The 121,896-nt window shown below is 41.4% G+C and overlaps 7 protein-coding genes across 9 annotated transcripts; 5 read left to right on the forward strand and 2 right to left on the reverse strand.

The window, feature by feature from the left end:
• Positions 1 to 7,190: 7,190 nt before the first annotated feature.
• ssbp2a (single stranded DNA binding protein 2a) lies at positions 7,191 to 66,994 on the forward strand. Of its 2 annotated transcripts, XM_004544440.6 has the most exons (17): positions 7,191 to 7,493; positions 29,575 to 29,647; positions 33,901 to 33,962; positions 34,273 to 34,357; positions 60,093 to 60,182; positions 61,564 to 61,623; positions 61,730 to 61,796; positions 62,699 to 62,769; positions 62,882 to 62,949; positions 63,390 to 63,438; positions 63,518 to 63,553; positions 63,645 to 63,699; positions 63,805 to 63,875; positions 63,959 to 64,037; positions 64,191 to 64,219; positions 64,307 to 64,405; positions 65,020 to 66,994. In XM_004544440.6, exons 1-17 carry the CDS (start codon positions 7,438 to 7,440, stop codon positions 65,047 to 65,049), a joined length of 1,080 nt encoding a protein of 359 aa, XP_004544497.1. In that variant the 5' UTR covers positions 7,191 to 7,437; the 3' UTR covers positions 65,050 to 66,994. The 2 variants fall into 2 exon arrangements, with proteins under 2 accessions (XP_004544497.1, XP_004544498.1); XM_004544441.6 differs by lacking the exons at positions 33,901 to 33,962; positions 34,273 to 34,357.
• Positions 66,995 to 69,114: 2,120 nt separating this feature from the next.
• On the forward strand, positions 69,115 to 71,054 carry LOC101478366 (uncharacterized). Its single transcript, XM_004544442.6, has 6 exons — positions 69,115 to 69,281; positions 69,629 to 69,771; positions 70,064 to 70,128; positions 70,218 to 70,352; positions 70,503 to 70,601; positions 70,692 to 71,054. Exons 1-6 carry the CDS (start codon positions 69,177 to 69,179, stop codon positions 70,745 to 70,747), a joined length of 603 nt encoding a protein of 200 aa, XP_004544499.1. The 5' UTR covers positions 69,115 to 69,176; the 3' UTR covers positions 70,748 to 71,054.
• Positions 71,055 to 75,615: 4,561 nt separating this feature from the next.
• LOC101479392 (uncharacterized) lies at positions 75,616 to 78,932 on the forward strand. The gene is made up of 6 exons (XM_004544446.5): positions 75,616 to 75,804; positions 77,738 to 77,880; positions 77,970 to 78,037; positions 78,157 to 78,285; positions 78,407 to 78,502; positions 78,588 to 78,932. The coding sequence occupies exons 1-6, from the start codon at positions 75,694 to 75,696 to the stop codon at positions 78,674 to 78,676; spliced, it is 636 nt and encodes a 211-aa protein (XP_004544503.1). The 5' UTR covers positions 75,616 to 75,693; the 3' UTR covers positions 78,677 to 78,932.
• Positions 78,933 to 79,286: 354 nt separating this feature from the next.
• LOC143421483 (uncharacterized) lies at positions 79,287 to 80,977 on the forward strand. Its single transcript, XM_076890809.1, has 6 exons — positions 79,287 to 79,592; positions 79,704 to 79,849; positions 79,980 to 80,041; positions 80,126 to 80,236; positions 80,310 to 80,411; positions 80,630 to 80,977. Exons 1-6 carry the CDS (start codon positions 79,482 to 79,484, stop codon positions 80,665 to 80,667), a joined length of 570 nt encoding a protein of 189 aa, XP_076746924.1. The 5' UTR covers positions 79,287 to 79,481; the 3' UTR covers positions 80,668 to 80,977.
• Positions 80,772 to 83,678, reverse strand: f2r (coagulation factor II (thrombin) receptor). The gene is made up of 2 exons (XM_004544443.6): positions 83,549 to 83,678; positions 80,772 to 82,482 (listed from the first exon to the last, which is right to left on the reverse strand). Exons 1-2 carry the CDS (start codon positions 83,613 to 83,615, stop codon positions 81,281 to 81,283), a joined length of 1,269 nt encoding a protein of 422 aa, XP_004544500.3. The 5' UTR covers positions 83,616 to 83,678; the 3' UTR covers positions 80,772 to 81,280.
• A 267-nt stretch (positions 83,679 to 83,945) lies between these two features.
• On the reverse strand, positions 83,946 to 121,626 carry iqgap2 (IQ motif containing GTPase activating protein 2). Of its 2 annotated transcripts, XM_014414018.3 has the most exons (39): positions 121,512 to 121,626; positions 121,242 to 121,406; positions 118,088 to 118,187; positions 112,511 to 112,667; positions 112,048 to 112,125; positions 109,712 to 109,788; positions 105,394 to 105,461; positions 104,526 to 104,639; positions 104,223 to 104,401; positions 103,150 to 103,237; positions 102,774 to 102,937; positions 102,413 to 102,500; positions 102,031 to 102,194; positions 101,727 to 101,887; positions 100,627 to 100,751; positions 99,698 to 99,861; positions 95,178 to 95,268; positions 94,687 to 94,854; positions 94,416 to 94,558; positions 94,093 to 94,263; positions 93,692 to 93,775; positions 93,445 to 93,516; positions 93,287 to 93,356; positions 92,769 to 92,977; positions 92,451 to 92,603; positions 91,862 to 92,025; positions 91,496 to 91,720; positions 91,019 to 91,159; positions 90,453 to 90,537; positions 90,063 to 90,295; positions 89,399 to 89,531; positions 88,491 to 88,593; positions 88,268 to 88,409; positions 87,062 to 87,149; positions 86,703 to 86,915; positions 86,462 to 86,622; positions 86,211 to 86,354; positions 84,768 to 84,876; positions 83,946 to 84,541 (listed from the first exon to the last, which is right to left on the reverse strand). In XM_014414018.3, exons 2-39 carry the CDS (start codon positions 121,285 to 121,287, stop codon positions 84,428 to 84,430), a joined length of 4,989 nt encoding a protein of 1,662 aa, XP_014269504.3. In that variant the 5' UTR covers positions 121,288 to 121,406; positions 121,512 to 121,626; the 3' UTR covers positions 83,946 to 84,427. The 2 variants fall into 2 exon arrangements, with proteins under 2 accessions (XP_014269504.3, XP_014269503.3); XM_014414017.3 differs by having other exon boundaries at positions 121,242 to 121,546.
• On the forward strand, positions 96,254 to 98,606 carry f2rl2 (coagulation factor II (thrombin) receptor-like 2). The gene is made up of 2 exons (XM_004544447.5): positions 96,254 to 96,498; positions 96,769 to 98,606. Exons 1-2 carry the CDS (start codon positions 96,435 to 96,437, stop codon positions 97,788 to 97,790), a joined length of 1,086 nt encoding a protein of 361 aa, XP_004544504.2. The 5' UTR covers positions 96,254 to 96,434; the 3' UTR covers positions 97,791 to 98,606.
• Positions 121,627 to 121,896: the final 270 nt, after the last annotated feature.

The following is a 121,896-nucleotide window of genomic DNA, read 5'->3' on the forward strand; positions in this document are numbered from 1 at the left end:
TTAAACAAAAGTGGCTCCTAGACTCAGAATTTATATCTTTCATAGATAACCAAATAAACATTTTTTTTGATACTAATAGGGATGAAACATCACCCTGCTCAAGATGGGAAGCTTTTAAGGCCTACATAAGGGGTCAGATTATTAGCTTCACAAGTTATAGAGCAAAGCAAACTTATCAGAAAACAAAAAAGTTGGAGGCAGAGATTGAGATGCTTGAGGGAGAATATTTTCAAAGTTTTTGTCCAAGAGTCCATCAAAAGCTTCTGTTACTAAGAACACAGTATAATGAACTTTCTGCTTCTAAGGCAGCCTCACATCTTTTGCGTCTTAAACAGACATTCTATGATCAAGGGGAAAAGCCCGGGAAATTATTAGCCTGGCGCCTCCGTCAATTACAGAATGAGAAAAACATTGCCTCAGTTGAAAACAGTGATGGACAGGTTATTGTTGACCCTCTAGGAATTAATGAAACTTTTAAGGTTTTTTTTGAAAAATTATATAACTCAGACATAACACACATGGGACAAGAGCAAGATCTCTTCTTAGATACCCTTCAGTTGCCCAGCATTTCAGGACTAATGAGCGCAGATCTTGATACACCTATAACAAAGGAGGAGATATCTATAGCAATAGACCATTTGAAAACAGGTAAAGCCCCAGGCCCAGATGGGCTGCCGACAGAAATTTATAGGGTATTTAAAACTAAACTGCTGTCCCCTCTTTTTGACATGTTTTCGGATTCATTTGAAAAGGGAATCCTTCCGGTCTCATTAAGAGGAGCCCTGATAACTTTATTGCCCAAACCTGGTAAACCGTGCAATAAATGTGGTAACCTAAGACCAATAAGTCTTCTTAATGTGGATCTAAAGATACTTTGCAAAATTTTGGCTCGAAGACTGGAGAGATTTTTACCTGATCTAATTACCTGTGATCAGAATGGGTTTATTGCGGGTAGACAGGGATTTCATAATGTGAGAAGAGTGTTGGATATTCTTCATAGTCAGGAGGGAAAACCGGACACTGCTCTACTATCATTAGATGCCGAAAAGGCCTTTGATAGAGTTGAGTGGCCCTATTTATTTGAAATATTAAAAAGATTTGGCTGTGGGGATAATTTCTGTCGGTGGATTAGACTTTTATATAATGAGCCATATGCTGAAATACTGACAAATGGAATTATATCTAAACCGTTTGAAATTAAACGGGGCTGTAGGCAAGGGTGCCCTTTGTCCCCTTTATTGTTTATTTTAGCAATCGAACCGTTTGCCATTGCGGTGCGGTCCCATAAGAGCATAACTGGTCTATCAGTAAACCAACAGGAACACAGAATTGCTTTATTTGCAGATGATGTTATTCTTTTCTTGGAAAAGCTGAAGGAGTCTATCCCAGCCTTGTTGGATCTACTACACATATTTGGACGGATATCAGGATATAAAGTGAACAAAGAAAAATCTTCATTAATGATACTTAACTCAGAAGAGAGAGAGGGTGCTGGAAATTCTTTCCAATTCAAAATGGTAGACTGTTTTACCTATCTGGGGATTAAGATAGTGCCATGTTTGAGAGACATTGTTGGAGCTAACTACACCCCTATGGTAGACTCAATCACCTCATCCCTAGATAGATGGAAGCCCTTGCCCTTGTCACTTATAGCGAGAATTAATGTTCTTAAATTAAACATAATGCCCAAACTTTTGTACCTGTTCCAGAACATCCCATTGTCACCCCCTGCTAACTTATTTTCACACCTGAAGACAATTTTTGTACGTTTTTTGTGGAATGATAGACGACCAAGGCTCCGTTTATCACTCTTGTACTTACCGTATGAAAGAGGAGGCCTCAAATGTCCCAATCCACTTTGGTACTATTGGGCAGCCCAATTGAGGACTATGATGTATTATTTTACAGATAAATCCCCCCCGCCTTGGACAAATATGGAAAACAGTTCAGTACCTCTTCCCCTTCCCCAGTACCTATACTCAGCAAAAGTCAAAATGTTGAAGAAAAAGACAAAAAATCCTATAGTCAGAAATATGATTATGATCTGGTATCAGGTTAAAAAATACCTGGGTGAACCCACCTCTTTCGCACGCTTTAGCCCAATATGGGGTAATCAATTTTTCCCTCCAGGCAGAGCAGACCCTGGTTTTAGGAAGTGGGCTGACAAAGGCTTAAAGACAATAGGGGATCTCGTGGGATCAGAGGGTGAGATTTTGATGTCATTTGAGGAGTTGATTTCCAAGTATGATATCCCATGCAAACATCGATTTAAATATCTACAAGTGAGAAACTTTATTAGATCATCTCAAAATCAGTGTTTGTCAATCCCTCCGTTTTCCACTTTGGAAACAGAAATGAAAAGAGATTGCTTTGGAAAGGGAATAATCTCCAAATTATATAATATGTTAGTAGAGGGTTCCCCTGAATCTTCTTTAGGAAAACTTAATGCCTGGAGGGAAGATTTACAGGAGGACTTATCCTCCGAAGACTGGGAGGAGGCATGTGCTGAAGCACAAACACAAACTACCAATACTCGTCTCAAAGTATTGCAATATAATTGGCTAATGAGGACGTATGTGACTCCAGAAAAGCTTAATAAGTATAATGGTGATATCCCAGACTTGTGTTTCAGGTGTGGAGAGGAGAAAGGGACGTTTTTCCACTGTGTCTGGGAATGCAATAAAGTACAACGGTTTTGGAAAGAGATTAAACAAGCTCTGGATATTATATTGGGTACACAACTAGCTCTTGACCCTAAACTTTTTATTTTAGGGTTATATCCTGATGGACATCTTATGTCTAGAAAGGTAATTACCGCCCTGGACTTATGTCTACTGCTGGCAAAAAGAGTCATAGCACTCTCATGGAGGAAGACCAGTAAACCAAAATACATTAACTGGATTAAGGAATTGTCCACAACTTTACCTATGGAAAAAATTACTTACATTATCAAGGGGAAACTACCACTTTTTCAAAACATCTGGGGTCCCTTTATGCAATATATGGGAAATATGGATCTTGGCAGTATGGTGGATGGGGCAGATGGGGTGTAAATGTTGGTGGTCCTCTGCAGTTTCCTAAATTAATCTCTTTTATACTTGATCTTTAATGCTGTGTGAATTGTACATTTGAGTTTGTAACTTTGAACCATGCACAATAGTGTAACCGAGTTGATGTTGAGCAACCCTTGGAACTAGAGAAGCTTATTTTATATATTTTTATGTATGCATGTATGTATGTGTGTGTGTATGTGTATATGTATATATATATGTATGTGTGTGTGTGTGTATATATATATATATATATATATATATATATATATATATATATATATATATATATATATATATATATATATATATAATTTTTTTTTTTTGGGGGGGGGGGGGGGGGGTTGTGTTTTCCTTTTCCTTTGTTTGACTAAGTTATTATTTACAGGTGATATAGTTTGTACTTCCACTTAACTGTTGCTCTCTAACATCTTATAAGTGTCTGATTTGCAAGGGAGGGCGATTGACTGTTATACAATAATTTAGCTGCCCTGGATGTTTCCTTTGCTGTGGAAGTACTCCAATTTCTGTGTGTAATTTTGAAACGCAATAAAGATATTGTTGGAAAAAAAAAAAATAGGGGGTCACACCTTTTAATCTTTGAATTCACATGTTTTTAGTCTGGGTGCCACAGGTGTATAAAATCCAGCACCCATGCAGCCTGCCTTTACAAACATCTTTGAAAATATCTGGGTTGCTCTAAAAGGCTTATTAAATTCAAGCCGTATGGTACTGTAGTAGGATGTTACTGTAGCAGTAAGTTAGTTCATTGAATTTCTTCATATCCAGAAATTCTACAATCAGCTGTAAGTAGTTCTGTTTCAAAGTATTTATGAACTAGAAACTACAAAAACTCAGTTACAAAGTGTCAGACCAAATAAAGTTGCAAAGCAGGGATCACTGAGTGGTGAGGCTCATAGTTTGCTCTGCTCACTCAGTAACTGTAGAGCTCCAAACTTCCTCTGGCATTAACATCGGCAAAAACACTGTGCGCTGGGAGCTTTGTGGTATGTTTCCATGACCAGACAGCTCCTGTACGTGTAATGTGTAGGTGAACCAGGACTATTGTACATATAGTGTCATTTTAAAAGCTCAAACTTTAACTAATTAGTAGTTCTTTTTCAATATTGTAAAAAAAAAGAAATAGAAGAAGAAGTAAAAAAATTCTGTTGTATTTTGGTTATATTCCAGTGGAACAGAAAGGTTGGTGAGCAAATGTAATTGTTAAATGTAAATTTCTATTAAATGTGAGTTTATGTTTTTTCTATAGACAACAACAGATATGTGATTTTCAGCCATTTTTCCACAAATAATTATTGTATGAACTGCATTAACTGTGAGTCAGTTTTGGAAGCTGGGAATTGAAATACGAGAACTGCTGCTGGATTCTCAAAGCATTGAACCTCTATCACACCAAACCCCTACGGCCCAACCAGGTCTCGTGGGTTAAGGTTTGGCCACTGACCTGGTAGGACCCAGGTAACCCTGTCCCAGACAGGGTACACTGAAACCATGATTTTTTTTCTCAACATAGGGGTTTTCTGAATCACTACCAGATTGATCCAGACAACATAGTTCCTAGGATTACTAGAGCTTGGTCATTCCCGAGGGATGACTGAGATCCTCACGCTGCTCCTCCTCATCAAAAGGGGCCAGTTGAGGTGGTTCAGGTATTTGACTAGGATGCCTCCTGGATGCCTCCAAAGGCAAATTCTACTAGGAGGAGGCCTTGAGGAAGACTCTCTATATACATCTCTCTTGGCTAGCTTAGGAATGACGTGGTGTTCTACCAGATGAGCTGGAGAAGGTAGCTGAGGTGAGGAAAGTATGGGCTTCTCTGCTCATACTGCTGCCCCCTCAACCAATGGATGGATGGATGGATGGATGGATGGATGGATGGATGGATGGATGGATGGATGGATGGATGGATGGATGGATGGTCAATTAGTGTATCTTACTGGATAAAACAGAAAAAGTTTAACTTTGAGGATATAGTTTGCATTTGAAAAAGGCAATAAATCTCACTGTATCGCAAAATGCAATCAAAATAGTATGGTATTGTGATAATGTCATATTATGGGGTAATTCCCACCTTTTACTTTTTATCCTATCACATCTTTATAGGAATGAGCTGAATTTGAGCTGACTTGCTGATCAGTCTGCTGCCTCTTGTACAATGAAGGATATCATAACATACCCCACCTTGGGCTTTCTGAAAGATTCAGGAATCTGGCATAGATAGAAAAGAGACAATGTACCAGACAAACCTGATAAAGGAGAACTGGCACTTTGTGCTCAGTGCATACAGTCAGTCTCTACCTACATACCTACCTGCTTCTCACACAGAAACATGACAACAAATGGGTTAACCTTTGTTAACCTTTCCATTATCTGTTTTACTCTCTCTCTCTATTTCCTGCTTCCTCTATATTTTCCTTGTTCTTTCTCTACTCCTTCCTGCTCCTCCATCCTCTGGAACACATGGTTATCGCCTGTGAGTGGTTGTCATGGTGATCGACCCCAAGGGACTCATCCCAAAACCAAAAGTTCTGCTTGTCTGAAATAGAACCGCCTCTCTCCAGGGGGAGCGGGGTTTATTTGGCACATGGAGGGGGGAAGTGGGGAAACAGGGAGAGAGAGAGAGAGAGAGAGAGAGAAAGAAAGAGAGAGAAAGAGAGAGTGAGATTTCAGTTAAGAGATGAGAGCGTGAGGACAAGAGGGTGAGATAGAGAGAACCGGAGAGAGTGAGGCAGCATGCATCCATTCCAACTGGGTCACATCACGGGAGCATTGCGTAAGCATAAACACTGCTGCCCCTATGCTACGCCCCCAGTGCGCACACACATACACACACGCATGCACAGTCTGTGTTTTTCCAGAGCTTACTACTGTCTGGGAATCAGCCTTCTATAGTGCCTTTTATACCGAGATGTAGCCTGTCTTTTTTTTCTCCAGAGTGCTTTGACTCAGTGGATTTGTGATAAGTATATTGTGACAGTGGACTGAACCTTCTACTCTGTTAGCTTCCAAGCCGGTCATAGCAGCATGACATAGCACTTCTTCCCTGCTGCATTTTCCAGCCACACTCATACATACAGTGTTTCTATCACTGATTCTCACTCAGCTACTATCATGTACTGTATATACTACATGCTTCTTTGTGTTGTGTGTGAGCTTCAGCAGGAGAACGTTGTTGCAAAATCAAGCCAGCAAGCTGCTAACTTACCTGAAGTGAGAGTTGCAGGCTTTGACCACAGAAAGGCGCTTACTTTCTGTGAACATCCATCCATCCTTATTTCTTAACTGTTTAACCATCTTAAAGTTACAAGGGCGCTATAGCTTATCCAAGCTGTCACAGAGCAAGAGGACATACCTGATGTGAAGTAAATGCACTGAGAATGATATGTAAGCATGAAAGTGTGCTTTTGAGACACTGGATAGTAAATGTATCCAAACTTGTGTTTCCTATTACCATCAAACAAACATTTTACTGTTGCCCACGTGAGGACTGGGGTTCCACTTTTGATCAAACTCACATACATTATGTAGCAGGAATTCCTACAGGTGGTCCTACAAAGTTTAATGCTCATCACCCTCGCTGTCTTTCAGCAGATGTGACATTAGTGTTTCAGCGGATTTCCCGAACATTTCCTCTTGGTGTTGCAGCTGCACTGTAGCAGCACTACGTATGATGTATGTACAGGAAGGCTTATAAGGCAACCGCATCTTCTAAAAGAATGTGTTGTTTTCTCTCTCTCTGTAGAGCCCGACTGTTCCCGACATGCTCCGCTTCCCACATGTTTGGATGTCTTCACACCTATGTAAATAAACACCAATGGAAAAGCAGTTATTTGCTGGAGCTGTTTGTGCAGTGAGCTGCGTGTGCGTCGGTAGAGGGTGTGATTGTCTATAAAAGGAGCATCCAAAGCCAGTTGTTTAAAAATCCTAGTTGGACTGTTTCAAATCCCCCCTCCTCTTCTCAGTTTGCACTAAGCAAGAGGATATGTGTGTGTGTGTGTGAGTGTTTGTGTGTGTCGAAACTACATGGCAGGAGAGCCTTTCCAATCAGGGGAATGGGAAGGGGATAGATGCTGACAGACAGACAGACAGACTTCAGACAGGCAGGGAGACAGAAGGATAGACGGTAGAGCACAGAAAGAAAAAGAGAGCTATATGGAGAGAAAGAGGAGGTGGGTGGAGTTACTCTGAAAGGGGGCGTGGACACACAGCTGTCACTCACTGGCGGTAGCCATGGAGAACGGGCGGTCCTGAACAGCAGGACATCCAATGGGAGACGACGCTGCTTGTGTCACCATGGTGACGGGGCTGTGCCCAGGGAGGTTGTGATGGGTTGACAGGTGCGTGACAATCGGAGCTCTCTGCAAGCATGTACGCCAAAGGCAAGAGTAGCAACGTGCCGTCCGACAGCCAAGCCAGAGAAAAGTAAGTTTTATTTATGGGGGAGGAAACCGCGGCTGTGAGGGAAGTTCACGAGCGGCCGGGGGCAGTCACACACAGAGCTGCGGGAGGGGAGGGCGCAAGGCGATACACTCAGCGGCGTGGGTCTCTCAGCTCAGCGCTGTGCACGGCTCAGAAAGTTGACTGCTTTGGGTTTTCTTTGAGAAAAGACAGACATTTTATCTGCCGGTTGTAAATGTTGTTAAGCGGGAAAGGTTCAGTTTTACCAAGCTTGTTTCACCTTGCCAGAATTTTACTTCCAATGCGCTTTAAAAATAAAAATAAATTACGAATCCAGCAAACACCTTCCTTTCTTCTGTAAATGTTTTGGCGTCTTGAGCATGTTGATTGTTTGATTTCATTCTCATTTTGTTCATTCTTTTTTCTTCAGTCATTACTAGTTTTATGCTTTTCACACGCGCGGTCAGGATCGAACAGTTTAGAGAGAAACTAGATGTTCAAGGTCTGGTGTCGGCGGCAGCAGCTGGAAAGTCCGCGCATTTGACCGCTCGAAAACTGCTGTGTTTGGAGCGTGTTGCTTTGCACAGAGGCTGCCTTGCTTCAGATGCCGTGTTCCGCGGGTCCGGTCCTGCTACAAGCTGCCCCAGATGGGGCTTGTGAAAACGGACAGTCACGCTGTCGTCGCGCTTGGGGAGACGGAGACTGTCGATCCGGTTATTTTAAAGTAGTTGGACACGTACTGTGGGTGTCCAGCAAATTTGTGTTGACATTTTTTTTTTTATATATATAATAGAAATGCTTGTCATGGCTGTACTGCCTGTGTGTCTTGTCCACTAACACGGGAGTGGAGGGCTTTTTTTCTACCCTCCTGATTAAACAACAGCTTTTTTTTTTTTTTTTTAAACATTCTACAGTAAGGTCAGCTGCAATGGCTCCATGTGTTTTACGCATTTATCTAACCAGCAAATGATCCCTGGTTCGATCCCAAGAGGAGATACAAATCTCTTGGGGCTTGCTTCAGGAAGGGCGTCCGGCATAAAAATCAAATATGCGGTGCTACCCGCTGTGGCGACCCCACGTGAATAAGAGAGCAGTCGAAATTAGCTTTCTTTCTTTCTTTCTTGTAAGGTCAGTTGTGAAGGTGGACATGTTAGTGACATAAAATAGAGGCTGTGTTAATATAAACTGTGGTTGATAGCCTCTTTTTTTTGATGCATGGGAACTAACAGGATATTCCCACACCTGATGCACTGGGTCAGGAGCATGTCTTGATTCAGCTTCACTGGCCAGGCTTCCTGCAGACAGGGTGATCACAGTTGTAGCCTGTGCTCTCCCTGTCTGCAGGGACAGCTTATTGCCACCTGTGAGAGTAGGGCAAAGTTAGTGCAGATATTGTCTCTATCGTCTCACTTTGACTGCCAGATACTGCAACTCGTTTATTGTGTCTTTTAAATCCAGTTCGCCTCCATTGGTCAACAGCGTGATTGAGTGTTCATCCCTTGAGCCCCATTCTTTATTCCAAATCAATATGAAAGGACTGAAAAGTGAGACTCTTATCGCTGCCTTATCGTGTGCACTGACTCAGAGGCTCCAATGGAGAGCTTCCTCCAGGCCTGGGAGATACTGTGTGTGAAAACATGCATGCATCTGTGTGTGTGTGTGTGTGTGTGTGTGTGTCTTGGCATAAGATTTTGAAGTGGTTCTGCAGTCTTCTGTGATGAAGTTCACATTTGCAAGCTGCTGCTAAAGGTACATCAGCACAAACAACAAAGAGGCAAAGCTATAATGAGGAGACACACTAACTTTATGTGACTAAACGTTTACATCAAAGTCGATTTATTTAATGGAACTGAGGCATCTACCTAGCGGATTGTTTAAATTGCGTACACGAGTTAGAGGTGAGCTCAAAGGGAACTTCTTACTTTTCCTGGTTAATTCAGACTTCTTTGCTTTTGCCGATCATTTTGTTATCTGTGTTTACACTTCGACGCAAGATTGATGTTCCACTGGGCATTACAGCCAAGACCATGTCGACAAAAGAAGGGAACGCGTGTCAAGAAAACGCTAGATGAAAAGGCAGTGGAAGGCAACAAAATCGAGGAAGCCAAAAGTTTCATTTGTCTCTTAACAAGCAGCCTTGTTTATCAGTGGTGTGTATCAGAGGAGCAGAGCAGGCCCGGCGCTGCCGAGTCTTCAGTTGTTTCTCATTTCTGCAGCGCAGCAGGGGATCAGAGAGTGGGAGAGACAGAGGGCAACAACAGATTGAGGAGAAAAGGAAGGAGGAGGGGAGAGAGTAGGACTGAGGGAATTTGCTGGATCATTAGTTTACAGTGTTGTAGTATTGACCTCAGAATGGACCCCTGCAGACACGGGGCCCTGGCGTCTCGCCCATGTAGATACAGAGAAACTCTAAATACAACTGACCTCTGAAGATTTTATGTTTGTGTGTGTGTGTGTGTGTGTGTGTGTGTGTGTGTGTGTGTGTGTGTGTGTGTGTGTGTGTGATAAACATCTGAAACATGTAGTCTGTCCTTGCTAGAGATGCATTTTGGGAATATGCTTTTTTTTCTATCTCATGTGTCCACACTATAAAAATTCAGTTCATTTCAGTTTTATTTATATAGTGCTAAATCACAGCAAAAGTCACTTGAAGGTGCTTTATATTGCAAAATAAAGACCCCAAAATAATAGAGAGAAAACCCCAACAGCCAGATCACCTGCCTATTAACAAACACTTGGTGACAGTGGGGAAGAAAAACTCCCTTTTAACAGGTAGAAACCCATGGCAGGACCAGGCTTAGGGGTGTGCAGGTATTTGATGTAAATGGTAGGAGCTGAAGAGAGAGCGAAACAATCCATAAAAGTTTATATTTCACTACAAACACAGATGTCACGCTTGAATTTAAAATCTTATTCAACTTTCTCTGTACAGTGTAACTAAGCTGCAAGATCATTTACAGTATTGTAGTGGGAATTATTATTTTCTTTCTTATTTGCATATATTACATGGCAAACATTAAGAAACACCCACTGCACAAAACATTTGAAGCACATTTTGCTGAAGGTAGGGGGAAAGCTGTTATCACTTATCAATTTCCTTTATATAATTTGTACCTTTCATGCTGGAGGATATGCAGATAAAGAGAAGCAGATGAGCGAGAAAAGGAAATGTTTTAAAGTATTGTTCTTCCCAATCATAAGAAATAACAATAATAATCAAAAACATGTTGTCATACTCGTCAATTATGGTGTCACCGCATGCTGATTATTCAAGTTGGATGTGCCGCACAGTGTCTGGAACATATTTGCCTCTGAGAAAGGCGCAGAGACACATGGGCTTAGGAAGGATAGCTGAGATTTTGTTTGTGAGGCTCAAAGCCCCCAAAAGAAAGACATTTGAAATATTCAGGTGTGCAAAAACAGTAGCCCAAGTTGCAGACCACTTGCAGCAAGGTGTATCTGGATGTCTGATGCTGAGTAAAACTTAAAAATATAATCCTGACGCATGCATTTTTAAAGAGAGTTTTCTCGTATTTATACCCTACGTCCGCGAATATCTGAGAATAGGCTGTCTTTATGCCTTTGCACCAGTAATGAACACTTTGTCTGGCTTTTAAGACAGCAACACTGCTCTGGTCTCTCTTCTCTCTCTGTGTGCTACCTGTGTTATGGTCTGCGCTTGATTTTGATTCAGAGTGACAGTACACGACCACTGACTGTGTACTGCAGTTGTTCAACGAGTGTAGGTTTCAGTCGCTGGCAGTTAGAGGACACATTCCACATAGTTCTGGGATTGTGGTCCTGACTGAGTTGCATTGCAGCACATAGTACAAATTCCTTTTCTCCTTTTTCCTGAGTGAGTATTGAGTCATGGAACAAACTCTGCCTCAAATGCTCACAGATGCTTGTTTTGTCCATTTTTCCAGTGCTCACAGCTCTATAAATTGCTTTTCAGGTGTTTCCTAAAGATCATGTAAAGTCAGGGTTTAAAAAACAAAACAAACAACCTATAGCATAGGAATGTGTAACTAGTATAGGTATGTGCCATTTCATTCAGTCTGGTTCAGGTACCAAGCATCAGTCTTGGTGCAGACTTAAGCATTTTCTGCTCTTGTAAGGATCATCATTACACACACACACACACACACACACACACACACACACACACACACACACACACACACACACACACACACACACACACACACACACACACAGCTACTTCTAAACCGAGACACCTCAAAATCCTGCCAGGAGGCTGCCAATGCAGCATTGCGCAGACTGAGGCAAAGCAGTGCATGCTGGGAGTGTTTATCCGACAGAAGCAATTCAGGCTGCCACTCTGGCTCTGACAGTGAGTCGCATTACAGTGGAACTACAATAAAAATAGCTGTATCTCTCTCCCAGATGCACTCACGCACCGCAAGCTCACAATGCATTGGATAAACTGTGCAGGGAATCACATTTTCCCCATGCCAGCTGCCACCTGATGAATGTAATTGATGAGGGGTTTTTTTTGTTTTGCTTGTTTTGTTCACTACATTTCGTTGTCCTTGAGCAATGATATAGGTGCAATCATTAGAACAAAGAGGAAACCTATTTGTTATGGCAGGAGCAAAAGAATGTAGCCCGAGGGTAAACATATGTTGCTGGTCAGCTTGGATGGTAAAATGAGAGGTTAAGTATGGGAAATAAGCATGAAAACATGAATGCTGGAAGAGTTTAAAATTTGAAATAAACTCCACAGCTAAGCGGTAAAAAAATGAAAAGGGACGGACGGATGAAAGAAAGATTAAAGAGGTTTTTCTTTCTTTCACTGAGGTCAGACGAGGTCAGGTGATGTCCTACAGGACCGCATGGTCTAATGCTCTGTAATGGCTCTGTGTCGAACCTCCCCACTCTATACACACATCCCACTCTCCATGGATCACTTACATTGGTAAGTGGCCACACCTGGTTCTGTTGGCTCAACTCCCATGCATAAGCCCCATACATAAGATCCACGTGGTAGGCCTCAGCATGAGCTTTTCCTTTTGTTTAAGTGGATAAAGAACAATATAAATGTGCGTGATTACGTGTCTGCGTATCTGTATTAATCTTTGCTGTTCTGGTCAATAGAGAGGATGCTACATGTGTTAGCCTGCAATCCCATCTGAGCTGTCTGCTCACAGCACTTTTCTCCATATGCTTCATCCCTCAAAATCAACCTCCATCTGTCTGTCACGCTGCCATTGTGGATGTGAACTACAACATCCAGTGATCATTACACAGCTAATAGCCTTGCCAGCTCTCAAGGGATGCCTCGAGAACAACTGTTAGAACACGGAGAACTGTCACCGCTCTCTGTCGTCTGCGTTCGCCAACACTGACTGTCAGTGAAAGATAGCAACTTAAAACTGCTTCTAGTGTAATCGCCACAGTGTTTTTAGATTAGCATCAGTCTGGGATTACAAGAAAACCAGAGGAGAAATGCAGCTCTGGTGTATTTTCTTTCTGGGGTATACAGAGCTCTCTTCAAATCAAAGTGATAATGACAGTTTGACAAGGCTTTGATAGAAAACACTTTTTAACCTGCTGAACACATAGAAGGCTGGTAAAAGTCCTCTTTTATCTGCTGGCATCCCTCCTAGTTTCTCTCTTATCCCTTCTGCCAGAGATGTAACTTGCCACAGAACTACTATCAAAGCGGCGGCCTCTTATTGAGCTGTATGAGGCAGAAGGGAAATGGCCTCTGATCGACGCAGGGAGGAAAAAAAGGTCTGAGGTGTCAATCAACACACAGGACCCTGAAGAAGGCACCCTCACAGGACTCCATGGGGTGCTTGGGAAGGATCGACGTGACAAAAGGCCTCTGTCGGCATCAGATAGCATGTGGGAAAGAAGGAGAAAAGAACAGAAGAGGGCATGGCATCCTGAATTTCTTTTATCGCTTCCCAAAAAATAGGCTAAGGATGAGAGAGTTTATCACCTTGTGCTGGTCCCTTAGGACCCCATGGGTGTCCCTGAGTGCTTTTGTTTTAATTAGAAACACATTATCACATCATTTCTCTTCTCTTCTCTTCTCTTCTCTTCTCTTCTCTTCTCTTCTCTTCTCTTCTCTTCTCTTCTCTTCTCTTCTCTTCTCTTCTCTCGTTTGACTCTTTAAGTTAGAGCTGCTGTGCCGCTCGTGGTTTTAAAGCTGTGCACAAATGCCCAGTTTTAAAGGTGTTTTGTCTCTCAGGCAGTCTTTTCTCATGGCATTTGATGTTGTTTTGTCATGAAATTACCCAGACTAACTTAAAAAACATGTTTTGGCCAGATCTTCCACCTCTAGGTATGATGAGACACAAAAGAGAAATGAGGGAGGCTGTGACTGGAGAGCTCCAGGCAAAAGTAAACTCCATTAATGGAAACACACACAGACTCGGGCCAAGAGTGCTTTTAGATGATCTAAAGCGTGTTTTTGTTTGTCAGTTTAAAGCAGTATTTTCATATTGCACTCTTTAATTTCTTTTTAAATCAGCGTGTATTTAAAATATCACACTTACATTTACAAAAACTCTTCCCTTACCCGATATAACTCGCATTGCTGTAGTAAGCACCGTAGTGTAGCTGCAGATGCTGCTCTGCCTGCCCACCCCAACCTCAGCCTGCTGAGTATAGTGGAGGTTGGTTGGAGGCCTCTCTGCTGATATTCGTCCATCATTGATATGCAAGCTGCATCGCACAGGCACTAGCGCAAGGTTAAGCATGCGTGACGACCAGGCTTCGGAACTGCTTCAGACACTCTCTCTCTATCCCTCTCTCGCTCCTGCACCCACATGCAAAAACACATTATTTTTCTTTGCTTCCTCACTACCTTGCCCTCATTTCTCCTCTGTCTCTTTCTCACTTGTCCCTGCTAATTTCTGAGAAGTAAAGCCATGGAGTTGTCCTCTTTTATTTTAGATGCATCGTCTTTAGATGACAGGCTGTCTGCCCACTGATCCCTGCAAAGTCCATGGTGACATCTCATTTCTCCCCAGTGAAATCCAAGATGGAATATCCTCGTGTTTACGATTTAAATCGCTTAAAGTCCACTTAATGCCAATTTCTACCATTGAAGAGCAGGAAGGACAAAAGAGTGAGACCAGGTGGGCAACAGGGACGCAGCAGGACTCACCAACTCTGATCCAGTGCTAGCTACACGTGAATTAGCTGGAAATATTGTGTACAAAAAGTGTGTTTTTAAAAAAATATTTTCTGTGTGTGTGTGTGTGTTTTTTAATTATTGTAATTTGCAGACACTTTGGTGCATACATTTTCTGCAAATTTTTACAACCTCATGTTACAGAAAAACATTCCTCTGAATGGTTAGTCATTTATTTCTACTTCCTCCAGAGCCTTCATACAGGCCTTAATAGCTTCACATTTCTCCCCAAATTGCTTCAGATTGCCTTCATCTGTATCAGCTTTTTTCAATCTCATCTCGAAGCTTTGTTGTTCAAAAGAACAGAGGCCTATTAGAGTCCCGTAGACAGGAATTCAAATCCTATAAGATTAGAGTGGTGCAGTCCTCCCAGTCATCTCCTTCTCCCTCTGTTTTTAATTGTCGTTGATTGTGGAATGCTGTATTGTGCGAGCCGAACAAAGATTGTGTGCCACCGGACGATGTGTGGAGCTAGCAGGAGAGGAGCGCGTCCCACGCCGTCGCATTCCAGGTCCTGCGTGCTGCTGAATGACAGACCAAGCTCAGTAGAGGGAATGGCAGTGGATACATGCCACAGTGTCAGTGTGTTTGGGCAAGAGTGTGTGCATACAGAAGAAAGCAAGAGAGAAAAATGCTGTATATGGTGAACAATAAAGAAATTGAGTGATTGCATGTCTAAACAACTAAATGCTGTCTGAAGAATGGATGTCCACCCAGATATAAAACAGGACAAATGAAGAAAAATCATATTTCTTGTGGTGGAAAAAAATCCTTCCCATTTCTTCTTTTTAATTCTTATTGGTGAAGACTTTTTACTAAGGATTTTTTACTCTTTATTTCTTAAATATACTTTTATTATTAGGAATGAATTTCAAAGCAAAACTGAATTTCCTTCAACAGAAAAAGCAAATTCATATTGAATATGTACTGCTCTTTAAACACCATAATGGTTTGTTTAAATAAATACTACATTTATGTTGTTTTGTTTTTTTTTTAAATCACCTTTTGAACTATCTTATTGCTACAAGTATTGGTTTATTGGTGGGTAAAATGAAGGCATAAAGTAGGGGTAAAACCATAGCTCCAGTCCTCCTAATCCAATGACGGGGATGAATTTGCTCCACTTGTTGAATGGCTCAGTTGCCTCTGTGTGAACGCCACCTCTCTCGCATACCTCATATTTATCAGTCGCACTTCCAGTCGTGGTGGAAAAGCGATTTCCTTTTTTATTCTTGCATAATGTTGCTTTAACTCTCGTATTTTCCAGTAAACTCTTGAGAACAGACTTTTGCAGTGATTAAGCGAGTATGATCACTAAGTGTCGCCATCAAAGTTCTCTCTGTAAACAGCAGTTTAATATTCCGGGGTTTATGGCTGTATTGCATTCAAGATTTACTGTAATAGCTTGTAGAGAAAGTTGAACAAGGAAAACTCTCCCAAAAATCATTGGTGTTCTTTCAGCTGTGAAATTAAACAAACTCCCCACGAGAGGTGACTCAATCTGAACAAATCAAAGCCAATGAAATGGAACTCAAATTAAGAAAGTGATGGATTTGCCTACCCCATTATTTGATTTATCCACTTTACATGTTCTGCAAACAAATTACAGTTGCAGGAGGGGGGGAAAACTCACTGGCTGAAACTTATGTGTAAATGACAGACTTTCACATGAAGGACACAACAGAAATTTTTGCTCACTTACACTGTTGGTAAACAGTGAGTTACTCATCACGCTCTCTCGCCATCTCCCTCTGTTTTCTCCCCTCTCTGATAAGCTGGCATTTCCTGTTATCTCAGCCCTGGGCATTGTTGTCTGCTCTGTGATACAGTAGAGTCTCTGCACTGCTGACAGAACAAGAGCTGGTTCACTCTGTCTGATTGTGCTTGTATATGGCAGGGAGCATTGCTTCCTTTTTACATTTCTGTTCAAGTCTTAATTGCAACCCCCCCCCCTTCTCCTCGGTTAGACGGCGTTCTGTCTCTCGACTGTTTCTCATGTGATCGTAACGGCCTTTGGGTGTAGCTTTTTGAGGACACGGTGTGTTCTGTCCTTAGAGCACAGGGTGGGGATTCACAACTGCAGCTGTATTATGGTTAGAGTATCTTGATTAGTTGGCTTTTATCATTGTCTGCCTGTAGCTTAGCTTATGTCGTGAGCTGACGCTATTCTTGTGTTAGTCATATCCTGTGTCAGTGCATTTGCAGTGCACTGTAGTTCCCAAACTGTGGAATTTTTCAGCTTTTCTAAATGGAATATTTTGGGCCTTTTAGAGATATGTTAATAAAACCATTTTACACATAGATTACGGAGCGATCTGTAATTAGAATCCATCCGGGAAACTAAAACTTAGACTTAGTCTTTCATCAGCATTTATGAAATAATTTATAATTCAAACATAATAAGCTGTGCTTTTTTTAATATTTGTTGTTCAAGCAGCTATTTTACAGCATTTATTTTCACCTTGTATTGGAGTATCCCAAGGGAGGTTGCGGGAGGAGAGGATTCTGGGATCTCTAGTTAATGAAAGGTAAACACAGAGTCTACACTGAGGTGAGCCAAAGAATGCAGGACTCTTCCTCTCTGTCAGGATATGAGCTTCATTCTTTTGACTTTAACACATGATATCTCACCTTTGGCAATTTCTCATCTTTGCTGGAGCAAGGTTTCAGTGAAAAACTACTTTATGATTTACAGTCAAGAAGAGTTTTTACCTTTAACTCTTTTCCGCTATAAAGATGATATTTTATGACCTTCCTTGTATCCTTAAGACATGGGTTGGTGACCGTTAGAATAGTTTCTGGGTTTTTCAGAGGGCAGCTGCTTAGACAGAGACCACCCTCACTAACTTCTGAGGCACAGCCAGTCATTTTGTTCTATAAGACAGCCTGAAATATGACACAAAATGCTCAGGTTGGAAAAGAGTTTCCTCCTTAGTAGACTTTCAAGAGGTAAAGAGTTAACGTTCAAACTATGTAACCCTCCATCTTAGTGGTTTATCAGCTAATTGCGAAATTGCTGGTCAACCTGTAACAGCTAGCGTCATTCAGCTCAACCATTCTTAACCAGCGCTGGCTGCAGTGTTTTGTTTTTTGGGGTCTTTTTTTGCCGAGCCGGTTATAGAGCATTCAGGCTTGTCGCTGAGCCAAAACTTCACCAAGGGCTTTACTATGTGATGTGGAACGAGAGGGATAAAGGCTACGACAAACATTTGCTCTGTAAAGCAGCATGTGAGACCATCTCGGTGCAGACGAAACGCTGAAGACGAGCAGATAAAACACAGTTTATTTTACTACAAGTGTCTTTCCTCAGGCTGTTTCCATGCTGGATTATAACACGTGTTTTGTTAATCTTCAAAGAGGTAGTGAACTTTTCCCTCCCGCTCCTCCCAAACTCTCAGCTACACGCCAAACCTGCAGCTGAAGTAAGCCCGTGCGGAGACGAGTCGGCATCAGAGAGAATATACTTTATACAAATATCTCTATTCAAGTGCTCGGAGCCATTAGAGAGATCCCAGGGGACATGGTGGAAGGGTAATGGAGAATATAGATTTAACTTGTGACCATCAGCAAAAATGCCAATTAGAAATGCATCAGTGAGCCCCGGCAATAGAGCCACAGCACACTGCCAGTTGGGGATTAATTTAAGGCATGAATTTGACTAAGATGTTGCAAGAAGTTAAAGGATCTAATGAAAGTCTTTGAACAGTTTTGTCAAGTAATAAATCATCACCGGTGATCAAAGTTTTCTTCTCTACAGTGACGCAAACTTATCCACACGCAAGTGTTCATTGTATTTTTGCCAGTCTTTGGCTTAAATAACAATAAAAGCCTCTCAAAGGCATTACGGCCAATTAGAATCTGTGTTTAAACATGCAAAGGCAAAAAAAAAAAAAAAAGCCTTATTTAGTGAATTTGGCAAATTCAGTAGATTCAACGCGTGCTCTCAAGCTCTTTTGAGTCGCATTTGGTTCCCCTTTTACAAATCCTGTGTTACGGTGAGCGACAGCAGCGCGGCTGCTCATAATGTTGTCCTCTTCGGTTTTGCTCACTGGCTGCAGCATCACTCCTCTTCTGCTCAGTCCTGACCTCCCTCCACAGCTCCTTTCATTAATCATTTACTCTCTACCTCTCTCTTTCTCTTTCAGCCTCCCTCTTCTTCAGTCTCATTTGTCTCTCTCTTCCTCTCTGCCCCCTGGATCTCCTGTTGCTGCTAATCTTTATCTATTTATCTTTCTCTCCATCCCTCCATCTTTATCTCCCTTTTGACTGGTAAATTACCAATCTTTGTCCACTCTCAGTGCTGTCGGGGTGCATCATTGCCTCTCCCTTCTGTAATCTTCCCTTTCTGGAATTTTCTGCCTGACTTTTTGATCCTGTATGAATTTGTGCTCTGAGAATAGCTTATATTAACATGTGCTGTAGGCGGCGCACAACACTTTCAAGCGATTTATTTACTCGCACCTATAGCTGTCAAACTCCCCCTGCACAGATTCATTAAAACTATACCTTTACCTAATGAAAGCGCTTCACGGATAAGTCTACTGGAACCTGATTTTTTCCATTTAAAGTGATTTGGCCGTGATCCCAGTGTGGTACCTTTCCCAGACAAGGTGTGTGCATAAGTAGTCCTGTGTTAATGATATTCTTTGGTGTATAAAGACTCTATAAGCCCCATGGTTGTTTGGACTCTTGTTTTTTTTTCTTCCCTCTGTTGTTTTCCTGAAGCTCTGCGTATAAGATGAATAATTCAGCATTGTAATGGGTCTATATTTGTCGTTGTTTATCTTGCCTCTGTGCCCCCACCACCCTCATCGCTGCCCCACCACCATCTCCTCCAAGCTTTCACTTGTCTGTCTGTCTGTCTGGCGAGCGGAGCTGCTCTACCCGCAGAGGATGCTCCACTTTAATGAATGAAGTGAAGTCATTTAGCAGGGCTCTTAATGGCACATAAAGCCCCGCTGCTAGGCTTGATTAATCAGGGAAAGTGTTTGGCTGTCACACACAGGGCTGTCCTCAGCAGGGGCAGCAGCTTGATCGCCGCACTCCCTTTTATGGCGGGGTCCCTCTCTGTCCTCGCCAGATTCATCAGGAGCCCGAGCTGCCGGAGCCTCACAGAGGCTTGATTTGGAGAGATGGATCCCGTAGCATTCAGTGTAGGCTCGGCACGACGAAGACGATAACGCTTACGATCATACCTCCAACTCAAAGACAGGTGTCTGTGATTTGTGTTGCCATTGTGGCCCAGCGCTGTGTGTTGGGGTGTGATATCACTTAGGATGTCTCAAGGATGTAACGAAAACGGTGTAAAACATTGTGTGTTTTAGGTGGCTGGGTGATAATTAATAAAAAAGAAAAAAATCCAACTAAAAAACAGTAAATGTGTTGATTTGTTAAATTTTTTTTTTTTTTTTTTTTTTAGCACTCCCAAATGCTGATCTCAGTACCTGCCTCAGAATTTCTGTGAGTCAGGTAATAAAAAAGCAGCCATGTGGTTGTTCTGTACCTATATTTAAAGCCTGCTTTGACATAACGATGACCAGTCTCTAATCAAGCATTTGCATGATGCTAATTGGTAAAGTGGCTCAGTTTTATGCAGGGCGCCTTCCTCTATACTTGTGATTACTGCTGTCACTGTCTGTATTGCATCAGTCACATATGCTGCAAAATTATGTAACATGGCAAAAGTCTAAAAAAATAATAATAAATCTCAACATTCGGCTGTCAAGCTGCAGAGGATCGCTAAAGTAGATCCTCACTGAGACGAGCTGGAAGGCACTGAGTGATGGGATTGCATTTTTTTTTAAAATTAACATCACACAAATGAAAGCAGAGCATTCAGAATGAGGCTGTCCACATTTATGTATTATGACTTTCACCAAGCTGGAGTTTACTGCAGGTCTAATTTGCAGTGTTACTGCTATTATATTGAATTCGGAGGAGTAACTTTTTTTTAAAAATTGCTTTCATTGCTTTTTTATTTCGTGTACGGTCGCTTGAAAGCAAAGCGCTTCAAAGACACTACAGCTCTACTTCACTGTGGCACATTTGCTAAAATTATTCTTTGCTGTGAAAACACACAGCAGAGATTTAAGATGCTAATTTAGTGGGTTTTTTGGTTTTTTTTGTGTGTAGGTAAGCATATCCAGGAGATAACTACAGCGTATAACTTCCTGTCTGTGACTTGGTTCAATAGGATTACTTTTCCATTGATATTACCTCTTCACAGGACTCTTTAAAATGCGTTTATAAAAATATAATGAAATCCAGCGCATACACCACGGCATGCTACGCTTGTGTAGCTTCCAGTCCATCCTGTATGTTATGATTTCAGCACAGCATGTAGTCATTTGCTTTTTCTCTTCAAAAAACGGTAGGAATCACTTCTACTGTAGCTCCGTAGACTTTTTTTTTTCATTGCAGGGTTTTGTGTTAATTTGCAGAAGGAGGTCACAGCAGGGTGCTTGACTAACTGAGACACCACTCGGTGAGAATCCTCAACATTAGAATATGAAAGTTTACAGATCTCATGAGGATTCATCTCAGGGCTCATCCGCTAGCACCCATCACCTCCATCCTTTTTTTCCCTCTCCGTCTCTCTAATCCCTCTTCTTCTCTCTCTGCTTGTCACCAAAACCTTTTATCTCGCTCTGTTATACTCCTGTCCCACCATCGCTCTCTTCCTCTTTAATTTTTCTCTGTAATTTTCCTCCATCCTGACAACGACAGAGGGATATGGTTCCTATATGAATGTATGTCTTTTTATGGTTGTTTAATACACGAGCAACTCTGTACTGAACACATGTTCAGAGTACTGATCACGTGTCCAACCTGTGTTTGACCAATTCATGAGAGAAGTTGCAAGTTAATCCCTGGTTGACAGCATAGAGAGGCTCTAATCTCCAGCTGTTCCTCGAAAGACAGAACGGTAAATCACTGCACTGAATTTTTATTTTCACTCGTTTACACACACACACATTTATTTTTAGACATGTCAGGCAGTTGCTACATTCAAAAATACTTATATAATTATAATAACGTTTAACAATATTTCCGTACGTTGTGCAAATGCCACATTCCTAGAGCAACGCAGTGTTGGACCCTCGTTCAGCCGAGGTTGAAGAGCCGAGGCCTCAATTAAAAGATTTACTTTCAGTGAATTTTGATCTTCTGTATGACTTGAGCAGAAAACCAGCAGTTACTTGCATTTCATTTTTCTTTTTTTCTAAAGGCTAGACTGAATGTAAGTAATTTTCCTGCTGAATGTGTAGGAGTATTGCAGATTAAGTGCTACAGTATGTGTCCAAACCTGTAGTAACATCGAAATAGTTGTTTTAACGATGTGACAGGAATTAATCGTTAAAGGTGTGCTTATTTAATTGTTAGGTTCAAGGCAATAATCATGGTTGTGTTTGCCTTATTGGAAGATAATGATGACCGGGAAGGGGGGCGTGATTTCTTGTTTCAAAAAGTTAGCTTCTTTCTTTCTTTTAACATTGACTTGCTAAAATATGCTTCCCTGGAAAAGATGACGTGTGCATATGTTGAGAACCTGTAAACACCTTTCACCCTCATACCAAGGAGTTGCAGGCTTTTGATCCAACCACCGATAACAAGCCGGATGGTCCCTCTGTGAGGACGCAGGTTTTTCAAAAGACATTACAGTTTTTCCATTTTGCCTCAGTCCATTTTAAATGACTTCAGTCCACAGAGAACTCGGGCGTTTCTGGATCATGTTTACATACAGTATGGCCTCTTCTTTGCATGATAGAGCTTTAACCTGTTCTGAATGCAGTGCTGCCCGAGGGCCCAGAGATCACGAGCATCCAGTATTGATTTTCAGCCTTGTCCTTTGTTCACAGATTTCTCCAGATTCTCCGAATCTTTTCCGTAGACAATGAGATACTCAGTCTTCACAATTTTCCTTTTAGAAAAAATATTAAGGAATTGTTCCACAATTTTCAGAGATAATTTTTTCGAGGTTGCTGAACGTCTGCCCATCGTTTTGTCTGAAATGCCCTTATTATACCTAATCATGCTGCTGAGCTGTTGCCAATTAACCTAATTAGTTGCAAATTGTTCCTCCGGCGGTTTCTTTTTAGTACTACTTGAAATGTAGTTGCTCCCCTCGTCCCATCTGCATTTTAGTTCATGCTATCAACTTGAAAACGAGCTAATATTTGTCATGAAAAAGTAAATTTTCTCTGTATAATAATTTTATATATTTTCTGTGTTCTATTGTGAATAAAATGCGGGTTTATGAGATTTGCATTCTGTGTTTAGTTAGATTTCTTACAGCATCTGAACAGTTTTAGAATCGGGGGTGTATAAGACTATAGAAATTGAATGAGAAGCAGCTAAGCTGACAAAAAAACGCTGGAAGTAAGTGAGAATGATGTGGTGGGAGAAAAGCTCAGATTAGTGATTGCAAATGTTGAAATAAATACTTCTCTTCCGAACACAAAGGAACAACAGATAAAGTTTCAAACACTATTGCAAAATTGCAACTGAAGTGCTAAAGATTCAGGTATTTACCTCAGTAGCTTTTAGGGCCTTTATCTTTACAATATAAAGTGCTTTGGGGCAACTGTTGTTGTGATTTGTTGCTATAAAATAAATTTTGAAAAGTCAGTTGAATTGAAAACTTTAATTAAATATATTTACCAGATGACCAGAAGCATGACGGTCACCTGGAACTTCATCACTATGATGAAGTTCAGCAAAGCCAGCCTCTCTTTGTGTTTGCTGGCTTGACAAAATCTAAAACCACAGTTAGCAACTTTCTCCATGAAGCAGCCATTTCTGCTTCAGCCTCTTTGCACTCTCGCATTTTAAAAAAAGGGGGTGTTTCACCCATCATGTGACTCTTCGTCTGCACAAAAATCTTTTGAATTCAACGTCACTAAACTAAAACTAAAAGCTGAGGAGCGTGGAATAGAGGTCTAAGGAAAAATTGTGTAACGCCAGAGAAGGCAGTCACCTGACACATATCCACCGCTACCTCCAAAAAGCCAATCGTCTGTTTTATAACAGCTGAGCTGCTGAATACCAGGCCAATCATGTTTTGTACTGGTACAAGTGTGTGGGTGTTGTAAAACATTGTGCATAAGAACGAAAAAGCCCTGTGGGGGAGGTGGATGTTTGGGGTGGAGGGGGGGATATTTGGGGTTATTTTTTGTGTTATTATCAGATTTGATTATTCTGTACATGCGTTTTTTATGTGGTGGTGGTGATTGAAATTGCAGTTATGCCTCTCGCTCCATCCATTTAAATCAGGGGTTCTCAAAGGTTTGATGACTAAGTGCCAATTTAAAGAGCGGACATATGATTGAGGGCAGAGCGGGGGGGGGGGGGAATGCATGCATCAAACACTTTGATGGTTTGCAATGTGTGTGTTTAGATGATGATGATGGTTTATCTTGGTAGTTATAGTAGTTGAATCATAAGTGAGGTGGCTTTCGCATTTCTTGATTCTTTGTTGATTTTATAAAGATAAGGGAATAGAAATGCTCAGGTCCAGGTTTTGAAGCGAAAACTGGCCTCATTTTGAGATTTCTGTATTTGAATACTGGCCGGGTTTCTGAGCCTGCAGTAACTGCCCGGGGGCGTCACCACCATGGTTGCTAAGGGGCAAGACTGCCTGATTGGATTTGGAATAAACTGCACAGACACTATTTTGAGTTTTTGATCAAATATTTCCTGCCGCAAAACTCTCTAACTGCCATTTTGGACACAGTTTGCATTCAACACCTTCTGCAGGGAGAAACTGATTTCCTGCCACTGCCCACACCTGAATAACATTTGTGCAGTAAGATACTTTTATAGCACTTTATTCAGAGGATACTAAACGCCGCTGCCTCTGCTGTGTGGCGTTTGTGCAAATTTCTCCCTTAAACAAAAACATTTAAAAGTAAGTAATGTGGAACTACAACAGGACCGGCACCCAGCAGTTTTCCCAATAATGCAGTTTTGGTAATACAGACTGCTAAAAATCATTAATGAAGATTGCTTACTGGCAGTAAGGATTTGATTGCTTCCCTTTTCACTTATATAACATTTAATTTGATTTTCCTGGTCAAATATGTAATTAGGCTATGTCAGCACAGTATTGAGTCCTGGATATATGTCACTTAACGTGTCGATTCAGATCAGAAGTATAATCGCTTTTCCATTTCATCTTTAACAAGGGTGAAATATTCTGAAGCTAATCTATAATAGGCAAACCTAATCACTGAAACCATTGCCTGTTGTGATTTGAAGCTCTGCCAGACTTTGATCGCCATGGCAGTAAATTGATTAGCAGTGATCTGTTGGTCTCCTAAATGCTGATCCTGAGGAAAAAAAAGCTTCATGTCTTCGCTTTAAGCTGAGGTTGTGGTTGAGCTCCGAGATAGCTCTCCTCTCCCTGATTTCCTCTCTGTTCGACAGCCTGGTAACAGCAACAGCGGCTCTGTTACAAGACTGCGTAGAAACTGGTTAGTGTTTCTGCCTGCTGCCTTCATTAAGCTAAGCTCAGTCTCTGACTGTCTGAGCTTGCTGCAGCTGTCTGGTCTTGTAGATTTTTGCGAGAGCAGCCGGGATGGGGTTCGGCTTGAAATATGAATTTAATTAGATGTGACTCAGAGAAGACGGAACCACTTGAATTTGAAGGATAAATGGGTCACTTGGAGACCTGAAAGTTCACCCCTCTCCTCTGCCTATGCCTTCTCTGCTAGAACCACCACCGTGACGCAAAACACGCCCAGAAGTGCATTTGTGCACACGCTTACGAGCAGCATGGAGTGGAAACAAAGCGGGAGGGGCCCAGCACTCTAATCATTCTAGCTGCAGCTTTGATTAATGTAAAGTGCTTCATATTTACAACAGAAATTGCCAGAGTAGTCAGGTAAGAAATGGAAAGAAACGTGCGTGTCCGTCAGCAAGGGCAAACGCCTCAAAACTTCAGTGTGTATGGACTAATATGGAGTCAGGGAGCATTTCGAAAATCATTGGCTGCCTCAATTTGAGCACTGCTGCCCACAGATATGACTTAAAGTGACAGTTTATTTAACGTGACAGGAGAGCCATTGTCATGTTTTCATTTTAATGTGTCAAATTTAGAGGATTCTTAACCTTGAACAGTCCCCCATCCTCTAATCCTCAAACATTATCTCTGCTCAGTGTTTGGGCTCCGTCGTCCTGCCGAGTTCCTTGTAGCTGCTTGTGGTAAGTGAGCAAGTTGAACAAGTGGTAAGTGAACAATGAGGCAACAGCATGAAGGGATTTAGTGCTTTCAAAGCCTATCACTCGTCTTGGAGGAAATGAGTAGTTGTGAGTTAAAGTTAGGCAGATATCGAGTGCTACCAATATCTGCTCTGTTGCTTTCTGCTTATCAGCCACGTTTAAACTCCACCTGTTGGTGTGTGCTAAGAGAAGGAGGGTGTTAGGGTGTATTTTGCAAGCTTTTACGCCTTTAAACTCCCTGTATTTAAGGTCAAAAATGAACCAAGTCTTCCTTCTTTTTTCCCTTTCTTTCATCACCTCTCCAAAACTTGTAATAGCATATGTACCTGTGGTTTCACTTCTTTTAAAAAAAAAACAAAAAAAAAACTGCATCACCTTTGCCACTACTGCCCTCTTCTATCCACCTTTCCTAGGTTTCCTCACTTCCTTCGATTCCCACCTCTCTATTAGGACCAAAGGTCACAGCGCGGAGCCTGTGTGAAATCAATCATAGGTTAAAACCTTTAAGTCTTTATCCGAGGCAGCTACCATGCGAGGCTGTATTTAGCATAGTAATAGATAGCTGACTGAAAACAAACTGGTGCATGCTGAGAACAAGCTTTCATTTCTTTATTTATTCCCACTGACACAACAAATTCATTCATGCAGCCCATCAGGTTGTCATCATCGCTACGAATGTATTCACTGCAGATACATGCGATCTGTCAGTATTAATAAATAGTTCTATACTGATGCTGCAGTGGCTGGCGGTGGGGTTCACAGGAGGGAGTGACAGATTTCGACAGGCTGACAGGAAAACGAAGCAGAACAGAGCGACGGAGCAAGTTCGTTCCTAGAAATGTTCGGGGGTTGTGCAGCGCCTTGGAAAAAAAACACACACACATCGGGCACATCTTTTATTCATGTTCAGTTGTCGAGGTGTCAAGAGTTTTGTCAAGCCTCTCATTGTTCTGTTAACCTTGTCCCTGTGAAACGTTCTGTCTCTATCTCTTTGGTTACACATTACAGCCCGGCCACGGGGGGAGGAGAGGGGACATGGGGAAGAAGAGATGGATATTGGAGGGGAAGGATAGACGGAAAGAGGTTCCCTCCTCGTCCTTTCATCGTTAAACAAACATGGCCTCTGTAAAAAATAAAAAATAAAAAAGGGTGCAAGACGAAACCAAGACAGAAAAGGCACAGAGTGAAAGGGAGAGGAGGGGGAGGTAGACGAAGGATGAAAGCGATGAAGAAAGATGGAAATAAAGGAGAGGGACGGAGGAGGTGGGGGCCACAGACAGAGTACCTGTGTGCATAGCAGAAAGGTGTGCAGTCCATCATCTTCAGACAGGCAGACAGAGCTGTCTGGGGAGTTTATTTTTACTTCGGTGTAAGAGTCTGGATCTGCTACAACAAGCTGGTAGCACCTTTCAGTGGGTGGGGGTGTTCTAGGACAGCTGCTGTCCCAGTGTGGCCATCGTTCATGGCTTCATGCCTTCAGAAAGTTGAACCCACTAACGTACAAAGCTCCAAGCTCCAGCTCAAAGCGCTCGATGCATCATGTTTAAGGCTTCTCAGATGTGTGTTTGAATCGTCTTTCGTCATATACAACAGTACAGTACTCTGCAAAAGTCTTGTACCACTCCATCATTTCTTTATAGTTTGGTAGGAAAATGGGAAACGGGTCCAACAATTAATTGAAACTTGTAAACTCACATGGAAATACAGTACATATGGCAAAAACAGAGTGTGGTCAATTCTAATGAGCTTGAAAAAAATGTTGGTATAATCAGCTTTAGTCTCCAACACAGTCTGAACTCTCTGGTGTCATTTGTTTAAGTAGACTTCAGGAATAGTTCTCCAGGCTTTTTGAAGAACATTTAAAGCTCTTCTGCGGTTCCTCGTACCCTTTGTTCCGTTCTCTGTCACGATGATCCCACACTGCTTCAATAAAGTTGAGGTTTGGGCTCTGGGGAAGCCAATCTATGGCTGATAGGGTTTCACTGTGTTTTTCTGTCCGTGATGATTAGCAGCGATGATTTGATGATGATTTGAACCAAAATTTTCCAGTTTGGATTCATCACTCCATCAGACCTGCCACAGATTTTCAGTCCACATCTTGTGTAATTTGATGTACCTTAGCCTTTTCTCCCTGTTTCCCTTAAGAATTGCTTCCTATGGGCCAGCCTTCCCCTAAGACTGTTTCTGTAGAAACCTTTGTGGATGGATGCTGCACATCGTGTCTGGATTTACCTAATAGCACTTTGGGAATCACTAATGATTCTGTGGAAGTAGCATTGCGTTAAATATATTTTGAGAGCAAATAGTATTTGCTGTCAAACTACTATTTCATGTCTGTCAAACTGTGTTATCTTCTGTCTTTTGGCATTTGTCATAGATTCAGCTAAAGAAATGAGGAGAAATTTTGTGTTTTCTTTCTAGTTTTTTTGGGGGGTTTTGCAACAAAATGCTAGTAACAAAGTGCCCAAAGATTTAAAACTGTCTTTTTGCTGTTATATGTAGACACCACACTGTTTAGGTGCCTTTCTATGCTTGGATGATTCATAGGTCAATATTAAGTGGCTTAAGAAACGAACAAAAAAAACAAAAAACATGTCTCTGAAAATGGCCAAATATGCAGACTGGACTTAAAATGAGAGAAAAAGCAACCAATGTCCAAAGAAAAACTTTGAAAGACCTTCAGAAAGTCTGGAGAACTATTTCACTATGTCCCCATAATCTTTAAAAATGATGATAGAAATGTTGGCAGTTTTCCAGCGGTATGCATTAGACAGCGACACACTGATTCACTGAGAAATAGTCAACAGATTAGTCATTTAATTGAAGCCATATATAACACAATTGTATTAATACATTGCTGTTTCAGCACACATCAAGCCCACTGAGTATACAAATATCTGACAGAATAGTTTTTTGTACTAATACTGCTAAATACGCTGATCATGTTCATATCCCTGTAGAGTTACTTTGTGTCCTTACAATGGCTAAATCTCTAAATCTACACAGTGCCATTAGGAGTCAGTGAGATCTGCTGTTGATCCCCTGTAGATCAATTTTTACCTTGTATTTATAGACCAGTAGATTACCCCGTCCTCCATTTCCTAAGTTGCTGTTAGTACCAGGAGAGGCTCACAGGGAGGAGAATTGATTAACAAATCAAGCCTGTAATTAATTCTTACTGTGATCAAAGCCATGGGAGGAAGTCCATGGAGAGCCCAAGGCATTGAGGTGAGGTATTTCTCAGTGTGGTCCCACCAGGCCTACTGTTATCACTGTGTTGTTTTAGCTTATATGTTGCGTGAATTTCAAATGTTTTTAATGGTTGTCCTGTCTGTTTGGCAATTTGGGGGCAGGAATATTGCTCCTAAGTTAGAGTGTGTCTTTGTGTTTCCCATGGGAATTCTAACAGACTCTGCAGTTTTCACTCATCTCCTCATACAGGATTCTAGTCCTGCCTGGCTGCCTGGCAAATTGTATCCACGCCTAGGTGTTCGTCTTTAGTGCAGTTTCCCACTATGTATGGATTTATCTCAAACACCCAGAGAAAAACTTATTTATTTCAATATTTGGAGATTTGCAAGTGCTTAGTAGTTGCTCTAATTTTTGCCTGCGTGTAAAACTAAGACTGTTTTCACTGTCTCTTGCTTACTCGCCTCATATCTGTTTGCCTCTGCTAATTTTCATCTTTTGTCCTGCTGTTGTTCTTTGTTTGTGCAGGTTGGCTCTTTATGTGTACGAGTACCTGCTGCATGTAGGAGCACAGAAGTCAGCACAGACCTTTCTCTCAGAGGTAAGTCACGAAAATGCTTTATGTGTTTGTGCCGGACTGCAGGCCATGTACTTTATGTGTCCACTCTGAAGGGTGGTCTGACCCTCATATAACATGTCGAACAAGTGTAGCGGCTAATTGAATTAGCCTGGCCTCGCAGTGCTGAGACAACAAGCTTTTTAACATTAGTGTTGCATTTAGTGGGACTGGAGCCGGCGCGCAGGGAGACTTATGATGCTTAGGCTGGAGCTGACGTCTCCGACTGACACCATTGTCTGATCCGCTCGGCAGCTTTGTGTTTGTCCCTCTCTTCCCATCTTGCTCTCCTCTGTTTTTATTGTAATCTTCCTGCTCTCCTTCTCGTCTGTCTCTCCACTCCTCTCCCTGCGCTTGTCCTCACTTTAATTCCGCGGAGGTGAAAAGGTGATGAGGTGAAAAGGAGGTCAGCTGATGATTGTGCTTTGCAGTAAATGACGGTAAATTGCAATGTAGGAGACAGTAGCTAGAGGCTTGTTGTACATCGGCCAGAGGAAGAGGAGAACAAAGGGGGAAAGGGGGTGTGGGTGGTGGAAAAGGTTACATCATCAGCTGGCACCGATTCTCATCGCTCTTAGTGTGTGTTCGCACACGTGCGCACACGTACCTACACCTCAGTTTCTCTCAGACACCCTTTCCTCTCTGCCGTATCACTTGATCTCTCTTCCGCAGATGAAGAAGATAGGCGGTGTCATGTTCAAGTGTGGGAATGCATTCAGCGGGAGCGCAACAAGTATAAACACAGCCGCTTTTGTGCCGTCCGCATGCACACATATGCAAGCATACACGTGCACGTACACACAGAGCATAAACATGTTTGCAAAAAAAGTGTAACTGGTGCTGGAAGGGTGGGTTGTAGTACGGCTTTAAAGCCCTGTGTTATCATTCACATGGGTTTACAGCGCATCCTTATGCTCATGGAGCAGGAGCCCGGGGCGGCAATTCACAAATCGTAAAGGGATACCTTGATATAAATATCAAATCACAAACGGACAGCTTAGAAGAAGTGGCAAAAAGAAACCACGCAAACCTCTCAAACTAAATTGATGGCTCAAAGAAAAACAACAAAAAGATCTGAAACCTTAAAGACAATACAGCACAAATTCAAAAGGTTTACATTTTACGCGAGTAGGGGTGAAAACAAAACTGTGCCCATGTCACACATTGCCTACATCTGCCAGCAATCATGCTAAAGGGATCTTTCTGCAGCATGATCTCCTAAAAGACCTCCTGGGAATGCAGACCACAGGAAGACGGGATATGCGGGCACATTCGTTGTTTTTTGGGGGGTTTTCTCCACACTTTCCAGATGAAGGGGAAATACAAGAGACACTAGAAAGTGTCCTGACCTGAACTGTGTGCAATCTTGTTTGGTCTAAGCTGCAGCCAATTAAATGTGAGAAATGATGAATGTCATGCTCATTCTCGATTTTTTTCTGTATCGTTTCTGCCAGTTCGAGAAAGTAAAACCTTCTTTGTCATGGTGTGTAAATGGAAATTGCTGGCTGCCAATAGGGTTTACTGGAACTGCGAACTTAGACTAAAAGCATGCGGGCCAAACAAACAGGGGCAGTTCCTGACCCTCCCAAAACACTTCAAAGCAAACCATTCCTTCTAAAAGTCGCTGTGTCTGATCTGCAGCTGAGGTCAGGATGGTCTGATTGAACATGCGGTGATTCAGCTTTTCATGTTATGTTAGCGCTTGTTCACACCGCTGCTGTAGCAGGTGGCACAATAGTCTTCTTCTTTTACTTGGATTAAACATAATATGAAGGGAAATTAAAAAAGATGAACATGAGGTCACTCTGAGAAGTCAGATGCAGACAAAACAATTGTGTCATTGTCTCACTACTGCTCACACTTTTCAGCTCTCTGTGTGTGGTGTGTGTGTGTGTGCATACAGGGTCAGAGCCAAGGTGTGGGCTCCAAACTCAAACCTGGTCACCACACACAATCAATAGAAAAGCCCATTAGTGGGGTAAACACATAGTCATAAGGCTGAAGTTACAACCACTAACTACTGTTTCTCTTGTGCTTTCCATGAACCACTGTGATTGTCCTCACATGGATCCATTTATGCAGCGCAGCCTTTGAGTTCTACTTGTCTAAGCCTTATCAAAAATTAAGACGAACATGGGGCTAAGCACAGTTCATCCATGAACACTGTGCTCAAAGTCGTCCTACACGTGGGTGATGTCACTGATTCTGACGAATGCTGCAATTGTAAACGACATGTTGGACTATGGTGTCAAGTCATCCCCATAACCGTTTATGCACACACTTGAGGCACGCTTGAAGTCGCTGCAAAACAAAGCAATCACTCTTCCTACTGTTGCAGCAATCTCCCTCTGTGCTCCTGCGTCGGTATATCGCTGAAATGCGTGGAGGAGCCAGGCTACGAGAATTGAGAGCCTAAAGTGACAGCAAAATGCACAGCACGTCAGCAGCGGTGATGTCATTTTTAGCTGTTTGCAAGGCCGACGACAGCCTGCAAGGTGCTACGTCTGTTTCAGCTGACGTGTCAGTCTGATGAACAGCGTCTGAAACCCTCCCACTGACGCTGTGTTTTTCTTTCTTCGGCACCAGTGAAGTTCACCGCGCTAACTTCAGCAGATTATCACATAAAATCCACAGCAGTTTTTCCAGCAGTAAGTAGAAAAAAAAAACGATTTTCTCCTTCGTAGATAGCTCATTTTCTGCTTTTTAAATAACTATCTATTCCTCCGCCCACCCCCATCTGCACTTTTCCTGAACTGGGAATTTGCTTTATTATAAACTGCTTTTTTAAGCATGTTGTAACCATGTTCACTTCCACTGGAAACTACTTTGTTTTGGTGTCTTATTTGAGTGGTATGCTGCCCCAGAAGAAAAGAACATTTTCTTTTTTTCTCCACCTTGTTTTCACATTTCAGATATTTTATTTTTGATTCAAATCTTAATACCTTAAGATGCTCTTTTCTCTCTCTCTCTCTCTGTGTACCGATTTGTTTGAAATAATCACATCTCAAGATAACAGTAAGATCCGAAAGAGAAATTAATTTGCTCGTAAATGAGCCCGGACAATATCCGAAATTTGTCTCAGTGATCAGATTCAAATCTGTGTAATTTGTCTCGTGCTTTTCATTCGCATATGCTGTCACTCTCAAACTGAATTTTATCATAGGCTGATTTACTCTTTTGCTCCATGTTTCCTCTGTGGCGATAGTGGTTCTTGATTTGAGAAAGAAAACGCTGCTGTTAGCAAGTTTCCTCAGAGACGCCTCGTTAAACCTCGTTAAAGTCGATAGCCCAACACTTTTTTTTTTTTGCTCTGTATTGAAAACCTGACTTTAAGAATTAGTCTGTCAAATTTATTGACCTAATATGAGCCTAATATTATAGGATAAAGGCCTGAAGGCAGAGATACATGTGGGGTGGCTGTAGCTCAGGAGGTAGAGCAGGTCATCTACTAGTTGGAAGGTTGGGCAGAGAGTAAATGCGTGTTATTATTATGATTATTTGATGGAAAGCATGTATATGAATGGGCATGAATGAGATATGTTGTATAAAGTACTATGAGTACTTCAGGTAGAGTAGAGAAGCGCTATATAAGAACCAGTCGAGTCCACATGCAGTAAAACTCTTATTCCACCTTGCTCAATGGCCATCTTCAAGAATTGCATTTTTTGCTGTCAGACTTATTTAGAAACTTGTCTGTGTTCATTTTTTTTAATAGGAAGGAAGGTAAAGAATTTAGAGAGAGCAGCAATAAATGAAACTCAAAGTTGATGAGCTCAGAATGATGGATAATGCTGTGAGGAGGAGACTGAAGGGTGTGTCGTAGGCCGCACAATAGTCTGGCTGGGCTCCTCAGGCCGGTACATGTCTATGACCTCATACCCTACACACCTCCTGACCGAGGAAGCAAACGCACACTTTCATGTACTCATGAATACAAGAGCTTTCAGGCACACATAAACCCACTTATCCACTTATGATTCCACGAGAATCATAACATAATTACTTAATGGCGTGTGTTATAAGAATTCCCTCGCACCCTCTTTAACCTTATAAAGCAGGTAATTCAGATGTCAGGCATGTTGTTATACTTGCTATGTTTCTGAAGGATCTCATTCTCTCTGTGTGTGTGTGTGTGTGTGCGTGTGTGTGTGTGTGTGTGTGTGTGTGTGTGTGCGTGTGTGTGCGTGTGTGTGCGTGTGTGTGTGTGTGTGTGTGTGTGTGTGTGTGTCTGTCTCAAGATCCGATGGGAGAAGAACATCACATTAGGAGAACCTCCGGGGTTCCTCCACTCATGGTGGTGGTGAGTGCGTTTTTTTTATGGGAATTGATACAAGATCCATTCTTTTTATTGCCGTTTCTGTTCATTCCATCACTGCCATGACTGAATAAAATTATCTCTCCTCCTGTGTTTGTCTTTATCTCATCAGCCCTTCCTCAGTTAACTGTTTGCATGCTGTGATAGTGAATTTGAAGTCATCTGCTGCAATGTTGATAACAAAAAAACCAACTTATTTTCTGGATGCCAGATTACCAGAGCTTTGTCATGGCCTATCTTTTCTTTATTTCAAAGGGTTCGGCTTTATAATATTGTCTCTTTCTGTGCTTTGTAGTGTTTTCTGGGACCTGTACTGTGCAGCTCCAGAGAGAAGAGACACATGTGAACACTCCAGTGAGGCAAAGGCCTTCCACGACTACGTGAGTCTGCGCTGACGCGGCTTTTCATCCTTATTCTGGCTCAGTGGCGCTCTCATATTAATTCAGAAATCTATGCTGGATGGTGTCATGTTATAAGGAGACCAATGCCAGTGTGCAGTATTGAATAAACAGATGATCAAATCATATAATATCCTTAACCAGGAAATTATGAAGTAACTAAAAAAAATATGACAAATAGTGTTTTATCTGCTTTTTTTGCAGAGCAGTAGAGTCTGTTGCGGGTCATGCTTGTGTTTGATTGTGGCTTTGATGGAAAGGCAGAGTCTAATTCACAGTGTAAAAATCTTCACATCTCTGCTGGATGAAAGCATTTTGAGAAGTTGCATAGAAAAATATTCTTTTATGATATGAAACTGGAGAAAACTGGATTGTTTCCAGATTTTATTGTGTTGTGTTCACCTAGCTCTTAAAATTCTTAAAATTAGAGCTAATATATTTTATTTAGTAAGGCCACCGCACCTTTTTGGTGGTCTCCTTGGGGAAAGCTGCTTTTAGTTCCCTCACTGAAGTTTTAACTACTTGCACTTGTTCCTCTGACATATGTGCTGGGTTTCTGCTGTTGTGTCAAAACGATGCCCCTTCGGCTAGATTTTATTTTGATAGGAAGAAGCCGCAGGGAGCCAAATCTGAGGCCACTCAGATCGCTTCATTTCAGTTGGTTTGCGCTGAATGTCTACTCTCAGTTGCTGCAGCATGCTAAAGGGTGCTAACATTTAACTCTGACCCCAGCTGCACAGTCAACTTTAAAATAAATAAATAAAGAGACGATGACAAGCTTGCTCCTAGCTGCACTCCTGCCCTCATGTGCCACCTTTGGACAGTAAAAGAACCGCTGTTTAGTCCCCCTAAGATCCAGCTCTCATCTAGGGGTGGGTTTTAATAATTGATTCATCGATTAAAATCGATTCTGGCTTGGATAACGTGATATTGATTCATTAAAATCCTGAATCGATTTTTTTATATAAATGTATTTTGCCCAAAATTCCAGAATCTCAGGTGAAACGTCACAAAATTTTGACAACCACCAAACATTTAAAACAGTAAATGAGAGCAGGTCCACGGCTTCTGCACAAAGACGTAAACGCAAAGTGCGGACCCGCAGATCAGAATCAGTGAGATGTCGCCTTTCTCACCCGACGGCACAGACACGGTCGGGGCTGAAAGCCGACAGCTCGCTGACTCTGATGTTTCGGCGGGTCCGCGCTTTGTGTTTACGCCCGTTTTGCGTTGATTCTAAAGCTGTTAGTTTTATCTCTCCAAACAATATTGACCGAACCAGCAGCAAAAGAAGATCCAAACTACGCTTCACATAAACATCGTCATGGACTCCCTCTGACTTTTGCTGTTTTGCTTCCACCACAATAAAATCACACTTCATGCACAGCTCTCTCTCTCTTTCTCAGTGTACTTCAAGAACAGTTTCCCGTCTATCCCCGAAATCTGTTTTCTGCATTATTCGCTTGCTTGTTACACACAAGGCTACCGTTGTTTACAGCGCTGTCGGACGATGTTTTGTTTTTCCTTTTACTTACTTCCGAAAAGAAAACCTAATTTCTGCTGTTCAACAGGCTTCTGAACAAATTTAAACTTTTTAAAATGATACAAAATGCAAAACGCTTAGCTGTGTCTGTAATCAAACCGCTGTAACTTCAGAGGTAATGTTCATATGTTGATTAATGGTTTTCTTTCGTTTTTGTTGTACTGCAGAATATTTTTATAAAATCCCAGGCCAGGAAAATCACCTTCATGTTTTTCTGTGTTTTATCTTCAGCTACTTTGACACAAAGACATCTGCTGTGATGCTCACACCTTTGATAAAGTCTGGAAAGTGTCAGCCTTCTTTTTATAGATACAAAAATATGTAAATGTTCTGATCTGAATTATAATATTTCTGACTGTCTGAGGCAAAATTTCCCAGATTGAATCGAATTGAATCGAATCAATTCAGGACCTTGTGGATCGGAATTGAATCTATTCTAGAAATCAGTGACGATACCCAACCCTACTATGATCCTCGACATGAGAGTCGTGTCAGTCTGACACAATTCTGCAAATTTAAAACCTGTGATGTCAGAGATGCTCGAGCACAAAAAAAAAGAAAAAACAGCCACGAGTAGCCATGTTGCTAAGAGTACCCAGAGGTGCACAAGGAGATGCCCTTGAAGATCAGATTGTTCAAATTTAACTTTGCGATTGTAACGTGTATTCTGTTCATTAATAAATTCATTTATGGATACAGTTTAATTTTTAAACTTCATGTTGAGTAGATTGAGACTCTACAATATTAATCCCGGAAGCTGTGGTCATCCAGTTTATTGCCACCCAAAAATATACTGAACTACAACACTGCAGCGGCATCTCTGTGTCCTGCTTCCTACTCGCCATATTTAAGGATTGTAGCATTATAGCTCACCTAATGTTGCGTTGTTGTTGACAAAAATGACACAGTGGGATGTATTTAGATCATAAAGTTTAGACAGCTGACATTTATTTCTCACATCTATTGTGAGGCTCGTGTACTGAGCACACTCAGTTTCTCATATGGCGGCAACTTGTCTTCACAGCCTTGCAAAATGGTTTCATCCCATCATGAATCTTTGATCTTAAGTGGCGTTTAATGGAATGCTTGTTGTGATGTTTGTGATGGAGTGCAGAGACCTCAGTGCATAACTTAAGGTTTCTACCTGCTTCCTCTTGTATTCTACCACAGCAGCCTTAAAATGCAGCACATACTGCATCGTGCACATTTATGCTGTAGAGCAGCCTGGGCAGTGAGACGCAGGCTCGTGTAGTGGAAACACTGTTTATGGCTGTGTTTTCTCAATGTGGCTCCACTTCACTGCTGTTGTTCCTGCACATTAAGGGTAGATCCAGCCTTCACCACTAAAGAGTGGAATACAGTGAGAAGTGCCAGAGCTCCTGAAGTTTTACATTAACTGGCGACTGTGTGAGAGGAAGTGTGGTCCTCGTTTTGAGTTTGGAGGTGCTTGTGTGTGCGCTGGGGTCTTCTCCTGCTTTTTATGTTGTTGTTGTTTTTCCCTCAGGAGCGTGCAGTCTGACTCATCACATTTCTCTACAGTGGTTTATTGAGATGTATTGTTGGAAGTGCACAGGTCAGGGGTTTCTGCCTAGCCCAGCAGGATCTTCTCTCTCTCCCCCTACGTGTGTGGCTCTGTGGTTTACTCCCTTTTTTCCTTTAAGCTTGCAGTCCTGTGGAACGAGGGATGGGGGTTCACTTCCTCACTTCCCCTTTTATCTGCATACAGTCGGTGTGTGTATGCGTGCCCGTGTGCGTACGCAGGTGATGCTGCTGATGCCGGCGATGATGATCGGGGTGATGAATAGGCACTCTGAGGACGAGGCAGCGATGTGATGATGTCATCCCGGCTCCCAAGGAGGGAGCTGGAGGGCATCGTGACCTCAGGCCTGAGAGACAAACAAAAAAGAGAGGAGACAGGCAGAGAGAAACATGGAAGCAAGGAGATGTATGAAAATAAATAAGAGGGAAAAACACTGGTGAGATAAACGCTTTGCGATTCATGTCAATAATTTGTAACACAAAAAGCAAAAAAACCAAAAACAAAACATAAAAACCGAGTAATTAAGTATTTGTAGTGGAAGCAGCCACAACAGTATGTTGTTGTTTTTCTATGTGTCTGATCAGAATCTATTCAATTCAGAAATCATTCAGAATGTATCTTAACGTGATTAGCTAAGGCCACCAGCAGCATCTCATTCTTACGTTTCCTGCAGGGATGTAATCAGAGAATTATAATTAGACCAATTGTAATTAGACCAAGGTCACTTTCAATCAACTGCTCCAATGCAACACTACATCTCGCAGCCAATGAGAGGTACTTCCCACATATCTGCCACTCAATTAAAACAAAACGAGAGGACAACTGTGGTGGACGTCGTTAGAAGGAAGAAGGAACACGCCTTAATTTGATGCCCGTGTCTCTCTTTCAGTCTCCTGACTTTGAGACTGGCGGAGATTTTAATCAGACATTTTCATGGTAATTATTTTCAGATAGCTAATTACTGAGTGAAGTCCTAATTAATGCTGCAGAGATATAGGAGCTCGCTGGCATCATCTTTGTGTCCCACTCCTTTGATAATTGATGGGATTGTGACAAGGCTTTTGACTTCATTTGCGAGTTTATCCCAGTTTGAACTACCTACTGTAGATACATTTGGCTTTGTGCGAATCTGATTGAAACTGTTTGATTTGTGCTCTCTCTTGTTTGCGTGTGCGTGGGATTCATGCATATGGTTTTGTTATGTAGATGCCAATCATATAACTAGATTTGAGCGCGTGGGGATGGTCTTCTAGGACATTAATACAGTAATCTAATGTTAAAAATGGAAGAAAGAAAAGGCTGATGAACAAAGTGAAGAGAGATGCAGCGTTATTGATTTCCATCCTCAGACAAAGCTTTTCAGGCATCAGAAAGGCCGTTTACAGTTCTGTTAAGTGCTTTGTAAATTGTGTTCTCAATACTAAATGAGCGGTTTCCATTTGCAAGGGCCCATGGAGTCACATAAACAAGTTATTTTTAAATTCTCATGCCTGGCCCGGAAATGATCCTATTAGAGACAAAAGTCAGACTCGTTTCTGTGTTGGAAGAATATACATCACAGACCCGTGCGTGTCATTTCAGGGGTTTTTCCTGACAGCGTTGCGAGTTTGAAAACGGACACCTGTTTCACAGCTGTGCTATCAGAAAAAAGTATGCACTGTGTTAAGTGCATTAGTGTGTAATTGTGTGTAAATTGTAAATGTGTGTGTAGCACTTACATAATTCCCACAGCACTCTTACTACTATAACTTTCTCTGTGTAGATTATTCTTACAAGCTCTTGAATAGAGACTTTGTTAAAGAGGCGAACTGGTACAAGGAGTGCTGGTGACTTTGAAATCTTCGGGGGAGTTGGGGAGAACTCTTAACTGAACTCCACGGAGAAGATGCCTGACTTTTGATTTCAGGAGATTATCAGTGTTTGACAGAAGTACTGGTTGTGCTGTGCAGTCTTAAGATAAGTATGTGCTTTAACTGAAGAAAGTCACTGGGTGAAACGCTATCCTTGATGAATCCAAGTTGTTGTTTAAAAAGTGCTTATTGTGAACTAAAGTATGCTTTAAGCTAAAATGCTCTAGTCTGTGTCAGTAGGTGGACCTCTGATATACTAGAGGTCATCTGAGTGAGCTCCAATAATGTTGCTGAATTGGCAAACACTACAATAACAAAAGATCTCTGCAAGGCTAAATTATCTACAATTCCCATATTATGCACCTATTACCAAGTTAATGTAAGTTTCACAGTGTGAGCTCAGAATCAGATCAGGTCGTATACTCCTGGTATTAGCCCTGTGCCAAATAAGGTGCTTCAGAGTTGCTGCAGCCCCCCCCCCCCCCCCCCCCTTTCAGGAAAACTGCTGTGCATTTCCTGCCCATGCCACAGAAACCCCGGCCAAAACAAGGCAGGAGAACTTCTGTGGTTGCCATGTGGCTCACAGACCTGAATGAGTGTGAGTGACACAAAAGCCATTCTCTCTCTGCTCTACTATTGTCCTTCACTTCACTTTACAGTTATAAAATCAGGATTTCAAAAGTGCAGCACAGCGACTCTGGTGTCTCTACGCCCGCTATTCAGTCATTATCTCATTCTCATTCACTTATCTAACAACATAGAAATATGTCATCGAAAAAGTCTATATTGTGAAATGGCGGCATTAACCCCTTAATGCCTAATGTATTGTATTTGATACACACAATTTGTGGGAGTTTTTTCTCCCAAAATAACCTAAATGAATACAGCACATTTTTGAGCAATACATTGCAAAAAAAAAAGACTAAATATCAAACCAGTTAAATTCTAAAGAGTTCAGAAAGAATATATTTCAAAGAATATATTTTTTCATGGTTCAAAGGGCTTTAAAGGGTTAAAATAATGTATATTTGAGCCCAGAAGATAGGAGAGAACATAGACTGTAAATAAAAGAGGTCCCAGAAGTGACAAGTCAGGAGTGGCTGTGACTGAATCAGAGGGGCACTCAATCACATGACGAAGCACACCCAGCTTTATCCTCTTTTTTCAGTATAAAGGGCATGATTTACCTAATGTCATGTTGTACTTATTCAGACTTGAAACTAGCAACTGAGATCACAAACTCATTAAGAAGGTGTTTACTGATGTTACAGTACGACAAAGCCGAGGGCTGTTTTTTTTTCCACAGACTTCAATTCAGCTGGATTTCTTTTTGCAGCTGGATGAGTTGCCTCAGGCTGGCCATTAGGGGAAAAAAATGCAGGTTTAAGACAATTTGCATCATTTTTTCTTTTCAAACTTGGAAGCTATGTACATCTTTTCTATACAGTCTGTGAGAGAAAATTAAACAGACGGTAACTTTATTCATTTGTGAATGTTTTGGAGAAGGTCTTCTGTCCTCTGACATGTGAAGACTCATTTGGCTTGCTTTGCTCATAGCTAAGACATTTTAAAGCTAGAAAAGGCAAAAGGCATTTTCACAATATGGGATCTTCAAGATGAGCAAAGGTGACAGATGGATGAACTGGAGACTGAGTAGACATAAAATGTGCTAGTAGTCAGGCAGCAGTGTTACAGGCAAGTATTATAGCAGAGGGAGCCTGGTATCATTGTGTGGCATCACTGTGGGAGATAGCAGGCACACAGCAGTTAGGGGAAGAAGAGATCAAGGAGGAGTGCCAAGAGCAACCCCTTTTGATTAAAATGCCTTGTCTCATGCTGTCAGATCTTACATTCATACTCTCCCCCTCATGCATAGAAGTGCATTCATAGCGTGCACTGTGACAGCAGCACGTATATTGTGTCATTATTGTTAAGCTACACCATAAACAGATTGGTAAATATGTAACAACACTCTGTGCTGCTTTATTCATTTACATACATATGGTTCTCAAACAGTAGTGTTTGATAAGCACGAGTGCACACATCCTGTACCGTACTGCCTGTGAGATGCTGAAGGACAAGCAGCCACTGTCTGCGCTGAGAGACATGTGAAGTAAAAATGTATGCTGTTTCAGTATATTAAAGGACACTAAGTGCACAGCCGACCTTAGACTTTCCTTTATTCTCTCTCTCTAGTATTACTGAGTCATAAAAACAGTTGTTACCCTAAATGTTCTACGTCATAATGAAAACATTCTTGCAAATATGTTAACCTGCTGATCTTTCCTAACTTAAACAGTCTGGTTTAGCAGCACTCCTAGGAGTTCCGAGACACATCTACATTAATAAACATCACACCTCAGCAAGCCAAAATTCTTACAGCCATGCTTTTGACTGTGAGACTTCCTTTCCCCTGAAGTCATCGTCTCAAGCTGAGCTGCCTCCCAATCTTCATCAGTAAAACCTTTCTAACTACTGTCTTAAGCTAAACCCTGCAGCTTCATTTTTGATCTCTTTGTTTCTTATAGATACAGTCACAGTGCACTGCATTAAAACAATTTGAGGATTACTACTAAATATTCAGGAAAGTGTCCATGGAGATAGCTAGAGATGGCAAGTTACTTAATATTTTCCTGACACCTAAGACTCCATACCCCCAATTCTCTTAGAGAGAATGCTTTACTCTCTAAGTAATGTCCCTAAGAGGCTAAGAGACTGGTCAGCAACAATCTCCCAACCATCAGTTGAGACGGAAAACATTCCCCAACCGGTTCCCAAGTGGTTGCTGGAGGTTGATGGCAGTCAGTGTGAAATCAATTGCGAAAGCCTCAGTCATGGATGCTTAGAGACCAGTCAGTGACCCCCCCCCCCCCTTGACCCCATGTTGCTGTGTATTCCTTAACCAGTTGGCAAGTGGTTGCAACAGGTTTGTTATGCTGCACCCAAAACCTCCTTGCAATTGCTTTGGTTGTTTGCAGATTGCTGTTGTTGCCTGTAGTTTGCATCAAAGATGCCGACTTGCCTGGGCATAGCCAAGTGGCAGAAGGCTTCTAATTAGATTGTCTAAGAATTTCATCTCTACTTTTTGCAGATGTTGTGGTTCTATTGGGTTCATCAGGTGATGGCCTCCAGCTCGCACTGGAGTGGTTTGCAACCAAGTGGGAAGTGGCGGGAATGAGAATCGGCACCTCTAAGTCTGTAGCCAAGGTCCTTAGCAGGAAAAGTGTAGAGTGCCCACTACATGTCAGGTTCGATTTAGAGCCTAAAGTGGGGGAGTTTAAGTGTTGGGGTCTTGTTCACGACGGTTTATTGGTCAATCTACATCCCTACCCTCGCCTATGGTCACGAGCTGTGGGTAGTAACCGAAAAAACTAGATTGCGGATACAAGCAGTGGAAATTAGCCACGAGGAGACCTCAGCCTTTCAATGGGACTCAGAGTAGAGCTGCTACTCCTCCACATCGAAAGGAGCCAGCTAAGGTGGTTTGGGCATCTAACAAGGATGCCTCCTGGGCGCCTCCGGGGTGAGGTGTTCCAGTCATGTCCCACCATGACTGGAGATCCCAGGCAGACTAATGGCACACTGGAGAGATTATATTTCTCCGTCTCTTGGTTTGGGATTGCCTTGGTGTTTCCATAGATAAGCTAGAGGGGGTGGCTGGGGAGAGGGATGTTTGGGCTTGTCTGCTTAAGCTGCTGCCCCAGTGACTTGGCCCTGGATAGGTGGAACAAAATGGATAGATAGATGGATAATGCAGCACAAGCAGTAAATGGAGAATATTCATCTTCAAAGTAAAAGTGGTAGTAAAGCATAGCTTTTACTTTAAGGTTAACATTTTGTAGAGTTGGGTTTTTTTATCGCACTTTTTCAAATTTTACTATTGATTGCCAAGTAGATGACAAGTGTTTGCAGATAAGTAGGCACTGTCCTCCATAGAAACTACCAGCAATTGCTCGCCAACCCATCCAGGAATACATGTTGTTTCTTCACAACCAGTGGTTGCTAGATAGTCACCGTCTGGTTTCTAGGCATCTGTGACAGGGACCTAAATAAATTACCACATTTAAAGAAAAAAAAAGTTGTTTCATTAACATATGTGCTCTCAGTCTCTACTGCATTTTTCTTCCAACTAGTCTCCTTTCCTTAGTGTGTATGCTGTGCTGGCACACAGGGAACAGAGGAAAGAAAGTCGACTCATTCCTTAAAGTAAAACATTCTTAAACAACTTGAAACCTTAAACCTTATATTATACTGGTCCATAGAGATGAGAGATACCATATGATGAGGTGGCCATGGTGAACCCTGTTTAGAGCAAGGCTCAAGGGGATTGGAAGAATATGGTGGAGAAGTATGGGGACACAATAATAAAAGTCCTGAGTTTGTTATAATAACTGAAAAATGACTGTTTTGAGTTCTGCAGTTTTAATATCTGATCATATTGTATCACCGAACAAACCTGAGCTCGGACAGCACGTTTCAGTGGTATGAATGCAAACCTGAATTTTGACCAGAACCTGAGCTTGTTTGTGTGCGTTTGAACAGATGGGAAGAAAAAAAAACAGACTGGACAGAGACAACCTAGAAACAGAGACTCCGTTGGCTCAAGTATTGTGGGTAACAAGCTGATTCCAACCAGCAGAGAGCCAATGGGGGTTGGGGAGACCCCCGGTCTGTTTCCAGGGAAACAGAGCTCTATCTCCTCCTCCACCCCACAAAACCTCTCACTCCCTCTCTCTTTGTCTCTGTCCATGTCTCTCTCTCTCTCTCTCTCTCTCTCTTACACGCTCCCATGTTCTTTCTTGGCGGTGTTGAGGAGGAGGGAGATGATGAGGTGACTCACTGTAACATCATTGCCATGGCAATGAAGAGCGAACCAAGAGGAGAGAAAGAGAATGGGAATTTCCATAGGTGGAGGAGAGATGGAAATGGCTGTCACGATCTCTGTTTTAAAAATCAAAATGGAAATTTCAGTGTGGCGCCACTTATACTGAAATATTTCTTTACCAAAAACCCACATTTCTACCTTTCCCTGCCTACTACTTCATCTTCTTCTTCATTCCTTCTTTGCCTCAGTTTTCCTTTTAGAGACTCCTCTCCATGTGTGTTGCTTCCTCTTTTGCTGGCCCGTTGTGCCCCCCCCCTCCCCATATGCTCTCTAAGGAGTATGTTTTCCACTGGTGTATTACGCTGAGTCATGTCGCACGCGTGTTTAGACACGCCGAGGTGAAGTGTTATGTGATGTTGACATATGCACGCCTCGCTTCGAGGCAGGGGCAAAGATGAAGCCACGGCACTGAGCGGAGGGGAGAGGTTAACTGAGGGCAGTGAAACACTAGTAGGCGTAAGAATAAGGAGAAGCTGTAACAGGGCCATGGGATACAAGAGATAAATTTCAAGTTCATGTGCAATTATTGCTATTGATTATGATGATAAGGAGCTTTGTCAGGAGCATATTTTACGCATCTGCAGCGGTCTAAGTAAAGACTAGCTGATCTTTAAGACGGGCAGCTTTGCTTCCAGCATGAATCCATGTTGTTTTTATTTTGCAAAATCTTTAATCATGGGACTTTGCATGCTTAAATACTATGCTTCCTTGACTCATCTTCAAGGAAAACTGGGGAAATTCTTGCAAAGATTATCACTACCAACCGCAGAGGTAGGGGACGTGGATGGGATTATGTTGAAAAGGATCCAGAGATTGAGCAGCAGAAGTGAAAGTAGGAGGGCAAAAGAGAGAACCCTGACATGATCAGACTGGCACGTTATCTCTTTAACTGCAGTGTTTTCCTTTCCTCTTGTAGACACCCATATCCTTATCTTGTGCTGTCTCCTGTGTCTGGCCTTCTATTACTTAAAGAACTGCAAGATGAGACAACTCCTCATTAGTTGTTCCTGTGGCAATAAGTCTGTGAATTAACATTTCTGCCAGTTTTCTTAATTACGTTTCTCAATCTCCGTAATTGCACTATGATGTGTTTTAAAATAATTGAAGTGATTCTATTAAAGATGACATAATAATCAAAGTCTTTGCAATGATCTTCTAAATACATTAGAAAAGACCACACTATAGCCTCATCTCTATCTAAGCTGCAGGATTTAAATCTTCTGTCTTTTTTTTATTTTTTTGCCCACCCTCCCCTCTGTGTTCAGTCCATCTCCCTTATCTTCCCCAGTGCCGTTGAACCAAGGAAAGATAGTGGTGGACGAAGAGTAACACCCCAGCGCCAAAGTGACTATCATTTTCAGCTCTGTATGTGTATCTGACAGTGTATCAGCCTGCAGCTCCACCTCGCATATTATACAGCTCCTTGCAAGACTCGGAGATGTTTACAAGGGTCGATAATGACATCAGTGATAAAGGAAACACAACCAGTATGCCCTCCCCCCCTCCCCCCTCCATCATAGTCACCCCCTGTGCAGCTGATATCACCCTACCTGTAATCGCCCAGTGAGACCAAGCAGATTAGCGCAGTGGTGCCATTTTACCAGGTAATCACCTGTAATGTTACACTAGAGAGTGTCTGGGTGCTGGTGGGGATTGTGTTATACTGATAATGTGCTGCTAAAGTCGATAAACATGGCAAAGATTTTGAAAGATTGTGATAGTGAAAGACTGTTGTGCTAGAATAAAACTGAGAAAATGCTAAACTCAACTGCGAGAAATTAGCCTTTCATAATAAGTTCTTTAGTCTTTACACATAAAGCTCATTTCCCCACTTTATATCCACTTTATATCCACTTTATATTTTCCACCTGCTGTCCACCCCACAGTCATGCGTATATGTGACATTTCCAACTTTTATTTTTTGTTTATTTGTCAGGTCTGCATTTCTGATTATTATCGTCTAGGTTTTACTTTGGTTTTGCTATAACCTTAATAAGCATCCACACAAAAAACAACCACAGACAAAAGAAAGTCAGTGACATTTAGTGGCTTCCAAGCAAGGACAGGCAAACTAGCAAACATGAAACTCTATATTTGGTATTACCACCTTTATTTTTCAGTCAAGGCTGAACTCTCTTAGCCAGCTTTCTTCTGTAAGTAGTCTTCAGAAATAGTTCTCTAGGCTTCTTGGATGCTGGATGACTTTTGTTCTGGTCTCTATCAAGATGATCCCACATTGCATCAACGATGTTGAGGTTCGAGCTCTGGGGAGGCCGATCCATGACGGATTCTGTAACTAATTACGTGTTTTTGTGACCGACTGCTAGTAAGTTCCTAAAGTTACAATTTTAAATGTATTTCTCTAATGTGTAGACACAACGCTCGATTCCTTGAGTTGGGTGCATTTTATAATGCTTGAATGATTCATTTATCAGGGATTAGCCTTGATCATATTTTCCATGTCCGCAAGTCCTCTAAGGTCCACTCAGGTCCGAGGTACAATGTTGACACCAGACGGTGAACATGAGAGTTCATGCAGGTGTTCACGTGTCCCTGTTTTTTCATATACAGAGAATTTACTTTACCAATTGCATGTACCAACTATGCATGTGCCCTGGGCAGATATCAAGCAGACTTTAAAGATGTATAACAGAAATAACTATTCAGCCATATAATTAAGGCTTTGAGGGCCTTAACAAACAAAAACACACTCTCTTAAAACGGAAAATGGTCAGGTACAAAGACTGATACTTTGTGAAAAAGCAGCCAATGTTTATAGAAAAACCCGAAGACTGTCAGGAAGGCTGGAGAACTATTGCTCATGAACACTTAAAAAAGACCAAAGTCTGACTCCTTGGACACAAAATAGAAAGAAATGAGGTGCGGCTCAGGCCTTTTGCTTAAAAAAAAAAGGTTACCTAGGCAACCAAAGTCTGGAATGATTGGAATGCCGATTAGTGAACAAACATCGGTGGCAAAACAATGTGCAACACACAAATCACTTCCTGTGTGGATGTCCTCTTTAGTTTAATCTTTGTAGTGCCACTTAATATCCAGACCTTTAACACTGAAAATTAAAGCCTTGCTTTTGGGTCATTATTGCTTGAAGTTTGCCAGATGTCAACTTTACTCATCTGTATATACCACTGGTAACTATGTTTTCCTGAATCTTTTCTTTGCTCATCTTTTACTAAAGGACAGTTGACCAGATGCTGCAGTTTTAAATCTTTGCCTGGTGATATTAGTCGACAGTTGCGTTGCTGTATCTGAAACTGACTTCTCAACTTCTATTTTGTATTTTTCTGTTTTTCTTGTTTTTTGTTTTCTTGTTTGCATCCCATTACAAGAACGAGCAAGCTTACCGTTCTTAAAATGTGAAATTATATCATTTTGCTTGTTCTCAGTTAATTAAAAAAAGTAGACCTAGTATTCCACAGTATTTTCTCTCATTATTCTACATTTGTACTGAGAGTATCGGCAAATCAAGCACCGTGCGTGATCATTAGAGCTTTTGCTAAAAAGCTAACATGAAAATTATTAGGTAGTATAACCATTCAACGTCAGGACTGATGCTGATTTTACTGTGAAAAAGCACAGGTCACTACAGGGGTGGCTGAGGTGGTAGAGTGTGTCATCTACCATTTGTAATGTTGGTTGTTCAGTGCGTCACAGAGTCTGCGTGGCGAAGTGTCCTTGCCCCCGGTGCATCCATCGGGCTGTGAGTGTGTGATTGTTAGAAAGCACCAAAGCTATAGAATAACATTTTGTTTGAATGCATGAATGTAGCTTGTAGTAAACTGTTCATGAGGTATGTATAGAAATATGGAAACCACCCTTTTTGTTTTGATTGTTTTCATTTAGCTATTTCATTGAGATTCTTTGTAAACCCCACATAGCTTGAGGCTAATTGCAGATTCGATTTGATTCGATTAGATTTATTGTCATTGAAAAAGAATATAACTCAAACAACATCAAACCAGAAGTGCAAATAGTATTTGTACATATGTAAATATATACACATACATATAAACAAATCAATTACAGTACCAGATTACATACAGCAATACAATGCAGTGCATATACTGGATTTTTCCATTTAGGGTGTTTTCACACCTGTGGTGTTGAACTCTGGTTCGTTTTCCCCCGTGGTGCGTTTCATTTGTCAAGGTGTGGACTCAGTAATTGCAGAGCAAAACAATCACACCAAAACCCTGGAGAGGAGGTGGTCTTGGTGTAGTTCCACATGAACTCCAGTCCAGTTCGTTTATGGTGTTAACGTGATCCAACCTCGATCCAAACCAACCACCAGGCAGTACTGTAGATGTGCAAAGGTCTGGGCAGACGAACAAATAGCTGTGAAACGAACATAAATTCTCTGTCCTCCTATAGTCCAGAGCACAACACCTTATTTCTGTGTTGACTTTTGATGCTCCCGCCCCAGACACATCTGGCCAATAAGCGAACTGAATATTTTCACGCAGTTTGTAGTGATGGATTTTGATTCACTTGGAGTTCACTTGAATTTTTCTCCGTGTGAAAATAAACCAAACCATGGGAAAAAGCTACAAGTTTACAAACTCGTGAGCTCATTCAAACCACACTAAACAAACTAGAGGTGTGAACATTTCCTTACAAATCTGATATTTGCTCTCATTTAGGCCATCGTGCTATCATCACTTTTCATACTAGCACTGACTAGAAGCCATATTAGACAACTTTCACTCTGGGCTTGCAAGTCACTATTCTTGAGCCTCATCTTGGACTTTCCCTCGTAAGAGCTCAAAGATGACATAACCTTGGTGTTTCAACTGAATTTGGTTCAGACACTTGCAAGTAGCTCTGGTACAGTGTGGGCAAACAGGAAAGGTCTGCTCCAAGCTTTGAATAGCAGAGGGTGATTTTTAAGTCTTGAAACTGAAAAGTGAGTTTGGGCTGGGATTCCACAGTGGGGTGTGTTGATCTGTCTTGCTATGGGAGATGTGAATAATAGATGATTAAAAGGAGAGCACACCCATTCTCATCTCTGCGCTTCGTTTTGCCTCTCTCATATGACATTTACAGATACAGATACTCCAAAGTTTTATTCTGTGGATACACATATTCACACTGTGATATTGTGCATATATGAATGTGTGTTTTTCTTGTGTGTGTGTGTGTGTGTGTGTGTGTGTGTGTGTGTGTGTGTGTGTGTGTGTGCGTGCAAAGAGGGAATCATGCAGAATGGAAGCATCTCTTCTTTCCACACCCTCCCTCCTTGTTCAGGAAGTGGACTAATGGCATTTGATAGGATGGAGTGAGTAGAAACGAGGGGGAGGGAGGGGGAACACATTTCCTTCCTGTGTAGCGTGTCATTCGTAGATCCTGATGTGGCCTTGAGACTCAGTGTTAACTGTTATGCACAGCCCACTGCAGCCTTTCACCTAAAGGCTCTCCAAGACAGCCACTGTGCTCAGTGAAGAATTCGTGAACCTGCCCCTCGAGCTTTTACTTGAACATTTTCTCGCAGTCTCAGAGATTTTTCCTTCTGCCATTTTTCCCCAGCTGCTACTGTAATTCATAAATGAAAATATGTCAACCTCTGTCACTGGCCATCGTTCACAGGTTAACTGAAGCAAATAATTTCACTTATTAGTTCAAGTTATCTGCTCTTCTTTGTGTTATGAAATGGTTAATTCTGTGTCTGTAGGGAGGTGGACTCTCGCTAGGTGGGAAGTAGTATTAGTTAGTGGTAGTGAGAATTTATAGGATAACTTAGTAGTGGTCTGCTCTGAGTATTTCATAATAAATCCTGTTGTTCCATTAAACAACCAAAGCCAACAGTGCTTTCACCTTATCGCATCTGAGGCACTTTACCCAGGTCTATAATATTATACAGATATAAATACTGTTATTTAAAACTGCATACACATTCAATATTGCTGTGTTAGTCTGAAGAGGGTGCACCTGTGTGTGACTTAAATGTCAGATTAATAATAATTTTATTGTTTCTAAGGTCAGAAGTTGAGTATTTACTCTCTTAAGCAGACAAATGTGATACAATCAAAATGCAATGTTGAAAACAGGCTAAAAGAAGGAATCAACAAATTTAAACACACCTGTGATTTCGGATTAGGCATAACTGCATGAATGTGGTTTTAATATGACCTGTGAACAGGAAACTTTGTGAATTTTGGAGTCTGTCTGTTTTAAGGTGTCTGAAAATAAAAGAAAGGCTGACTGTGAGGCTTTTCAAACTTGGAAAGTGATCCAGGAAATTCTAAGACCAGCTACAAATCAGTGGAAGTGCATTTGCAGCATTAATCAGGAGGTATAGAACGAGCCACAGCGGAACTAATCAGAGCCAGAGGAGTATGTTAAAAACGTTACCTCACCTTAGTCCAACAGAGCAAATCTGGGGTATCTTAACCCTGTAACACCTGGTGTGTCATATTTGATACATGAGTTTTTGTGACCTCCATTTCATCAGCGCTATGGTGACCATACTTTGATTTCCAAAAAAAGAGGACACTGTCATGAAGAACTTTAATAATACTGTGTGTTTAAAGAAAACTTTAACATATTTAAACGATGCCTTCTCTGAAGTGAAATAAAAAATGTCATATAGGCTTTTACAAGTCAACAAGTGCAAAAGAAGGTCGGTCACCCTAATCGGTGTACCCCCCCCCCCCCCCCCCCCGCAAGGAAAATACAGTTGTAAGCAATAAACTGCAGAAAAATACTGGATGTAGCAGATATGCAGCCTTTATAGGGTTAAAGAGGAAGACAGGCAACATAACCCATCTGTCCAGGAGCAGGTTGTAGAATTGAAGCTTGGCACAAAATCTCTGTAAAAATTTGAATATCTGACGGAAGATTCTATCATCAAATATAAAGGTGAACAAACCAAATAATAAAGGCTTGAAAAAAGGAGTGACTTCCTGCTGCTGGGCCTGAATACTGGACTACTGGAGTATTGCAGTTACTGTAAAGTAATCCATCCATCCATCCATCTTCATCCGCTTTGTCCGGGGCCGGGTCGCGGGGGCAGCAGCCTAAGCAAAGAGGCCCAGACCTCCCTCTCCCCAGCCACCTCCTCCAGCTTGTCCGGGGGAATACCAAGGCGTTCCCAGGCCAGCCGAGAGATATAATCTCTCCAGCGTGTCCTGGGTCTGCCCTGGGGCCTCCTCCCGGTGGGACATGCCTGGAACACCTCACCCAGGAGGCGCCCAGGGGGCATCCTTGTCAGATGCCCGAACCACCTCAGCTGGCTCCTTTCGATGTGGAGCAGCAGCTGCTCGACTCTGAGCCCCTCCCGGATGGCCGAACTTCTCACCCTATCTCTAAGGGAGAGGCCAGCCACCCTTCGGAGGAAGCTCATTTCTGCCGCTTGTATCCGCGATCTCGTTCTTTCGGTCACTACCCACAGCTCGTGGCCATAGGTGAGGGTAGGGACGTAGATCGACCGGTAAATTGAGAGCTTCGCTTTTACACTCAGCTCCCTCTTCACCACGACGGACCGGTGCAGCGTCCGCATTACTGCAGCTGCAGCCCCAATCCGTCTGTCGATCTCCGGCTCCCTTCTCCCATCACTCGCGAACAAGACCCCGAGATACTTGAACTCCTCCACTTGGGGCAGGAACTCATCCCCGACCCGGAGTGGGCACTCCACCCTTTTCCGGCTGAGAACCATGGCCTCAGATTTGGAGGTGCTGATCCTCATTCCCGCTGCTTCACACTCGGCTGCGAACCGTTCCAGTGCGAGCTGGAGGCCTTCACCCGATGAAGCCAACAGAACCACATCATCTGCAAAAATCAGAGATGAGATTCTGAGGCCACCAAAGCGAAAGCCCTCCGCCACTTGGCTGCGCCTAGAAATCCTGTCCATAAAAATTATGAACAGAACCGGAGACAAAGGGCAGCCCTGGCGAAGCCCATCACCCACCGGGAACGAGTCCGACTTATTGCCGGCAATGCGAACCAAGCTCTTGCTACGGTTGTATAGGGATCGAATGGCCCATAGCAATGGGCCAGACACCCCATATTCCCGCAACACCTCCCACAGGACACCCCGAGGGACACGGTCGAATGCCTTCTCCAAGTCCACAAAACACATGTAGACTGGTTGGGCAAACTCCCATGCACCCTCAAGTATCCTGGAGAGGATAAAGAGCTGGTCCAGTGTTCCGCGACCAGGACGAAAACCGCATTGTTCCTCCTGTATCCGAGGTTCGACTAACGGACGAACTCTCCTTTCCAGCACCCTGGCATAGACTTTCCCAGGGAGGCTGAGGAGTGTGATCCCCCTGTAGTTGGAACACACCCTCCGGTCCCCTTTCTTAAAGATGGGGACCACCACCCCGGTCTGCCAGTCCACAGGTACTGCCCCTGATCTCCACGCAACATTGCAGAGGCGTGTCAACCAGGACAGCCCTACAACGTCCAGAGCCTTCAGGAACTCGGGGCGGACCTCATCAACATCAGGGGCTCTGCCACCAAGGAGTTGTTTAACTGCCTCAGTGACCTCGGCCACGGAAATTGGCGGGTCATTCCCCTCATCCCCAGACTCTGCTTCCTCCTCGGAAGACGTGTCAGTGGGATTAAGGAGGTCCTCGAAGTATTCCTTCCACCGCCTGACAATTTTCTCAGTCGACGTCAGCAGCGCTCCGCCAGCACTATACACAGTGCAGGTAGAGCACCGCTTTCCCCTCCTGAGATGTCTGACGGTTTGCCAGAATCTCTTCGAGGCAGTCCGAAAGTCTTTTTCCATGGCCTCTCCGAACTCCTCCCACACCCGAGTTTTTGCTTCAGCCACTGCCCGAGCCGCATTCCGCTTGGCCTGTCGATACCTGTCGGCTGCCTCCGGAGTCCCACAGGCTAACCAAGCCCGATAGGACTCCTTCTTCAGCCTAGTGGCTCCCTTCACCTCTGGTGTCCACCATTTGGTTCGGGGATTACCACCACGGCAGGCACCCACCACCTTGCGGCCGCAGCTCAATGCAGCAGCTTCGGCAATGGAGACGCTGAACATGGTCCATTCGGACTCAATGTCCCCAGTCTCCCTCGGAATGCTGTTGAAGCTCTGCCGGAGGTGTGCGTTGAAGATCTCGCGGACTGGGGCCTCTGCTAGACGTTCCCAGCACACCCTCACTACGCGTTTAGGTGCACCAGGTCTGTCCAGCGTCCTCCCCCGCCACCTGATCCAACTCACCACCAGGTGGTGATCAGTTGACAGCTCAGCCCCTCTCTTTACCCGAGTGTCCAGAACATATGGTCGCAGGTCTGCTGATACGATTACAAAATCGATCATCGACCTACGGCCTAGAGCATCCTGGTGCCACGTGCACTTATGGACACTCTTATGTTATGGCCAAACTGTGGTTAGCACAGAAGTCCAATAACAGAGCACCGCTCGGGTTCAGATCAGGGAGGCCGTTCCTCCCAATCACGCCCCTCCAGGTCTCGCTGTTGTTACCCACGTGAGCATTGAAGTCTCCCAGCAGGACAACAGAGTCTCCAGGTGGAGCACCCTCCAGCACCCCCCCAGGGACTCTAAGAAGGCTGGGTACTCTGAACTGCCACTCGGCGCATAAGCGCAGATGACAGTCAGGACCCGTTCCCCGACCCTAAGGCGCAGGGAACAAACCCTCTCGTCCACCGGGAAAAACCCCAACGTACCGGCAGCAAGCCGAGGGGATATTAGAATACCCACCCCAGCCCGCCGCCTCTCACCAGGGGCAACTCCAGACTGAGACAGAGTCCAGCCCCTCTCCAGGAGACTGGTTCCAGAGCCCAAGCCATGTGTAGAGGTGAGCCCGACTATATCTAGCCGGTACCTCTCAACCTCACGCACTAACTCAGGCTCCTTCCCCACCAGAGAGGTGACATTCCATGTCCCTATTGCCAGTCTTGGCAGCCGGGGGTCAGTCCGCCAGGGCCTCCGCTCCTGGCCGCCACCCGGCACACAATGCACCCGACCCCTATGGCGCCTCCTGCGGGTGGTGGGCCTGCGGGAGGATGGGCCCATGTCTCCTCTTCGGGCTGTGCCCGGCCGGACCCCATGGACTAAGGCCCGGCCACCAGACGCTCGCCCTCGGGCACCCTCCCCAGGCCTGGCTCCAGGGCGGGGCCCCGGTAACCCTATCCCGGGCAGGGTAAACTGTTCCCTCGGTGTCCTTTTCATAAGGGTCTTATGAATCGCTCTTTGTCTGGTCCCTCACCCAGGGCCAATTTGCCATGGGAGACCCTACCAGGGGGCAAAAGCCCCCAGACAACATAGCCCCTGGGATCCCTGGGACACACAAACCCCTCCACCACGATAAGGTAGTAATATCATTTTCAATTATTTGATACTTAAGTGACAGTAAACACAGATGAACTCACCTATGCTGCATGTTGTAAACAGATTGTCAGGTCAGTTTTACTACAGCAGGACATTTTATGTGGGATACATATTTATTAAACTTCTTGTAATGGGGTGGTAAATTAATACATAAATAAATAAATAAAAATCAGACAGAGCTGATGTGTGAGGCTGCGTGAGACAGAGAGGTGGAGGGACCGCTTCAGGTTTACACAGCGATAGAGACAGAGAGGGAAGGTAGACACAGACAGCCTTTTGAGATTCCACTCACGCATCTCTGAGTGTCTCTCAGTCTCTGCAGTATTGAATGAAAATGACTCCTCACCTTCACATGCACACACACTCACACACACCCCCAAGCTAAGTATACATGCATCACACACAAACACACACACGCATTAATCTGTAAACATGGAGGGATGAAAGAGTTTGCAAGTTATCTTGTTAAGTATTTGTGAGCCCTTTAGTGTGATGGGATTAGTGTACTGTGAATGTAGTATGGAGGAAGTCTGATTAAGTTGTAAAGTGTTGAGCTGCGGCGTAATTGCCCTACATATGAATGACTACGGAGTTCTTTCGATGCATTTTTGTGCTTTTTATAGAAAAGTTTAGCAAATTACATGTTTGGGTCGTTTTCAGGCATAAAGGAGGAGATGCTTCGGGAGAGAAAGCGCCATTTCTGATGGAGAAATTATACATATTTCCATAATATGGGAAGCTTTTTGATAACAGAGTGGACGTGGTAGATCTAATACATCTAATACTTCAGTGAGTAAACCTCGAATTCGGGTGATTTTTTTTTTTCCCCCTTGTTTGTTGTGACATATGATACATTTACTGCCTTTTTTTCTTTCACACAGGAAAGACGCTGTTTTATTTACCAGTCTTCACAGTTTGAAATAGAAGCTGACCTTATTTTAGCCTCTTTTTTTGGACCTTTTTTTTAAACTTCATAAATGGCAATTGTAGTTTGTGTTATTGTATGCCTTGTTGTGTATGTCTGGTATACTGTAATTCCCCTCCTGGAGGGTGGTGTTTTGAATAATTTATGAAACAAATGAGTTTGCCAGGAGATGCAGGTGTTCATCTGAGGACATTCGGGGGCTGTTCCACTGCCTCGGGTTTCATCACAAACACTTCGTTTAGCGTGCAAATAACCGCAATGTGGGGAGAACACAACAAACACAGCGCTTCATTAAATGAAAAGCTGTAATGTAATGGGGTTCCCGAATGGGCAGACGGAAGAGTTGATTGTCTTGTTACGCTTCAATCAGGTCTTTCTGGATCGCTCTAGAAAATGATGGAGTATCGGAAAAGATACGAGTGTAAGAACGAAGATAGTTTTAAGAAAAGAAGTGAGGGAAATTGCTTAAAGTGGACTGAACCTTACTCTTCTTGAAGATAAGTTCATTTGTTATACACTTTAATCAGCTCATCCGGCCGAAGGATCGACTATCTTATGGCGTGGCGAGGAATCCATCTGCTAGCCTACTCCTCCTAGTGTAGTGAGTCTTCACACAAACTGCGCTCAAGGTCAAGGTAACATTTGTCGTTTCACAGACAATAACCTGTAAACTGTGATGGATAGTGAGCCGAATGAGCTCACTGACATTCTGGTTATCTGTATATCTACAGATGGGTGTGACAAATTAAAGGAAAACTCAAACGCTGAGCGTTTTAGTCATTGTGGTATCATGGTTCAGGTCGATGTTACATACATGCATGCAATACCTTTTCCCCGCCATTGTGCATTCATTAAAACAATGCTCTCTAGCACATGATCAATACAGCAAAAAAGGCAAAGACTTTTGGAGTAACAGAATAGCTCAGGTCAGATTGTTGTGACCCAGCACTGTAAAAAGACCCCTTAAAATTTAAAAATTTACTCTCATTTTTTTTATTTTTGTACATTTACTGTATTTAAGTTCAGTATTTATACTGAAGAAAAAGGTAGAGTCCAACACATTTGGCTTATGTTTTGCTGTCTTATAGGCAGGTACAGGTGTTGTCTAATACTAGTTTTTGTTGTTTATTAAAAAATATATATATTATACAGAAAAATAATAATCAAGCAGTTTTGTCATTACACAGTGTTTCTGTTTCACGCCATTGTTCATGGAGCATGTTTCAGCTGTACAGGTGTCACAGCTGAACAAACGGTGGTGCGCGGTCAAGCAGTGTTTTCCCTTCATGTTTTTAACTGGAAATGTAGCAAACAATGAAACTATAAAATGCTGCATGGACATTGGCAGCAAAAGCAATGATTTACCCGCCAAGAAAAATTGTTGTCGTTCCCCCAAATCCAGTTTCAGACAGGTTAATTTTCATTTAAGGGCTGAGAATTTTTGAGCGTTATAATTGGCCTTACAGCTTGTTCGCAAATTGAATGGGCAATGAAGTCCATCAAATGAAGTGCAGTGGAAATTAGCGTCAGTGTTCGGTTGCATTTAAGTTCAGTGAGAAGTGTATGCAGAAGCGTTACACTGCACCACTGCTGGCAGCTACATTCACACAACTACCGTACGGTGTTAATGTGTACAGGCATTACCTCATTATCTCAGTGTTCCTCTCACTTGGCCTTGTCAGAAAAGTGTAAACACTGATGTGTGAGAGGTGTTAATGATGGATTCATTAACTGTGTAACAATCTGTGGATCTTTTGTGGTTGCTAAGGTTAAGTGCTGGAATATGTTGAGCTCGCTTGTGAATCGGTATTTAAACAGAACTGACAACGAGGAGTTTGCTGTGTGGATCACAGCATCGCTGTGGCTAACACGAGGTAATGGCACCACATTACTATTATACAGCGACACCAGGTGTTATGATTCTGCAGATCTTTAAGCTTTGCCGTCAGTTTAACTGAACAGATTTTATAGATTCTGTTTTCAGAGGAGGGAAGGACACACGTGATTCAGCCTTCAGTTTTGTATTTAGTAACTGGAAATAATGATCAGGTGAGTGGCGTGTCCACTGAAGACTGTCCCGTTTCTTTGCTCGAGAAACTCTTGGTTTGCTTTTGGATTTGGTTTGTGTGGGTCATTATCTGTCCATTGTGAAGCACTGTCTGATCGGTTTTGCAGCATTTGGCTGAATCTGAGCAGCGAGTACAGGCCTGCACACTTCACAGGTTATCCTGCTGCTACTGTTATAGCAGTCCCACTGGCAGCCATATATCCTAATGCCATAACATCAGCTCTACCGTTAGCTGTTTCTTCCTGGCTCTTTTAGATGTTTCCTGGCAAAGTCCAGTCTGACCTCCTTGTTCTTGAGTGTAACCAACAGTTCTACTTTCTGAAATCTAGGAACTAAAAGTAAACCAGCAGTCTTATAGCTAAGATCGGGGCCTGATTATTCAAGATTTAGTATGTGAGGAGAAGGATTTTTAATTCAGTTCTGAATTTAACAGCGAGCCAGTGAAGAGAAATATGCTCTCCGTGCCTAGTTCCTGTCAGTACTCTGGCTGCAGCATTCTGGATCAGCGAATGGCTTTTTAGGGAGCTTGGGTATATGCCCACGTCCTTGAATGTGTTACTGTAGCAGAGGTTAAAATGGTTAAATGTTGTGAAGGGTTTTTATAACAGAGGAAAGAATTCTGCAATCATCCACTGCAGTTGTCCTCTGTGGTCTTGCAGGTCTTTTGGTGTTGCTGAGCTGAGCAGCGCATTCATTCTGTTTAAGAAGTTACCACACTGTTGGTTCGGCCACTCAAAGTTTTTGCTGTCTCTCTGGTTGGTTTATTTTGGGCGGTTTTCAACTCCTTCACCTAAAAATCTAAAAACTGCATTTTCAATATTTAGAATCAACTCAGCGTTTTTGTTTTTGTTCTCATTTGCTTCATTTGTCATTGTGAAAATGAGAGAATGGGCCATGAAGCTGCTTGCCACAACTGGCAAAGCAAATACGCCTGTTTCCAAATCCCAGTTTTACACTGTTTAACCCACGTGACTCTTCTAGAGATCAACGTATGGAGACAAACATGGGGGGGAAAAAATCACTTCTTTTAAAGAGGCTTTGTTAAACCTGTGATTCATTCAGATTTTAATGTCATTTGACTCAACCTGATTTGTCGTAATCAAAAGGCACTTAACCGTCGGCAGCAGTACCAGAGCTTTTAGCGTTGCTGTAGTTTTCCATGTATGAGAGCTGGTCCTGCTTTTTGAGGCTTGTTGTTTTTGCTTTTATTTCTCCTCGTTGCCGTGTTTGGGTGTTTGGGGAAAATGCTGCTTTGTCAGCAGGTCAGGTAGATCCCCTCCTCCTCCCTCCTCCCGTTCTTCTTTTTCCGCCACAAACATTAAGTGCGCTCACACACTCACTGCCACATGCACACACACACTCATAATCTCTGCTTTGTCCTCTTTTCTCCTCTTTCCCTCCCTCTCTCGGTGCACGAAGGCAAACTCAGCAGACCTCCAGGCTGCCAGGGTGGAAAGGCATTCTGGGTAATCCAGGGTGCGAGGAGGGAGAGGGAATAAAAGGGGAGAAAAAATCCCAAAAAACAAAACACACTTGATGCAGTGCATGATTTTGTACACACAGAAACAGACACACACACCAAATCTAGCCTCCCGCTACTGAACCATGGAGCTGCAAATATCCATCTGTGTCCATCTGTACGTTCATCTGCTGAGACAAATACAGCCTATGTTTACAGCAGAATATAGAATCTAAAAACTGCACGGCATCCTGTTCGACATTGCTCAACATTAACGATCGAGAGATATGAGAGCGAAGGAACAGAGAGGGTGGCGGGGTGGAGCAGAGGAGGATACAGGGGTGTCGTCAGTCTGCTTTTATCTCAGCTCTGATTAAACCTTGTTCCTGTCTGACCTAAAAAGTCAGCTGGCGGAAACTTCAGAGACTGTTGGGTGAATTTCGCTGGATCTCTTTACACCCCTCCAGTGCCTTCAGAGGGGGAGAGAAAGTGAAAAGGAAGATCAGAAAAATAGAACAGAGAGTGGGCAGATACTGACACAGATGCAGCCACTCCGGCTTCATGAGCCCACTGTTCACACGTTATTGTGTACAATATATGGATGTACGTACACTCTCCCACACTGTGCGTTGTCTGCTCTGTATTCCTAAAGAGGATTAGGAAGAAGAGGCCGGTGCTGGGTGGTAACTTGGTTGTACAATGCGACAGGAAGCAGACAGAGGCAGTGCTGAAATGATCCAGCGCCACCCGTCTGGGACAAGCACAACAAAAACGCATTGAATAAAAATAAACCTGGGCCGGCATGGCAGGGCATCTGCAGAAACAGGAAATATCCCACTGAGGGAGAGAGATGGGGAAAGACCCTCGCAGTGCAGACTATGACTTTTATATAAGTGGTAGCAGGCTTATCTGGTATTTGGTGTTGGATGTGTTATCTTTGCAACATGGATAAGTAAATTCCTGCTTTGAGGAAGACAGAAATTATCCAAACTATTATATCTGTTTGCTTATTCTGCAGAAAAATGGAGAGTAGCTGATGAAACAGGTGAAAGAGGTGTTGAGTTTGTTGTTTCTGACAAGTCTGAGATCTGAGTTGAAGTCTCCCTTTTTCGCCATTTGTCTCTTTCAGAGTGCCGCAGCAGCACCGAGCCCAGTCCTCGGTAACCTTCCCCCAGGAGAGGGCATGCCAGTAGGGCCAGTCCCACCGGGATTCTTTCAGGTATGCATGCAACGCAGAGCTGAACGGCCATGTTTCTGTCACTCCAGAGGATGTAATATCAGCTCAAATTTAAGCTTCCCCATATTTGGCAGATTCAGTCTCACTTCATTTCAATTGCATTGTATTGAAACTGCTCCAAATCACAGCAACAAGCCATCTCCAGGCATTTTAAATTGAAAGAGCGCATTGCAAACATCCTAACTAGAAATCCAATGAATCCCCTAAGAGCAAGAACTCACTCTCAGATAACAACAACTGTATGTATATTCACGTACGTTACCTTTGAATATGTGTACAATCTCAAACACAACTAATCTGACAGGAGAGATAAATTTCTGGCACACAAAAACGCACACATGCAGCATTGCCCCAGATCATCTGTGAAGGCCTCTGCCAGTTGTACATCGATTAAACGTCATTATCAGTCAAATTCAGGCGCTCGGATTAGACGCAAAGATCAATAGTCTTCCCGGGCATTTCTTAGTTCCGCTTTCATAAACTCACATGTGAGTCCGAACGGCTTTTTCCGTCTGCTTCTGAAGATCAGTCGCTCTTTGAAGGCAAGGTCTTGTCAGGACCTTAGTTAAAGAAATATAATAATTACCTGATTGCCAGCTCTTCTGTCTGGTTTTTTGTGTATGAAATATAACGGAATATCTGCACTATCTTTTTTTTTTGTGATAAATTGCACATTATTTCCAAAGTCAGTCACAAATGATGCTTCGTTTTATTCATTCAAATTCTGTTACGTCATTTGCTGATAATGATTAGTTGTTTACATTTTTTAATTAATAGTAAAAAAAATAGTAACGCCATCACTAAAGAAACCTAAAATGCTGTAGCTTCATCCAGTTGATTTAAGCACAACTAAGACAGCAATTTAAGTGAAGGCTCTGATTAAATTAAGAGGACCATTGCTCTCTAGTGGCAGATTTCTGCATTGCTCCTCCACCACTGCAGAGTGGCTCTTCTGTCCGGGGTGGCATCAGTTTAGCAGACATAGCAACAGCATTGCTACTGTCTGTGGTGAGGACAAGTGAAAGCCCACTCACAGCTGCAAAAGAGCTCCTCATACAGGCTGCCAAATTCCACAGAGTTAACACACGCACTGACATCATTATCATCCTTCTTTTTCCTGTCATTTTTTTTCTCCCCCTCATAAATTCACTCCAGTGAAAATGCGGTCAGCTTCCTCCGTTTGCTGTATGGTTAAAGGAAAATGAGCCCTGAATTCAAGTGAAAACATAAAAGCAGCTCTGGTTGGTTCCCTGCTTTGAAGAGCGTATGAAGTTCCCACTGTGCCACCCTCTAAATCTTTGTTACACATGTGGTCAGTCCATTTATTTGTCTGCATGTAATATTTTATTTGCCTAATTTTTAGCCATTTATGTCACCTCGATACCCCGGAGGACCAAGACCGCCCCTCAGATTACCGAATCAGGTAAGAGCCAGACTGACCCCTGCAGGCAGCAGACGTAACTGAATTGTATAAATGAGCAACATCACAGTGATTATAACATTGGAGATGGATCCTCTTCTTTCTGTAGGGTCTTGGAGGAGTTCCAGGGAGCCAGCCTATGTTACCAAGTGGAATGGATCCCACAAGACAGCAAGGTGCATGCCCACACTGAAACACACACATATAGTCAATAATTACTTTATTTAACAATAATGCAGGCAGGCAGGATTTTGTCTTTTGAAATAATATTTACTGTGCGATCATAGCCTGATTGAGGTTTTGCCCTTAAAACATGCACCCTTATGTATTAACACGACTAAAAGAGGACTCTCCACCTATAGATCATGGATTCCTGAGCCAAATTTTACCGTAGTAGCTGTCAAGATATTTCATTACAAAATAAATAAACCCCATTATGACACTATAATTGGGAGAAGGGAATCACCAAAGTCAGAATGGGTTCCCGAGGGGATTGTGAAACAAAGGTTTTATGACAATACATTCTCTGGAGAGTCCCTCTAGAAATCACATAACACACTGAAAATTGAAAGCGTTGTTATATCTGATCAAAGACGCCCTTTGTTTCAAAGAAACAGTCGCCCTTATTCATTGCACTGGAAGAATGGCACGTTTATGAGTTTTTAATAGTGTTCAGATAACCGTGAAACCCAGTTGAAAGCTGCTTGTTACCAAGATGAACTCATGGTTAGCCTCTCCCTGATATACTATTATCATTAATATTAAAACCAGCATGTTCGGTATTCTTATGAATCAAGCATACTCCCATTTACGCAAACTACTCACTGCTCCAGACAACACTTAAATTATGCATGGGTGAAGATGGTGTTCAGCCACTGTCGAACCAACATCAGACCAAGAAAACGGTGTCACTGAAGCAGCTGTAAATTTTAGCATTTGTGCCATCTAAGTCTCGTCGCCTTAAAAATGCATCCTCGTCTGTGGTTTGAGTTACCAAAGTGGCCACAAAAAGGTGTTAAACACAAAAATGCATGTTTGAAGAGAACCTTTTCTCATTCTGGTAAATCCTACACTTCAGGACATCCAAATATGGGAGGACCAATGCAGAGGATGACTCCACCCAGGGGCATGGTCCCACTAGGACCCCAGGTTTGGGTCAAGATGATTTTTCTTTGAGGACTACTTGCTGTAAGTTTTGTTTCTGATAGTTACTCTCATGTAGTCGTGTCCAAATGGAATTCTGGTTTCTGTTTTTTCCCAGAACTATGGAGGTGGGATGAGGCCACCACTGAATGCTCTGGTTGGTCCTGGGATGCCTGGTATGAGCATGTGAGTGGTATATGAATAACACCATAACACACGCACATATAGACAGAGTAGCATAAGGCCTATCTGAGCACATGAGCTTATAAAAGAGTAAAATACACTTGTCTGTGTATCTATTTTAAAAATGTAAGCTTACTCAGCACATTTTTCTCCAAATGTCAGCTATCTTTAATCACTCAGTAGAGTTGTTATAGTCAGCCGTTTCCTTTAACTGTCTTTTGCCTACAGCTTTACCACATGTTTTTAACTTTTGGCTCTGAACATGAAACCACAACCTTAACCTTTCCCTCTATTTAGTCTTCTTTAGTTTTTTCTTCTTCTTCTTCTTCCATTTACTTTTTTTCTGGCATCTGGGGAGCTTGTTATTGCCAGCTCTTCCCAAATAAATTGGAAACAAAGACCCTGCCAAATGCAAAAAACTCAAGTGTATGGGTGTTTTCTAGGGGACCTGGTGGTGGTAGACCCTGGCCAAATCCTCCCAACTCCAATTCTGTAAGTCCTGCAACAAAAATACTGAAGAAGTTTCATTTTCATTTCATGACTTGAGTGGTTTACTTCTTTGTCTTTGTAGACCCCATACTCTTCTGCGTCACCAGGAAGCTATGCGGTATGTATGTTTGAAACTCTTAAACTAGCTAAATAGGCTTTAATTCACAGGATCATGCATGAATGTCATGAAAACAAAACTCTCTTTTCAGGGACCTCCGGGGGGAGGAGGGCCACCTGGAACACCAATAATGCCAAGTCCAGCAGGTAAGCTCTGTGTGTATCAGTTGTATATGTGTATGTAGATATATAAACATGCTACTGACCTTTAATTTTCTTACTGTTTCCGTTTTCCTTTTTGTGTTGTGTCAGATTCAACTAACTCTGGAGATAACATGTACACTATGATAAACACAGTCCCTCCAGGTGGAAGCCGGCCAAATGTGAGTGGCAATTGGGTCTGTGTTAGTGTTACAAGTCAAACAGGAATACTGCTGTTAACTTGCCCTATGTGTGTTCTCCGAAGTTTCCTATGGGTGGAGGCAGTGATGGTCCATTAGGGGGAATGGCCGGGATGGAGCCACATCACATGAATGGCTCTTTAGGTACAAAAACAAGAAGCTTCTGTGTCCGGCAGGGGTAAAACAAACAAACTAAAAAACCTCTGGTTATGTTTGTCCCTGATTTGTCATGAAAAATTAGTATTCATTTGATCGTGGTGATGTGCATTATTTTCATACTTGTGTTCCCTCCTTCAGGGTCGGGCGATATGGACAGTCTCCCCAAGGTATGAGAAGTTTTTCACCTACTCTGAACTACACTTCTGATTTTTGTAGCAGATACTGTGATATATGTTTTATTTGTCTTTGAACAGAACTCTCCTGGTAACCTAAGTATGAGTAATCAGCCTGGGACGCCTCGGGAGGATGGAGAGATGGGAGGAAACTTCCTCAACCCTTTTCAGAGCGAAAGTGTGAGTGAAAATTAGTTTCTTAATATATGGGATTACTGGAGGTGTTTGCTGCTGAGAGTTCCCTGTAATACTTTGCCTTAAACGTGCCCATTTTTTATGCTAAGCTAAGATACTACTTGCTGTACTTTTTACCATGCGGATAATATCAGTCTTACTAGTCTCTGCAAGATATATAGACTGTATATAAAAGATAACACCACCACTGGTTTGCTGACTACTGTTCTGAAGCCTCGACTTTATGGCCATTGCCATCTTCTTTTTCTTTGTTTAAACTGGACATAGTGTATTTTCACCAGCATTATCTCTGGCTAGTTAGCTTAGTTCCCATGATGCAGCCGTGATTTTAAATGTGATGCTAATTCTTGCTGGTGAAACAAAGAGGCTTCGCAGCTGACTGCGAGTGCTCACAGACCTGATCCCTGTCTTCAAAGCAATCATTTCAAAGGCAACAAAGTCCCATTTGGCGCATATGGTCCTAGCAATTTTGGTCTCCAACCACTAATATGCTTCGTGTGACTGTTGCATAATTAAGACTGATGGCTAGAGATGTGCTTTCCTCTCTTAAACACATAAACAGTTGCGTTTTTATGTTTCTGCTTAACTTTTTTCTGCAGTATTCTCCAAACATGACGATGAGTGTGTGAGGGCTCTGGAAGCAGGTTTGGTCTGTCGCTCAATAACCTGGTGTGGCTCACCAAAAAGCAGTGAGACATGATATGATGCCATCTAGGCCAGTGACTCTTCCTCCACCACCTGCCCAATCGGACAGTAGCCCCAGGCGCCATCTTACTACTACTACCCCCCCTGACCGAAGTCCCACCCTTCCATGGTTTCTGTCCATGTTTCTACGCTCCTGTTTTTCTCCAGTTCTAAGTGGTGACTCTGCTACCTTCATCTGCTCTTCCTCTGCTCCAATGAGACTGTACAAAGGAACAAAATTGACCCAGAGGAGAACTGTAAATTTGCATACGGTGTGTATGAGAGTGCAAACAGTCCGGTCACAGACAGATTTTCCTGCCTTTGCATCAGATCACAAAGCTCGGCACCCAAAAACAAAATACCAGTAGCCTAAAGTTAAAATTCCAGTGAGTTTAAATATATAAAGTCACTGTTTGATTGATCTAAATGGCTGTCATCAAGTCTTCTTTTTTCTAATTAGTCTGTTTGCAGTACCAGAAGAGAAGTGGAGAGACATCGCAATCCTTGGGCCGATATTTGAGAAGTCTTTTTAGAGTATGTAAATGTCTAAAGACCGCATACATTGCATTTAAAGTTTTATACTATCAATGGTTTTCTCATCCCACTTGACAATATTTGTTTTCATATTTAATTTGAAGGCGAATGTTCATTAAGAAAAAAACTCGCTCAAGGCTTAAAGTGAGACTATGAACCTGCTTTAACAGCAGCCAACATGCAACAGGTGGAAATGGGAAATGTCTAAACACAAAAGTCGGCAAAGTGGCATTGTAGATAGGTCATTGCATTAGCTAACATTTAGCAACTAAAAGCTAATGGTCATACCAGACCAAGCAAGACAGATAAAGCAAAAGTCCTGATGTATTGAACTAAGCATTCATGCATTCTAGTAGTTACGGATTCATCTTTCAATTAGTCTGAGGGAAAACGAGCTAATTCGTCTTTAAAAACTTCCATAGTCTGACTTTAAGTCACATAAGATCAGTCACTATGCTAATTGTAATTAAACTGAAGTCAGCATAAGGCTGAGGAATGTTTGCACAAAAGTTAGTACTCCGTAGTAATCCGTAGTACTCAGTAGTACTGTACAGACTGAAAGTTTTTATTTCACCTGAACTCTTACTACAATTCATCCTGTGGGTTTTTCCCATTATGTGCTTTTGTGGGGCCGAAACAAATGTTTTTGACAGAAATGAAGGAAATCATTAGTTTGTTTGTTTGTTTTACTTGGTGACAAAACATGCTCCCATATCCTAGACATAAAAATGTTCAAATGAGAAAGAGAAGTAATAAGAGGTAAGCAGTATGGATGATAAACTGCAAGCTTTGGTCACTCATACTTAACTGTCATCCGGAAAAACTGTGATTTTTAGTATGATGAACAATTGGTTGGTACAGAAAAATAAAACAAGCTCGTTTTTAAATAATCTTTGAAACCTTTTTCACTGCCCAAGATGAATTATTATCATGTACAAAGGGTGAATATTCCTGCAAACATTCTCCTTTCCCTTCCCTTACTGCAAAGTGTACAGCTCACAAATGTAGCTCCTCTGTCTTGTATGTGTATTTGATATTATTATTATTATTATTTAAAGATAATGCTAGAGAGAATTATTATTGCAAAGGGAACGATGGACTGATGGCGCACCATCACAGCTGACCTGAGATGTTTTATTTTGTTTTGTGTTAGATTGAAGCCATAAGTGGGAGTACATAAAGATCAATTTGTAAATTGGATCATTTTTTTTTCTTTCTGTTTTTGTGACAGTATGTGGGACTCCATTTGTGACGTGTTCATTTTCTCTTTTTTATTCTTGTATTATGTTTTTGTAAATACACAGAGAAGTTTCATGGGTTTTGACTATGCTGATATAAAGCTTCTCTAACCTTAAAGTGTCATCTCTTTTCATTTTGAACAGACTTTGGAGTGCATTTGAAAGTATCTGCTGATGAAATTATATGAATATGATCACAATTGTGTTTGTTAAAGCTGTACTTAAATTTACCAAACCTGTTGTATAACTTCTATCAAACAATCATTTGGGGATGGATTTTGTACTTAAAATTTGATAGACAGGTAGATAGATGATAGCTTTACATGTATAGCTACATATTTTAATAATAATAGTAACAACAGCAAGTCCCCCAGAAGAGCAAGGGCTATGCTAGAGGCTATGCTAAAACTCGATGTTGTTACTCTAGTTATAACAGTAATAACATCAAAGTTGTTATGGCTTATGTTGTTTTTATTACATCATGCTGATATCAGCCTGTTATGATGTCACTGTAAAGTCGTAGGCCATCGTATTGGAAAAAAAAAAAAAAAAAAGAGTGTGTTGTACAGCTCTCTCTATGCCAAGGGCTCAAACTCCAGTCCTCGAGGGCTGGTGTCCTGAAACCTTTCCATGTGTCCCTGTTGCAACACACCTGAATAAATTAGTAGGTCATTAGGAAGAGTATAGAACTTGACTGCAGGCTGAGGAGAAAACTCCTGACCCTACTCAAGTAAATTTAAGTAAATGTAAGTGTTTGGAAAAATGTACTTCTAAAAGTACTTTTATTTCACCATGTCATGAGCAGCTGTAACATGAATCAAATGGCTGAATTGCCACCTCAGGACACCGGCCCTCTAGGACTGCAGTTTGAGACCCCTGCTCTATGCCTTTCATATGCTGTATTACTCAATATGTTTTGGGGTTTGTTGGGTTTTTTTCAGTCAAGGTCAACTTTGATCTTGGGCACTAACAATGATGGTTAAGGTCAAAAGCTTCGCCAACCTATTCGTGTCCCCCAAGGCCCAGTTTATCACCGTAAAGTTTGCAGATAATACATAAAAACTGTAGTTAATATAAAATATTTTATCAATTTTCACATTCGGTGTGACGACCCGATTCTCAGCAAATCGGGTTGCGTCATTTTTGCAATATCTAGTTAAGTGTCCTCTGGTTTCTAATCATGTCTCTTAAATTCACCATACCTCCCCCCAATCTAAGAATATTTATCTCTATATTGACGTTCATAAACTTGACTTTAAGCCGTGTTTGTTCTGAGACTCATTAGTTTGATTTCCTTCCTCTGTTTCAGATCCTCTGTGTCCCAATGAGAAGGAAAGTGCCGGAGATGTAAAGGGAAAAAGCAATAAAACACTGTTATCACCTGCTGTATCGCTCAAGTCTAACCAGAGACATCAACTGGCTCCATGAGTCACATTTGTATTCAGATGTGCTTTCTTTGATATGAGGGAACTCTGTATCGCTGATGTGTTGGTGCTCTTTTTTTTTTTTTTTATCTTGCAGGGAGTTCAATGTGAGACAGGTAGTTAAGCGTTTGACTGTCGCACTCTGTGTTACTACCTGGTCTAAAGTATGTCTCTGTAGGTCATCCAGGTGATGACTGGGAGCTTTGGTAAAGACAAAGCTGATGAGACTCATAAAGCTATTCACTAATGAACCTGCGACATTCAGCAGTAGGTCTGCTAAAGACAAGTCAACAAACTAATTTCATTAATACTGCAGTTGGGTTAAATAATGTTGGAAAAGGATTTTTCTTGTCTCCTATATTAACTGAAATCTACAAAAGGACACGCTATGCTTGCTTTTGTTTTTCAGGAATCTGCTTTATTTGTACTTTCTGTGTTTTGGCTGACGCTACCCTGGAAATTCCAGTAAGTTTCCAGTGTTCTGCAATAACTGGCAATTCCAGGCTGCAACAGATGGTGATTGTGAAATTGTTTATTTCTGTGCCACCCTACCCAAATCTGTCAAATACTTTTGCTGCTGCTCACTTCATACTTGACGGATAAAGAGAATATCTGTTTCACATGTCTGTGAGAAGCTTTTGCAGGAATGCAGCACATTCATGTTGTTTGCTGTTTTCCATTTTGTTATTCTGCAAACGCGCGCACACCACAGATAAAAAAAAATTAAAGCTTTATCCTTATCTGTACCAATATTGCACAATCCCATTAAAGACCACCTCCTGGCTTATATAACTTCCCCGCTGCACCTTCCCTATAAGAGTCCAGCTGTTGTGGTCTTGCAGTAGTATACAGCTGCCTGTCATTTGACTTGTCGTCATGTTCCTTCATTGTTCCCTGGCTTTGCTGGCTCTCTTCTCGCTCTCTGGTGCGTCTGATCCAGGCTGCGAAGAACTCATTAAGCCTGTGGAGGATCATAGCAAGGTACAGTGTCCTCAGCAGAGACATTCACCATGAAGCAGATCTGAGTTTAAATTGTTTTAAATCCCTGAGGGCTGAATCATCATCGCTGATGCTCCTAGCTCTAGCAAAAAAAAAACAACAAAAAAACAAAACAGACTTGACCTTGGATGGTTAAAAAGGTCCCACTGGTGATTTTGCATGTATAAACTTATTATTATATATGATCACAGAAACAAGTGATGATCATGTTTATGCATGTGGTAAAGATGGTAAACTCCTTTCTGTTTTCAATAGAAATGCTAGTTCTTTAGAACCTGCTGTGAATCTCTTTGAAAGTTGAATTTACTTTTTCTTTTTTCTTTCTCTAGCTTTGGGGAAAATGGATATTTTACGCTGGAACATCAGACAGCAAAGAGCAATTAAAAGAGCTTAAAACTCTGCACAGCTTCTGGGTCGAACAGACTCCCATACCTGACAGTGAAGACATGCTCAGTCGCTTCGGACAAAAAGCGTAATTGTCAATATTTTCTAAATGATTTGTACTACCTTCAAGGCAGGGGTGTTAAACATAAGGCCCGTGGGCCAGAATCGGCCTAGCAAAGGCTCAAATCCAGTCCAGTGGACAATTTAGGAAGATGAGAAGGTGGGCATAAATTTGGGGCTTTTAACAAGGTTTACAGTTTTGTAATGAGATGAGTTTGACACCCCTGCTTTGAGGCATCAAATGAGTTACGTAATTTGACCTCTTGACTTTTTTTCTTTGTTTTTTCATGTGCTTATATTTTTTTCCTGCTCCTTAACAGGGATGGAAAATGTTATCATGGAAGTGTCAATGCCACCTTCTTAGGAAACTCTTCCACAGACACGTGTAAGAGATCACATGTTGTTATACTCACATTATCAAATAGTCACTGTGATGTAAAACAACATGGCAACCATCTAATTTGTATCTTACAGATTACTATAACTCCACCACTCATGAGCATATTGGCAAGCATCTGGCCACTTGCCCCGACTGCATGCTTTGGACAGACCACTTGGTGTCAGAGGTCGGCGGCGAAACCACAAAAAGCAGAGGCTTCAGGATCTTCAGTGAGTTGCATTTGCCTGTCTGTGTCCATATGTGTCCAACTTTTAGGACTCTGTAATGTTAATAATTAGTTTCAAACTGTTTTTTTTTTTTTTTATTGTTTTTGCCACTCTGTTGAAAATAATGTTAACACTGCCATCCCCTACCTCCAGCAAAGACTGGGACACTGGAGGCCTCTCATCTCGAAGTCCTCAAGAAACAGGCTGAGTGCCTCAACTTCACACTAGATTTATACTTTGCAAACACTACAGGTGAGATGCGTTCACCATCCACGCAAACAGTAAGCAGTACATCTAATGTAAACAGTGACTCATCAGTTTGATTTCCTTCCTTTGTTTCAGATCTGTGTCCATATGAAAGTGAAGCTGTAACAGATGCAAGACTGGAAGAACAATAGAGAAAAACACATTTAAGCTCCTTTCACTCGATCTCTCAGATCTATCCTGTAACCTGAAATTACTCAAGTGTTTGAAGTGTGTATTCAGATGTGTATCACAGATGTGCTGACAGATGTGGAGAAAGCGCTCTTTCATCTTGCGGTGGGTTCAGTCCAGGACAAGGAGTTTGTAACAGTGTTAACTCTGGCTGGGTTTTTTTTGTTTGTGTATGAATAGGTGCAAGACTGATTTTACATTTACTAGAAGATGCAGTAAACTGTGATTTCTGATTTGTCTTGTATTCACATAAAGATTTACAGAAAGAAACTGTGTTTGCTTTCTTCTGTTTCGTGTAAATCCGGTCTATTGGTCAAACTTTGGCAAGTCTTTCCTGCGAATTTATAACTAAAACTTGGGCTTTTTTCCTTCAAAGCCCCTCCCTTCCTATATTTTTCCATCATTGGCCTTTATGTCCCATCCTGACAGTTTTGCACTGTCTGTGGAGTTTTAAATTGGTGTGTGGATTTTACAGTACGTGATATTAACCACCTATCAGCATGCAAAAAAAAAAGAAAAATTGATTCTCTTCTGGTTATCCTTACCAAAGTTGCAGGGGGGCTGGAGTCTGTCCCAGCTGCCATAGGGCAAGAGGCAGGTTACACCCTGGACAGGTCACCAGTCTGTAGCAGGGCTAACACAGAGACAGACAGCTATTTGCACTCACATTCGCATTAACCTAACCCCACTAACTACATGTCTCTGGACTGTGGGAGGAACCGAGAGTACCTGCAAAGAACCCACGCAAACAAAGATAACAACAACACACAGAAAGGCCTTGGCCAGATGGTGGAGTCAACCCCAGGATCTTCTTGCTGTGAGGCAACAGTGATAATCACCATCACACCATACTGCAGTGTGGTGGTTAGCCAAAAAAATAAATAAGTGATGAGTATGTGGTAAAGATAGTAAACGCCTTTCTGAAGGTGAATACTGTTTTATGTTCTTCTGCACATTATACCTGTTAAACGCACATCATGCTGATACAGCAGGCCTTGTCTGGATGCATCTTGCACTCCACCTGAGAGATTCATCCAAGGAACAGCGACCCCAGCCAGCAATTCCTAACTGAAAAGTTAGCCTTTTTTAAAACAACAACAAAATCAAATACTGATTCTCCTTCAAGCCCTGCTACAGACTGGCGACCTGTCCTGGGTGTACCCTGCCTCTTGCCCTGTGACAGCTGGGATAAGCTGGATGAATGTATGGATTCTCCTTCAGCTGCATCTCCTTGGTCTGAATTGAAATGCTATTTCTGAGAAACAAGAAGTGGCAAGTTTTGAAAATGATCTACCATATTTGTGATTGCAGCCTTATGCTAATTTTCCCCACTTAGCCCACTTAGTAAACCTAACCTTTAATATTTACCATTTAGCACGCGCATACACGCATCACCAACAAACACCAAATGAAGCATTATCTCTTTTGAAACCAGCCTTACACAATCCTATTACATAGTCCAACCAGCCCCTCTGCCCACCCCCTCTCTTATGTAACCTCCACTGAAGTCATCCCTGCCTCCCCACAGGAGCTCAGCAGTCCTGGTATGGAGCTGGCCGTCGTTTGACTTCTCATCATGCCTCTTCATTATTGTCTGACTTTGCTGCTCACTCTGTTTTCTGATCTAGACTGGGGGGGGTGCAGGGGTCAGCCATTCGTTTTCCCAAGGGGTCACATGAGAAGAGAAACCAGTACTGTTGTGGAGGGCCGCACCAATAAGCAGATAAAGAATATCGGATTAATACTGAGTGTGATTAATCACAGAAACGGGACAGTGTCCTCAGCAGAGATATATTTTGACAATGTGATTTTAAACCTAACCCAAGTCACTTTCAGTAGAAATGTTTGTTTCTGCAACGACTGTCAGAACTGTGAAGCTGTATAAATCTCTCGAAGTCTGTCATTCTGTGGCTGCTTGTCTGTAAACTCAAACATAAAAACCTGAATATTCTGTTGATGTTAATGATTTATTTTATATGGGTGATTTTATTTTTTCAGCCCTGTTGTTCTTTTTAAAAGTGCTTAAAAAAGTGGTATGGTATCTGGTAACCTTGCTGTATTTGGGAAACAGGTAGAGTGCCTCGACTTCACAGTAGATTTTTCTGTGTTTGTCAGATTTCGAGTTCTGTTTAAATATCTCCAGACTGATTCTTAAGTATACATTTTACATGTATTATCTAGAACTTATATTACATCTCTTGTAGGTTGAGTTTGTTATTTATAGTAACCTTTTATTTTGAGTCCTACTAGTTTTTATTCTCTAGTTCTGTCCATGGTTATAGTCGTGAGTATTGTGTATGTAGTACTGGAGTTTATCCTGTCTTGTCTGTGTAACCTGTGCTAAGTTTCTGTCATTCTCTGCGCCCCTTCGCTGCTGTGTCTAGTTATTTTTCATGGTTTATTTCAGGAGGTTGTCTTAAGTTTAGCTTCCTTGTCTCATTAGAGTCAGTTCAGCAGTGTATTTTAACCCATGTGTCTCCACTTCCCCTAACAACCCCCCTATGTATATATTGTCTCAGTCTCCCTTCATCCTTTCCAGCATTTCAAGTTTTGTGTCTCCCAGCTCCTGTGCCCCCTGGCCCTAGTGTTGATTCCCAGTTTAGGTTCCAGGACGTTTATCTTTTCAGTCCCCTTTTGTATTTTATGTGTGTTTCTTTGATGTCATGTTATTTTCAGCCTGAATAAATGGCTCGATTTTTGTTCACCACCACCTGCCCCTGCATGTCTACGTTAGAAGCCTCACATTCCTCTCCGCTACACAACCCCTGACATGTACAACTCTTGTTTTTGGAGAAAACCCTCTGTTTTTACATACTATCATGTTCCGTGTTACCCAAGACATGAAAACAAAAAGCTATAATGACTGAATTATATTGTATTGAATGTAGAACTAGAGCTGTTGGGATTTATCATATATAATCATGTATAACCATTACAGGCATTAAACACTGTCCACTCTGCTATATCTAATACTTAAAAATCCTCTTAACTACCATCTATAAATATCAACATTAATTAACACGTAGAACTCAAATCTTGCATATTGCAAACTATTATGTGCATTCAGAGCTATTCTAATTGGTTTTTATTTTTGTTACATTGCAGGTGCAATTGAAATGTACTCATATTCATGTAGTCCTTTTTTTAGTTGTACCACTCAAAGAGCATTTAACTACAAGTCACACTTTAACTAAGGCCCTGCGACTGATAAGTGACCTGTCCAGGGTGTACTGTGATAGCTGGGATAGGCTCCAGCCCCTCTGCAACCCAGAATTAGATGAGTGGAAGATGATGGGATGGAGGTTCTCTCATAATCCTTCAAAGACCAGCGTGTGTCTGTCCCTGCAGGAAACTGCGCTCAGAGATTTGAGAACGCAGACTGTTCTCATGTTTGGGCGGCTCTGCCTCAGGAGGTTGAGCATCTACCCATCAGAAGGTCAGTGGTTCGATCACTGGCTTCTCTGGTCTGGACATTAAAGCATTCTTGAACAAGATACTGAACTCTGTCTTCTGAGTATGTGAATGTTAGGTTATGGATAGAGAGACGTATTGTGTGAATGAGAGTTATAGGAAGAAAGTCCTTTGAGTTCATTTCTCATGGCAGTGTTGAGGTCTTCCTTGAACTCAGTGTCACCACTGTCCGATTAAAAATACACACAGACGTGGCATATACAGTTTCAAGATTCCCTAAAAGCATAATTTTTCTTGATTTTTTGTATCTGAATGGATACAAAAAAATTGTATTTGTATTTTAAATTGTTTGTATTTTCCTTCACTCAGAAGGAAAAGCCATCAAATGTCAGGATAAAAGAATGACATTTAGGGGTTTTTTTTACTGATGAAAAATGTCAAACAAGGTCAAATTTAACTAGAATAGGTTGTAAAGGTTAATCTGTAAATAAGCAAAGTTAGTTACCACAACAAGGGAGAAAATGCCACAGCAGCTGGAAAAAAGAAGGAGAAATTTGTATGGTGGTTATTATAAGTGTTTCTGAACTACTAATGTGTCCTTTGTGCAGGAATAGTCTTTTATGAAATGTGAGGTATGAAGTAGAGAATATTAATGCATTTATTAGCTAAATATTTGATATCAAGGAGAAAAAGGATTGGCACGTCCACCCACAGTTAAAATCCATGCTAGTCAATAGTTTGGCTGTGTTTTATCCCTCTGACATGAATAGAGGACCCCACTGAGGTCAGAGGTCATTCCAAAGGGGCTCATTTGTCAGGACTACAGTGAAGGGGCTCAGTGTATCTCTGCTTGGAATTCAACCAAATTTGGGGAGAGCTACACTAAAAATCCCCTGTCACAAAGACATTGCATATGTTAAAAAAACAGATGAGTGTTTGTGTGTGTGTCTTTCTTTTTATTTTCATGCCTTGTTTAGTGTGAGAGAGGCTGTGCAAGGAGGTGCTCGCATACTGAAAGATGGAGGGGATGGAGGTCCTATTCAGACTTTGCCAGCTGGCTGTTATATAACAAGATAAATGGGACACAAGCCCGACTGACTGGATGCATCAAGTGAAAGACTCCTCCTGAAACCAGAGGAAGGAAAAGAGAGGGAGAATTATTAATGTGATTATAAAGTCACGTCATGGTGACAGAAAGCATTTCCTCACAACATATATTAGTTTACAGTAAGTGTTATTATAGCTTGGTTCGGCATAAGTCTGCATGAAATTAGTATAAGTCAACATAATGTCCTGTGGAGTGATGGGTGCACAGCTTGGTGTGTGTGTGTGTGTGTGTGTGTGTGTGTGTGTGTGTGTGTGTGTGTGTGTGTGTGTGTGTGTGTGTGGCCCAGCCCACTGTTACAAAACATGTCCCTCAGTTCCCTTTGAGGAGGCTCTAGCTGGCAGTGGGGTCCCTGAGGTTAGTGTTGCTCCCTGGCCGCCTGCTGTCTGGACCATGGCTGCACAGCAGGTTATAGTTCTGCTGGCTCTCGCCTCCCTGGCCGTCGCATCTAAACCGGACTGTAAAGAGCTGGTCAAGCCTCTGGTGCTGGACAGCCACAGCCCCGTGAGTATGAGCAACCATTTGTTATGAAGCAGTCATAACAGTGATGCATATTAATGTGAACTGAATAGCTGAATCTTGTGTTATTGGTGGGATTGTTGCAAAGTAAAGATCCCAGTATATGTTATTCTTATTATTCTTCATCCGCGAACTAGTCGCACATCATTTGCCGTAGACACACTGTTCATACGCCAAAACGACGGGCTTACTCGTGTCCTGCGTGTTTCTATTCAGATTTCAAAATTTTCATGCAGTTTCTGAAATATTCCACTTTTTCTATTAATAAAGTCCCATTGACTTTGAATGGAGAGGCAGCACTCTCTCACTTTTCTGCTGTCACTCTCCTTCCTCTGGACCCATTTTCTTTCACGTCATTTGCCCATTCAGACGTCGTTGTCACACCACGATGAATATCACGAATGTGCCAAAAACAATATCGCATTTTTCCACAGTAACTTCTAAGGTCTTTAAATTATTTTTCAAAGATGTCACAAAGATATCTCTCAAATCCCTCCCCCATTCATGTGTATTGCAGAGCAACAGTGAAAACTAAGTAGGTCAGAGTGCGAAAAGCATCAAAGCTCGCCTGAAAATTTTCGGTTTAACCTGTCGCTGTGACCATCATTTTCACCCTTCAGCCATCCTTTTATCTTCAAAACAGCTACGCTTGTCTTCTTTTCAAGGAGCCCTTCCCACACATGCATACTTCTTGAACCGGAGCCGTTTGTTTCAGAGGAATGGCATTTTGAACTCCCGTTCACTCCCTCTTCATTATCTCCAACCAGTTTTGGACAAAAATCCCCCCAAGCTTTTTTAACTCGCTCCCCTGACCTCACTTTAAGGTCTACACACACCAAAATCCATAGATAGGTAGAGCCATGTCTTGGGATGCTAACAGTTTTTTAAACAGATGAATACCACTTTTGTTTCCCATTTTATATACGTCATTTTGTGATAGACAGAGAGACGGGGTCACTGCTCTCATTTCACACCCTCACTCATTCGAATATCATTTGTTGATTGGTTGGCACGGTCCTGCTTGCTTGTCCTCAGTGGCATACTTATCACTTTGCTGGCCTCTCCCTCGTATGCTGAAGGTCATCAGTTCATGTCAGCATGGGACATTTTTTTCTCTTTCTCTGCTTCTCTGTAAACATATTTTTACAATTTACTATTTACAGCGTCAAACATGTGTGTTCACCCTACAGCAGCAAGCTATTTGCTGTATGTAATGAGGTTGCAGGTTGAAATATTTTACAGATAATTTTAATACTGATTTTAATCTCACTCACTTTTTAAGTAGATTTAGACAAGGTCTCTTAGTGGCACAGTTACTGCTTCCTTGTCTGTCTTTTGTGTGCTGAAGGCCGTCGGTTGGAGTACAGCATGGGACATTTTTCATTTTTTTAGCAACCATCCCACTGCAGTTCCCCGAGAAACTGCACGGTCTGTTTACTGTTGCAACAGCATAAAGCAAATGTTCCTTGGAGTTTTTAAAAACCAAAGAAAGTTTCAGCTGGTCAGTAATAGCTGGAAGCTTGCGTCCATGTGCATCGAGCACTTCTACTGAATCTTGCATGTAAGCTACATTAATGTGTCCCCTACTAGATTCCAACACAGTAGTTTTCACTGATTATAAAGCAGAAAAATTATGATTTAGAAGAGCTGCAAAGTAAAATTGTATGATTATTTATTTTTAACTTAGGGAAAGGGACTCACCTACCTCTGGGTTAATCCATGTTTTTGGGGAAGCCAAATGCCATGTCTGTAGTCACAGCAGAGTAAAACAATAATGTAATACATTTTCACAACGCTTTTTCTCTAACCAGGCTATGAGAGAAAGTTTTATTCTGCTGAGAAATAAAGTCTGGTCACATCTAACAGAAACAGTCATGAGAGTCATTTGCATTTTATTTTTCTCTCTGTGTGCCGGAAGATTTATGGGAAGTGGGTGCTTCACGTGGCATCCTGGGACGATCCGGGCCTGAAGGACGACATATTGTCAGTGAACAGCTCCTGGTTGGATGTGTCAGCGTCCTCGGAGAGCGGAGTCATCACCATCTACTGGGCTGACCGCCTGTGAGTGTCGTGTGTTTCATGTGTGAACATACTGATGCGGTCCAGTTGAGAGTGTATAGTAAAGTGTTGTTGTTGTTATCTCAACACAGGAATGAAAATAAATGTCTTCAGGGCATAGCGAACGCCACCATCTCAGGAATGACAAGTCACACCACCTGTATGTGTGGTATTTTTGCTCTGACTCACTGAGTTGGTGATGTGTGCCGCAGGTTTCATTTCTTTTAATCGCTGGGGGTTACAGTCAGAGTTATGTTTAGTTTTGTTTTTTTTCCACAGATAACATCAATGGTCACACTTCCTATCATGACGGGAAGTACTATGAGACCTGCAGCAACTGCCTCCTGTCTGAAGACACCACTCTTCTCCCTGACGGCAAGTCAAAGGGGCGATACTTCTTCCTGTTCAGTAAGTCGTTTTTCAAACCTTCATCTCGTATTTTAGCAGCAACACACAGCTTAATATTTAGCACATACTGCTTTAAATAACCACCTTTCTTTTCCCGTCCTCTTCTTTCTTTCTTGAAAAGCACGGACCGGTGCTCTGGAGGGTTCTGAGTTGGAGACCTTCAAGAACCAGGCAGAATGTCTTAAATTCCCTTCAGAGTACCACTTTACAAGCAAAGGTCAGCCACCATTTAGGCGTGTTTCCAGCATCCAGTGTGACCATCACAAACACTATTCTCATTTTGTGATTTCCTCTTCCTTCAGATCTTTGTCCTGATGGCAGGGCGACCACGTCAACTGGCGTCAAGAATACAGAGAAAGAGCAACCTGAGATAGAGCCTAATGTGCAGTAAAGTAGAGCAAAGAGGGCCACAGCTCTGTAAACACCCAGATAAATCTTCCTTTAAATGTACTAAATAGTGCTGTAGTGTGATCTATATGTGCTGCCATACAATGTTGTGCTGCATAATAACTTTTTAATACACTATGTTGTCTTTCGAGCTAAGAAAAATCAAGTCTAAATGCCCAGTTTAAATCCTTTTAGTGGTATTTGTACGAATCTAGTTCCCACTGGTTGTGCGCGGCAAATAAAAAGGGCTCTAACTTCTCCGTCTGTGTTCTAGTCATTTATTTTCTGATCACCATCACACTGCTGTTCCCCAAAGCATCAACAAAGACTGTTACTGAATAACATCAGTGTTAGAGGGAAGAGAAAAGATGTTAAACTCTTAAACCATCACCACACAGAGTCCAGAACGCCCCCACAGGGAAACATCCTTCATTCTGCTGCAGAAAAGCTGCTCCAGGTCCTTTTTGAAAGATTTCAACAGCCCAAGACAAGATGTGGCACTTTGCCTGAGTTCATTCAGGAGCAGTGGCGTGGGCAACAGAGGGCTATTGAGCTCGCCTTTCAGTGCTGAGAAGAAAAAGAGGGGGGAAAGAAGAAGAAAACTGCATGCATGGTCATTAGGAAACCTTCTCTGGTGCATTTGGGCCTGCAGAAAGCCCCTCCACCCCCAGACCCTCTCCTCCCCTCCTCCCCCTCCTTCAGGATTAGCACTCACACAGAAACAACTTTTTGTGTGAAGCCCGGAGGGAAAATGAATCAGAGTTAGACGTTTTCTGTTACAGGTTCGGCAAACATCCCTGTGGCTGACCATGGCTCTGCCTGTTGTTGTATTCCTGTTGTCTCTCATTGCACTGGCTGCTGCATCTGCACCTGACTGTAAGGAGCTCGTAAAGCCTTTTATGCCAGAGGACCCCAAACAGGTAAGTCACCTAGTGTGTTTGCTTTCTCTGTCGTATTTACAACAATGATGCTGGAGTTTTTTTAAAACATGTAAGGACCTTATTTTATTTTTATTTTTTTTGTGCATCAAGGTGTTTGGAAAATGGATTTATGTGATGGGAGCTGGCGACCCCAAACAGTACCACAAAGCACTGGAGTCTCTGAAAAGCTCCTGGATAGACTTGTCCCCGACTTCCAGCGATCAGACTGTGACTTTGCGATGGGGAGATCACTGCTTGTGAGTTTGGTGATTATGTTATTTCAATATGTTAAACAGACTTATGTATTTAATGCAATTCAGTATTAAAAGCGAAACATTTAAATTTAGTTGTGAAAGCCAGATTCTGCCATGCCTTGTTGTTTCTCAGTAACCGGTGCATCACGGGGGAGGTAAATGCAACCATCTCAGGGATTGCTACCACATTTCGCAGTGAGTGAGCTACAGATTGATGAATTTGTCTTCACAACAGACAATAGATTTCTCGTAAAATAACCCAACACTGTACTTTGAAAGAAAATCTGTCAGACCACAAAGGGCACATCCTGCAGACTTGCTCTGACTGCCTCCTGTGGACCGACACCTTCCGAAATGGGGACGTCACTGGCAGATACATCCTGCAGTTCAGTGAGTCCTGCACTTCTCAGCACATCAAGTCAGGGCTGCAACCTGGATGTTGACATTCTCTCTTTGCTTGCAGCGAGGACAGGAAAAATTGATCCAAAACATGTGGAAATTTTCAAAAAACAACTTGGCTGCTTGAACTTCCCAGATGACTACCACAGCTATGATGGCAAAACAGGTCAGCAGCTATCCAAAAACCTCCAACGACAGAGTTTTAACTCCCACAGGGTGGAGATTCTGCCCTGCGAAATGTCATATTTAAGTGCAATAGTTTTTAGGTCTTCATTGTTTTTGGATCGAATCCATAAAATACAATGCACATGGTGAGGAAATGAGGCCACCGTTCTCCATCCTGCTCAGGGAAACGGTCACATTTTGTTTCTCTTTTTCCTGCAGAGCTGTGCCCTGATGACAAGGAGAGCACGCAGGAATAAAGAGGAGGCAACGAGATCCACAAAGCTGCATGCATTAAAAGAAAATACATACAGTGTCGTCGTATGTGCCGTCTGTATGCTCTGACGTCATGAATGCCAGGACGCAAAGTTATAAATGATTTAATCTCCTTTAAATATTTACTCACTGTAACGGCATCGTGTTGGGAAAACCACATCGACAGCTGTTTTTGTCATATCATAACACAGTTATTAAAACTGTTTTATTAACAGTGCACTAACTGTCATACCCATTATTCACTGGAAACACAGATGTGTTGAATATAAAATAAAAAGGTATTGTTAAAATGTTTTTCTTATTGTGGAATGAATCCAATATATTCCACACTGTCAAAGTGGTGATTACATTTTATGACTATAAAATAACAGAAGATAACTGCTTGCATGTACACACTGATGCTACCAATGTGCTTGTTCTGATACAAATAAACCCAGCACTACCACTGGGGTCTAAAGTCGGCACCACATCAAGTTTCATATTTCATCTAATCCACCTCATGCGCTTCTTGATAACAAACAGTTCGAGCAAACACAGAAGTAATCTGTTAAAGTGTGGATATGGCTGAGAGCCGAACAGTTTTTCAGTCCTCGTGTCTTAAGCCATCAGCCTGCTGTAATGGCTCCCCATTTCAGTCTGAACGCTCTCCATTTTGCACGATCTGCTGCTCTCTGTCAACTTGCTGGTTCTTGTGCTGCTTGTGTGTGAGCCGATCCCTCCCTGTCCCGGTCGCCTGCATCTGAGCAGAGTCACCACCTGCTTCTGGCACTGAGAGGACCCGAAGTAATAGAGGACCGGATCCAGACAGCAGCTGAAGCTTCCTATGCACATGGAGAGCAGGTATGCCTGGTAAGAACTGTTGCTAGCCTTGTGCGCCAGTTGAACGTAGTGAACCATGAGGATGATGTTGGTGGGGGTGAAACAGACCACAAACACCAGCAGGACAACCACAGCCATCACCACAGCGCGAGTCTTCTTGGAGCGGTTCTCCACGTTGGCTTCAGCCAGAGCCTGAATGATGCGTACGTAGCAGACAACTGTGAATATGAAAGGGATGAAGAAGAACACAGAGGAGTAGATGGGGAAGAAGTAAAGATAGTAAGACTGTAGTTTTCCTACGTCCTGCACATCATGACATGTGGTGATGCCCAGCGACGATACATGTAAGGTCTGTTCTGAGATCAGCAGGGGGCACACTCCTCCCAGGGATAAGAGCCACATAGCCGCGCACACAGCTGAAGCCGTCTGAGGGCTGCGCCACATGAGCGAGTTCATGGGGTAAACCACAGCCAGGAAACGGTCAATGCTGATGCACATCACAAGCAGGACGGAGCAGTACATGTTACAGTGGAAGGCAGCAGTGACGGCTCTGCACATGAAGGATCCGTAGATCCAGTTGTTGCCGTGATAATGGTAGGCGATCTTAAAGGGAAGGAGCAGCCCGAACAGCAGGTCAGCACAGGCCAGGTTGAGCATGTAGATCACCGCCGGCTTCTTGGGACGGATTTGGCGCACGAACATCACCGTGGCAAGAAGGTTAAGGGGCACGCTGATGATGAAGACGAAGATGTAAAGGGCGGGGATGAAACGTGTGGCCAAGCCACCCTCGAGAAATGCTTTGGTCTCCTCCGAGACATAATAGTGCTTCCGGGGATGATGGGGGTGAGGGGGGTGTACTTTTCTGGACTCCGTCGATCCTGAGCCTTCATCATCTAAGAGTGACAGGTCTAGGTAGTCTGCTGCATCATCTCCAACCATTACAAAGTGGCCAGAAAAAGTCCGCAAAAAGGGAGTGGAGCCTTAAAAGAAACAGGGAAATGAAGCAGAAATGTGGTTACGCCAAAGGGATGCACAACACTCTAAAAACATTTACACTAGGAGCAGTTTGGAAAAGCAGATTTTTTTTTATCTGATCAGATTGTTAAATGCATCTATCAGGTTCAAGCTCGTCCTAATGCCCCGATATTATTTTAGAAAGTCCGGTTAAGTAAAATAAACTCTCCAATACATTTATTACATGCATCCATATCATGAGTGTGATTCTTACCCAAAGGTTAACTCAAAATACATGAATGCATTTTCATTAAAAACAAACAAACAAACAAGTGTTTTCTCATAAAATACTGCAAATAAATAAATAAAATTAAAACTTTTTTGTATTAATTAGTTGACTAACCAGTAGAGATCACACGTTTCCGTGTCCCCACTGACCATTACTACAATTTAATTGATTTTAAATGTATAGAAAATGTAACTATAACTCAACTTTTAGTGCCAAAATACAATTATACGCACATTATTTTTAACTATAAATAAATTTATTCTATGAAGTACCAATATTTACACATCCTCCAGTTTGCTTTGAACCCAGTAACGCTATACAATTTACCTGCTACAAAATAAAATGTTTTTGACATGAGCACCAAGGAAGTGACATCACCGAGTCTCTTGAAGTGCAAAGAGAATCAAATGTCACTATATTATCTTACCTATTTATTTATTCACAGAACATTGTTGAGCTTTGTTGTTGCTTTAGTGTATGGGCTTTTTCTTTAAATTTTTTAGCAGCCTCTAAGGGTTAAAGTAATTTACCACAAACATTCAGGGCCAGTATTTAATTCCGATTGTATATTTGTCAGATGACATGTTGGATGTTTTTTTTCCTAGTTAAATTGCTCTAAGAATAAATATATTCATTCACTCCTTCCTGCGCAGTGATCTAGTTAAAAGTAAATGTTTAAACCGATCCTGCATGTGTTTCTGGTGGAGATACAAATACGTAAAGTTTACTCGAGCGCCAAGAGAGTACAAGGCAAACTGTAGACATCATCATCATCATCTTAAAGTCTTAGGAAAATTACTTACCATTTCCAGATGGGAGCGCAGAGCTTTGAACAGAAAATACAAACAAGCAAATTAAGAGGTGATGCATGGCTTTACTGTAAATCCTCCAAATATTTAGCAGGAGAGTGGAAATTATGTTTGCTGAAGAGCTGCTGAAAGTGCTGTTATTAAAGGCAGGAAACTCCACCTCCTCTCCAGCTGAACATTTCCTATCATTTAACAAAAACCATGAGTAATGTCACAGCGGCGTGGATCTTCAAGCCAAACGAAAGCCCAAGTAGGTTTTTCCAACAGGGTCAAAGGTTGCCAGACCAAAGGGAAAAGCACATCACTGAATATGAATGCATGACAAAAGCACCAAAACAACTACTACCAATAATAATAATAATAGTAATAATAACGATAAGAAGAAGGAGAAAAGGTTTGGGATGTGCAATTTATTATGAATATTGTTTAAGCATTAGACATCAATTATATAGCAACAACACTTATAAAAATACATCACATATAGCTTTTAAAATGTTCAAATGTTTATTAATTAAAAACATGTGTCTTTAAATTCTTTCATTAAAAAGGCACTACATTATTTCATACAGCCATGCAGGCTGCGCCGCTCCAGTTTCTGAAATAAGACCGTACTGGTTCGTCTGACATTTCCATCAAACTTCTCTCTTTTGAACAAGAAACATGAACATCACAATTGAATTCTTCAAAATATATTACATTTACAATCACCACGTGGGAAAGAAAAAAAATATAGGACACAAAGTGAACGATAAAGTTTCATTTTGGTGCGATCCATCAAATTATAGGCAGAAGAAACAAATCACGGCTGTTCAACAAACTCAGTACAGTCCAAAGGCACGACCAGGTTTCTCCCAACTCTGTTTTTTCTCTCCTTTATTTTCCGTAGAACTTCTTGTTCAGGAGGAAGATGAGTAAATTGACATTCACTTTGGCTTTGTCGAACATCTTCATGACCGCCACACCTTCGTACTGCAGCTGAAGGAGATCCTGCCAACATCAAACTGACTTGTTAATGCGCTGGTGCTACAAATACGCTACAAATGATATCATAATAAAACACATCACTAAGTTCTTTCTTAAGTCAGGCTCATGCTGTGCTGGCTTATTTCCATGACTATTCCTGCCAGTAGTCCATAGAGAAGAAAGGGAAATTCAACCATTTGTCACCAGGATTAAGTGTTGACGAGTGAGTTTTCTGAAGGGAAATGTTTACCTGGAAATGGAGCTGGACTTTTTCCATCTCGACCCCCATAAACTTGGCTTTCACCTCAAAGTCTCCAACTTCCTCAGTGGGTGAAATGTCGAACATGACATTTTTGAACCTGAGAGATAAGAAAAACAAAAGTGGACACCAGATGTGTGAGAGGATGAGAGTCCGTTTGAAATTATAGCTGAAATGTTGGAGAAGCTCTAAACAGACGTTTGACTGACTCCATAACAATGAGAGACGGCCCACAGACAAGAGATCCATTTGCTTACATTGTGCTCTTGACCACTAATGTAAAAAAGATCAAAAAACTGATAGTTGATTACATGAAGTCCAACAAAATGTAGACAACCTCGTTCTCATCAATGACACCGAGGTTGAGCAGGTAACAAGCGTTTCTTGCCGTTATCGCTGAGGACCTGACACCAGCTCTCTGATAAAGAAGACCGAATAAAGCCTCCACTTTCTGAGGCTGAAAAAGGCAAACATTTTGACAACTTCCACCTCTGCAGCAGTGTGGTACGGTACCTGCACTGTTGCTGACCAAAGGGCGCTGCAGCTGGCAGTAAAAGCAAGTGAGCACACTGCTGGTACCCAGCTTCCTGCCATCACATTTATTTAAAATATAGCATCTGGATAACATCACCTATGACCCCACTCACAATAGTCTGTTTGATCATTTCACAGGGGGGGAAACAGTACCGGTGTCTCAGGGCTTGCACTTTAACATTTGTTTTTCCTTCCCCGGACTGTAAATCTGTTAAACTATCGTCTCTCTGGCTCTTAAGCACTTTATCAAATGCACTCTATTAGACATAGAGCTATACACCGAGGTGTCATACACAGTGACTGGATCAGAAAACACCATCAACCAGCACTTTGCCAATAATAGAATACCAGTACTGTAAAACACTATTATGCTGCTATTTTATAATCATCTCATTATATTATATTTGCCTTTTCCTTCTTTATACTGTAGTGTAGTTACAGCTCTGCTTGTATAACGACAAATAACATGAAATCAAGCACCAAAAAGCGTCTGGTGTTGGGAAACCGTAACTTTTGTACCTTACAGCCAAGTTTACTGTAAGGTACGGTTAACAGACAAATAACCAAGATGTGACTGAACAAATGATAAATATAAATGGTAAATGGTCTGTATTTGTATAGCGCTTTACTTGGTCCTAAGGACCCCAAAGCGCTTTACACTATACACAATCATCCACCCATTCACACACTTGTGATGGCAAGCTACAGTGTAGCCACAGCCGCCCTGGGGCGCACTGACAGAGGTGATACAAATAACAATTTAAACAAATATAAATCGTTTAAATAAAAACACTAAATGTGTTTAACAGCTTCTGCAATGTAAAATGACATGTAATGATATGTAAGAAGGATGTTAGTACCAAGCCCTTTTCGACAGAACAGGTGAAGAACTGAACTCACTGGTTGGTCTGAAGTCCCTCTATCTCCAGGATGACTCCCTTCTCGTGCAGTTTTGCTGCAGTGTACTTCAGAGACTGGGGCTTCCACTTCTTACTGCCCTTATCTTCCCCTTTCCCGTCCAGTTTTATAGATCTGCGTGAATTCCTGGACCATACAAACACACCAAGGGACATGTGTTACCATTGAATCACAAGCTAAAATCATCCATCTTTACCCTAATGAGGTTTGTTATAAATTAGGATACAACTCACTTCCTGTTTAGGTTATCCAGGCAAGTCTTGATGTAGGCATCATAGTAGTTCATCTGTTCCTGGTAGAAGGCAGTTTTTGAGTTAAGGGCAGTCAGAGTTTGCTGGAGCTTCACGAGCTCGGCCTTCCTTCTCTGTCTGTAGCGCCTTTGGTATCGGATGTCCTGTCAAATACACATTTTAGCTTCACAAATACAGAATGTGGGTCTGCATCTTTAGCTGGGAAAAAGAGCTGCTTATGAACCTTTGATATTTCGTTGATGAGGTCCTGGTATTTGTTACTTGCAGTAGCAAGGCCAGCCTGCTCCAGGTTACGAAGGTTCCTGATAATCTTCCTCTTCTTCTGCTCGAGCGGTAACTGGCTGTCCTCCAAAAGCGCTGGGCTGCTCTTCAGACCCTCTGGTGTCTGAGCATCCTGGACTGCCCTGCGCTCAACAATCCTAGTATGCTCTGACTCCTTAAGGAATAAGTCGCATACGAAGTAACATAATTAATTAGACTGAGAGGCAAAGAAAAAAAAATCAAATGAATATGCTCCTTTGATGAATGAAAGTAGCTGGCAGGTATATATAGAGGAAAAACAAGCTGAGAAATGTAGATCACCTGTGCTGCAGTGGCTGGAGTCTCAAGAATTTCAGGTAAAGTCTCTCCATGTTGGATCCGAATCACATCCACAATCAGCTTTTTTGTCCTGATGTACACACACACAAAGATCAGATGTGACACATTAGCTTTTGTTTTATTTCACCTCACCAAAGTCACAAATATGTGCTTATGTTAATTAGTGTAACATCCGTTACCACCAAGTACAGAAGTAACCAGAGCACACACCCACATTTTACTCACACCTACTGCGCTAACTAGCATGCTAACACTTTAAAAATGTATCATTAAGTTTGGGGGCTTTTCACACCCTGTGTGTTCATACACCATTCTGCATTTAATCACTAGTTATTATTAAACCTTGGCTCCCCTCCACAGCATGACTTTTGTCTCTTCTCCATTAGCAGATGGCGGCCCCTCCCTGATGTTAAAAGGGAGTTTTTCCTTCCCACTGTCACCAAGTTCTTGGTTATTTATGGCCGTCTGATTATTGGGGGTTTTCTCCGACTCTGCAGGCACATTGAAGTGGCTGTTGTTGAAATTTGGTGCTAAATGAATAAAACACAACTGAACTGATGCCAAGCGCAGAGAAAAATGTGATTACTTTTGGCTCTATAAGGACTGTTATGTAAGATGAACGCTCAATACAGGACAGAATGTTAATCGCCTTCAAAAAAAAAAAAAAAAAATTTAAATTAAAAAATTATATACTGTATATTATCCCAAGGAGCTTGAGTCTTATAACAGACTTTCACAGCATTGATAGCAGGGTATGTTCAACTTTAAAAAAAAAAAAAAAAATTCAGACACATTTGCAATGTTTATTTTAAATGTCTGGACTACCATTTGTTGCACTAGCTGTGAACTGTGTCCGAGAATAAAGACAAAACCAACAATGCGTTAGAGGCAAGATAAGCCAGACCACGAAACTCCTTCCTTTGGAACAGGATATGATAGAAGAGCAGGAAAGACATGCAACTGAAAGATAGCCACAAAGAAACGCACAATGTGTCAAGAAGGGTTAAGTGCAGTGCATCATATAGGCAATACCAAACTATGTAGAAGATTTCTGAAGGAGTGTAATTCAGCGTCAAAGTTTTGCTTTAAATACCAATTACAGGGCTAAACACCTAAAGCCTAAGGATTAAAGTCTGTTACTGGACACACAGGAGTGTCTGTCTCAGCATCCTCCAGTGACAACCTTACTTTGTACTGAGGGTCTTTAAGTCTCTGTCATCTCCTTCCAGCAGCTCAAACTTGCTGGTTAGAGTGAGGGAGATCTCGGTCTTCGCCAGCTGACTCAGAGCACTCTCCCTATTTTGATCATTTGGGTCAACAGCTCCTTCACCTGGGAAAAAAAGCAGTACAGATTTCAGTCAACCTGTGACTAACTTGTGATTAATCAAAATACAGGTTTACTTGAGCGTACCGAGCAATGCCTCTACATCAGGGACGTCTCCGAGGTCCTGTAGCAGCTCATGCAGCAAGTCATTGCGTTCTGGAGAGATGGCGTCCAGATGTTCCAAAAGCAGCTGCACAAACACACATTTGATTAGTCACATCGAAAGTTTAAAATGTTCACATAAAATTAGTCATTGAACATATTAAACATTTTGAGATGAAGCTTGATAGATTTTCCAGTAAACGGAGAGCAGAAGCAGGATATAGCAAACAGCTCTTAAACGTCCTCTTACTAAATTTTATTACAGTCAGCGCCTTAATACATACCACAAGTATGAAACTGTGACTGTTTGGTTTCCAACATCCAGCTCAGTCCTACATATGCAACAGTACATTTATTTGTAGGTAAAAATCACATCCCCTTTTCAGCTGGGATTTTGCTTTTCTTCATATATTTGAACTACCTCAGTGTACGAAACAAAACTTTAGGGAACATCTGTCAAATTCAACAGGAAAGTCATTTCCATTTATAACAGATGGCAAAAAGACACAGCTGGCCAGAACCTACTGACATCCTCAATACTAACCCCTTTGAAAGGAAGTGTTCTGGAAACATAACGAAAGAAACAGGATGTCAAGTGGTGATGATGATAAGGGGACATAACGTACATATAACATATTCTAAAAACTAAACTTTGAGCTTGGAGCAAAATATAAACCCCTGCTAGATCTAATATCAATGTAATCTCAATAATATATTTTCTAGTAGCAGCAACAGTAAGAATGTCTGTTTCAAATAACAGTTTGTAGCATGTACAAGCATGCAAGACAGGGGCATGGAGAGACAGGGCAAGTCATTTAAGTATGAATCATGTAAAGTTTAATTATATCCTCAGGAGTAGCAGGAAGAATCTTTATCATTTTGCTTGGGTTTACCGAGTGTGTATTGATGATCTCCTCTATTGATATGTAGATGATGGGTTTGCTTAAGTTCACCATATCCGAGTATTCGTCAATATTAAACTTCTCCTCTGGTTCAGGGACATCACACGCCGACTGGAAAAATAACCTGGACAGAAATCAGCTGTTATTAGTTCTTCCAGAGCATGAACATGAACTTCCTGTGAAGTGCTCTGTATTGTTTTCCTCAGCAAGGTTAGCAGTTCATATTGACCTTTTCCAGTAAATGGACTGAGATTTATCGCGATTTTCAGAAATGATGAGTCAAACACAAAGTGAGGCAGATAACAGCACATAGCCGCCCAGCCTCTCCCATTTAGTTTGCTCTAGTCAGTCTGGAATTTGGTTGATTTTGTAGACACGCATGTCCGAACTGCTGACACGGCACAGCGGGCTGGCTTCTGCTGCCAGGATTCCCTCTACTTCCACCATGTCAGCTTAACGCGGCCAAACACGTTCATCTCCAGGGTTTACCATTCTTTGTTATCGGAAAGAAACTGGTTCTTCCTCCATCACACTTTTATCATGTTGTTTTGGATGAAAAGCTTACCGTATTATCAGTGATCTACATTGACCAAAACTAAATTATCTCCATAGACAAATCAGAGTACAGATTTGTGCCGTGTATTCCGCTCCTTACCTAAACTTCTCATATGTCTGTGATATGTAGTTGTTCATGGGCGTCATGTGTGCATTCTCGCCCTCAAACAGATTCTTGGCAGCAGCATGCTGGAGCATCTTTGCCACTGATCCCAGATTACGCCGCTGGTCTTGGTGGAGCTGCCCTCCTGCTGACAGGTCAATGATGTCAAAGCCATCTGGGGCCACAATGGCTGGGTTCATGTAGCGGTAATACAGCAGGTTACCTACAATCTGACATTTTTAAAAAAAGTATTATTTTCTCTTACCTCAGCAGGATCACAATAATAAGACCTATAGAGAAGACCATGCATGACTATGGAAATCAAACAAACAAACACACAAACACACACACACACCATATATATGTATATATTTAGACATTTGATACCTTCAACAGCTCATCCTCTGAGGCATCTGGAAACTTTTCATGGAGGCTGTTCTTCAGAACTTTAGCTATGTATCTCATGCCATAACTACATGCAAAACACAAAGCATTGATGGGACATGAAGCACAAACATGCACTCACATACTACATGGCAAAAACAAGCTCATGATAAGGAATGCATCTGATGCATCAATATCTGCATTAATGACTGCAAGTATTGATGGCTTTCAGTGTCTTCAGTATGTACCTTAATGTTTAAGATTTTAAATTGCATAACAGCTCCATCTAGTGGTCTATACACTCTAGACTGTGAAGATCGATGAGGCACAAAACTGGGTTACTATGGTAGGACTCGTGTCACACAAAGCACAAACAACTGGCCAGATGAGCGCTTGCATCATAGCAAAACTGAACAACAAACACTTAAGAGACCAGAAAATACACTACAAATAAAAATCATGGCATGAAAGAAAACTTTTAAACAGTTCAATACAATACAGGGAACTTAACCAGCAAAAGTCACAGAGCAGACAAAGGAAATTGGGCTTTGACAGCTCCTAAGACTTACGGGAGATTATCCAGTGAGGACACAATGGAGTTCAGGACCTTATCTGTGGCCGAACGCAGTGTCTGACTGGAAGCCTGCAGCCTGTTGCGTACTTCCTCATGTGACATGGCCTGCTCAGGAGTCACTTCGTAAGGCAGCTTGCTAAGGGGCAGCAGAAGATGCATGTGTAAAGTTCACTGCTTTATGCTTTTTGACCTGAATTTTAAATGCTGGATACGTCCGGCTAATTCAAAATTCAATTAGGATAACAAGCCATTTAAAAAATTTCTTCAGAAAGCTGAAATTTCAAGATGAGAAAAACACAAAATAAAAAAAATAAACTTAAAAAATTATCACATGAACTAAATAAACAGCTGAGAAACAAAGTTATTTGTTTTTACTCTACTTACTTTTGTCTCATAATAAAATTTATTTGATACCTGAAATATTTAAGTGCAAAAAGCCAGGGGGAACTAAGTATGATGGCAGTCTCCTTACCTGGCCTCTCCAGTAGCACTTTCCAGCTGGTTGACCCAGGCTTTGTAGACCTCAACAGGGTTTGTGTTGAGGCCTAAGCTCTTGTCCTCAATGATGTCTTTAATGACTGGAGCCAACAGCTGTCTGAGGGTGTTGTGACCACGTGCACCTCTGTTGAAGCTCACCACCATCTTGATAACTGTTGGATTGCCTGTCACTATGTCCTGGATCTGGTCCACCTTAGAACTGAGACACGCAGAGAAGATAGTAAAGGACTTTATAGGCACTCATTTACCGTTAGTAGTAGGTTATAATTGAGTAAAATAAGTGTAAACTAGCTACAGTGAACTCTCATGGTATAGCATTATATGGAGCCACAATACTCACTTGATTTCCTCTTCTAGAGCAGTCTTGAAGAGTTTGAGCAGCAGGTATTCCTCTCTCTGGTTTGAGGCATAGTTGTAGAGTGTGAAGATCACAGTGTCCATAAACTTGGTGGACTTGTTTTGGGGCATCTGGAAGATCAGCTTAGCCAGGTAGGATGGATTGGTCTAAAGATAATGGAAGAGAAAGCAAGCACAGCGTTAGGCGACTAGAAGTGAAACTGAATGAGTTCATTTAAAGTTGATGAGGCAGAGTAATGCTTCTTTTCCAATGGTTTGGTGACACTGAAGTTGTCCTTTACTGTCTATTGAGTTTAGAACCAAATGTAGTGGAAATTGGACACTATTCCCCCACTATACCCCCCCCCCCCCCAAAAAAAAAAAAAAAAAAAAAAAAAAAAAAAAAAAAAAAAAAACAAAAAAACAACCCACGGGGGATGAATTATACAAGTTGCATCTGCGAATTATCTACAAATATCTTCCAAATAACTTTGGGACCAGCAGTATTTTGAGTCTTTTCAGTTGAAATGCCATGACTGGTTTTATATCAAGAACTGGGCGAGTGGAAAAGAAATCAGACACATTTTTCATACCTGTAGTAGATAAAAGAGATGTTGGTAGGCCTCGAGTTTCCGTCTTTTGCCTTTACTCAGGCCCTTAATACCGAGTCTGTCTCCTGCCGTCGGGTCATCTTTACTCGCCTTATTTTTCTTGCTCTTCATTTTCTTATTATGGGACACAACATCCTTTTCAAAGAAACAAAGTTAAATAGGAGTTTGGCTGGATAATAGATAAAGAAACTTCTTCAGATTTTAGTGTCAACAACATTTTACTCAAACTATAAATGATTTCAACCCATTTTTATTAACTTTCCGTTTTCCTGTCACGTATTAATTAGAGGTGACGGCAACCTGCAGAGTGATCCTGTTCTTCACTAGCAGTCCAATCTTTATATCCATTAGGTTCAAGTCTTTCTCCATCTGTTGATTGGAGCGAATCTTTGTGACTACTTCCTCCCGAAGCCGTGTCACTTCCTGCTCTTCCTGTAGATCCAGAGGGCTCTGCTCCAACAAGTGGACAAATTTACGCACCACTGACAGAGGAGGATCCTTGGCTCCAGCTGAGAGTTGGTGTAAAAAATAAAGTCAGCAACAAATGCAATTTGCAAGTTTATCCTTCATCATGTTCTGCATTTATATTACTGTCTGTGCTTGTCAGCTGTGTTTTTCATATTATATATATTATCATCAGAACTGAACAATATTTTTGGCTTGACTGTGAGGAAAAATTGGGGGAAGAAAATTGCAAATAATGTGGTTGTTCAAAAATTTGTGACTCGCTGTAAGTTGCAATCCTCTAAAACTGGCGAAACATGCATCAAGACCATAATTTCATATTCAAACGCAGATCTAAATTCTTTATGACTCACTTAGCGTCCTGTAGTCCTCTCTGGCTTTGTTGGCCTTCAAAAAAGCTTGGATTTTCACAATTTCTTTTTCCTAAACACAAAAATGAATCAGAGTTTTAGGAAGCATGAAAACAAACCCAAATCCTGCACCTGAGTAATGGCAATGAAGTATTACTTACATGATCTTTGAAGAACTGTTGCCTCTGATTGTATTCACGTTTTGCTTTCCACATCTTTACAAAAGACTGGATCTAAATAAAATAAAGTATTTATTAAACAGTTATAAAAAAATATATACCAGGCGTTTGATGCAGCAGCTATGTTGCTAATGTTATTCACAGGTCAATTAGTGTTAATAAGTGTTAAAAATCCCAATTAATATTCTCCTGTTTCAGTCTGTCATTCATAACAAAAATAATTCATCACCTTGACAATGGAAGCAACATTTTTCTGAAGCAAATTCATCCTCTCTTTATACACTTTCCTCTGTTTGTAACCTTTCCAACAAGCCTGCAAAAAAAGGAAAAACTGAGACAAACATGTACAAGCAACAAGTTCGGCATCAGCTTCACCACAAATCAGTTTATGAAGCTTAGTCATGAAGTTTAGACATCAGTTTTCTAAAGACATTGTTGTCATTGTTGGTTTGTCTTCTAAGAAGATGCAAACAAAAATATGCAGTCAGTACAGTGGTTGTAATTTAATGTAAGTATATAGCTACCTTTGCTTATGATTTGTTTGTGCTTGGATAAGCCCTAGACATCCAGAATCAATGAGGAATATTTGACTAATTACTAAGTACACTTTATAGAGGTTCTATAAGCTACCTGCAGTTTTATGACATGTGGTTCTTGCTGATGCAGATACTCCATTCTCTGGACGTGCTTCTTCCTGACCAGGTAACCTCTGACTCTTGCCTGCAGCTTGGTCACAAAGCACTCATTGGCCAGCCATAGCTGTTCCCTGTTATACTCAGCAGTCACACAGGTCACCACATTCTGAGGGAAAAACCAAGAATACCCCACAGCAGCATGAAAATTGTTTGTTTAGATGCAATCCAAGTATAAACAAATCTCACTACTGTTAAAGTAAAAATGAAATCAGCTCAATCAATGGGAAATGTTAAAGCTTTATAATCAAGGGGTAGCACCTGGATTTCTTCTTTACTGAGATGTCCGCTGTTCTGTTCAAACCCTTCAGGCTCCTCCCAGGTGCCCTGTTCAGTTTCCAGGTTATAGAAATAGTCATATTTGTCCTTGATGCAGTGTTTTACCCACACACCATCAGTGCTGCCTGGAGGAAAGCAGAAAGTGCTTTTTAAAAAGTCTGTTGGTGTAAATCTGACACAAATTCTCAACTTCTCACTGGAGTTTCTTGAACAGAAAGCACACTTGCTGTCCCACAGATGTAAATCCTGTTACCTTTGGCAGCACCGTCTCTTTGTTTCTGTGAAAGGTCATCTTGGTACGTGTCAGCACATTCAGGAAGAACTGCTCTCAGCCCTACACTGGGAGCCTGCAAAGCCTCCAGTGTATTCTGGGAGTCCCCCTCATTCACTGTCTTGTTAATATGAGCTACTGCTCCAGACACTAGCAATGCAAAGCAAAAAGAAAAACCACTGGTGTCAGCTTCACAACGCTATTGGGTCAAATAAAACAACAGTATACAGTAAAAGTACAATGTGAACACACCGAGTAGTGTACAGGAAAATAAATTTAAATGAATTAGACATCAAATGAATTACATTGACATTTTTTATTGTTTTTTTTTCAATAGTTCATTTCTACGTCCGCCTCGCTATAGCAACAAGAAACACTGGATAAGAGCATCTATAAGGCATTATGTGACAGTTATTCATGGAAACAAATCGCAGATCAATTTGAAGAATTAATCAGGCTTTACGAGAACATACATGCGAGAGCCTCCTTTTCATCCTGGTTGGCTGTCAGTATGGCCTCTTGGATTTGGTCCAGCCACAGCACTGCAGATTCATCACCGGAGCTCTACGATCAGGAAAAAGAACAAAGATCATTCCTCTTCATTTCAGAAGACAAAACTCAAACTCACTCAAACAAGGCGTTATTAGTAGCTTGTTCATCGTTTCTAAAATATTTAAAGCACCCAGAACCAAAATAATGTGGAAAGTTTTAAGTTTGTGTACATTTACTGTACCTGAAATATTTTCCAAAGTCAAACTGGGATTGTGGAGATATTTAATAGAGATAATGATCGCATTATAGAGAACCAGTGCCAGGAACCAGTCGAGACAAATAAGGAAAAGTTGACAAAAGATGACCTGCAACCATATCCTAGCCCACCACTTAAAGCAATGACCTCAGTCTATAATGGGCTCAAAAGTCAGAACAAACACAGCATGTTTATTCAGCTTGATCCTTATGTTTGTTCTCAAGCTAATTTTAGACAACATCAAGGGGTGCATCATCGACCACAAGACCATCAGGAAGGAAGTCGCTGTTTACAAAACACTGAAGCAGTCTGAAAGTAAAGACATTACTTGTGCGTTTCACGCACTCCTCATATATTGAGGGTGTCATAAGAGATATTACATGCGTGATGTGATGTGATAGCGCAAGCCAGAAGAACATAGCAGTCCTTCAAAAGCAGCACAGCATGGAGGCAAGACAGGAAGAAAGAAAAACACTGTCCTGGGAAAACACTTTACTAAATGACCATCTTCAAGCACACATTTCACTTCCTTTATTGCATTCATGATGTAATTGCTACACATTTTATGTTGTCTGAAAACCAGCTTCTAATTCACTAGGCTGACAAACACCAAATCCCATTTTAACAAAAGTAATAAAACCAAAACCAGTCAAATGTCTTAAATGAACCAAACTCCTTGGACAAACACGATAAACAGCTCTGTAAACCATTAAGTAGTTTTTTCCCCCACTCCAGTGATTCAGAGGGCTGTGACTGACGCAGACAGCAGGGAATTCAGTTTTCAAGTCTAGGCAGGAAACATGCTTCTGTATACACTGCCAGGAAGCTGAGTTTGAGCTCACACCATTATCAGCTCGACCGCTGCACTGAAGAGATGCAAAACACAAAGTTTTACTGGTGGAAAACTCCTGACAAGAAGCAAAACCAAGAGGGCTGAAGCCTAATTAACTGGGAAATACTGGAATATCAACTTAACGGTGACATGTTTGACCTCATGCCAGGACTACTCATTTGTTTGATGGCAGTGCAGACCAATCAGCTTGATGGTAAGTTTCTTAAGTTAACACATTACTAAAAGGATAACTCTTTAAAAAAAAAAGAAAAAGAAAAAAGCTTAAATCTTGTAGAAAAAGTACATTTTGGTATCCAACAACTGGGAAAGCTCTTTTCCCAACTCAGACTCACAAAATAGAAAACCAAAATTACTTCTTTAAAACAAAACAAAAAACCTTCAGAACATTTTGGTACAAAAGAAAAAAAACTTTTTGCATGAAAGTTGGTTTGAAGGTGTAAAAACTGTTTTCTACTCTTTACAGGAAACAAAAACAGGACCAAAATCCAACCTCACACAGTGAATCCAAGGACCTTTAAGGCCGACTATAATGACACAGGCAGAAACTTGCATGTGAAGCCAGAGGATCCAGTGACAGCCTATACCACAGGGGTGCTCAGCACCTGGGTCATACCCTCATCGTACATCCTGTCTATGCTGGTGGGCATCCCCTCCAACGGCTACATTCTGGCCTTTCTCAGAGTCCGGCTCAGAGCACAGTCCTTTTCCACAGTCGTTCTTCACCTGAACCTGGCGCTGTCTGACCTGCTGCTCCTGCTTTCCCTTTCGCTGCGTGTTCACTACCACTTCAATGGGAACAACTGGATATTTGGGGAAACCTCCTGCCGGCTGATTACGGCTTTGTTTTACGGTAATGTTTACTGCTCAGCTCAGACCATCGCGTGCATCAGCCTGAACAGCTACCTGGCTGTGGTCAAACCATTCATGTACAGGAGACTTGCTACGAAAACACTGGCGGTGTGGACGTGCTTGGTTATATGGTTCCTGTTCGGGGCTGCTGTTGTGCCTGAGCTCCTTGTCAGGCAGAGTTACAACATCTCCCAGCTGGGGATCACAACATGTCATGATGTACTTCCCCTAGACGAAAAATCACACTCCCATCTGGTGCCATATAGGCTGATGCTTATCTGTCTAGGCTTTATAACGCCCTTCCTCTTTTGTATCTATGCCCATGTGGCTGTAATTTACCATCTAGGTCAAAGTGCTTGTGACTGGAAGCCATTTATCAGAGTCAGCACTCTGGTTTTCAGCATCTTCTTGGTGTGCTTCTTGCCCAGCGGAGTCCTGCATATGGCCCACTACATCCGCCTGTTTTCCGGTGGGGAGGACAGCCTGTATGGATACTTTAGAGTAGCTGTGTGTCTCTGCTGTTTCCACAGTTGTCTTGATCCCTTCCTGTGTATGCTTATTTCCAAGACAGCGGCTTCAGAACTACAATTTATTTCTCTCCGCGAGATATCTCCGAGACAAGCAGTTATGACGTGATACTGGACATGTATACAAAAAAAACAAAACAAAACCCAAGCCTGGACTATTGTTGGAACACAGCAGGAAGTCACAAGGGAAAATGACAAACTGAAGACCGGACATTGTGGTTAACATTAGGCTGTATCCACGTTACATCCAGAATCAGAAACTATTAATGTGGCCATAGTGTTATTTGTTTCCATGTATACTAAAAACATGTTTTATGTGTCATGTTTTGTTCATTTTTTCATTAAAATTATATCCAAAAGTCAACAATACTTTTTGTAAACGATATATCCGTTACTTTAAAATCAAGATTGAGCAATTCAGATAGATATATACATGACCTAATGTAAAGAAGTGACATAGGATAAAAAACTGCTGTATAACAAAACTAACAGGACAAAGTTATGACACGGTTTAAATAATGATTCATGGAGGAAGTGGGGGTGCTTACTGAACCTGCTTTGCTCGCCCTTTCCTTCCAGGGGGAGTCCTCTACCTCCTGATCTTAATCATCATCCCGTGCCTTCTCCTCCCTCTGCTTCTCTGACAACACATCACCCACGCACGTAGGGTCTCAGGGGGGACATGAGCTGCATAGGTTGGTAGGGCCATTCACGTGGCTTTGCTGGCTGTGCAGTCATATGTTTCTCATTTTTAATTACCACACAGTAAGGGTGGGAGATAATTCAAATATACTCGATGTATTGCAAGTTTTTCCACTCACGATAGTTAAAATGGCTTTATAAATTGCCATGGCAATATTAAGCTGTCTGCATGCAATTCCCTGTGAGGTTTTTTTTTTCCTCCCACATGCTGCACAATCATTAATTCCCCTCCCTCCCAAACAGAAAATTTTCTACCTGGCGCACTGCGCTGAGCATGTGTGTTTATATCCTACCGGACGAGCGAGGGAATGAGACTCGCTGAACAAAATGCGGTAATTTGCAAAACGTGCCGTAAACATTTGCCGCAAGAGGAAGCAATACCACGAATTTATTCTACCAGCTGAAAAGTTCTCCACTACAAAATTAAGACTTTTTAAACTCCACATGTCAACGTCTCCCCACACACCAAAGAAAACATTAAATAAACCAGCTGTGATACTTGTGACTGTTCTATGTCAGTCGTTTTTATAGTCACTATCTAGACTTTTGTTTCTGTAATTTGAGGTCATCAAATTTTTTATTTTATTATTTTTATGTGTTGTAAGCTCAAAAGAGCACCTTTTTAATTTCAATTGTTTTATTTTGTCTCGTGAATTCTTGCTTGACGTCTTTTGTTTGTTGAAGGTCGAGTGTTGACCACAGAATGAGTAATTTATGAAAAACCTCTGTGTGCAACTGATGGTTAAAAACAAAATACAACAACAACAAAAATTGTTGTTGTTGTTGTTGTTGTTGTGGCATTGTTGCCGTACACAGACACTCACATCCTCTCACACACACACACACACAGCAAAATTCTATATTTGTGTCCCTCCCTCTGTTTTGTCTTTCAGTTGCTGCATATCATTTAAATGTGTGCTTTGTTAGCGAGTTGGAGACCGAAATGCCCGTTTACTTCACCCTTTTTTTTTTTCTCTTTCTATCTTTCACCAACCTGGCATCACCCCCAGCTTAATACCCACACAGATAATAATATGAATAATAAAATAAAATGAATAATGACCCAAAAACAATTACAAGAGTCTATGCCCCTCTTAGGAAAGCAAATGTGCTTTCCACAATAAAGCATTCAGACCATGATCCTGCTTGCTGCACAGGACAGGTTTAAATAATAAAAAAAACTTACAAAATGAATAAATAAACAAAATAAGGATTCGTTCAGCTATAATGACGTTTTCCACAATATCTAGCTGTGGATGGTGCAAGTATATTTTTCTACTCAAATTCGAAATGACTAAAGAAATGTTCGCCTACCTGGCAGAGAAGTTGTTTGGTATTTTGAAGGACATCATGGTAGTGTTTGGCTGTGGCTGGGTTCACCCCCGACAACTTGGCTGTAGGGAGGAGGAGGGCTGCAAGGGTCTGCTCATGATCACCTGAGTTTAGTGCCTCATTGATCTCAGCTATGGCTATGATTCCTGTAGGTGGAGGACCAAAAAACAAAAACACAAAAGCCTCTCAGACAAGTTAAGAGCACAGATTGTGTTTCATTTTTCAGTGTAAGACGATGCCTAAAAAACTGTTCTAAGGTTTCAAACAGCTGTAATTTGAGAATATTCCTGAAACAGTGGGAGTATTTTGAGCACCTTTACGTCATGTCCACCTCAGCAAACTGTGTAGTTTTACGCCTTTTTGAGCCTCAAGGAAATTATTTATGTTTGAGCAGTTTGCAGTTAATCGTTTGTTATTCTCAAAATTACAATTTAGATTGGGTGTGATATCGTAGCTTGACTCAGTGTGATGTCTGATATGGTTCTCTTAGCAGACAAAAGCACTTTAAGGAATCACCAGCACCTTCAGGTTTCAGTCCAGGCATGAGTAATTGTCACATGTCTGTCTGAACTGTACATGTCTGTGAGCTTCTACATGCCTCATCTCTCTCTACGTACAACATATCGCCGTATGTTACTCAACAAAAGATCACTGTGTATTAGTTACATTTACAGCAAGTATCAAATCTCCTGCTTTTATTAAGTGGCCAGTTCTAGTTTTGTTATGTGCAGATATGTTCTAGCAAAGTTTAGAGAACTGACATTGTTTTACAATGTACGAGGAGAAACAAGGAGAAGCCTAATGATTCATTCAGTAGTCACCAAATTGCATAGCAAATTGATTAGCTGCACAGGGCAAAACACTTGCTAAAATATGTAAACTAGAAGAGGAAATCAGCAAGACGTTCTTACGTTCATGCTCTTCTTGGACCTGAACATTCACGGTGTCGATGCATTTCTGGACATCATTCCAGGTTAGAAACTCTTGGCCCGTGGAAAGCGCCTCAGCTCGCTCTTTGATAAGCATGTCAGAATACCTGAGGAAAGAAGGACTTATGTAACCAGAAATTGTTTGGATGCGCAAATACATTATAACTTAATTTTTAAGTCATAAATAAATAAAAGAAAAAACTATGACATTACAGCAACAACAAAACACTCATGGGTGTAATTTTTGGTGTCCTCATAGCCTGCCCACCACAGCACAGCTGCATTTAGCACTTTAGCACCACAGCTGAGCAGACAGCAGTGTGGAACCAAGTGTTGTCTGTATTGTAAACTGATAACTTTGTGAAGCAAATCGTTAACCTTATAAGCTTATAAGTGTCCCGTCATACAGTACAGCAGGACAAATGTCTGAGAGGAACCAAAAGTTACACCAACCTGCTACCCATTTTTAGACATAAACTGATTTTTGTTCATGTGGTGCATTCAATATACCAAGCAACTAACAGACTAGAAGAAAAATCATCATACAGAAAAAAAAAAGCTCTGCAGATTTTATCTGGTCAAATTAGTTTTTCTCCCCCTCAAACAACCACCAAAGGGATTTTGGGTTTCTTCCCAGGATGAAATTGGGGGTCTTTCTGTTGTTAGGTGAATGTGTAAATCACTAAAAATTCACATATTGTATGTTCTTGTTAGTATAATATAAATTAAATGCTATTAGGTTAAAACTACCACAATATGGTTGAACTGTTATGTTTAACTACCAGGGATTCGTTTTTTAACTATTAGCTGCTGCACAAAGTGACCGAGATAAGTAAAGAGTTATTTATTAGCAGTAATGTTGATAAGAAGTTGGGTAAAGTAGTTATATATTAAAAACTGCCATAAACATGTTGTATAAACATTCTGCAATAAATCACAATAACTCTTCTTTATGGTCTCTGTGTCGTTTCCACAGCCTGACTTAAAAGTAGATGAATCCACTAAATGGGAACACTGGGGGGGAAGGTGAGTAAACAATAACACTTCCTTTTGCTTCCTCATCTATCCTGCGGCTATCTTACCTGTTAAGGTTGTCTTGGTCTATGTTGGTAAAGCCCAGGGGAGAGTCTGTTAGCTGCTCAATCACAGCCTGTGGGTCTTTGGTGTCTAGTACTTCATTCAGCACTGCGACAGCTGACAGCATCTCTACAGCTACACTCAGTTCCTCGTGGCTCAGTCCAGACTGAAAAACATAAAATACTGGATCAGAAAATTGTTGCCTGCAGAGTGTGTGTGTGTGCGCATGTATATACATGTATATCGCTGACCTTGTCAATACCCATCAACATCCATGTGCACAGAGTAAAAGTCTGAAACATGCCTCACCCGTCCCCCTTGTAGCTGCAAACTGAAAAGCTCAGCCTGGTAGAGGTTGGCAGCAGTTTGGTAGACAATTGGCAGCTGTGCCTCCGGGTTCATCAGCTCCTCCACTGTTTCCAAAGCATTGCCCAGGCGAATGGCTGTATTGACTCTTGCAACTGCTTCAAGTTCTGATTAAGAAAATGACAACAAAGTCGTGTTTTACATTATAACTTGGAATCAATTCCCCAAATGAACGAAAACAGTATTTCGTACAACCTTATACATGATGTTCTGAAGGACCTTTAAGAACCCATATTAAATACTTATCATGAGTCGTATTTGGGTGATTAGGTAGTTTGAATTTTAACTCATTAGTAAACAGCCCGAAGTTACAAAAGCCACTTACTTCGTTTCTCTGCTTCGGCAAAGTCATTGCAGGAGCTGACAACTCGCTGAATCTCTTCCTTGTCCAGAATCTGGACCCTTCCACCTTCCTGAAGAAGAAACATTAGATTACACTAAGCAGATATCCAAAAAGACCCCATTAAAGAAATGGCTCGTTTTTCTTTGCATTATGACTTGATTATTTTTATTATTTGAAGGTGGAGTTAGATATTTCATGTGAAAGCAGGCCATTGCTCACTTGTAACAAATGCTTGGATAACAAGAAGACCACAAAGTCTGAAATATGGATCTCTCTCTCTCTCTCACACACACTGCTGGAATTAAATCCAACAACTGAGCAAACAAGCTCTGACTCTGTATACCTTAGATTTATGCTGACAGTAGTTGGTAAAATGTTCCAGATACCACCGGCTGTTTGACTCCTGAACACCGAGCAAGGCCAGCACGTTGAGCCTAAGCGCAGCCAGCAGAGCAGCTTGATCCTGGCTCGACACAGCATGATTCACCTGCCTTATAGCTTCCTGGGCTGGAGACAGGAAAAATAAAGACAGTGAGCAGATCCTTTTTAACTTTAATATTGTTTTGATTAACTGTGTAATTGTGCTGCATAATCTGATTTAACAGATGTTTAGACCTAATACCCATAAAGGCCCATCTCACACAAAGACAAAAACATCTGCGACACATGACCGTGTTTAAGTGAGAATGTGTGTAAAGCAAACATAGGGAAGTTCTTACTGTTGACAAGATCAATGCATGTCTGGATTTCCTGTTGATTCAGCAGCTCCTCATAAACATCTCTTTCTTCAGCAGCAACTGAGGACCGCTAACAGAGGGAGACAAAGAAAATATAATCACATTATATGCATATAATTGTTTAAAAAAAAAACAAAGCGCACTATATTTTAGCAGGTTGTATTTACTGCCTCCCATTCTCATTTAAATTGGTGTGGTAATATCAATTAAAAAAAGAAAAGAAAAGCTAGTGCTACTGTTTGCACAGCGTTTGTAAAGAGAATGGGAGGAGAGGTGCTGGATGGCGTGGAGCGTTAGGTAAATACAGCTTACAATGCAGTCACTGGAATGTGCTGGCAAAGCCTGTAGAGCACATCAGCGCAGGCAACCATTTTCAGATGTCCGTGCAGTTCTCGAGTTAATATAGCTGCCACATACATATCACACTTCTTTATATTCCTTTGGAAAATGTCTCAAATAACACACATGATTCAGAAATTTCTAGAAACTACATTCAGACATACAGCTCTTAAAATCTGTCTGTGGTCAGCACGTGTGCTCTTGAACACAGAAAACATGTCAACCTCAGCAGCAGTAAGAGGTGTAACTTAATCAAACCTGCTTACATGGTTCAAGGTTGGTTCAGGTTAAAGGGGTGAGGACAATTTTAACAAGGCTGAAGATGAGAAAGTTGCATTGTTTTATTTTTTCCATCTAAAAAATAATTAAAAAACAATTATAAACCAAACGGTGGCTCTAAAACCAAGGTGTGAACAGTCGATAGAAAATATTGATGGATCCTCTCCAAGATGATGTTTTCCCAAATTACAAACCTTATGAGTGTTTATAACACTCATAATTCCTTTGCCTCAGTGTATGCTGGTAAGCAATCAGAATTGCCTATTCTCAGTCTCTGATACAGCACAACCTGTTTTATGACTCAGCAGTCCAGTCTATTCTAGCATGCAGCTACATTTTAAAGCATTAAGACTCCAGTGTAGAGCTAGCCCTGCAGCTAAGATACTAAATAAAAAGGAAAAAGCTCCAAGAGATCACTGAAGTGTTTGTCTTCTCACCCTCCCTGAGGACTGATCCCGCTTGCGAGACTTGGTCTGACTCAGTGTGTCCTGATATTCTTGGGCCAGAGGTTCCTGTGTGTTCCTCAGCATTGCGTTAGGATTGTTCAGGGCTCCCATTGTGACAGATGCTTGACCTCTATCAACCGCTTCATTGATGGCAATCACAGCAGCATGTACTAAGGAAAAAAAACAAAACATGGATTTAGTGGAGGATATCACATATCAGATCAGATAACTCCGTTTACTTCAGTCAAAAACAACTGAGTGGTTAAAAGATCACAAGGTTAAAAGATCACTCACAGGCAGCTTCATCAATCGACAGCTCATTGGCCAGGATACCTCCAATTTTACTGAAAGCTGGCATCTGAATGCCATACTTTTCCAGTTCACTCCTCATGTTACTGATCTCTTCCTCTGTAAAACACATTACTGACATGAAACAGCTGCGACACGGCACATTGGAAAAATAAAATAAAATAAACAAATAAAAACAACAACAACAACAACAACAACAAAACATACAGTTGGGACAAATTTCTAACCAGTATAACTGTTAAATGGGGCATCAGAACACTAACAACGACTTAAAATCAATCTGCCAAAACCCTAAAATAAATATTTCATAACATTCAAAAAACTAGTTAAAAATGATCAAGTGATATTAGAACAACAGACCCCTCACACCACACATGAGGAGAGTAAATGTCCTTTGTTAGAGGAAAATTAAGATGAAGACATGTTGCTCTTAGAGCACCATGACAGTTGCTTGCAGGAGAACATGGGTACACACGAGGTGCCATCAAAAGGTTCAGGGCCTTGCCCCATAAAAAGCTATCCCCCACTTTTTAAATCCAATTTCCCCTTCAAGGTCATCGTCCTGCTTTTAGGGCAGCTGCAATTTATAAATTGTTCCATTTATGGTCCCATTACTTGAGTGGATGATCATCACTAGTGATAAGAGCCTGATCTCTGGTAATGAACCATTGGTCATAAAATTCTGCTATAACATGAAGAACACATGGGAACCGTGTTGTGTTGTACCATCACGTGAGGACTAACAAGCAAAGTGATGCTGGACTAATAATATGAATGTAGTATGAATGATATTGTGCGTTATAAGGTTTGTGCTATGTTTCACTTTCAGGTAATTTATATGGTAGATGGTTACCTGTGAAGTCCACTTTCCCTAGAAGGTCTTGAATCTGTGGTGCAATTCCCAGTTTGTACAAGTACAAGCTGGAAAAAAAAAAAAGACACAAACACATACGATGTAAGAGTTGTGCAAAAAATAAGCGATACAAAACACTGTAGATCATACCATGAAAATAAAACTATTTATTTTTTCGATCAAGATCGCTTCGGTATCGTCTTCTCTGCAGTGTCACACTTACACCACAAGGGGGTAGCACTGTCTCAAATTACAATAAGCACTGTGACAACACTAAGCAGACTCCCTGCACTACCTAGCAGATAAATTTAACAAGGAGGTGACTGGAAACTTCATAAAACTTTCATCTTCCGGCAGGTACTGGGTAACTGGCAATGAATTATAGATACTTAAATGGTAAATGGCCTGCATTTGTATAGCGCTTTTCTAGTCCCTAAGGACCCCAAAGCGCTTCACACTACATTCAGTCATTCACACACACATTCACACACTGGCGATGGCAAGCTACATTGTAGCCACAGCTGCCCTGGGGCGCACTGACAGAGGCGAGGGAGGTCTGGCATCAGTACAGCTCTGAATAAAGGAGTTGTAGTAGCTAGTGGTTGTTCTGCCCTTTGGTCCCAGCATGTGTAAACATAAGATGCACTCTGTCCTTGGCACAGAGAGGTTTGAAAGAGACCATCTAAAAAAATCTGCTTTTACAAAGGGTAATTTTCCAACATGCAGGCAACTGATTCGGTCTGGGATACAAACACAACAACAGCTGACTGGGGTTAATGAAGGTGGCTGATTACCAGCCACAGGGGTTAAAGACGATCAGCTGACTAGCTTGGTGGATTCCCTTTTTTTTTTTTTTCTTCTCCAAATCTCTACCACTCTGAGAAGAATTAAAACATCTACTTATGAGGTCAGCATTGTACCTAAGGAGGAATAACATTCAATGGGAACTTGTGGGGCTTGAACTGGATTTGCAGGAAGGAAGAGCACGTGTGTGCATAAGGGGAGGAAGGAACCCAATTCTCAAAGGACCTCACCAAAACACTACAACAGAGAAAACAAGGCAGGCAGCTCCCATAACCACTCCCCAAATGTGTGCTTAGCTGACTGGATGGTTTAGAAAGTCAGTCATTTAGACTAAGTAAGCAAGGGCCTACAGCGACGCACAAGCCACGGAAAAAGACCACCAACCTTTCACAGGAAAGCAAACGTAAAGTTAAACACTGAAACTACAACTAATAGTATAGAGTGAATATAGCTGTCTATAGCTCAATAACAGAGTCTGGATAATATATACAGCATGGCACATCTAAAGTAACACACAGAACCTCCTTGTGCTACTAAAGTAGAAACAATGTTTTCCAGTTTCTGTTTCATATCATTTACTAAGTACCACTTCTGCTTTTGATGTATAGATTGGAGGTTAAGCTTCATGGACACACTGTACAAATGTGGTCAGAAGTTTGCGTACGCTCACCGTGGTCATGAATATCATGGTATTTGTGGGATTTGAATGATTTCTTTAATGAGCCTTTTGAACTGTTCTTTTTCCAGGGGGAATGATTGCACAGCATACATCTTAATTAAATTTAGAAAACAACCACGTCAACAAGTTTGAAATTATTTTGGATTTTCTCTAAAAGAAGATTAAGTAAATACAAATATATACATACATCCATACATACAGCCCCACTAGTATTTGATTAAATGCCCTTTGGCAAGTTGCACAATGACCAGATACTTTTGGTAGCCATCAACAAGCTTCTGGCATGAGTCTGGCTGGATATTTGACCAGTCTTCTTAGCAGAACTCACCAAATTCATTTTTAACTGGTTGGATTTCTGGCATGAACCTGGCTTTCAAGTGTAGTCCACAAATTTTCAATCAGGTTGAGCTTGGGTCTTTGGGAAGACCATTCCAGAGGTTTAACGCCTGCTTTACCCATTCTAAAACACTGTCCTCTTGGATCATCAGTTGTGTCCAATATTCAAGTTTCAGTAAAGCTTAAATGTGTTGATTTTCTCAGCCCATGGTCATGCAACTTCACTGTGAACAGGTGATACTGTTGTTCCAGCATTTTCCAGTTCTTGGCAGGCTTGAGCCTTTGTGGTTTCTGGGCTTTCACCAATTTTCTTTCATCTGACAGTGACAGTTTGGGTCTTCTTCTAAATATTGGCAAATCAGTTACACATCAAAATAACTTGTACTCGCATACAGTTGTTTAAACTGATGATCTTAGAAACTGCAGTTGTTTAGAAATGGCTCCAAGAGACCTTACCAACCTGTGTCAATCTACAGTTTTCCTTCTTTGATCTTCATCAAGTTCCTTGGACTTTCCCATTGTTCTTAGCATTGGTTAATCCAGTGAGTGCTGACAGACAAATTATTTTATGCTACCAGTTGAATAAAGCATGACCATGAAGTTAATAGGCCTTGGCTTTGTCAAGTTAGAAGAAACTGAACCTTCAGCACTACTTATTACAACAGATAGGTGAATATGTTTACACATTTGAGCCTGTATGCATTTCTGACCTGGCATGGATTAGATAATATCCTAAAACAATTCAAACTTGTGCAACCGTTTTATATTTTTCTTAAAGTCATTAAAAACGTATTCTGTACAATCATTCCACCCTGGGAGAAAAAAACAAACAAACAAAAACAACAGTTTAAGGGAATCAAGAGCCTAAAATGACCATGATATTCATTCCCATCATGATGTGTAAACATCTGACCACAAGCATAGTAGTTTTATGAGCTGTCGATAAATTCTGTCTGTAGATACAAAATAAGCACTTCATTTCCAATTCAAACCAAAATGTTTGGTTTAGTCCAACACAACCCAATCCAAATTAAATAAATAAATAAATGTTAGCGAAAACAGTATGTACTAGTCCATATAATCTACAGCTGCGCTGTATACATTGTATGGACTTGGCACAATGACATCACCTATAATCTTGTGTGGAAGCCTTGAGCTGTGCACTTCTGACCTTTGCTATTGCATGCTAGGAGAGTGGCTTGTCAGTTACATGGTTGTCCCAACCTAATCCATTCCCTGCTTTATTCTCCTTTTAACTCAAAGTAAACATGATGTTGTTTTCGTTAGTTCATCAAGACACCACGGAAAGAGGTCATGGATCAACTGAGCATTTGACTTATATCGAGGTTTTGCAGAAATGTGACTACTAACCATGTGACATTAACTTCTCTGCCATTTTGGACATGTGACAAGCGTGGTGACAATGTTGGATCATCCATGACCATCTGGCAACCACTGGTCATAAGGGAAAAATTCCCAACACTGGTTGGGAGTGGTTGTTGGAGGTTGATAGCAGTCGATGGAAAAAAAAAAAAAAAAAAAAAAAAAAAAAAAAAGATTGCTAAAGTCATGGCAACCACCTGTTGCTAGGGTAAAACGTGTTTTCCTCAACCATGTAGAAAAGTCCTCTTTATGATAGTTTTGGTTGTTAGCACAATGCAGCAGTCATAGTTCACTTCCAAATGAAAAGTGCGATAAACTGGATATGGAGAAGGCTCCCTTTTAATTAAAACTTAAGCCTCAGCAATGTAGCAAAGATATTTCCACAAGCACAATTTTTAATATGAAGGGGAATTCTTCTCTATTTCCAGCTTGTAGTTAGCCAGTATTTGAATAAACAAAAAGAAGGAAAAAAAGAAAAGAAAAAAACAACAACAACAACAGTGGCAATCTGCTAGCATCCAAATAAATCACAGGTGACTTTTGGTGCAGCGCCTTTTTTGCAACCAATTTCATTCATCAACAGGTAGAAACCCCCAGGAACCACCACCAACCAGTCAGGGAAGAAACTTTCCTAGCAACAGGTGGTTGCATCGTGTCCAGTATGGCAGACAGAAATGTGCACATGAAGTCACATGAGAAACTTCAATTTCCACATTTTTTACAACCAGATGAGTTGCCCCCTGGTGGTGATTAGAAAGAATGCAGACAAAAGTCACATGTATTAAATCAGCTTTTCACTTTGGAAACTATGCACATCTTTTATATACACTATAAATTGCATTCATTAATTAGGCAACATTGTACAGACAAATGTAATGCTGCCTGAATCTAATCTGGCCTGGCTCATAGTTTAAACCCTAACAGACAGATACCACCACATAGTTTTTAGGTCAAAGACAACACTTAGGTCTGCATTTCATGAAATGAAACCACACTGAACATTCAGGTGTAGATCCTTCAGGAGAACTCAGCCAGGGGAACCCAGCCACTGCACATACATGAAGATAACAGATGAGCGACCAATTGTGCTGTCAAAATAGATCCTTTCAGTCGTACCTCAATGCATGAATGCAGTATACCACCTTGGGCATGTTTTTGCGATCGTACACATCTGTCGTCTCAGGATAGAATATCTGAAAGCAGAAACCACCAGCAGGTATTAGTCACTCTTCTTTATCATGGTCTTGACACTTTTCATTCTGCTACAATTTAACAGGACCACATGTTCCTGCTTTTTTTTTTTTTTTTTTGGGGGGGGGGGGCTCTGTCTCAATAATTATCTTGATAATAACACACGAATGATGCATTTAAAATCAACATTGAATTAAGAGGTAGGAATAGCTGCAAGTAATTTTAAATAAATAAATTAAGACTAAAAGAAAATTAAATGAATGAGAGGTAAAACTTGAGGGGGTAGGGACAAATAAGTAAATACTTCTGCCTACTCCTTTTCAAACAAATAATGGAACGATATTTTGTAATGACTGTGAAGGCACATGTTTGAAATGTTTGAAATAAAAATGAACTGAAGACTAGAAAAAGCCAGTAGTAGATAACAATAGAGCAGGGCGATATGGCCAAAAATATTTATCACGATCTATATTTGAAAATTTGCGATAACGATATAACTGACGATATAATTGATGCGAGACAAAATACAACTCCACAACATTACTAGCGCAAAAAGACAACCTTCCATTTATTTTCACTTAAACAAGAAGCTGGTTTTTATGTACATTAAAGCTTTATAAAAATGTAACAGTGCAAATGCAAATTCCTTGCTGAAAGTTTAACCAAAAGGCATTTCCAGTAGAAATGGGCTGACATATCCTGAGCATAACCATGTATAATATCCACTGAAGTTAAAAAGAGGTGCTTTGCAACATTAAACTGCAGTGTGCAGTACGTATTTTTCGGACCATAAGGTGCACGGGATTATAAGGCACATTAAGCGAAACAAAGCAGTCAGATAAATCAAACTTTATTAAACTCATTATTCTTGCTTCCTCCAATTCTGTACCATTGATTCATTAATGTTGAATTCTCTGGCAGCGGCTCTATTCCCATGTTGTTGCAGTATACTAATGACTAACCTCGTATTGTGGACGGATTATCTCAGTTGTTCTCCTGACTGAAGATTGGTCCTTTTACAGCATCCTGCCATGTGATTGCATTTGTCTCTAACCATGAGGAACCTTAACGTTAACTTTTATAAGTGGAAAAGTGTTAGTGTTCGTCCTCCAGCTTCACTGTTTATGTTATGCTAACATAGCTGTGTCGCTAGCGATCACGTAGCACATCATTATATACCAGCTAGCCCAACTTCAGTAACCCTACAAACGTCACTGCTGTTTAGTTTTCTGTCTTCATTTATGTTGGAAGTGATAGCAGAGCTGTACGTTTGATTTTTTTCAGAAATCTCTCAGTCAGAACATGCTATATCATGCTTAGGTAACTAGCGAAACTAGCGAGCTAACTTCCGCTAGCTTCCTGCTAGCTTCTAACTCCGTTAAATGTAATACATTTTGTTTTCATGGATGCCTGGAAGTTAAACTTCATAGTTACACCTGGTAAAGCAGCAATGCTGATCGTTTTATTAAAGATGAAAGAATTTAGACAGTTTTTAACTCTTAGTGATGCTGCAGTGTTCGTTTGACCTGAAGTATACGGAGTTTAGGACCCAGATTACTCCCAGATTTAAGGGCATCTTAGTCCGACAAATACGACAATAACGATGGCCGCTTGCATGTTCTGCAAAAAAATGTGCTTTGTCGTGTATCTGACGGACAAACACCAAACCAGTTCCACATCACGGAAGTTGCACCATTTTTACAAACCAATTCTGGTTCATCTGTTTCACTCAACAATCGGCCATGTGCGTATGAAAACAAAGGCACTGCGCATGCGCGTTTTACTCATATTCTATCGCGATATTTCATTTTCCTATCGTTGCCTAACATTATACCGGTATTACCGTGAACGGTATAATATGGCCCAGCCCTAGATAACAACTTTACCATATTCTTATTTCCAGGATGCAGTTTATGTTTTTATTTCCAGTCTTTGGTGTTGTGCTATAAATGATAAAATATGAGTAATACTGTTCTAGCATTACTCCTACACATTTATTATAATTGATTGGAGGTAAAAATTAGGTGCCATGGTGGTTTCTGATCTCTAACATGAACAAGTACAAACCATAAGCCAGTGTTCAGATATGTTATGGTCTTAAATAAAAAATAGGACCTTTCTATACAAACTTTTTTCTCTTTTACATCATGCACTTACAAACTTCAACAGTCATGTTCTCGCATTTCAGATCGTTCCACTTAAAGTGTGACAAATGTGAAAGAGAACTTAAAGTGTCTTCAACAGCTGTACAAGCCCCTTACCTTAGGGAGGCCCACTGACTCCATGGCTCTGAGCCACTGCACTGTGTTGTCAGTGTGTCTGAAGTGCAGTCCTTTACTCTAAAGATAACCACAGAAGCACAGATATTTAAAGGGATGAACTGCAAAAAAAATGAGCATTTATATTTAAGGATTTATTACAAAGCATAAACTATGTGCAAGAGCTGAGCTGGTCTGATGGCCAAATCTCATATCGAGCCCTGAGTATAATATGGCAAAGTACAAACATATCTATACTTTAGTGTAGCAGCAGAACAGCTGCAACAGCTTACAGTTAGCCCTCAACACTGGCCTGTCACATCTCCCTCTTTCCGGTTTAAAACTGCTTGTAACTGCCAGGAAGTACCTGGGAAACAGTCATTCTGCCTTTTATGATGCAATCTGAAAGTTCAAAGTTTTTATTGACTTTTCTTAAACAAGTTCAGTAAAAGAAGAGAAGCCTTACCTTATAACGGGACTGATCTCGGTCATAGATCCTTTTCTCTGAAACCATTTTTGGTGCAAAAAAATTGGCGAGCTTGCCAAGGTAGACCCCATTCCTAAGTCTTTCCTCCAGTTCTGTGGTAGGCGGCAAGTCCTCCTCTAAGCAGGCCTCCATCCATCTGAGCAAACACAAATATGAAGCTCAGATGTCAAGTGCATCTCACATACTGATCTCTTGGAACCAAACAGACCCCAATGAACAGCCTGATGTTAATTAAATCTCAGAGATTTTCAGTATGGTTGACAATTACATAAAATAGAGAAGAGGACATAATGATGTAAAACTGCAGATTAAAAGAGTATAAAGAAGAAAATGAGACTAGTCTACAACATTAGTACACAGGAAATCACACTGACGCAACATCTCATTTGCATTGCATTCTACATAATAATTGTGACCTCTTGACTTTCTTTGACCTATTAATTGTTAAATTCCTTTTATCGCATTAATCTACACTTAATACCACATGATGGCAACGCAAGAACAGAATTTAAACATTTTCTTTGCAGTTAAAATCAAGTCAAACTGTGATAAACAACACTTGCAGGTCTGATGGAACTGACTGCTTTGACTTTAATTCTGAGCACTGTGTATGGAGGAAACCAGGGACAGCTCATCTCCTGCACAATATCATCCCAACATTGACACATGATGGTGGCAGCAACAAGTTTGTTTTTCATGAGCAGTGACAAGAGAAGTGGTCACAGGTGAGGGAAGACTGAACAGAGGATAGTAAGGTGGTGAAAAACCTGTTCCAGAGTGCGAAGGACTTCAGACCGGACGAGTGATTAACCTTTTAAATCTAACAGGACTGTGACCTTAGGCACACAGCCCAGACGGTGTAAGAGTATCTCAGGGATAACACTTTGGATGCCCTTGAATGGTCCAGCTGTATCCCTGAACTGAGATCTTGAAATGGTGGTTTACAGGCAATCCCTAACTAACTTGACAGAGCTTAAAATCTGAAAGAGTCTGTAATAACTTCTAAATTTCCCATTTTCAGTATGGAATATTGAATATAGACCATGTAAAACAAGTGAAAGGTTCTAAATACTTTATGGATGCACTTAAGAGTAAAACCTTTAATTTTCATCGCTAGTTAAATTAAACTTGCTTTCCCTTAAACATTGCTATGGTTACTAGTCTGTTTACCCACACATCTGATAGGGTGCTGTTCAGATATTAAGTGGCTGAATGCCTACGTGCAGTCAACAAGTCAATATTGAATTTCCCTACACCTGCTGAACTCTCACACACACACAAAAAAAAAAAAAAATATATATATATATATATATATATATATATATATATATATATATATATATATATATATATATATATATATAGAGAGAGAGAGAGAGAGAGAGAGAGAGAGAGAGAGAGAGAGAGAGAGAGAGAGAGAGAGAGAGAGAGAGACACACACACACAGTTCACAAAAGCCATTGCTGCTGAAATGAACTTGAAGTTTTTTGATTAAACAGAGCAACAAAGTAGCCTGTTTATGTGAGGGAACTGGCAAATGTTACAGGCAACACCCACACAGAGGCCAGCATGCTTTAGGAAGGGGGCTGCACACACATTTCCAGTGTGTGATTAGAGGTGACCAGTCAGGGGAACAATGAAGGAAAAACATTAATTAAAGCAACCTAATACTATTTTAAATCGTCTAAATTTAAAACAGCACTACGGATAAAGTTTAAAAGTTGCATTTTGGCAAGAAAAAAAGTGTGTAACGATGGAAAAGATCACATTTTATTCTCTAGAGGATGGCAGAGGTTTTGAGAAAGGTGCAAACGAATAACTGAATAGAAAAATATACAGTTTATATCAGAATTAACTTGCCCTCCTTTTATGCTGATGTAATTTCCCTTTGAGAGGTTTAGCAAAGCCTTCAGGAACGCAGTCTCTGCCAGACTATTTCCAGGGACATCAGGAAAAACCTATTCCAAAGAACTAGTGAATGATTTGTGAGCATGGTGAATCATCATGATCGAGGACGTCTGTTACACATTATCTGACTGCTTACAAGTGACACTAAATTTACTGTTATGGTCTCCTGTCCTGGATGTTACAAAGTAAAAGAAATGTGTGTGTAATTTATTAGCTGTTTGCTCATCCCCATACACTGAATTTACAGTGTACAGCACGCAGCCATCTAACCTGGTCATGTTTCAGTTACGGGTTTTATTTATACCAACAACTCCTGCCTCCTTTCAGGCTTAACAAAAGCAGCAAAGCATTACTTCCCACATGCATGCAGAGGACATCTTGTTTTGGTTAATTAAGGCTGCGTGGGTGCTTCAAGGATTCAGTGTGGCAAATTATCTGTCAGCACATTAAGGACAAGGACAACAACCAACCCCACACACACACACACACACACACACACACACACACACACACACACACACACACACACACACACACACACACACACACACACACACACACACACACACACACACACAGGAGTGTGCAGGCTATAACCATGAGGAACAAACATTTGTATAATAATCTTAAACAATGCTATAGCTATCCCTTTATTTTTAAAAGCGAATGCCTAACCCTAACCCCTAACTTAAATCCCACCAATAAGAAAAATCTTTTTAATTATACACTCGATGCACTCATCCTTTTCCGGTCATCAAATGATTTAGGCACAGTTGTTTTAAGATGCTTTTCCCCTCTTCAATAGCTCTAACACAACAGAAACAAAGTAGCATCTAAACCTGCCGCTTCTTCCACCCCGCGTGGGTTCTCTTCAGATATCCCAGCTGCCCACACAAAGTCAAAAGACGTGCAAGTTAAATTACTCCTAACCAGTTACTCTGTACTGGCCACAGGTTTGAATGTGAGCATGAACGGTTGGCCTGGTTAGGATGAATGATTGAATGGATGCATGGAATGGATTGATATTATACAGGACTGTTTGTTTGCTTCAAATTGCCTACAGGGAGATTAGAGAGCTCTCACTACCTCCCTGCACCTAAGCTTACAGATTTTCCACATACTGTGCAGTCCTATTAGTGTTGTGCTATTGCACAAAGCCTCACAAACAAAGCCCATCTGACAAAATAAATGACTTGAAAATCTTGTGCAAAAAAAGCAGCATATTAATTAACAGCAAGTATATTTGATATTCAGATTACAGAGAAAGAAAGAAATCCAACTAGTGCATGAACACATGATGCAGGAACATCCTGTGCTTAAAACAATGACGGGAGAACTTGTCTCCTGACGCAGGACAAACTGGTGATGCTGTTTACAGCCCTCCAAAAAAATCCCTTCCTGTTATTGTCCAATCTGTGGCTCACAGTGCTAAAACAAAATAGAGCTTTCAGGACTCTAGAACAAAGGTCTATCCCACCTCAACACATGATTACCATCCTCTTTTGCTTTCAGCTTCAGCATTTCTGACTGAACAGTGGCTTTGGGAAGCTTACGTCATGGAGCTTAGTCATGCATGTCATGAGTTGTCTTTGTGTGTGCCAGTGTGTCTGTAAATACAGAATTTTATTTTACATCTCAGGCTAAAATGTATCCAAAGATTAGGGTAATGCTGTTAACTAAAAAGCAAACATGACAATTTAGGCCTCCAAGTGATCCTGCATCAAAGCAAACAAGAAAGCTCCCAATCCAGAAAAACTACAAATGTAAACCACCATTTGTTTACTCTGTGGTGAGAGTACAAGGTCTCCTTCCAGAAACTTCTGTGCAACTGTGTGTGTGAATTGGGGAGAGGGAGGGGGAGGGTCTATTAACTGACATCCGTTCTTGTCAGTTGATAGATGTTTAAAAAAAAAAAAGTCTGGCTAAAATGAAGCAATCGTCCTGTGAAATATTAGCAGATGTTTCATTTAAGGTGCGAGTTAATGTGCAACATACAACAGAAACAATTCAGGTAGTTAAACCTTTATGAGTTTGACCTAAACTAATTAGGCACTGCAAGCAAAGCACTGTTAAAACAAAGCATGTCTGTCCATCCCACATGCTGTCAGAGATAACAATGTCACTGACCCCACCAGCTGTTTGTTTGTTTTTTTTCCTTTGAGTCCCTTTGCTGCAGAAAGATTCCAGTTTTTTGTCTGTCCAATTGTCCCATTAGGCTTTTATACAGACGACATGTAAATAAAATGTTTAAAATGACAAATTGGGAAATTGCTGCAGCTTCAGGATCCCGGGCATGTTAGGCATGCTGGGTCATCTGCTGACACCAACCTTACTGGTTTTTACCACTGTTAAAAAGGGGGCTAATTAAACTGTGCCTTCAGGTGTACTGGGTTGCTTACTCATGGTTGCTTGACTTCAGTGACTGCTTACACCTGACTCCAGAGACCAGAACCTAATCCCCTGCCCTCTGTGGTTTACAGCTTTGTTAAAGGTCTGTCTTAATCCTAATCTAACTTGACACATTTCAAAGAATGGAGGTGCAATTCAATGGCTGAAAGGTGTCACAAGCTCCAGGATTAAATAAGGGGAAGCTAAAAGGGAAACTGAGAAAGTTAAATATAGTATTTTTAAAGGCTAACCTGGTGTATTAATACAAAAACTTTCCCACTAAAAGTTCTCTATGCAGTTCAGTATACCTTCTGCTAAAGTGTTTCCTGTCAGCTATAAAAAGACTGAAGTGTCATCATATTGGTGTGACCAGATTATGATGAAAGCCTGAAGCTGTGTTCAGTTAAGTCTTATTGTAAATCCTTAAACTCTCTTGTGTCATAAGCAGATAATATAGGCTATTCAAACAGTCTTTACAGGGTCAAAGTTCAGCTGGGAAACAAATCTCTGAGGGCATGTGGACGTAAAGCAAATGTGCAGTCGACACTCGGCCACAGTGACTGCAATGGATTTAAGCTGAAAAGTGACTCCAAGAAAATACTCTCTTGGGGACTGGGTGTGGTTATCAAATCTGTGTTAGAAGAAACATGATCAGACTTCCTCTTCCGTTCAGATGGATGCCAACATGAAGAAGACAGGAAGTGGTTCGCTTTCAGGTTTGCTAAGGCACCTCAAAGACTCTTCATCAGATTTGTGCTTGCTTTGGAAAACAGCTTTTTCTTCTTTTTTTTTTAAATAAATAAATAATTTCAGCTTTTAGAGAAAAAAAAAAGCTAAGATGAGAGTACAGTGGATAACGAGCCACTCTTTCCACTCAGTCAGCACCACCCCAGATTTAATCACACGTGCTCTTAGGAATGTTTACACCTCCATGTCATCATGTTGCATCCACGATGATTCAGCCTTTATCCACCATTGCAGCTTCATAATACTACAAACACTGTTAACCACACACATTTGCTCTCTTACTCATAAGACTGCCCTCACTTTCACTCCATTCCTTTATTTCACAACCATTTCCTGTTCATTAAACACATAAACCTTTGTATAAAAACATTAAACAGAACTAATGATTGACCAAGAGCACACCCAACTTAAATCCTAGATGCCGTGTGAACTGTGACAAGGCAAACAATACAAAGAAAAGCAACTGGCTTTTGTCTGCACAATGCTTCTCCCTCCATCTAACGCCCACCTTACCGTTTGGCTTCTTCTAGGTGACACAGGTACTCGTAGGCGATGTTCTGCCGCCTCCTCTCATCCATCTCTTCTGCTGACAACCTCTCATCATCCTGAATGGCTGGAAGAAAAAAAACAAAAAACACTTATGATTATATCACTGTCATCGTTTTTCATTATGCAACATACTCCATAGTGTGTTGTCCATTCTTATTGTTCTTAATTACAGTTGAAAAGGGTTGTTTCATAAAGCTGCACAAGAACAGGTCAAGCTAATACTTAACTATAGCTCGGGCCTCCTTAGGAGCTGTGTCACTGGTATTTTTTTTAGCTCTAACCAACACCAAGATCATCATGTGTGCGTCATACTCAATACAGGAAGTTGTCACAAGCATGACAACATTTTTGCATACACAAGGTTATTTTAAACACGGCACAGCAAAAGTTGCACTCGCAACCGTGACACACATCGGGAGGGTCTTCACAGTCTCCCTCCAGGTTGTAAAGAATCAGTACCACAGAAAGCGGTCTCCTCGAGGATGGTGTTTTATTACACTAACATTGAAGGTATAGGTTAAAACGGCACCTGAACAGAAGGGCTGATACCAAACATACATAAAAATAAGTCTTTTTTTTAATTACTATGAGCTGATGTGTTTAAAAACTCCACTTCATGCTTCAGTAAACCCTGCCGTGAGAGATGAAATAGTCTTTTTATTTTATGGTTTTTAAACTGGCTTTGGCGGGGTGCCGATCTGACAAGTGACTTCTGCTGAGAGCTGACCTTCACCTGCAGCTTAACGAGACCCCACCCCACGCCGTACTCCCTAACCAGCTCTAATCCGATCAAATCTATTTATTTCTGGCTGAGTAAAAGGGAAAATCTCAAGCTATGGGGCTCCTTTTACGAACAGATCTTTCCCTTTTCATTTAAATACAGGCTAGCAGCTGATGGTACACGTGGACAGGCACAGTTTTTACTCGCAGGTTTCTGCGAGTGTAAAATAAAGCCAGGTGCCCTGCAGATGTAAGCCTCTAGGAACTGTTTAACATGACTCTTTTTTAAAGATGGTTTTGCCATAATCTGCAACCACTAAGTTACCTATAAGATGGGAAATAAGAAATAACAGAAAATAACAACATCCGCCAGTGTCAGTAGCCAATTTTTTCCCTTTCCTTTTGTGACATATCAATGTTGAGCCGGCTAACTACACAAAGACTGTCTGATGACTTAAAAGAAAAGACTTAATTACACTAGATTTATGTGATTCTTAAATAAGTAACAAAACAAAAAAAACAAGACAGACAAAAAATATCAGCACTGGCTAATAGACAAACTAGAGCATATCCTCTCAAGTTCCATTGATGTCATTATTAAATTAAATTAAAATTTAATTTATTTGATAGGGACAATGTCGTTTAGCACGCAGCAGTTCCAATACAGAGCGTGAAGCTGATGTGCTGCACAGAGAGTTTACATATATTGCTAATTTGTCCCTAGCTGGACTTTTACATCCATCAGTGCTGAGATGTGTTTCAGAAAGGTTCGCATTGCTAAACAGTGACATCAAACTCATGGCAGTGGAGCTTCTGCACACCTGGGCCAAGTGCAAACTTTTCTATTCACAGAGATCCTAAAACAAAAGCTACAAAAGCCAGTTTAGAATCCTGACTTTACTGTAGTTTTGTTCAATTTTATGCCCACATTGCATATATTCTACCAATCATGCCAAACCAACTTCATATGTAGGTCATTAAACCCTTTTCTAGCCTGAATATTTTAAAACTCTAAAGCACACTCTGTTAAACTTGTCTATTCAACAGCCACCTGCAGAGACATTTGTTCGCCAAGTCTCAGCAGAGGCTTGGCAAATAATACTCGCATGCGAGGAGAAGCACGGGCCAACCACATCTCTACAGACGTAATTGTCCCGCTATTTAGGCGAAATGTTTTCTAGTCTCTTGAGCACCGCATCCAAGGGTCCAACCACAGAGTTGTGGTCCAGCTGTGCAGAAGACAGATGCAGATGAAAACGTATGTCAGGCACAGAAGCCCCAGCGCAGCCATTACACACTACCTCTAGTGACACACTCACACACTTCCTGGAAGAGCCTGTCTACGCTCTTGCACTGTGTTATATTTAACTATCAGGATGGGTCTGTTGCTTTTGTGTGTCACAAGATCACCGGACCTGAGTTATAGTCCCTGTGATTATGACTCATGCTTTTGTTTAGCTGCAGGGTTATTCTACGCAACCTTTTGGCGGGCTACGATTCAAGGGAGGCTTTGTGTTTTTTTTTTTTTTTTGGTTCATCCATTGTATCCAAGCCAAATCAATAAACTCAGGTCAGTATGAAATACATGAATAGATTTGCCTCGGGGTCCCACAGCAGCACTTGCAAATTAAAGCGCAGTTGAAGGACAACTTTGTGATTTGGGGCCAACAAATTTGGACTTGTTTGGACCCATATCTTAGAGAGTTTGCAGCATACTACTCTCTCTTATCTGGAGACACACTTCTTATTGATTCACAGTAGCAAGATATGATCAATAAAATATAATGATTCAAGTCAGATGCTACAGAAAGAAGAAGAAAAAAAAAACAGCACTGGGGGTAATACTGCCTATTCTCAAAGCTGTACTTTGCCCACAGACATGCTATCTACAGTAAACCTACCTGTGTTTATTGTCAGTGGACTCGGTTAAATTCTTGGCGTGCTCACGGGGTTAGGCTGCACATGTGACAGCGGCAGCAGAAAGCTCAAGTTAATGGTTAACCTGTGAGAAAAACGCCTTATGTTGGCGTCCACTGTCAAATAAACAGATTAAAAAATCATTGTGCTGCGTTTAGGGCCACCTGTGAGAGGCGAGGGGAGAAAACTAGGTCTCAAATAACTATTAGTAGTATTATTGAAGCATCCAGGATGTGGTTTCTTTCACCTAAAACCTCTAATAGCCACTCTTCATCCGCATTTTAAGCGCACCGTCAGGGCCAGCCACACCTACTGAAGGTATCCCGCAGCTAGTGGTGCAGCTCACCCACCTGTTGCTCAGCAAACATCCCCGCGAAGGCACCGAAACGTTAGCTCGTCCTCATCCTCGCAACCAACCCACGTTGGGGTAGGAGTCAGTAGCTTTTTTAGCTCTAAAACAATCAAACACGATCTCACTTACTTCCATAGCGTGGCCTGTGTAACGCTGCGGTCTCTTCATGGTACATCCTGCCTCGTTTCCTCCACCCGTGAACTCGTCTCAACTGGAAATAACTTAAGTTAACGTTGAAGTTACCCGGCGACCGCGCCTCTCGGCAGATACAGATGTGAATAAACTAACTGGTAACTGGGGGAAGAAAAATAATAGTGATGTATATGGAGAGAAAAAAATAGGCACAGCTGTGTCCAGAAGTTTCATGAAAGTGCTAACTGTGCCTTGCAGCAGACGAACCCCATGGTGTGCACAGCTTGTGGTGCCTCCTGAACAAAGTGCTCCTGGTCGGTGCTCTTGCCCCGCTCAGCTCTGAGCTGCAATGATTGACGGGAACGCTGACGGAGCTTTAGCACCTTGCACCACCTGCTGGTGATAAGGTGAGTCTGGGCAGAGCTTTAACTGTTTTTATTAGTATTATTATTATTTTAATTTTTAAGATGGTAAATTGTGAATGTTTAATTCTGCCTGGTGCTTTCATTATTTGTTATTTTAATGTTTTTTTTTCTCTTAGACAACCCTGCCTTGGGTGTGTCTTTACAGGGTTTTTTTTTAACGTCCTCTAATTTGCATAAAAGTTCAGGTTTCGCTTTTGTATGCAAAGTTGATGCCACAAGACATATAA

The sequence above is a fragment of the Maylandia zebra genome, linkage group LG12, assembly GCF_041146795.1.
Source record: "Maylandia zebra isolate NMK-2024a linkage group LG12, Mzebra_GT3a, whole genome shotgun sequence".
Classification (NCBI taxonomy): Eukaryota; Metazoa; Chordata; class Actinopteri; order Cichliformes; family Cichlidae; genus Maylandia; species Maylandia zebra.

Coding starts and splice junctions, on each gene's coding strand:
- ssbp2a (XM_004544440.6), top strand. CDS start 7,438: ATGTACGCCAAAGGCAAGAGTAGCAACGTGCCGTCCGACAGCCAAGCC. Junction 61,624..61,729: donor CCCTCAGATTACCGAATCAG/GTAAGAGCCAGA, acceptor TTCTTTCTGTAG/GGTCTTGGAGGAGTTCCAGG. Junction 61,797..62,698: donor GGATCCCACAAGACAGCAAG/GTGCATGCCCAC, acceptor CCTACACTTCAG/GACATCCAAATATGGGAGGA.
- LOC101478366 (XM_004544442.6), top strand. CDS start 69,177: ATGTTCCTTCATTGTTCCCTGGCTTTGCTGGCTCTCTTCTCGCTCTCT. Junction 70,353..70,502: donor CAGAGGCTTCAGGATCTTCA/GTGAGTTGCATT, acceptor CCCTACCTCCAG/CAAAGACTGGGACACTGGAG. Junction 70,602..70,691: donor ATACTTTGCAAACACTACAG/GTGAGATGCGTT, acceptor CCTTTGTTTCAG/ATCTGTGTCCATATGAAAGT.
- LOC101479392 (XM_004544446.5), top strand. CDS start 75,694: ATGGCTGCACAGCAGGTTATAGTTCTGCTGGCTCTCGCCTCCCTGGCC. Junction 75,805..77,737: donor TGCTGGACAGCCACAGCCCC/GTGAGTATGAGC, acceptor GTGTGCCGGAAG/ATTTATGGGAAGTGGGTGCT. Junction 78,286..78,406: donor GCGATACTTCTTCCTGTTCA/GTAAGTCGTTTT, acceptor TTTCTTGAAAAG/CACGGACCGGTGCTCTGGAG.
- LOC143421483 (XM_076890809.1), top strand. CDS start 79,482: ATGGCTCTGCCTGTTGTTGTATTCCTGTTGTCTCTCATTGCACTGGCT. Junction 79,850..79,979: donor CGATGGGGAGATCACTGCTT/GTGAGTTTGGTG, acceptor GTTGTTTCTCAG/TAACCGGTGCATCACGGGGG. Junction 80,042..80,125: donor GATTGCTACCACATTTCGCA/GTGAGTGAGCTA, acceptor GTACTTTGAAAG/AAAATCTGTCAGACCACAAA.
- f2r (XM_004544443.6), bottom strand. CDS start 83,615: ATGCATCACCTCTTAATTTGCTTGTTTGTATTTTCTGTTCAAAGCTCT. Junction 82,483..83,548: donor TGCGCTCCCATCTGGAAATG/GTAAGTAATTTT, acceptor GTTTCTTTTAAG/GCTCCACTCCCTTTTTGCGG.
- f2rl2 (XM_004544447.5), top strand. CDS start 96,435: ATGTTTGACCTCATGCCAGGACTACTCATTTGTTTGATGGCAGTGCAG. Junction 96,499..96,768: donor GCAGACCAATCAGCTTGATG/GTAAGTTTCTTA, acceptor TACTCTTTACAG/GAAACAAAAACAGGACCAAA.
- iqgap2 (XM_014414018.3), bottom strand. CDS start 121,287: ATGTACCATGAAGAGACCGCAGCGTTACACAGGCCACGCTATGGAA. Junction 102,501..102,773: donor ACTGTCAGCATAAATCTAAG/GTATACAGAGTC, acceptor TTTCTTCTTCAG/GAAGGTGGAAGGGTCCAGAT. Junction 94,855..95,177: donor TGAAAAGGAGGCTCTCGCAT/GTATGTTCTCGT, acceptor TTGCATTGCTAG/TGTCTGGAGCAGTAGCTCAT.